The sequence below is a fragment of the Miniopterus natalensis genome, chromosome 2 (assembly GCF_054644295.1).
Source record: "Miniopterus natalensis isolate mMinNat1 chromosome 2, mMinNat1.hap1, whole genome shotgun sequence".
In the NCBI taxonomy this organism is placed as follows: Eukaryota; Metazoa; Chordata; class Mammalia; order Chiroptera; family Miniopteridae; genus Miniopterus; species Miniopterus natalensis.
This window is the reverse complement of record NC_142082.1, coordinates 183742277-183882258: the sequence shown is the minus strand read 5'-3', so window position 1 is coordinate 183882258 and position 139982 is coordinate 183742277. Positions and strand designations below refer to the sequence as shown.

The following is a 139982-nucleotide window of genomic DNA, read 5'->3' as shown; positions in this document are numbered from 1 at the left end:
TTTTGAGCAAGGGCACCACTTGCTCAGGTTTATTTTTTTAGAGTTTGCTCTGGTGGCCCTGACAGAGGAGGAAAGGAGGCTCAAGAGGGAGAGGCTAGGGCTTTGGGAGTGGGAGTTGGGGGCAGAGGCCTGGGCTGGGACACTGAGGGGGGGCAGGGGCTGGCCGAGGGGGGCCTCAGGCAGGCGTCCCCTCCTCTTGTCTTTGAGCCTCACTTCTCTCACCCTGTACTGGGGCAATTCTGGGGCAGAGTGAAGAAACCAGGCCAGAAATACAACCTCAGAGGGCAAGTGGGAAGGACACCTGGGTGGTGGGCACGGTGTTGGCAGGCACTATGCTTCTCCTGGGGAACAGGGAGCTGCCACAGTGTCCCTCCAGGGCCAGTCCTGGGAAGCGGGTTCCCCAGTGCCCTCACGGGGCCAGGCAGGTCTCCCCCATGGTTACTCACTTCGTCTCCCGGGGGCTACATTGACCTTGCAGCTGCCCAGCTGGAGTCTGCCTGGCCTGTGAGGGTCAGAGCCCAAGGCAGGCAATTCCCAGGCCAAGAGAGAAGTGAGGGAGGGGTCACCTGGGAATTTAGGAGAGAAACCCCACAGGTAAACACACAGGCCTGGTGCAGAGAAGTTTTGGTCAGTGACCCAAATCCACGGTCAGCTCCTACCGCTCAGGTGGCTGCACCATCTATTTGGCACCTCTGTCACCCTGGGGACCATGTGTGCCTGGCCTGTGCTGGGTGGCCAGGGGTGCGGGGGATACCCAGATGCAGACCCTGCCATCCAGCCATGGCCAGTGAAAGACCAGAGGGGAGACATGTCAGAGGCCAGCCTGAACCCAGTGTGGAGTGGGAAAGGGAGAGATGCCTGCCCCGGGGGGTGGGGCAGGGCCTCCTGGAAGACAGCAGAGCCTGGGCCTGGAGGAGAGGCAGACTGTGGGCAGGGAGATGAGCCTGGCAGGCATTCCTGACAGTAGGAACAGCAGGTGCCCAGGAAGAGTGCAGGGACCACAGGGACCCCTGAGACACTGGAGCATAAGGCAGGTCACACAGGTCCTTGAATGCCACACCCAGCAGGCCACAGGAGCCCTGGAGGACATTTGAGCAAGACGCTCTGTGGTGTCATGTCCCAGATCCCAGGACAAGGCCAGTATCTATTGAGTAAATAAATAAAGGAATGAATGAATGAGCAAATGAAGGATGACACCCAGTGACATAAACCCCCCCTGAGCAAATGAAGGATGACACCCAGTGACATAAACCCTCCTCCAGCAGGGCTGCCCCACTCTATGGACTGAACGACTGTTCCAAACTCAGCGGGGAGCATCTCTCCCCCTGGGACCGTAGGCATCCCAAGCACAGGGTTGCCTGCTTATAAGACAGGGCTTGGGCTCAATAGCCCAATTGACTCCACCTGCCGCCTGCCAAGAACAATGCCACAGCTTGGCCATGGCCTCAGGAACCCCCACAGGACACATGGTGTGGGGTAGTGGAAAATTTGTGGCCCTGGTCCCTGGGGCAAGAGCAAAGTTTTCATGACACTTGTTCCCCAAGGCCAGCTTTCTCACTACCTCCAATCCCACCAGTCCCCCCCTCAGCTCCTGGAACACCATCTCTTACTTTTCTGGAACATGCATTTATTGAGCACCTACTATATGCCTACCACTCAGCATTTCCTCTGGAACAAAGCATGAGCTCCCCAGCAGGGGGGCCTGCCATTACCTGCACCTCGCAGTCCCGGGTGATGAGCTCTGAGCCTGACCAGCCCCTGCCCTGGTCCAGGATGCTTCTTGGAGGCCGGGCGCCCTCGGGCCCCAGCGCTGCATCCCGCGGGTCCTGGAGCTCAGTAGGTGCCCAGTAAATGGCTCTGAAAGGCAGGGAATCAGGAACGCGGGGTGGGCAGGGTAGACCCACTCCTAAAAGAGCAACCAGTCTGGCAAACACAGCAGACATTCTGCTTTCAGAAAAATTTAATAACACAGTGGCACTTGTTCATGGGGACTAATAGAAACAGCACACGATCCCACACTGCTAAGCAGCCAGGGGGTGGCTCGCTCGGTTGGGAAGCATTTCCCAGGAGCCTACTACGTGCTGGCAGCTGGAGAGAGGAGGAGAAGGCAGACTGTCTGCCCTCAGAGAGGCCGCGGGTCGGCAGGCGCTCGGGACACCAAGAAGAGGGGAGCTGGGGGCAGGGGGACAGCAGGGACACATCAGAAGGTAAGGAGTGTGCTCCTGGGGAGCAAGCCTTCACTGTGAGGATAAGCGGGAGAGGAACAGCCCAGCAGAGGGACCAGCCTGTGCAGAGGCTCAGAGGCTCAGAAGAGTGTGGCGCAATACCCCCGGCCAAGGAATCGGCCTCCAGGAAGGTGGCCCAGGGCCGTAGCTGCAGCCGCTTCTAATAGCCCCAAATCAGAGACAAGCCAAGTGCCCAGCTGGAGGGGATCCGTTTTAAAATCCTGGTATGTCCAGGGAATTTCAAGTGCCCGAGTCACGTTGCGGAACCGGGATGTGGCGGGAAAATGACGGCGGTGCTCGTCGCACCTGGCGGGCAAGCGGAGGCTACGCTGGCACAGCCGGTTCTGGTTTCAAAAAATGAGAAACACAAAAGGAGCCGAAGAGAAGGTCAGCCGTGGGGATGAGTTCAGGTGGTTTTTTACTTTACTTACGGGAACTTTTTGTCATCCTCAACGTCTCTGTGGGCATCAGAACGTGGTGAAGGGTGGGGGTTCAGGGGGGCTGTGAGCGGACCCGAGCAGGGCAGGGCCTGGGCCGCAGGGACCCAGCGCCTTTCTGACCGAGGAGCTCAGGCGGCCCCATCTCGGACCCTCCGCGTGCCTGGCCCAGAGCAGCGAGCCAGCCACGGCTATTCTTAGCAGATAGTCACTGGGCCGCCACAATATGCCAGGAGCCGGCAGGGGAGGCCAGAGGACTTCAGGGCCGGTGGAAGTCAGCATGGGCTGGGGGTGGAGGGCTCCCTGGAGGAGGTGGCTTGGGCTGGGGCTGGAAGGATGAAGCCTGGCTTTGCATTCTTACCTCTGCTCCATCACAGCCTTCCAGGTCCCTGTGTCCCACCCCAGGTCCGGACCCCGACACAGCCCGAGGCAGGTCAGTTCCAATCCAGCTGCCTGGCAATGGGCCTCTTCCCCGGGCTTTCCCGAAGCCCAGAGCCCAGGGGGAAAAGCCACACCAGGTCCTGCCCACCCCAGTCAGGCTCCAGTACCGCCTACAGCGACAGCCTCAACGTTTGAATCATGTCCTGACCACTGGTTCCCATCTTGCCTCTGCCACTTAACAGCTTGTGACTCTGAACCTCCGTCTCTTCTTTATTATTGTCAAGCCGGTATCGTAATCTCCAGTGAGGGCGGTGCACACACAGGGCCCGCGCACAGTTGGCCCTCGGGAAGCAGTGGCTGTAACACTGTCGCGGTCCTAGATACTGAGTCTGGGGAGCTGGATTCTACCAGTTCTGCCTCTAGCTTGCTTGGCATCTTGGGACAGTCTCTTGTTTCTCTGAGCCTCGGTTTCTCATCTTGAGGAGAAAAGTGATGTCACAGCTCCCTCCTGGCCATGCTCAAAGATGAAATGACAAGATGTGCGAAGATGCCAAGAGCTCCCCACTCCTGCCCCCAGCTGGGGTTCTGGCCAGGCTGTGTCCACATGAGCCCCCCACCCTGTTCCAGGGCACTAACCACACAGGACCCTCTGGCCGTCACCCAAAATGCCAGAGGCAGAGAAGGACCTTGTATAAAATGAGCTGATCATTCACAGGGCTCTGTCCGCCCCAGGCAGATCAGCCTGGAGGGTGAGGCATTTGTCACTGGACAGCTGGCTCAGGATAGTCCTCAGGAATGGTGTCCCCTGCCCCAGGTAATGCTGCTCCAGGGTTGGAGTCTCCAGGAGCTGGACAGAGGCTAAGCCCAGGCAGGGCCAGCCTCCCCCTGCAGCCCAGCTCTCCTGAGGAAGGGGCCACCAACAATGTGGTTGGCCTGGCCGCTTACATGCTGCCTGTGAGCCTTTATGGTTTTCTAAGAATTTTTCCAGATTCTGAGTAGCTGGTTTATTTCTCACAGCAGCCTGGGTGGGACCTCGGTGAGGGGCAACCTTCTCTGTGAAGCGGAACTGGAAGCCCAATTGACAGATGAAGAAACTGAAGCCCCAGGAGGTTCCAAGACCCTGTGCAGCCAGTAGATGGCAAATATGCCAAGCTGGAACTCTGAGGCCAATCAGCACAGCTTCTCTCACCTCCACCCACCCTGCCCCCTGCCCAGGTCCCAGACCAGCTCCTTCCAGCCCAGCTAAAGGCCCCTAGTACATCTCGGAACCATCCCAGCACCACCAGAGTCTGAGGAGCTCTGCTGAGCTGTCCAGGGTCCTGGCCAGGCCCAGCCCTGCCCCACAGCCTTCTCTCCTGCCACCTCCTCCAACCTCCTGGATATCAAAGAGGTGGGAACAGGTGGGGCGGACTGTCCCGGGCCCCATCTGGCTCTGCCTGCACTCCGTGTGGGCCCTTGGATAACACGCTTCAACTCTCAAAGCCTTGGTTTTCTTTTCTGAAAAATGGGTGCTACGTGGGCAGGCCAGGAGGTGATTCATATTCCATAAATTTCCATAGATGTCACGGCCACCTCCACTGGGCCAGAGACTTAGAGGGACTAGGACCCAACTCTGCCCTTTAGCAACGGGCCCAGAGCATGTGGGGCCTGGAAACTGACAATGGCCAGAGAAAGGGAGGTGCTAGGCAAGTGCCTGGTGACAAGGCAAGAGGGGGGGCATATTGGGGGGAGGGGAGCCATATAAGCAAAGGCCTGGAGGCAGGAGCCAAAGGGAAGCCTGGGGTGGAGGAGGGAGGGGCTCGGAGAGAGGCCAAGGGGACACCCACTGCCAGCCCCTCTGGTGGGCCTAGAGCAGAACACTGGGGAAGGGCAGGTGGGGCTGGTCAGACCCCTTGGGCAGTGGATGGTGTGAGTCAGGGACAGAGGGATGGAAAGAGGGAATCCTGGAGGTTGGATGCCCAGGGCTCTGACCTACAGGCAATAGTCACAACAATAGCTGGTCCTGGGCACTGTACATGAGTGAGTCTCCTCAATCCTTCCGACCCTCACACCCACCCAGCGTGGAGCGGTGAGCAGTGGTGGCAGGGACTGGATACAGTGGGGTCCGTGGCCCATGGCCCCATCCAGCCCAGCTCCTGATTCCCTTAATGTCCCTGAGCTCTGAACCCCAACCAGAAAATAGATGAAACTTCCACCCGTTTCCTAGGGCCCGGGTGAGGGCCAGGCGAAGCATCTACCTGGGACCACGGCCTCGAGCAAGAGCCAGAGGGCAGCTACGCAGCAGGCCTGGGCTCCAGCAGCAGGGGAGGCTAGGGCCTCCTGCCTCCCAGATGCCTCCCCAGAGCCTCCGCCCGTCTCTCTCCTGCTGGAAGTCCCTCCTCTGAGCACCCCTCACCCGGGAGAGACAGTGCTGGAGGAGGGAGCGTGGTCTGGGCCCGCCGCCGGGTCCTGGGCAGGGTGCTGGGCCTGGAGCCTCACCTCCACAACCAGGGTCAAGACGTGTGCCTCGCCGGGTTGTGCCCATCATGTGGGCTATGAACTGCCTAGTGCTGGCTGTCACTTTCTGCAAGTACAAAGAGTGACAGTGCCCAGGGACCCAGCAGCCTCTGCCCCAGCCCCTCCTTGACCCCTGGTGTCCCCATACTCATCACTGCTGGACCCCAGCTCCATTCCTACTGCCCAGCAGGGGCTCCACAGACAATGCACCACGTGTACTAGACACATGAACCTCAGGAAGCACCCCCATTCCTGCTGATGCCTGGAATCCCCCCACTGGGGAGCTGTTATCCTCGGTGAAAGGCAAAATCCCAGGAGGCTTTACAGTGGGGGGCTGTGCCAGCCTCTACATGCAGAGGCCCCCTCCTCTGCAAAGGGAGCCCTTCGCCACATTCCTGCAAGGGCCCTCCTGCCTCTACTTGCCTGTCTCCCATGCCCATCACACCCGCTTCCCCAGGGGCCTGTTCTATCTTTGGGGTCTTACCTGTCAGAGGTTCTTCCTTCTGCTAAGCTTAGAGCTTCTCCCTCCCCCCTCCCCCCTTGCTCTCCACGCCACCTCCAGGGCTGCATAGCACCCTTGGCTACCTCCCTGGGGCCATCAGCAGAACTCTGGGAGTCTGCTCCTCCCTAGATTCACCTCAGCTAACCCGGCCACACACCCTGCCCATCTCAGTCAGTCTTCTCCAGGTGAGCCCCAAGTTCTCTCTCACCTCAAGGGGTGGCATCCAGACCAGTGCTGAGACCAAATGCAGCTCTTTGGCAGGCAAGAGGTGAGGGAAACCAGTGTTGTGCTGCTGCTGTGGCAATCATTCACACCTTAGTCTGAATGTCCGCAGCCCTTTCCCAGCAGCAAATTTGAGTCAGAATCACCAATGTTAGGTAGGGAGAGGTCTCAGTGCCCTTATTCCAAACTCACTTTATCCCCCCATAGTAAAAATAAGAAACTGACCCCCACTCCCGAAACCCACAGCTGCAGCCCTTCCAGAAGGCCCCTCAAAGGCTGCCCTCCAGCCTCTGCCTCAGGGGCCCCTGTAGCCAGTACCCCTCTTCTCCACATCTTCAGGAACCCCCAGAAGAACAGCTCCTCTCCACCTGCATTTCTACCTGCTCATGTCTTCTGACCTAAGAAATAAGGCTCTGCCCCTCATCGCCCTCCAGCTCCTGCCCATCTCTCCCCCTTCCCAACCCACTTTCCTGAAAAAAGCCTCCACAGGTTTGGTCTCCACCTCCCTGTGTCCCCAACCATCTCCTAAGGCCAGGACAGGGTCACCACAGCCTCTCGGTGCCCATGATGGTCATCTCCAGCCACGTGAGCCCCTCCCCCTGCAGTCAGGATGAGTCCAGCCTCCTGGCCGTGGCTTCCAATCTGCAAATCCTGGTCCCACCTCAGTTCATCCCGTGCCCCACCCCACCCTATTCTCCTGACACACCTACCAGTTTCCTTCTCATTGGCCCTGAGACTCCGTGTTGGCTCAGTCCCCAGCGGTGAACAACAGCAGCAGTAGCAAAGTTACCACTTGTTTAGAATCGCCATGTGCCAGGCATCCTGCTAAGAAGCATTAGCCAGTCCCATCCTCCATCAACCTTATTTATTCATTGACTCTAAAAACATTTATTGAGCACCCACTATGTGCCACACCCATTTGTAGGCACCCACTATGTGCCACACCTGTTTGTAAGCTCCTACTATGTGCCACGCCTGTTTGTAAGCTCCTACTATGTGCCACACCTGTTTGTAAGCTCCTACTATGTGCCACACCTGTTTGTAAGCACTAGGGTACAGCAGTGAACTGTGATGTAGGTCTCATTGTTCCAATCGTACAGGTGTGGAAACCGAGGCTCAGAGAGGCTAAGTGACCCACCTGGACTGTCACAGCCATGAGGTGGACTCCACATCCTACACCACACCTCCCCTCATGCCCTGGCCTCCCCGTGGGCCACCCACTCCAAATCAGCCCCCACCACCTTGGTCGCCCCCGGAGCCCGGCACCCTCAGCGCTTTGTTCTCTCCGGGAGCCCCCCCCACAATCCCCGCCTGCTGCCAGCCTGGCTGCTGCCTCCCTGGGAGGCCCTGCCAAGCCGTCAGCTCCTTTCATCGCCCGGAGGCAGCCAGAGGGAGCGCCAGCAGCTTCCCTGGCACACGTCCGCCTAGGCCGGCCACTCCCCGCGTGGTCTCAGGCATAGATGGGGGCCCGCAGAGCCGCAGAGCAGGCCCCCAGCCCTAGGCCCCAGGCTGTGGGAGTGGGAAAGGTCAGCACTGGAGGAACCCTGCCCCCCTGGTTACAAGTCAGGAAACTGAGGCTGGGGATCAGCCAGCCTCCTTTGGAATTGTCTAAATTAGTCAAGTCAACCCATCAGGGTGACAATCAGACATCTGTGGAAGGCAGTTCCCTCTGCGGGGCTGTTCCCCGCTCAACCCACCCTGGCCGCTCCGAGCTCAGCGAGGGTGGGCACCTTTCCAGTGCTCATAATACCCACCCCAGATGCCTGGCTGGCCCTTCAGGACAGCTAGGCTTGGCTCCTGGAGGCCGGACCTCTGTCCCCACTCTGATTCTGTGTCCCCAGAGGCAGCTGAGGGCTAGGCAGGGGGACACCTGACTCCATAAAGACACCAGTGGCCACAGGAAGCCCTGTCCCCCCCCTTTGGCAGTGAGGTGAGGATAAGAGGGCCCAGGCCTGGCTCCAGGGCCGCTCTGACCAGCCCCTCCTGGTGCTCTGAGCCCCAGCTTCCTCCGCCGGCTTCCTGGCCAGGCTGGTGAGAAGTGGAAGAAGGTGATAGACGCAGGCCCCTGCCCTTCCCCCTACTCCTGCTGCTCTTCTCTCAGAGTGAGAAAGCTGTGACCCTGCGGTCCCCTGGGAAGAGGTGCAGGCAGCTGGCCCACCCTGGGGGGCCTCTGTCGCTGGGGCGGTGCCAGGACCCGCACGCCACAGGCTACCTGCTGGAGGCGGGGGCCAGGGGGCCACACTGGCCTGGCAGAGGGGGAAGAGTCTGTAACAGGGACCACGTCTGAGGGGTGTGAGGAAGGATTTGGGCTGTTATCCGGGAGGGCAGAGAGCTCAAGGAAAGGTCGAGAAGCCCACGGGGCTCTGCGCACCCGGCACCTGCCGCCCTCGGCACCCAGCTGGCCGGCCCACTCCCGGGACCGGGCCTCCCATTCCCGACTCAGAGTCTCAGGAGAGAGTCCCGCTGGGCCACGCTGGAGTCAGGGGTCAAGTCTGGACCAGCCAGCCACAGCGAGGACTGTCACCCAGCGCAGCACGAGCTGGCCAGTCCCGGGCAGTGGGGAATCGGCGCGAGCAGCCGCGGCCAGGTGGCCTCTCACTCCACAGGTGTGAGGTCCAAGGGCCCTCTGCACAAAATGTCCCTCGGCAGCGTGTCCCAGCACCCTCGGGCCAACCCAAAGGCCCCGCGGGGGGAAGGAGCCAGGTGTGCTGCCCGTGACGGGGAGGGAGGAGAGGGAGGGTGGGCAAGGCCCACTGGAGAGGACCCTGCGCGAAAGCGGGCGGACCTCAGGGCACGGAGCAGGACAGGTGCCACGAGGTCCCTGTTAGAGCCGCGGCTCCCGGGGAACAGCTCTGGTTAGCCTTCCTCCCCCTGGGCCGCACCCCTCCGGCGAGGAGCCTGAGCTGGCCTGCGCGCGGTGGTGGCCACTCTCCAGCCCCACCTGGTGAGGCCAGGAAGGACCCCCCCCTGCAGGGGCCCGGCTCGTGCGGAGAGGCCCCGGCTGAGAGCCAGCCCTCTGAGGCCGGGGGCGCCCGTTCTGCCGCCTTCAAAGCTCATGTTCAAAACCACAAGCCATCCCGGGGCCCAGGAAGCCTGAGGCAGCCCAGGGGACCCCCCTCCGCTCTCCCCTGGCACCGAGAGAGAGCGGGCAGGACCAGGCAGCCACGTGCAGGAAGCCGGGTATTTACATGGCAAACAGAGGCTGAGGGGAGATCTCGCCTGGGATTCGGCATCGGGGAGCTGCAGCCGCCCAGGTGCCCGGCCGCGTGTTTGCGCAGGTCCCCGGGGGTTCTCGCTGCCTCCCGCGGCCCAGGGCCTGATTAGCTCCATTTGTCTTCCCGCTGCAGCACGAGCTGTGTGTGGGTGGCGAGATGTGCTTTGTCTCCACATCACTGGGGACCAGCCTGTGCCTGTGGTCCCTCAGTGAGCCGGCACCCTCCGGCTGAGGGCCTGGTGAGCAGGTGGGCAGGTGGGCAGGTGGGCAGGTGGGCAGGATGCAGGCCGGCTCCCTGCTCCCAGCCCCTACTCCCTGCCTGCAGCCTCAGCCCCCTAATCCACTGTCCACACTCCGACCCCGAAAACTCCACTCCATCCCTCATCCCCTTAACAAGTGGCCCTGTGCTCCAGCTGGTGGGTGAAGGTAAAGGAGCTGGGCTCCTGCCCAGGGGGAGAAACACACTGTGAGAAAATGCCAGGAGCCCATCAGTCCAGGGGCCAGACTCCCAGCCCCACCACTTGCCAGCTGGGTGACCTTGGGCAGGTCCTTCATCTGTAAAATGGGGTGATGCCAGTCCTAACCTCCACCTGGAAGGGCCACCCTGCGGATCAAATAAGTTGGGCAGGTGAAATGTTTAGAAAGCAGCGTGCGAGTTCAGCGCCTGTCACTGTTGGTACCATTGCCGTCGTCACCGGTGCTGGGGACTGGATCAGAAGAAGGGGCAATGGTGCTTTACACCTGTTGCCTCCATCCCACGAAAGCTCGGCTGGATGGTCGTCTTCAGGCCCGTAGGATAGAAGAGGAAACGGAAGTCACGCCAAAGACCCCAGGCCGGCCATGCGTGTGGAGCCCACCTGGCCTGGTGAAGCGCCTGGGCAGGAGGAGGGGAGAAAAAGGCCTCTTCACGAGAGAGGGGGCTCCCCAGGGGCTCCCCAGGAGCTGATCCCAGTGTCCATGTGCCCCAGGAGGCCTGGCAGCCCTGTGGCCACATCTCAGTCGGGGTCTGAGCAGCCATCCCTCCCGTTGCTCCATGTGTATTGGCCAACTGTCCCCTCCTCCTTGGAGAGGCCACTGAGCTTCCCAAGGCTCCAGCCTCAATGGACCTGCGCCCTCCCAGGCCTTCCTTCCAGGCGGTGAAATGCTGTCTGAGCCCAGTCGCCCCCCTCGTTCACACAGCACAGGTGAGTGGGGAGTGGCCAGGAGGAACCTGTGTCCTCTCTCAGAGCCCCTCCCAGGGTCTCCTGCCCAGGATTCCCTTAGGCCCATCTCACGTCCCCGTGGGTGTCTTGAGCCCCTGACCCTGCCAGAAGATGTATCCTCGAATGAGCGACACAGGGAGGCGGCCCTGGTAGGAGAAACATGCACCTGCGGCCAAGGCTGCCCCTCGGCCCAGGAGCAGCTGGGTCCCAGCCTTGTTTCTGGTCTGGTCTGGACACTGAGAGCCGCAGCACCCAGGGGAGGGCCAGGGTCTTGACAGAACCGCCAGAGCCTCAGTGTCCTCATCTGTACAAGGGGCCCCTTCGCAGGACAGTGGGCCTGAGATTGGGACTGCGAAGTAGCAGGTCCACGGCAGGTGCTCAGCACAAATAAGCTGCTCTTATGGTCACAGCTCCCCTGAGCCTCCTGTGAAAGGCTTTGTGGGTTCCACGGTCATGTGACAGTAAATACAGGGCAACAGAGAAGGGCGGATGTGGGGGGACAGAGGCCTGGCAAAGCGGCCCCGGTGAGGGGTCAGGCAGACATGGGCTAGGGTGCTGACTCCACCATGGTAGAGCTGGGTGTCCTTGCTCATGTCATTTAACCTTCCCGAGCCTCTTTGCAGGAATTAAAAGGTACATGAGGAGGTCTAGGAGGTGCCAGCACACAGTAGGAGCCTCGTGAGTGTCCGTCTCACTAACAGGTCACTCCTTGAACGTGTGAATGGCTGGGGAAAGCTGAGCAGTCACCCGCCCGTGGTCTTCGTCCGGCTGTCCTGTGCGTTTGTGGCTCCTGTCCGGCTGTCCTGTGCGTTTGTGGCTCCTGTCCGGCTGTCCTGTGTGCTTGTGGCTCCTGTCCGGCTGTCCTGTGCGTTTGTGGCTCCTGTCCGGCTGTCCTGTGCATTTGTGGCTCCTGTCCGGCTGTCCTGTGCGTTTGTGGCTCCTGTCCGGCTGTCCTGTGCGTTTGTGGCTCCTGTCCGGCTGTCCTGTGCGTTTGTGGCTCCTGTCCGGCTGTCCTGTGCGTTTGTGGCTCCTGTCCGGCTGTCCTGTGTGCTTGTGGCTCCTGTCCGGCTGTCCTGTGTGCTTGTGGCTCCTGTCCGGCTGTCCTGTGTGTTTGTGGCTCCTGTCCGGCTGTCCTGTGTGCTTGTGGCTCCTGTCCGGCTGTCCTGTGCGTTTGTGGCTCCTGTCCGGCTGTCCTGTGCGTTTGTGGCTCCTGTCCGGCTGTCCTGTGTGTCTGTGGCTCCTGTCCGGCTGTCCTGTGTGTCTGTGGCTCCTGTCCATCTCACCTGTAGCCTCGCTCCGTCAGAGCTGCCTCGCCTAGCCCAGTGCCTGGCACATAGTAGGTGCACAGGAACATCAGCAGCGTGAGTGAACAGCGAATGTCGGGGCCTACTTGCCTGGCCCTCCAGGCCCAGCTGGCCCATGCCCCCCCCCTCCCTCGAGGCAGACTCATTGCCAAGGCCCCCTTGCCGGTGGCGCCCCATTGTGGAACCTGTAACTGCAGCCTCCCGCCTCTCCCCCACCCCACCCCGCCCCATCTCCCTCTCAAGGAGAAAGGCAGACCCGGCCTATTGTGCTAACACAGGGATGAATGACCTCACAGGCCTCCAAAGATGGGGCCCAGGAAGGGGGAAGGGGTGGGGAACCGGGGGCGGGGGATGGCCAGGCCCAGGGTGGGAAACGCCTGCCTGGAGGCTGTGGCCTGGGACAAAGGGCCAGAGGGGAGCGCAGCCCTTGCGGAGAGAGGGTTTCCGGGGCAAGACAAGGGTGCTTTTCATGGAGGGGGTAGTGGGGGAGGGGGTTAATCCATAAGAAAGGATCCGACGGAAAGACGTGGCTAGGAGGCCATGTGCCGAGGCGGAACCTAGAGGCACAGAGAGCCAGGCAGACCGACTGGCCTGAAACCTGCCCGTTGTGCGGCCTTGGACCAGCAACTGCCTCTCGGACAAAGCAACAGTGCCTTCCACGTGGAGTTATTACGGGTCACAGCAGATAGCAGATGTCAGGTGCCATGCATACAGCAGGTGCCCAGTGAACAGTCACGTCTCCCGCCCTCTTTCCTAGGCTCTCCTCACCCTCACCCTCCCGCCCCCCACGCTCAGCTGCCCACCCATGCCGACCCCAGGAGCCCAGCGTGTGGCAGGGCCCCCTCCTTCAGTGTCCCCGGAGCCCGGGACCATGTAGGCCCAGGACGACAGGAAGGGCTCAGGCTCCTGATTACCGCTGCGGTGGGCAGCTTCTCCCAAGGGCACCTGTGAGTGGATCCTAACCCATGCACCATGCAAAGGTGACCCTTCTCTGATGAGGTTACCCAAGGTTATGGCTTTGTCTTGCTAGCGGACTCCCTCAATTGCTGGCTTTGATGAAGCCACTGCCACCTTGGAGAGGCCCACGTGGCACACAGCAGCCTCCAGACAACAGCCAGCAAGGCCCTGATGCCACCACCATCCACGTGTGCGTGGGTGTCAGTCCTTCCCCCGCTGAGCTCTCAGGTGAGATGGCAGACGCTGGACTGACACCTTGCTGGAGAGCCCCTGAGGCTGGGAGGACCCAGAAGCCATGAAATAATAAATGTGTGTTGTTTTAAGCCACTAAATACTGTGGTAACTTATTATGCAGAATTAGACAACTAATACACCAGGCAAACATCATAATGGTGGGAGAAGTAGTAGTACTAGTGAGATACATTTATATTATTGAGCACCTACTGTGTGCCAGGCATTATTTCAAGCGCTTCACATGCACTGTCTCATTTACCCTCACACTCCCCATAACCATTTCAAGGTTACCCTTTACAGGTGAGAAACAGGCTCAGGAAGGTTAACAGGACAGAGCAAGGTCCAAATCCCAGAGCCCAGCTGTGTGCCGAGCACCGGCTGGAGAAAGGGGGACAGCCCCCCTTCCGCCCCACATCCCTCCCCCTTCCTTCTTGGGTACACCCCCCCCCGTTTCTTGTCACAAGAGCAATCGTATGGACCCAATGTACCTGCAATATCATTCTGCAGACAGATTTCCCAGAAACATAATACCCCTTTTACCTGCACTTTTAATAAGCATTTAATTCCTTCAATTGTCTGGTGGTCCATTTGCAGGGGAAGCTGAACTACCTGATCACTTCTCACTTCACCTGCCGTACGGGAAATGGATTCAATTAGGAAAATCTATTGCTAATTTGAAAGCTCTGATTCTATAATTTCCTACAGGGAAGACATGTAAATTGCGTGTTATTTAACACCCTTTCAGAGCAGGTGAGATCCGCGGGGGGCCATTATCATCCGCTCTCTGCTCGTCTTACAGATCCTGATGGGGGGAAGTGGCAGGGCAGGAGGAGGGAGAACAGGGAAATATTTTGAAGGCTGGTCTCTCAGCGGCTTTAGCAACCACTGCATTGGAAGGGCCTGGGCATGGCCGGCTGACGCGGCGCCCACCTGCCCACCCATCACCGGGCAGCTGGCTGTCACACAGCCAGAGCCCCCGCTCAGGACACCCAGCTCTACACCCCAGCTGCTCTGTCACCTGCCCTATGGCATGGAGCTGTCCCTTTGCCTCTCTGGCCCTGGCCCCCATCTGCACATTAGGGAAACCAAAAGACTCTCCAACCCGAGCTGCTGGGAGCCTCACACCCAGTGCTGAGCGTAAAGCAAAAACCGGGGCTTTGCATGCTGCAAAGCACTGTCCCCTGCGAAAGGTGCCAACCCTGGGGGTCAGACCCTGAAAGCACCCACTCGGGTCTGGTTTCCACTCGCCTCCCCACCTCCACAAACAGCCGGGTAGGTCTTTCTCTAGCCAGGCCCAAATCTTTCTGGCTAAGGGGCTTTTCAAAATAAGACTCTGTCTTCCCAAGCAATTGTGGCAAAGAATCTGTGCATCACACACACACACACAGTGTCTCTGGACGAATGTTCAGGAAGCCAGGACCACAGGGGGGCTCTAGGTTGGAGACCTGGGGGGGCAGCATAGAGACCTAGATCTCACTTGACGCCCTTCCACGTGGCTTGGATTTTGTCCCCCCTTTTCTTTCCCTTCCTTCCTCCCGTGTCATTACCTACTCAGAACGTGATTTTATATATTTATACACCTATTCATCGTTAACAAGTGACACAGGTGACCCAGGGCTCCCCGCTCCCAACCCAGGGCCCTCCTCTCTGGCCTCCCCACTTCATCCCATCATTCAGGGCACAACATTTGAGCCCACTGTCCCCAGACAGACCCCAGGCTGGGCACCGAGGAAGGGTCCCTTCCACCTGGAGCTGGCCCTGAGCTGGGCCTTGAGAGAGAAACAAGAGCCCGCTGCTCTCCGCAGGGAGCTGGGAGCTGACGCTGGACGGACGCGCCCGGACCCTGCGGCTGCCCGAGGGCAGGGCGGGCGCCACCTGCTGGCCGCAGGCGAGAAGTGCGCCTACCTCTTACTGCTCCCCTGGGGCCTTCCTGGGGAGGCTGTGCTCGCCCCCTGGCAGCCGGGGGCCAGGGGGCCGCAGCCATCTCCACCCCACGAGTTTCTTCACGCGCTTTTCAGACATGACATTTTTACACGTCAGAGGTGTGTCAGACACTATAAATCATTAGCTCTCCAAACATATGCCGAGGGCCAGCCCTGTGCTGGGCTCTGGTGACAAGATGATCAGCGAGATAGTGGTTATCCCAGTGGGCTGCGAGGGCAGGTGGCCAGGACTAAACCACTCGTTACAGGGGAACCATGTAGTTACAAACACAACCGTGCTTAAAGAGGAAGGAGAATGCAGCAGCGCTTCGACTATGCTCCCCACCTGCTCGGCAAGGGGGGAAGGATGTGATTGCTATTATTACAGGTGAGGATCAGAGAGGTGGAGTGGCTCCCCCAACGTCACACAGCAGGAGGGGATGGAGCTCAGATAGGAACCCAGGTGTGCTGGTTCCCCAGAGGCAGGAGGGTGCAGGGTCCCAGCCGACCCACAACCAGAGACAGCCCCCAACTCCCTCCCTAACAGGAGCCCAGGGAGCAGCTGTTTCTCCAAAGGCTGGTTTTGGTGAGTTTCCGCCATTGCTAAGAATTAGACCAGCTCCCTGCAAGAGCTGTGAATTTATCCCAACTAAAGGGACAAGCAGACAGAATGCCAGGTGATTGCCAGTGACCACCTTCTCCACCCTACCTCGCCCCCTTTTTATTAAATGAGCCCACCATCCTTCAGAAGAGAAGAGGGTCCTGCAGTCAATTGTGGAGGCCCCTGGGGCCACCTGGGGAATCTCTGCTCCCCAGCCTCAGTTTCCCTTCTGCCTAGTGGGAGATCAGACTGGACTCTGAAGACGTAGGTTGCCCTGAGGTGTTATAATCCTCTTTGCCAGCCTCCCTTCATCAGTGAATGCAGAGATGTGCTCAGGGGTGCTGGGTGTCCTTGGTTTCCCCAAGGTGACCTGTCCTTGGGAGACCAAAGCCAAAATGGCTTGGAGACTGAAGGAAAGCAGGACTCCCTGGCCCTCGGCAGCTCAGGGAGGCACCTGCCTCCCTTTGGGACAGTGACTCAACCCACTGGCCTCGGGAGGGCTCAGTGAGCCAGACCCCAGGCCAGTGCCTCCCTTTCAGAGTTTCAGGCTCTCATTATATCTGCAGTGCTCCTTGAATGGGTATCCGAAGCCCCCTTGTTGGCAGGTCACACACCTCGCTCTCAGGGAAGAAAGAGGGAAGTTCGAGTTCAGTTTCCAACCCCAGTGCCACTGTTTTAGACATTTGCAGAGCCAGGTCCTTGTAAAGGTTACCTACTTTGTCCATTGCTGTCCCATCTCATCGTGGGTCCAGACAGTGGAGGGTTGGATGAGATGGTCCCCTGCAGCCTGCAGAGCAGGGACATTGTTAGGGTCACCAGGAGTCAGCCCCGATGGTGAGTGGCACCCAGGATGGCCCGCGTCAGCCTTCCCAGGCATGCAGTGGAAAACGCTGACTGTGCACACACCAGTCACCTTACTCAGCACGTGGCACTTTCATGCCCATTATCTCACCGCCCCTCACAAAACCCCCACTTCCATCCCTACCTTTTCAGTTGGGGAAACTGAGGCCCAGAGCAGGAGAGTGATGTTCCAGTGTCACACTGTGCTGGGGAAGCCCTGGGTTCAAACTGGCAGCTCTAGGATCAAACTCTGGTCCCTGGGGAATGTCAGCGGCAACTCGTGAAGGGAGCAGCCTGGCCCCGGGCTGGGCCCGGGGCCTGGTGGAAACAGAGCCCCTGAGCCAAGTCCCAGCCCGCATGGCCCCACTGCAGCCACGAGGGGGCAGCAGCGCCCCAGCCATGGCCCGCCCGGCTTCGGGCCTCCCGCCTCCGCCTGCCTGGGACCTGGTGGAGAGCCCACAGGGAGCCCAGGCCCGGTGGCAGGGCCCCAACAGAGGGAGAAGCATACGGTCTTGTTCAACCCACACACAGTTTTTCAAAAATAATAATTGGGTGCGGCTAGGCTTTCTTGAAAACAACAACAACAACAACAAAAACAGAAAAATCTGGCAACACTGGGTGCCCACCCGTCCCTTCTAGGCTGGACAGCTTCATGCCCGTCCGCAGCACTGTCCCCTCCCCACACACACTTACCCATGTGACCGTTGGGCTTCAGGAAGCATTTGCACTTGAGACCACGGGGACTCCCCAGCCGGGATGTTCTGGACGGCAGGGTCTCTAACCGCAGCACTGTTGACACTGAGCATCAGATAATTCTGTTGTCTGGGCCTGGCCTGCACATTGGAGAGGGCCAGCAGCACCACTGAGTCACGATAACCAAAAATGTCCGCAGATATTGCCAAAGGTCCCCTGGGCCGCTGCTACAAGGCTTCGAATGCAGTAGAAGGCCTGGGTTGCTCCCCAACACACACACACATACATACACACACAACAAACACTCCCAGTGCCCCTCTGGGCAGGGCCCTGAGCTAGCAGGGCCATCCCGGGGACTGAGCTAGACCAGAGCCCTCACATCCCCCTCAATCTGGGGTCTGGAGGAGTTGCAGCAGAGCATGGGATGGGGCACCCAGCAGACCCTTGACCTGGGCAACAGGACAGAGCCACAGGTGTTCCATGACCCAGCAGAGGGCCCAGCCTAGAGCACAGGACCGCAACAGCCAAGGAAGTGCCCATAGCTCAGTGTACCTCGGGGTGCCCATGGGCTAGAGTCACCCTGGTAGTCTTGTGGGCACCCTCTCCGACCAGAACACTCTCCTGCCCGTCACTCCCTCCCATCGACACTGCAGGTCCTCCCCTGGCTCTGGCTCACTGCAGGCCTGACACCTGCCCCCAACGTCTCATGTACCCTGAGCTCCAGGCCTGCCAGGGTCCTGTCCCCCCACGAAGGGCACTAGAAGTCTAGTGGAGCAACTGGCCTCTTGTGGCCCTAGCCCTTCCCTTGAGTCCTAGCTCCCACGGGAACTCTGTAAAGGTGAGGGATCTTGTAGCAACTGCCACCAACAAACCCCAAGTCCTACCCCTGGGGCCTAAGGCTGGCCTTCAAGAATTCAGCCGGGTCTTTCAGGCCACCAGACACTACACACTCTAGGGAAAGGAAGAGAAAGGGCAAGGAGTCCTGGGAGGTCCCTTCACAAGTCCAGGACTGGGGAAACTCGAGATCAGTGACCTGATGATCATGGCCAAGGCCAGCCAGGAGGTCTGAGACCTGGCCCTGATCAAGTGGATGGATGGATGGATGGATGGATGGTCTGTTCACATGCTGCCCCTCAGCCCAGGCCTAGGAAGGGAGGTCCACTTAGCACCAAAGCAGTGAGACACAGGCTATGGATGAGAACACCGAGGCTCAGAGAAGCCAAGCAATGCACACAAAGACACACAGCAGAGAGTATGTTGGTGCCCGACCAGCCTTCAAATGGGCCTGGCTTCCAGCCCAGCGATGAGCCCACCTCCACCATGAGCCCGTTTTTCTATTGGGTTGTTTGCTTTCCCTTATTGGTTCTCGGGAATTCTTGGCATAGTATGGATAATAACCCTTTTTTAAATTGATTTTTAGAGAGAAAGGAAAAGAGAGGGAGGGAGAGAGAAACAGTGATGTGAGAGTGAAACATCAGTTGGTTGCTTCCTGCACATCCCCTACCAGGGATCGAACGGGCAACCTTTTACTGCACCAGACGGTGCCCAACCAGCTGAGCCACACCAGCCAGGGCTGGATAAAAACCCTCTGTTCGTTATGTGCGTTGCAAGCATATTTTACTCTGTGGCTTGTCTTTTCCATCTATTTAGGGTCTTATGATTTTCTAAGAATCTTAATTTTAATGTAGTCAAATTTATCAACTTTTCCTTAACCTTTCTATTCAAAACCCTAAAGATATTCTCATCTAATGAAATGGGCTTTTTTTTTTTCCAGGTTAATTGGATGAATTATGTTAATTTCCTAACAATAAGCTAACCTTGCCTTCCTGAGAGAAACACAACTTAATCATGATATACTATATTTCCCATTATTATTGATGACTGCATCTCACTGGTATTTTAAGAGCATTTGTGGATATTTTTAAAGCTTTTTTGGGTCTATGTTCATGAGTGAAATTTACTTGACATGTTTCTCTAGTGTTCTGTGCCCCAGTTGTCAAGCGCCTGCTAACCTAATAAAGCAAGTTGAAGACTTTCCCGGGTGAATTGAACTGTCACCCATCATTATCTGGTGACCATCTTATCTGCAATAACACTGTCCTCCCATAAAGTCTATTTATATTTTTTATGAATATAGCCATGGCAGCTTTCCTTCCGTTGGTATTTGCCTAGTCCATTTTTTTTCTATACTTGGACTTCTCACAGTTCTGGGTCCTTATGTGTGAGGTATGTGTCTTGTAAACAGAACATAATCTAGATATTTTAGAAATTCAGCCAGACAATCTTTTTTTAACTGGAGAGTTTTGTCCTTTTACATGTATTACCAATAGCTTATATATCTAGATTAATTTCTATAATCTTATAATGTATATTCTATTCATTCTAACTTTTCCTGCCCCCCTTAGCCCCCTTCTTGCCTGCCTTCCATTTAAGATTTTTTTCTTCTTTTTATTACCCTAATTTTTCTTTGTAATTGTTTAGAAATTATACCAGTTTTTCATGCTTGACCTAGCTATTTTAACTCTGAGCACTTACCTAACAAAATCTAAACTTTGTCAATATATTTGCCCTCCTCCCAAGTAATGGAAGGAACTCGAAAACTTTAATTTTGACCATCCCCTTCAAAATTATACAGTGTTGCCCAGTATTTTAGTACTAGCCTGGGTTTTTTAAAAAAATTTTCCTACCATAAATTAGATGTTATTATTGTGGAGTCATACAGTCCAGGTTTTTGTCATTTCCCTCCAAATATTTGCCAATATCTTTGCCCATTTTTCCTTATGTGTCTGGCCTTTTCTCTGGAATAATTTTCATTTAGCATTTTCTTCAGTGGGGATATTTTACTGGTAAAATCTAACAGTGTGATTCACATATGGCTTTATTTCACCCTCATTATTCTTCAAGGATACTATTGACCTCTAATGGACAGTGATTTGTTCTTGGCACATTGAAGCTATAATCCCACAGTCTTCTGGCTCCCATTGATGATAGTGAGAAGTCCGCTGTAAATCTAACCACTGATCCTTTAGAGGTTCATCTTTTTTTCTCTGATGCTTTTCCCATCTTCTCTTTGTCTTTGATGTTCCACAACTTCACTACTGTGTGTCTACATATGAAATTTTTTTATTCACCTAGCTTGGGGTTCACTCCACTTCCTGAATCTGAGGTTTGGTACCTATCACAATTCTACAAAATTGCCCGCCATTATCTTTTCCTACAGTGCCTGTTTCCCATTCTACTATCTCCTTCTAGAACTCTGAATAGATGCACATCAGACCCTCTCTATTCTGGATAATTCCCTTGGCTCGACTGGTTTACAGATTCTCTCTTTGGTTGCATCTATCTGTCCATCGTGTTTCATATTTCAAATATTGTAGTTCTCATTTCTGTAAGTTTTATTTGGGTCTTTTCCCAAATCTGGCTGTTCTTTACAGACTCGTATTCCCTGCCCGTAATTTCAACCTTCTCTTTTATTTCTTTAAGAATACACACCAAAAACACTTCTTTTCAATTTGTTTTGTAGTCTGCACGTGATCATTTCAAACCTGAAGGCATTAAGGATCTGTTTCTCCTGCCTCTTGTTTCACTGCTTCTCTTTCTCTCCTTGTGAAGTTTATTATTTTTCACTGTGAGTGCTCATTTTCTTTGGAACTTTATTTGTGGAACTTTCTTTGGCCAACGTGTAGTTGAATTCCTCTGGAGAGGTTCAGGGCTCACTTCTGCCAGTTGACTGGGGGTTCTACCAAGTAGGGGCCACTTTAAATGAAATTCTCCACTTGAGTTTCTTGGAACCACACAAGTAGCATGAATTCAAGCCAAATATCACGTGAGGACCAGCTTGTGATTACAGGTTCTCAAGGGAGATCATTTTTCTCTCAACTCAACCCAACGTCAAGGTCAGAACAGGCAGGTTTGTTTTCTGGCCTCTTCTGCAGGTTGAGGTTTCCTTTCCATTCCTTCCTACACTTAGGACATGGCCCTTTGGACTCCAGCTTTGCAGGGTCTCCCAGTATATGCTCACACCTCGAGCAGTGCCCAGTGTTTACCTCCTGTTCCTTGCATCTCACGCAGCCATGGAAGCAGAAGGACAAAGGCTCCTACCTCCATTTCATTTCGGAGACTTGTCATTTCCCTGTTTCCACACCCATGCAACTGTGTGCAAAAATCAAATTAAAAAAAAATATTTTCTCTAGCATGTTCTTTATAACCAGGGGAGTTCTTCAAGGCATTCAAGCTGGCAGCATGCTAGGAAGAGAAGTTCCCTCGCTCTCTCTCTGAGAACTTTCCAGAACTTGCTTTGGCCTTTGGCCTGTTCTGTTTTGACACACACTACAGCCTGCGATAGGTATCTGTGGGGTCACTGTTGTGTTCATTCAAGGCCATGGGTAACTCAAGGGCAGAAGGAAAGGAAGGTCGGTGTCCTTGATCCCGATTTGGACATGGAACAGTGGCCCCCTGAGAATCTGTGGAGAAGCTGAATAAATGAATGAATGAAAGAATGAATGAATCCTCGGTGTTGAACCTGAAGCATCTAACCTGCTTCATCTGCACCACCTATGAATTTCAGGTGCAGCCGGTGCCCTGGGCCTGTCCAATCAGATACAGCCGGTGCCCTGGGCCTGTCCAATCAGATACAGCCGGTGCCCAGGACCTGTCCAATCAGGTACAGCCGGTGCCCTGGGCCTGTCCAATCAGATACAGCTGGTGCCCTGGGCCTGTCCAATCAGGTGCAGCCGGTGCCCAGGACCTGTCCAATCAGGTGCAGCCAGTGCCCTGGGCCTGTCCAATGAGGTGCAGCTAGTTTCCTGGGCCTGTCCAATCAGGTGCAGCCGGTGCCCTGGGCCTGTCCAATCAGGTGCAGCCGGTGCCCTGGGCCTGTCCAATCAGGTGCAGCCGGTGCCCTGGGCCTGTCCGCCGGCCCCTCCTGGCGGGCTGGGGAGGAAGGGCCGTCTTCGTGCTGGACGTTTGCACGTCCCTCCCTGGCCGTCGCAGCGTCGCCTTGGGCCCGAGGACCACACTGGCCAGGATACGGCCGCGCGACGCTTCAAGAGTGGCCGGCAGAAAGCGCGTCCCGCCGCCACAGATGAGATCCCGTGGCCCCTGGCATCCCCCGCCGCGGGCGTGGGTCAGCCGCGCGCCAGGGGCCCGCCCGGGGCACCAAGGGCCGGCGGGCGGGGACGGCTCAGGCCTCGTCCTTCCCGAAAGGGACCCGGTCCCGGCGCAGCGCAGACGCGGGCCTCCAGAGCCGGCTCCTCGCACCCACCGCCACGCTCCTGGCGGGGCTCGCCCTCCGGCGACTCCTCTTCAAGGGCGGCCGGCGAGCGTGTGCGTTTTCACAGCGGAGTTATTTCTGATCTCGGTCCCGGCAGAAAAGAGCCCGGAGCAGCAGCGGCTGGGAGGCCTCTGGACGCGGTGCCAAGCCAGACAGAGTCTCCGCGGCGCCCCTCGGCCCGCCCGCCACGTGGGCGTTAACTTCACCTTGAAACGCCCGCGGTGGGAAACCAGTGCAGGGGGGGCTCAGAAAGGAAACCCTCACCGGTTACAATGCGAGGCCGTCACTCGGACCCTGAACAGGCGGCCTCGGGGGGCGTGGAGAATCGCAGGATGTTAGCGCTAGGCAGGCCCCGGGGGCCCCTGGTGACAGCGAAAATTGGGGGGTAAACGGCCACCTTGGGAACGGGACAGAACTGGGTCTCAACCCTGTGACCCTGGGGAGGTCCCTTTGCCCCAGTCCCCATTTTTCTGAACATAAAACAGAGGCAATGCTGATGAACCTACCGCGTAAGGTTGTCCTAACAATCCAGTAAAATTATCTATGTGGTTATGTCCAGTCACAGCGATGAGCGAGGCCCGAGCGCATGCTGGGTCCTCCTGCCGTGACGGGCGCCCCATTGGTACTGTTGTGGCAACACACAGGACACGGTGATGATGCTGGAGAGGAAACTGGACCTGGGAGGGAGACAGGTAAAAGCCATTTTAAAAAGCGATGGCTGGCTCAGCGGCTGAGCATCGACCTAGGATCCAGGCGATCGGAGTTCGATTCCCGGTCAGGGCACAGGCCCGGGTTGCGGGCTAGGCAGCCGATCAGTCTCTCATCATTGATGTTTCTCTCTCTCTTTCCCCCTCCTTTCCTCTCTCTGAAATCAATAAAGATATATTTAAAAAAAAAAAAAAACAAGCAATGGCAGAGCCCCGGCCAGTGTGTCTCAGTGGTCAGAGTATCGCCCAGGCACCAGAGGGTCTAGAGTTCGATTCCCAGTCAAGGGCATGTACCTGGATTGTAGGTTCCATCCCCGGCCCCAGTCAGGGCTCGTTCGGGAGGCAACCAATGGATGTGTCTCACATCAATGCTTCTCTCTCTCTCCCCTCCTCCTGCCCTCCCTTCCACGCTCTCTAAAAATCAATGGGAAAAATATCCTCGGGTAAGAATTAGCAAAAAAAAGGGTTACGGCCCAGCTCTCCTAACTCCCAATCCCGCATTCTCTCATCACTGCCCGTTTCTAATACGTCACCATTTTTTCACTCTTGCTGTTAACTAAATCTCTAAACTGCTTTAAAGCCCACTCGGTGCTCCTACACAGAGCTTCTTGCTTCTGTTTTGTATCAACTGTGTGGGGTAACTCAGGTAGACCCATTCTGCAGATGAAGAAACTGAGGCACAGAGAAATAAAATGACTTGTCCAATTCCAGCAAATCAACAGCAGGACTCGGACTTAGATCTCCCGGTCCGAGCCATTCCCAGCAGGAAACTGCTGCTTTTCTTAACAAACCTTGTAGGACTACTTGTTGTTATATGTTTGATCAAAATAAAAGCCAAAAATAAAGAGAAGAAATAAACAACGTCCCCTTCATCCTAAACAGAGTCAGCAAGCCTGGGCCACCAGGGTGGGGCCTAGGGCAGGGGGATCGTCCCTTTATTCCTTGTGTCCCCTGTGACTCTGCCTTTTACCTGGTAGGGGCCCGTCAGGCCCTCCAGCGTCATCAGGGCCCGGGGTTGAGTGTGAGATTCGGCCCGTGGTTGAAGATCCCCAGGGAACAGCCTGCAGAGACCCCATCTGCACCCCCTTCAGCTCATTCAGCAGCTGCTGCTATTGACTGTACATGTCAATTTGCAAATGAGGGACCCTCCCAGGAACGCTGGGCCTGGCCCTTCATCTCAGAACCACGCTCCCTGAGAGCAGGGCTGTCACCACACCCCCTAATGACATGGCTCAGGCTGACATGTGGGGCCCTGAAGAGACACTTCCAGCACCTGAGGTCACAGAGACGAAGCAGAATCCATCCAGAGGGGCTGCCCCAGGCCACCCCATCCCATCACGTCCCCCCCCCCAGCCCAGATGGGCCCGCGCCCCTTTCTCCCGATGCCCCACACTGAGCCACCGTTGCCGGGGCAACTTTGACTGAAGGTTCCCAGGTGGCGGCCCCTGATCATCAGAGGCTGAATAGTGGACGCTTGCTGTATACACTGTGTACACATCCCCCCTCCCTTCCTCTCCGAGTCAAACTCTACAACCAGAGCTGCTGCTGACTGGACAACTCCCTTCCCAAGGGGATTTTCAGAGCTAAAGGAAGCTTATGTCCTCGGGGCATGACCACTGTATGTCATCTTGTTTGTCCCTTAGCCCCTCGGCCCCCAGCAGACACTCGGCGAGTGGAATGGGTGCTTCTTGCCCATCGCACGGGGAATCTCCTGAGGGCCAAGTGCCTCGCGCAGAATGGGTATTTTAAGAAGTAGGAGGGTGAGAAATCCAAAGAATATTTTGAGAAACACAAGCCATCAGCCTTCTGGGATGTTAAAATAGATGGTTGAGCCCCGGATAAAACAGCAGCGAGGGCATGGATGGAGCAATGGAAGGAGCAGCTCATAAAAGATCAGTTTAGAGGCAGTCTTCACATCTTTCACACACACCCAAAATAGAAATGGTTTATAAAGCAAAGCAAATCCTAAGAAGACTGGCCAAAAATACAAGTGAATGTTGACCAGATCTCTGGAGGAATGAGAAATTTCCAAGCTTTCAAATCACTGAGATTTTTTTTTTTTTTTAAGGAAAAGGAGCACAGATTTGACTACATAAAAAACAAAAACAAAAACCTCTGTACCACAGAAAATAGAGCAAGGGAAGAAAACACTGGCAACCAAGTGAATGGCAAAGGGTTAATACCGACAATCAATGAGGGGAAAAAAACACCTTTAAACCGACAAGTTTTTATTTTCTTTTATTTTTTTGGAACTTGACAAAATGATACCAAATTTCATCTGGAAAAATAAACACGTGAGGCTAGCCAGGGAAATTCTCAGGAAAAACAAAAGTAAGAAAGGAAGACTAGCTTTACCAGATGTGAAAACGTACTATGAAAATACTATAATTTTTAAAGTTTAGTCCTGGAAAGGAACTCGACGCTCAACCCAGTCCAGAGTCCAGAGATCTATAGAAACATATGTGGTAATTCAACTTGGGGGGGGGGGGGGTTCTTCTCAGAGCAAAGAGACGTGTTAGTCAGAGCGTGGCTCTGAGATACCTGGGCACTCAGCCACCTGGAAAAGATAAAGTGCATCCCTACCTCACCCCTTACACCCAAATAAATTCCAGATGGACCCGAGATTCAAACAAAAAATGGAACCATAAAAATTCTAAAAGAAAACATAGGTGAAGTTATTTATAGTCTTGGAAAGGAAAGATCGTTCTAAGCGGGAGACCCAGAAGCCATAATAAAATTCATTTGAGGAAATGAATGAGAGTAAAATCCAAAATTTTTTTTTTAAATGAGGAATAAGCCCTCCCCTATATTAAAATACATGATTAAGAGCAGAGAAACAGTCTTTCCCGTGTAAAACAACTAAAACGATGAAAACAGTGTCTTCTCCAGCTAATGAACAGCGGGAGGAATGTTGAATAGATGAAGTTGGGAGGTCATGCTTGGAAAAATATAAGTTTAAAATCCACTTTCACAGGTACTAAAGAATAAATTATTGATAAAGCACATCAAATCCTAGAAAGACTGGCCAAAAATATAAGTGAATATTGACCAGTCCTCTGGAGGGATGAGGGCCTCCCAGGCTTTAAAATGATCAAGGAAATTTTAAAAAGGGGAGGGGGACTGATCCGACTATTTTAAAAAATATCTTCTGCACCAAAATATCAAAGTTAAAAAATATGTATGACTACATACAACTTTTCAATTTCTAGGTAGGAAAAAAAAAGCATAAACAAAGTCATGACGAAAGTTAAAGAGGGACTGGCATTTCATAAGATCGATCGCTTTGATTTAGAAAATGTCCATACACTGGGGAAGACTTAAAACCTAACCAAGAAATGGGCAAAAGCTGGATATGAAAAGGAAATTCCCAGAAAAAGAATAGAAAATGAACAATGACTGTATGAAAAAGTTCAACCTTACTCATAAAGAAATACAAGTAAAGCCAGTAAGATGCTCTTTTATTTTTACCAATCAAATTGACTAAGACTTTAAAAGTTTGAAAATACCCAAGTTTACGGAGAAATAGCATTCTCAAATACTGTTGGTGGGAGTGTAAATTGATCTACTCCATTCCTTTTAGTGGCTGTATAATACTCCACGAGTAGATATAGCAAAATGTATTTAACCAGTCCCCACCGATAGACATTTAGAGTCTCTGGTTCTTTTTTTTCCCTTCCAGTTTTAGGTATAAAAAGCAGTAGTCCTGAGATAAACATCCTTGTACATACACCTTTGCACACATATGTGAATATATTTGTAGGAACAATTCTTGGCAATCGATCTGCTTGGTAAACGGACCTTTGCATTAAAAGTTTTTGTCATTATTGCCACACTGCCTTCCCACAGGTTACAGCAATTTATCCTCTGACCAACTGTGTGTGAGCACACCTGTGTCCCTGTACCAAGAATTATAACATGGCTATTGTTTTGTTAAGTATGTTTTTTAAAAAACACAAGGAGCAGGGCAGGGATAGACAGGAATTACAAAATGTGGTACAGATGTAAGAAATCTGTCTTAGTTCTGCCTTTGCCGTTTACTTGCCATGAGATCATTTATTGGAGAACCTTGTTCATCTGCCAGGAGGCAGGCTGGACCCCAGGTGTCTTAGGTGTAGGCCATCTAGCATTGATCTGGTCACAGCCCTTGCTCAAAAACCATCAATGGCTCTCTACTGCCTGCAGGAATAAGGCTACATCCCTTGATCGATTCTGGCCTTGAAAATCCAGGTTCCAGCCCCATCTCCCTCTGTGGTCTGGCCAGTCTTCACGTCCCACAAACTGAGCCTTGAGCATACACCTTCTCTGGGCGCTTTCCCTCCCCCTGTGCATGGTCCACCTGCAAAGCCCCCCCCACCACCACCACCATCTCTAACGACTTCCTTTGCACAGTTATCTGAGCCTTTGCACATAACCTGCCGTGTGTGATCTGGTGTGAGAATCAGAGGGCCTAGGGCAACAGGGAACATCGACAAGCCACCATCAAGGCTTTCTGGCTTGGTGACTCTGAAAGAAAAGATAAAAGCATGCATATTCAGAATAGGGCATAGTGTATTGCAATCAAGGTTGGAAATATATGCCCCACCCGCGTGGCTCAGGGGTTGAGAGTTGACCTATAAACCAAGAGGTCGCGGATTCGATTCCCTATCAGGGCTCATGCCAGGGTTTTGGGCTCGATCCCCAGTAGGGGTCGTCAGGAGGCAGCCGACCAATGACTCTCATCATTGATGTTTCTGTCTCTCCCTCTCCCTTCTGAAATCAATACAAACATTTAAAAGATTTTTTTTTTAAAGTCGGGTATATAGATATATGTGTGTGGGGAAAAGCCTGGAAGGAAACACGGTACACCAGAATGCCCTTACCTCTGAGTGCCGTCATAATGGAGACGTGGAGGATGGTGGGGATGGCGATAGCTGACATTTACAATTTACCTGCATGACTTTCCTAACAGAGAAACAACTGGTCTTTTTAGTGCATTAAGAGTTAATCGGTGATAGATGGAGAATGATTTTCATGCAGGTTCTGGGCACTGGGGGTTGAGGTCAGACCCCCTACCCCCCCACCTTCGGGTAGGTCTCTTCCTCTCCTGCCCATTACTCTCCCCAGCCCTGCAGCCTCCCCTGGAAACTGGGCCCAGCAGCTGCCTCTAAGTGCCCATGGTCAGAGGTATCAAGCCAGACGCCCACATCCCAGGAGTCCCTTTCCCCGGCCTGTCAAAGCTCCCACTGCCACCTGGCAGAGGGTGATGGTGAAGAGCCTGGACGCTGGAAATCAGACCAGCCCTGACCCTGTTGTGTGCTCCTGTGTGACCGTGGCCGAGTGACTCCTTCCTCTGTACCTCAGTTTCCCCATTTATAAAGTGACCCTCATAGTAGTTCCCACCTCCTTTGCGGACACGTGTGAGAATGAAACAAGACCAGTGAAGAAACGGGCTGAACCCGAGGTCTGGCACGTAGTAGGTGCTCAATAAATAGATGCAGCGGTCATAACAATAATTATTATTTGTCAGGGGATGTTCAAAGGAAGCAGACAGGCAGTCCCTCAAATAAGTACTTATTTAGAAGTCCTCTGGACGGAGGCCCAGAAACCCAGAATGTTAAATGGATAAATAAAGAGTCTCCAAGAGCTGGACAGAGTCTGGGCCGGGGGGAGGGGACTCCGCGCGGGGAAGGGCTTAAGCCTCGGACAATGGGCGCCGTCTGAACGAACTAGGGCCGCTTCTTTGAGTCGTGAGAAGAGCTCTTTTCTTGTTTAAAGCCTTAAAGAGCTATTAAGTCGGGCAAATCACTGGTAAAACAGCTGGAAACCTAAGTAGCAATTTAAACAGCCCACGGCCCTTGCGCGGCGGGGCGGAATGCGAGCCGCCGGCCGGCGCGTCTCGGCCGCATTGTCTGGGTAAGAGGATTGCGCCCCAGCTCCCCGCGCGCCCCGATGCAGCCCCGGCTTTACTGAGCAAACCCGCCGTTTCTCCCCACCCCCTCCTCTTTTTTTTTTTTTTTTTTAAGTGAGCCGACGGAACTCTAATTTTCCCCCTTTTCTTTCCGAGCCCCCTTGAATCGGCCCATTCTTCCATTCCCGGGCACTAATGAAGGCCTCGGCGGAGCGCCTGCCCGGGAAGGGGCCGTAAATAAAACGTGTTTCATTGATCAACTTCAAAAAGGCCTGGGCGGGGTGGGGGTGGGGGTGGGGTGCGGTGGGGGTGGGGTGCGGTGGGGGAGGGGAGGGGAGGGTCCCCGGCCGCCTGCGGGGGGCGCGCGCAGCCCCCGCGCCCGGGCGCAGCGCAGGGGGAGGGCGCTGCGCACAAAGTCTGATTCTGTCCGCGCCGTCGGTCTGTTTGTTTTGTGGCCGGCGGTGGCCCGCGATTCTGCAGGCGCCGGGGCCGGCCTGCCCGAAGCCCCACCATTCACCCGCAGTGCGCGGAAAAGGAGAGCTGGGCTGCTTTCAATGTTTTATTTTATTTTTTTTCTTAATCGGCCCACAAATAAAAATTTGAGCCAACCAAGCAGAGCTCTCTGGCTTTCGAGCAGCCCCTCCAGGGAAATGTGGCCGCCAGCTCCCAGCGTCCATTAACATCCATCCCCAGCAACATCCGAGGCCGTGAGAGCGCGCCCCCCCCCCCCCGAGGCATCGGAGGCACGGGGACCCACGCAGGGTCACGCGTGGCCAGCTCGTGGCCAGCTCACCTGGTGGGAATGCAAAGTCTGAGGGAGGAAGCACCGCAGCCCAAGGACAGTTGAGCCCCCTGCCTTCCACAAATATTTAGTGAGCACCTACTATGTGCCAGGAGCCGTTACTGATTAATTTTATTTTCAAGGATTTTTTTTTTTAATTGCAAAAGCAATGCCTGTCAGTTGCAAGAACAGTTCCGTGGCACACCGTGGGTACACAGAAAAAAACTCAAAGTTCCCACTGGGAGCCTCCAAATCCCACTCCCTGGAGGAAACCCGTTGACAGTGGGCTGTGCCACCTTTTGAGACTTTCTTTATACAAACAGGCACAGGAGCATAAGGCAGGCCTGCAGTCACTGCTCAGTACATTTCTCTCTAAATGGATTGAATACTCCTCCTCTCTGCTGAGCATCAGCACAACTGAACGGGTCTTTTTCTTTCTCTAACAGTTTTAATGGGACCAGCACAGCCTAGGGCTGGGGCTCCTGAACCTTCCCAGGACTCAGTTTTCCCATCTGAAAAACAGAGGATATGAGACACCTGATCTCAGCCTTGGACTCTGCGGTGTGAATGAGTCTGTAAACTGTAATGTTCTGCACAGACGCCCATTGTCACTATCATAGTGACCTGACCCATGAGAGTAGTTATCAAAGAGCATGGCTGACCTTGGGGGCAGAGCCCAGGGCCCAAGCCCTCCGGTCAACTCTTTTTCGGGCCAGTCTCCTTCACGCCCCCGACATTCCTGGCAGATACGGATGTCGGGCGAGAAGCTATAAGGGCTCATTGTGCCTGGGGAGCCGCGTCCTCGGCAGCCTGGCTCCAGGGGCTGTGGGGAGACCTTTATCACGGCCACGCAGCTCCTCCTCCTTTGTGTTGGGGACATTCTTGAAGTTGAACTACACTAGGGCTGGGAACAGAGAGAGAAGGGCTGGCATCTTTCATGCCATTGGTCAACCAGGGCAAGGCCCCAGAGGATGGGAAAGCTGTGGTCTCTGGGCCGAGAGCCCTTGATTTCCTTCTGGACCCTGAGACCCACCCTGGGATGTCGCTGACCAGCATCATCACCACCTGATTGCATATCATCGCTGCCACCAAAGAGCCGGGGAGAGAGTGTTTGAGGGGATTCCAGGCAAATGTCTTCACGGCCGTACCTATTCCCAGTGCCTACTCTGCTAGACCTCTTGCTGGGTACTGGTGGCAGAGGGAGGGAATAGGACTAGTGACCCCCTAATTCATTCGTGGGGACCCTGTTCTATACCTAGTGTCCAGGTTGTGCCCCGCCTGCAACCATGAAGCCCTCGCCAGGCTTCCTATGGTTCTGTGTTGGTCTTGGGTTTTGAGAGTTGTTTGCAGCTCAGGCAGGTGGCAGTGGGAAGAGTGGCAGGTAGTGACTCCAAAGGGCACAGAGACGGGAGAGACAGAGAGGGGGCGGTCCGCAGGTTCAAGAGATACTTAAGAGGTGAAATTGGCCGGATGCGGTAACACCTCCCTGAGAAGCAATTTGGCACCAGGTATAAGGAGATGAAAAACTGCTGCTCCCTTCCCACGGTTATTCCACCTCCACAGATTTCTTTCTTTCTTTTTTTTAAATTGACTTCAGAAAGAGGAAGAGAGAGGGAGAGAGAGAGACAGAAACATCAATGATGAGAGAGAATCGTCAATTGGCCACCTCCTGCACAACCCCTGCTGGGGATCGAACCCACAACCAGAGCATGTGCCCTGACCGGGGATCGAACCGTGACCTCCTGGTTCATAGGTCGACGCTCAACCACTGAGCCACTCTGGCTGGGCCACAGATTTATTTCAAAGCAATGATCAGAGATGTGGGCAAAGATTTGGATACAAAAATGTTCCTCTCAGTGTTTTTTATAACGGCGAAAAATTAGAATCAGCTTAGACCGGCCAAATAAATTATGGTGAAACCTTGCGATGGAATACCACATAGCTAATTTTAAAACCACTTTTTTTTTTAAGATTTTATGCTTATTAATTTGAATAAAATGGGAGAAAAAAGGTTGTAAAGCTGTATGTGTTGAAGGAAACTTGAAAAGCATGCTGAGCACAAGAAGGTAGACGAAAGAGCCCATCGTTGCACATGATTACGTTTGTAGAGAGTTCTAGAACAGGCAGAACTAACCCGTGGTCAGAGACGTGAGACCAGCGATTCCCTGAGCTGGCAGGCTTGGGGCAGGTGCACATTTTGGGAGTTCCATAAATGCTCTTTGCCTTGATTGTCGTGGAAATTACACAGGTGAGTGCATGTGTGAGAACTCACTGACTAATGCAGCAACGGTGGGAAACAGTGTGGCCGTTTCTCAAAAACGAAACACAGAATTCCCACATGGCCCAGCAAGTCCACTTCTAGGTGTATAGCCAAAAGAATTGAAATCAGGGGCTTGAACCAATGTGGGTACGTCCCTGTGCACGCAACATTACTCACAGTAGTCAAAAGGAGGAAACAACCCAAATGTCCATCCACAGGTGAATAGATAAACAAAATACTTTCTATACATGAAATGGAATATCAGTTAACCTGAAAAGGGAATGCAATTCTGATACATGTTACAGCTTTGCTGAGCCTGGTGAAATGAGCAGACACAAGGGACCAATGTTGTATGATCCCACTTATGGGAGATACTAAATTCATAGAGACAGAAAGTAGAACGGTGGTTGCCGGGGGCTGGGAGGAGGGAGAACGGGCAGTTATTGTTTAATGGACCATGGTGGTAGTGGCACAACAATGTGAATGTTAACGCCACTGAACTGTACACTTTAAATGGTTAAAATGGTAAATTTTTATGTTATGCATATTTTACCACAACTTTTTAAGAAACTCATTGAACTATGCACTTAAAATGGTGTATTTGATGGCATATAAATTATACCTCTAGAAAGATAATTTAAATAAAGTTGAAAAACAAACGCAGAGGTCAGAAAAAATATGCTATTGTGTGTAACACGATCTTAATTTTCATTTTAAAAAATGTATATGCTCACAGAAAAAAAGACTGGAAGGAAATATAACAGAAAGTTAGGCCTTTTCTATGTTGAACAGATATGACTTTTTATTGGGGGACAAGGTTAATTTTTGTGTACAAGGTGCTCTCGCCTTGGCAGGGCATGTGGTGAGAGCGCACTGGTGTCTGCATTCAAAGCACCCCCCACAGTGCTACGATGCCGCGTAAGTGTTGTGGGCAACGCAGGTCATCCTGGTGCAGGGGCCTTGGAACAGGCTCCATCGTAGCTTAAAAAGAGAAGAGATTCCAAGAGAATTCGAAGATCAAGTCCACTTTGATGTGCTCTGAGACAGACTTCCAACCACTCTCCCGTCCCACCCCCATCTTGGCACAGTGGCTCCTTTTGAAATTCAGGTCCTAACACTAGTATCGGCTCCTAGGAGGGACCTTGGCCAACCGTCCTCCACGTACAGTGCCCCCGCCTACCGTCAGCTGTACCCTACCTCCCTTCTCCAGTTTTCTGCAGAGCCCTTACCACCCAGGGCTGGTAAAAGGATTATCCTTGATGGTCTAAAGAAGCGTGCGACACAGGTATTATTACAAAAGTTTATTTTTAATAAGAAAGGGTGACAAAAGTCTATAGAGTCACCGGATCAAGGCTTAACATCATGCTAATGACATTTTATGCTTGCAGAGAACTGTGTTTTCTCAAAGACCTTGCACAGCTGTCGTTAACCGAGAGAATCCTTCCCGGGGGAGAATTTTTTAAGTCACGTGTTCTTACTCTGAGCGCCGGGGTCAGCAGGCCCAGTCCCGCAGCAGAGGCTGCGTGTGCTTGGAAGAGAGGACCTCACCTCTCCCTCTCCCTCCCCCCTGCGCTCCTCCTCAGACCTCTTCCAAGTGTCAGCAGGGGGAGCCAAAGGGGCCCAGAGGACAGCAGAGGACTGCGGTCCTGCCTCTGGCCTACCGGCCCAGCTTCCCCAGGGGACACAGAGTACGGTGGGGGCCAGAGAGAGTGGGCAGCTGGATTCCCTTCCCAGGGCCCCATCACATAGCCAAAGAATCTTTATCTGGAGCAATATGAATTCTCAGCTAAGTGATACCTGTCTTGTTTCTTTGTCCATTCATTCATTCACTCATTCGTTCATTTAACAATCATTTCTTAGGCCTCCTTTGGGAGCTGTGGCACCAGATGTGAATCAGCTGTGAGCCCCGCCTGCAGAAACCCCTAGTCTGGAAAGAGATACATGTGAAACTCCGGGTGAGCTGGACTCTGATGGGGATGCCCCAGGGTCTGCGGGAACCCCAAGGAGGTCCTACCTACATCCTGCTTGGGGGTAGGAGTTGGGATGTGGGCAGAAGAGGAGCAGTGAGCCTTGTGCAAAAGAGAGGGAAGGGTGTTCCTGGCAGAGGGAGGCACTTGGGCAGAGGCTCAGCAGTGTGAAAGCGGATGTCTGTGGGATCCCCTTTGCCAGTGGTATGGTGAGGATGGGACAGACCACTGGGGAGGATGTTTGGAAGGTAATGGGGAGCCATGGAGTGTTGCCTCCCAAAGAGCATGTCCAGTTCACCCCTGGGCCTCCACTCTCCGAGCTCAGTCTCCAAAGGCTGCATGACGCCTGTTGCCGGAGTCCAGGCATGGGGTACCCCGCCAGCCCAGCCCACCAGCACCAACACCAGTCTCTGTGAGCAGCCCCCCATCGCGTCACCGTTACATGCGTGTGGTGCGTTCCAGTCTACGAGGTGCTTCGCCTTCTCTCGTGGACCTTGGCACATTCTCATCCATCAGAAAAATCACCGCCTCCTACTTTGGGCCCAGCTCGAGGGGGGTCGTGTGCCCTGGGAGGCCTCCCTGACCGCCCCCAGGGCAGACGTGACCATCTCTTTCTCTGCCACCTCTTTTAGTGCATCTGCGGGGGGCTTACAAGTATGTCTCCTGTCCGCCTCCCTTCTCCCCTGCTCCCCAGCTCCTCTACGCTGACCTCACCTCCTTGCGGCAGGAACCACCTTTTCTCTGCCTACACACCTCAGAGGGGCGGTGGGGGCTGGAATCTGGTATGAGTGAGAGCTAGCCGCCCAGCTTCGGGGTTCACCTTCTCACAGGCCATCGCCCTGCCTCCCTCCCCTCCTTGGCTTGCAGGGACAGAGCCTGGAAGAATGTTTCCCTGCTGCCATCAAGCTTGGGGGGCGGGCACCTGGCTGGGGTGGAGGGGGGTCCCTGATGGACGGGCACATTAGAGGGCATTGCCCTCTGAAAGGGGCCCCCAAATTCACGCTTCTTGCCCTGTTACCTAATGCACAAGACAACATGTGGTTCTAGGGGAGCTTTCTCCCCCAGAAACCCAAAGCCACGCAACCGGGGAAAGAACAAAATAAAGCCTGATAACAGGGTCCCCAAATTTAGCCACCAGCTGGGAGCAACTGCACAGAAAGAAAGGCCCAGAGTGAAGGGGGAGGGGGAGGCTCACTGGAGGCAAAAAGCAGCACTTCCTCCCCTTAATTCCTCCTCCAGCCAAGTGACCCGAGTCTCCCAAGCGGAACTGGTGGCCCTTTCTGATTGCCCCCCTATGTGGGGGGACCCCTTGCTTTAGCCACCAGGCCAGTGCCAGAGACTATTTGTGATGTGAAGTCAGATTGGGGAGCAGAGGTGGCTGGACACAGATTTAACTTTCCTGGGCTGTGGAGCTCGTCTATAGACGGTTTTGTAGGGGTGTGTGGGGGGGAATGTGTGTGTATTCGAGGGTGTGTGTGGGGGGGCCTGTGAGAGGTTGCATGCTTGAGGCTCTATGAAGTGCGTGATGTGTGTGTGTGAGAGCATAGGTCTGCGTGTCTGAGTGTGTGTGTGTGTGTGTGTGTGTGCCCGTGAGAGGTTGCATGCTTGAGGCTCTGTGAAGTGCGTGATGTGTGTGTGTGAGAGCACAGGTCTGCGTGTCTGAGGGTGTGTGTGTGAGTGTGTGTGCATGTGAGTGTGTGAGAGCACAGGTCTGCGTGTCTGGGTGTGTGTGAGTGTGAGTGTGTGTGAGAGTGTGTGAGAGCCCAGGTCCGCGTGTCTGGGTGTGTGTGTGAGTGTGTGAGTGTGTGAGAGCCCAGGTCCGCGTGTCTGGGTGTGTGTGTGAGTGTGTGAGAGTGTGAGAGCCCAGGTCTGCGTGTCTGGGTGTGTGTGTGAGTGTGAGTGTGTGTGAGAGTGTGTGAGAGCCCAGGTCCGCGTGTCTGGGTGTGTGTGTGAGTGTGTGAGAGTGTGAGAGCCCAGGTCTGCATGTCTGGGTGTGTGTGAGTGTGTGAGAGTGTGAGAGCCCAGGTCTGCGTGTCTGGGTGTGTGTGTGAGTGTGTGAGAGTGTGAGAGCCCAGGTCTGCATGTCTGGGTGTGTGTGAGTGTGAGTGTGTGTGAGAGTGTGTGAGAGCCCAGGTCCGTGTGTCTGGGTGTGTGTGTGAGTGTGTGAGTGTGTGAGAGCCCAGGTCCGCGTGTCTGGGTGTGTGTGTGAGAGTGTGAGAGTGTGAGAGCCCAGGTCTGCATGTCTGGGTGTGTGTGAGTGTGTGAGAGCCCAGGTCTGCATGTCTGTGTGTGTGTATGAGTGTGTGTGTGTGAGAGCTCAGGTCTGCGTGTCTGGGTGTGTGTGAGTGTGAGAGTGTGAGAGCCCAGGTCTGCGTGTCTGGGTGTGTGAGTGTGTGTGAGTGTGAGAGCCCAGGTCCACGTGTCTGGGTGTGTGAGTGTGTGAGTGTGAGTGTGAGAGCCCAGGTCCGCGTGTCTGGGTGGGTGTGAGTGTGAGTGTGAGAGACCAGGCCCGCGTGTCTGGGTGGGTGTGAGTGTGAGTGTGAGAGCCCAGGCCCGCGTGTCTGGGTGGGTGTGAGTGTGAGTGTGAGAGCCCAGGCCCGCGTGTCTGGGTGGGTGTGAGTGTGAGTGTGAGTGTGAGAGCCCAGGTCTGCATGTCTGGGTGTGTGTGTGTGAGAGCCCAGGTCTGCATGTCTGTGTGTGTGTATGAGTGTGTGTGTGTGAGAGCTCAGGTCTGCGTGTCTGGGTGTGTGAGTGTGTGAGAGCCCAGGTCTGCGTGTCTGGGTGTGTGTGAGTGTGTGAGAGCCCAGGTCTGCGTGTCTGGGTGTGCGTGAGTGTGTGTGTGAGAGCCCAGGTCCGCGTGTCTGGGTGTGTGTGTGTGAGTGTGTGCGCCCAGGCCCGCGTGTCTGGGTGGGTGTGAGTGTGAGTGTGAGCGCCCAGGCCCGCGTGTCTGGGTGTGTGAGTGTGAGTGTGAGCGCCCAGGCCCGCGTGTCTGGGTGGGTGTGAGTGTGAGCGCCCAGGCCCGCGTGTCTGGGTGGGTGTGGGTGTGAGCGCCCAGGCCCGCGTGTCTGGGTGGGTGTGAGTGTGAGTGTGAGCGCCCAGGCCCGCGTGTCTGGGTGGGTGTGAGTGTGAGTGTGGGTGTGAGCGCCCAGGCCCGCGTGTCTGGGTGGGTGTGGGTGTGAGCGCCCAGGCCCGCGTGTCTGGGTGTGTGAGTGTGAGTGTGAGCGCCCAGGCCCGCGTGTCTGGGTGGGTGTGAGTGTGAGTGTGGGTGTGAGCGCCCAGGCCCGCGTGTCTGGGTGTGTGAGTGTGAGTGTGAGCGCCCAGGCCCGCGTGTCTGGGTGTGTGAGTGTGAGTGTGAGCGCCCAGGCCCGCGTGTCTGGGTGGGTGTGAGTGTGAGTGTGGGTGTGAGCGCCCAGGCCCGCGCGTGTCGGGCGCTGGGGGCGGGGAAGGACGCTGCCCTGCCGCGGGAGCGGGGCCGGGACGCGGGCGGAGCGGACAAAAAGGAAAGTGGCGCTTGGAGCGGCGGGCGCGGAGGAGAAAGGCGCCCTTATTGGTGGTTGTCAAGGAGATGGGCCTCGGGGTTTGCTGAACTTTCTTCCCTCGCAGCGGCCAGGCCCGGCCTGAGAGGGGCCATTTACTTCCAGCCGCCTGGGGGGGTCCTCGGCTCAGGCACCGAAGGCCAGCGGGCGTCAGGTGTGGACCAGGCCGCCCGGGCCTCGCGCGCCCGGGCATCACGCCGCGCCCGGGGGTCCGCCCGCCGCTGGCGGGGACGCTGACCACGCGGGGCCCCTTCCCGCGACGGGCGTGCCCGCGGGCCGCTGCCCTTGGGGGTGTTTGGTAAGGGCCCGCCGGCCCCTCGCCGCGCGGGGCGCAGTGGGTGTCCCGTGGACTGACGGGTGAGCGCGGGGCTCTGGGTAGCCGTCGGCGTCTCTCCCCGCCAGCGGGTGCCGCCCGGCCGTCCTCGGTCCCCAGGACCGGCCGGCAGGCCCCCTCGTCACCCCGAGGGTGTGGGTGCCGGGGGTGGGGGTGCTGCCCCCTCCCGGGGGGGCGGCCACCCTCTATGACCCGGGTTTGGGGGGGAGAAGCGGGCCGGGGGCAGGGAGCAGTTTCCGTGGAAGCCGCAGCCCGGCCGCGACCACGCACCCCACGAGCCGCCCGGGGCCCCTACCCCCCACCTGCCGCCCGCCGGGAGGGGCCGGGTGGTCCCGACCCCGCGCCCGCCCCTCCCCCCGCCGCCCGGCCGCCCGAGCCCATTGGCCGGCCGCTCGCGGCGCCCCGCCCCCCACGGCGCGGGCCAATGAGCGCGCGCTGTCAGCTCGTCAGCCGCGCCGGCCCGGCGGCCGCGAGCCCGAGCGGCGGGGAGCAGCCAGCGGCGGGCAGCGCCAGCCGAGCGCCCGGTCGGGGGAGTCCCCGCGCCCAGCTCGCCCGCACGCCCGGCGCGGCCCGGCCCGGCCCGCAGCGAGCATGGGCGCGGCGGCCGTGCGCTGGCACTTGTGCGTGCTGCTCGCCCTGGGCGCGCGCGGGAGGCTGGCGGGGGGCAGCGGGCTCCCAGGTAAGCCCGCACCCGGGTGGGGGGCGGGGGGCGGCGGGGTCCCGCGCGGTTCCCCCGCCCGGCGCAGTCGGGGGGGCCGCAGCCCACGCGGTGCCGAGCCCCGCCCTCACTCTTCTTTGCAAAGTAACTTCTGGGACCCGCGCGGGGCGCCCCCTCCCCGCAGCCGGGGCGGCCCGAGGCTCCCGCAGCCGGGCGGGCCCGCGGGGGGCGGGGGGGCTGGGGCCCCGGGGGAGGGGGCGCGCGAGGGCGGGAGCGAGAAAGAAAGCGGGGACCCCGGCGCCGGACGGGAGAGAGGAGCCTGGGGGGGGTGACAAGGGTAAAAGGACGGGCGGGGAGAGAGAGGAGGGGTGGTAGGCGGAGGGACAGACGGACAGGAGGAGACACCGAGGGATCACACAAAAGGACGCAGGAGGAACCCAGAGAAAGACGGGCGTGGAAGGGCAGAGAAGATCCCCGAAGGCCCAGGACCGCGGGGAGGGAGAAGCCAGGGAGGGAGGAAAAAGATCAGAAGAGGGAGAGTGGGGGGCAGGACGGACCGAGGGACAGGACGGGCCGAGGGACGGGACGGCAGAGGAAGGAGAGGTGGAGGCAGATGCCAGAGAGATGAGAGAGGGCCGGAGGTGCCGAGAGGGAGGGAGACGTTGGAAATCGATGAGCAGATGGACTGACAGTCAGGGGGGGCAGGACAGACAGACACCGAGGGAAGGAGGTGGGTGGAAACCAGAGGGAGAGGATACCAGACATGGGACATGCAGTAGAGGGAAGGAAGCAGGAGCCCCCGGGCAGGCGGTTACCGTTACGGCACCCAGCCTGGGTCGGGGCAGGCAGCGGAGGCGAGGCGGGGGCTCCCCAGGATTTCACAGGGACCCTGGCGCTCCTGCCCCTTCCCCTCCTGCTCCCCTGGTTGCCTGGAAGGGGCTCTCCCACAAAGCTGAAGTCAGGGGCTCCCCTCCCACGAGCTTCTTCCCTTTCTCTCCCTGGTGTGGGGGAGCTTCTCTCTTTCTCTTCTCTCAGGGGAGGGTCCTGCCTGCCCCTGGGGCTCTCTTCAGCTTTCTTGGGGTGCCCCCCCCCCGCTGCCACGCTGGGCTCCCTGAGGTCTGTGTTCGGCCATGGGAGTCGCGGGAGTCACGCCCTGAGTGAGGATGCCATGCCATTTCAACTCTTCCGCAGCTGGAGCTGAGCGGTTTTCACGAGACTCCCCCCCCCACCCTGGGGAGCTCTGTCCTGCTCCCCACACCCCCACTTGTCCGTGGGTGTCTCTCGTGGGCTTTGCGGTCCTAAAACCCCATTTGACTGTTCCTGTGTGCGCCTCTCCCCACCTCCCAGTCTCTCCTCTGTGTCTGCGTCTGTCTCCACCCCCATCTCCACCCATGGAAGCCTGTGAAACAAACCAAAGTCAAAGCCTGCGATGGGAAGGCTGGACAGCCCTGTGGGGGGAGCCCCAGGCCAGGGAGCGTGGCCCGAGGACCAGTGGGAACAAATGGCCCCTGGCTCCTCTTCCTCTCTCCTGGAACTCACCTACCCTCTCCCCAGCCCCCACCTAAAGCTGTATGTAAAAGGTGTCTAGAGAGGTGGCTCCACCGCCCTTTAGCTAACAGTCATTCATTTCCATTCTCATAAGGACACCTACCTAGGTGGGAGATTGGGGGGGTCGAGGTGCAAGGGGCTCCAGAAGCCGAGCCGGCTTCCCTCCCCTCATCCCTGTGCACCGACCCTTAGGAAGTGGGAAGATCCGTGGCCCATTTCCCTGCAGGGCCGTTTCAGAGTGGCCCCAGCCCTCCCCCCGGAAGGATACAGAGTGGCCCTCTCTGGCCTCTGGCTTCCTGCCTTTGAGGCTGGGCCACCCCTACACGGGGGTCCCTCTGTCATCACTTCCCTAGAAGGGGGTGTTCTGCTGGCCCAGTGTTCCTGCTGGCCCCTGGGCCCGATGGCTGGGTCGGGCCTCCGGGCCTCTGTTCCACCTTCCTTCGGGCAGCTGTAGAGAATAGGCCGTTGACCTGAGCAGATACAACCACCCTGAAAAGTGATGCCACCTGCTGTGTGTGCACGCTCACATGGGTGTGCGTGCGTGCGTGGGTGTGGGGGGAGGGTGCGGGGAAGCGATTCTGTTTCTTTTTGATGCTCCTTCCTTGGAGGGAGGGCAGGCTGGAGCCTTAGGACTAGGGCAAGGGAGGAGCCTGGTAGGGGCAGCAGTGATTTTCTTAGAGAGCCCCCCTATGAACCCTGGTGCCAGCCAGGGGGCAATTCTGCAGGACCAGACAATATCAGGGGAGGCCAGAGGCATGAAGAGAGGAGGACATCTCAGGACTTCCCCCGGCTTGCCCTGGGTGACTGACTGCAGAGAGTTCCTTGTGCTGTCCTTTTGGGTCCCTCTGTCTGTCTGTCTGTCTCACCCATCTGAATGTCGTTCGTAGCTAGCTGGAGGTAGCATGGCAGGTAGATGAGCTCTGGACCTGAGCTTCAGTCTCTGCCCCTGAGGAGCCACCGACCTCCAACAGACCTCTCTGGGCCTCAGTTTCCTCATTCGTAACCTACATTATAGCAGAGGTTCTGGCCCTGCTATCCTGGGCCCCAAAGGTCCTCTTCCTGTCTGAGGGGTGTGGGGGGGGGGGTAGATGCACAGATACACAGATCTCTTTTGCATTATTTTGCCAGATAGCATGTGTGTGTTGAGGGTGGGAGATGGGGAGTGCGAGGAGCCCTCAAAAGCTAGATCAAACTTGACTTTGGAAGTTGGAATATGACAGCCAGGTTTGAATCTAGTTTCTGAGGCAGAGAGGAGAGGATGGGGAGATTGGAGCCATGGATGAGCCGGTGAGCTCACCTGAGGGCCCGGTTCACTGCCGGGCACTCCAGGCTGGGGATACGGAAGCCACATGAAGAGTCCTGTGTTTCCACAGCCAAAGTGCTGCGTGGGTCCCGTGTTCAGATCACCTGCATGGGCTCCTAGCTTGGCTCTGCTCACGGCTCCATGCTAGCCCCAGTTTCCCCATGTGTAACCCAAAGGGAATGGACTTAAGTTCCCTCAAGGATTCTTCTGGCTCTGAATCCTATAATAGAGTGGGGTGCGGTTGGAAAGATGCTTGCAGAGAGAACAAGACCCAGAGAGGGGCTTTTCCTTGCTGTGCTCCTAAGCCTTAGTTTTCTCATCTTTTTAGTGGGAATAACAGATTGACTTAATGGGTTGTTGTGAAAATAAGTGAGAACCAGCATTTTGGTGGCCTGGCAGACATTAGCTGCTCCAAAGATGCTACCAGTGGCCACATGTCACACCAGATTATCATGCGACGGCTGTTACTGTTAATTACCCCAGTGATCAGTAAAGGGCTGGAGGCAGAAGGAGCTCCCTCCAGGCTCCAGCATCTCTGCCTGCTCCCGGGCCACAGCTCACCAGTGCTTCCCTCCTCTAACAGGGGCCGTCGACGTGGATGAGTGCTCAGAGGGCACGGATGACTGCCACATTGATGCTATCTGCCAGAACACGCCCAAGTCCTACAAATGCCTCTGCAAACCAGGCTACAAGGGGGAAGGCAGGCAGTGTGAAGGTGAGCCCAGCCCAGCCCTCCTGGCCAGAGCCCGCAGCCGCCAGCAGGGGCTGAGCCTCTACCTTCCCCACCGAAGTGCCTCAGCACAGGCCTGTCTCAGCCTTGGGAGGGAGGCTTTGGGCTTCCTGGGAACCTGGGGGGCTTCCCTGGGGGTGGAATTAGGAGTCATTGGGTGCCTAACTCTCCCTGGGTTTGAAACTTTTGGGGTTTTGTTTTCTTTTTAAGAAGTTGAGATGAAGCATTGAATGTATTTGTCCATCTGTCTCTGACTGGATGTGTGTGGGGTGAAGGCTTGGGGTGATACCCCCAAGGTCCCTAACTTCAAATCCGAAGTCACCCTATGTGGCCTGTAGCTTCCAAGGGACCTGCCAGTAGCTGGCCACACTGTTTGTGGGGCTGGTTCAGAGATGAGAACCAGGACAGGGACTGGTAGATTTGTGCTGTCTGTCCGTCCAGCCTTACCTCCCTGTTCCCGGGGCACTGGTTTGACCATCTGGCACTAGAAACTGCCCCCAGGCAGGCTGAACATCAGAGAGAAAAGAGCAGCCTCAGCTGCCTTTGGAGCTAGGTCGCTCCAAGCTGGATGGAACTTGAGGGAATACTTATCTAGGATGGTCTGTGTGGTCCTTCTGACTCCTCAGGTCTGGGTCAGGGCCAGCATTGGGGACCTGAAACAGCATGTGACTGATGTGCACCCCTGGATGAGAAGCCTTGATCTAAATCTTCCCCATTTGTCCCCACTTTATAGATGAGGAAAATCGAGGCTCAGGGAGGAGAAGCGTCTTCTGCAGGTCCCATGTTCTCAGTGGCATGGCCAGTACTCAAACCCGGGTCTCTTAATTCCCATTCCACAGCGCTCTAACGCCTCACTTTGTCCTCACTGAACCCTGCCCCCTTCTTTTTCCAAGTGTGAGATTTGTGTTAGGAAAGCGACACATGAGAATGAGATGGGGTCCTCTTCCCTCTGTGTACAGCTTCACAGGCGCTGGAGTTTTGCAGGAGAAGCAGCTATGCTTCCTAGGGACACTGACACTATTTATTCTTTTCATTTGTTGGGCATCTGCTTAAGGCTGAGTGCCGGACAGATGACATCGGCCTGGATCCTGCCTGGTTTGGCCACATCCTGGCCTTGCTTGGGGCCCCGGAGCCTGAGGGGGGAGCTGGCGCCTGCCCGTAGACCTCTGGCAGGAGGCCAGGCTCGAGGCAGATAGAGCAGGATGTCAGCAAGTAGCCTGGTGGCACGTGCCAGCCTGGCTGCTGGCAAGACCTGGAGGTTAGTTACTCAGTGGTTCCAAGTGGCACATGTGTGGCTCTGTGTCACCGTTTTCTAACCCTCTGCTCTGCACTTCAGGCCCAGCACTCTGACAAGGGAAAGCCAAGGGTGACCCCCATCGCTGCTGGTTTTAGCCACTGATCTAGATTGTCCTCCTCCAGCCTGGGTCCTTAGGTCCCCTCCTGCTGGCCCCTGCCCTGGAGGCCCACACTTTGTCGCCTACCTGTTTCCCTGACGTCCTTTCAGCTGTCCACTCTGGGTGAACCCAGCTGGGAGTTACACTCACTGGCTCAATGGGCCGACGTCACCTGCGTGAAGATGAGAAAGGAGGAGGCTGTGACTGCTTCAGGAATTGACAGCCCCCCCCCCCCCCCATCTCCCTGGCCTGGCTCCAGCCTCTGGCCCTCACTTCCTCAAACACTGAATGACACTATGCCCTGGCCATACATACACACGCCAGGCCCTTCCATGTTTCCCAGCCCCAGCTCAGGTTTTCCCTCACCAGGAGCTCCTTTTCCACCTTTTCTGGTCTTGATAATTTCTAGTCATGCTTTCAATTTGCCTCCTCCAGGAGGCCTTCACTGATGCCTCCACTTACACACACACACACACACACACACACACACACCCCTGCTATAAGTACCTACTCTGTTCCCAGAAGCCCCTGGGCTACCCTCCATCATAGCACTTCCGACTCTGGATTGTAATTACATGTCTTGCTCCCCCACTGAACTGTAAGCTCATTTTTTGAGGGTCTGCCATGGGCTCGGTGCTGGGGCCACCACACTGAAGTCAAACTTGGGCTCACAATGAACTCCTCAAATGCAGAGAGCCTTTTCTGTTTGTCCCTGTGTCCCTAGCTCTAGGGGCAGGCCTGGCACTGATGCGGGTGTGCAGAAAATGTTTAGTCTGGGTTGCTCTCTCTTGCACAGACTGGAGTTCATGTTGGATGAGCCGCCTATAAGATGCCCAGAGAGGTGCGAGGGCCTATGGGAAGTGTGGGTGCTGGAACCATGAGGGCTTATTCTTGCCATGGCATCATTTCAACTCTGTCTAATGAGAGAGAGCAGCAGGGATGGGCCTGGCTGTGGGCTGCCATCCACCTCTAATGTGAAAGTTTAAATAGTCATTTCCCTCCTGAGCCTCAGTTTCTCCTTTAGTTAGATGCGCCCAAAATACCCATACCTCTCACAGTGGTTTCAGGCTCAAATGCAATGAATGGTGAAGACCTTTGAAAACCACTTAGTGCTGCGGACCTCAGAGGGGGTAGTTAGGGTGCAGCCTTGCCCCTCACTCAAGGAGCATATGGTCCGGTTTGGGCTGCAGGAGCTGAAATTGTATCAGCGGAAATTCTTCCTGGACAAATGAGGATTGCATGGGTGGTAAAACAGCACCTGTAAGGTGCCATGTTAACAGTGTGGAAAATAACTGTCAGGAACTGGGAGGAGGATGCTCTTTGGCCGCTTGCTCCCAAAACCCTCTGTGAGTGAGTGCTGGCCTGGGTTCTGGGGACCTGAATGGACACTGTCCCACTTGCACTGAGGTTTTTCTCATCCCTGGGACCCTATAGTCCTCAGTCAGAATCTGTGGAGCCTGCTGGAGTGTTCATCCAAGGGCCATCAGACCCCCCACTGGCTCCCCCAGGAGGGCCACACAGAGCCTTTTGGAGGCTTTGAAAGCTGGAGGGGAGGCCTGAGGGAGCTTGGGCCTCATCACATGTTCACTTGGTTTGCAGAGGGGGAAGCGAGGCCTGAGAAGGCAGGGGTCCTCCGCGTGGGGACTGGAGCCCAGCTGGTAGGTCTGTTCCCCCCACTGCTCCTCTGCAGGTGGCTGTTGCTGTCCTGGCTCTGTTCTGAGAAAAGCAGAGGAACAGTGCGTGTTCAGTTGAGCATCATGATTGAGGCAGGGGCCTGGGAGCCAGGCCACCAGGGTTTAAACCCCGCCTGGGGGCTTGGACAGGCCACTTGTTTGTAAAACAGAGACGATGAAAGCGCCTGCTTCCTGGAGGCAGCGAGGGAATTGAGTGAGTTAGTGTGTATGACGCATTTGAGCAGAGCCTGGTACTTGGGACACACTGTACAGACATGGGCGGCTGTTACCCAGGGGTGATGGCGGTGCCCATGGCACAGATGGTGACGTCAGTAATGATGACACTGATGGTGATGGTGACGGTGATGGCAAGGATGCAGATATTGATGATGTAAGTGGGGAGGAGGAGGAAGAGGAGGAGGAGGGTGAAGCTGATGGTGATGAGGAAGATGATGAAGAGGAGGAAGAGGGTGAAGATGAGGAGGATGAAGATGATGGTGAGGAAGAGGATGAAGATGAGGAGGAGGATGAAGATGATGAAGAGGACGATGACAATGATGAGGATGAAGATGAGGATGTTGAGGAGGATGAAGAGGATGAAGAGGATGAAGATGAGGAGAAGGATGAAGAGGATGAGGAGGAGGATGTTGATGACTGATGAGGATGAGGATGAAGATGAAGAGGATGATGATAATGGTGAGGAGGAGGAAGATGATGAGGATGATGACTATGATGAGGATGGAGATGAGGATGTTGATGACAATGGTGATGATGACGATGATGAAGATGAGGTGGATGTTGATGACTCTGATGAGGATGAAGATGAGGATGTTGATGACTCTGATGAGGATGAAGATGAGGATGCTGAGGAGGAGGACGGTGCTGACCTTGGTCGTGAGAGCGATGCTGACTGTGGAGACGAGCACCCGTGATGGTGCCGGGGTGGTGCCGGGAGGATGTTGATGATGCCATGGCCATGCTGATGATCATAATGTTCAGAATATGAAAGAGGGTGTGGCTTTGTCTTTTTCCAGCGTCTCCCAGGATCTAAAATGGCTGGGAAATGCGGCGCTCTGGTTCCTTGACAATGCAGAAAAACCATGCGCATCTGTTCATATCCCCACAGAGACACACAGACGTGTGCCGTTCACAGATGACTGTCTACCAAGAACGTAGGGTAAAAATCACAGGTGACAGAAGGCTTTCCTTTCTTCCACTAATCCTGCTCCAGGGGCGGCAAATATGCTGCCCTCTCCTCCAGCCGACATAGCTAACCCATCCCCGCACCCTCCGGACAGCCCCTTTCACTTTAGGTGAAACCTGCTTTCTCTCCCTGGGCTCTTTGTCTGCAGGTCCTGAGCTGGGGGGAGGGTTGTGCAGAGGCTGAGGTTGGAGTTTTGGGGAAAATGAGGACCTGTCCTCAGATCTGATAGACTTTGCTATTTATTGTGATAAGCACAGAGGATGAATTTTCAGCCAACATCCCCGGAGCACATGGCTCCCATGGTCTCCCCAGTTCACAGGAAATGGACCCAGCTGTGGGAAGCCCTGTGTGGGGCTGACTGAGCCTCTTAAACCCTTGACTGTGTCACCTTGAAATTCCTGCTGGTTGTGAACACCCCTTTAGCAGACCTGCCCCCCATTCCGGGGATGGGTTCTGAGCACCTTCAAGGCCATGTTGGGCGGGTGCGCGTGCAGTGATGACTGGGCCTCTACACGTGCAGCCACTTGCGTTCAGGGAGCAGCCTGGGGCCTGTGAGGCCAGCTTAACAGGAGGCTTGCTGTGTCCAGACCAAGGTGCCTCCGACTGTTGGGAGAGGCTGTGAGCAAAGCTGAGGATAAATCAGTGTCTTCCTGATGATTCCCATCTTGACAGAATTTGAAGTAACTCGAGGTAAACTTGTGGATATGCAGAGTTGGAGGGAACATTAAAGGGTGTCTTACGGATGACCACACCAGACCCATGCACACCTCCCCAGACCCGTATACACACCTCCATTTTGGCCCGTGTTCCCCTACATTTATGTTTCCCTGTGTGTCTTCCTGGAACATAGGCCCCTCAAGGGCAGGATCTGTGACCTATTCACCTTCAGTCACTACAACCTAGCACCAGGCTGGCACAGGGCTTGGAAGGCATCTGTTAAGTGAAAGGGTGGATGGCTGGGTCTCAATGGTTACCTCCTCCAGGAAGTCTTTCCTGCTGCCCCAGACAGGTGAGCTGTTTGTCACCTGTGAGCATCCCTCCTTCAGAGCTCCTGTCCCAATGGGCTGCAATGGCATATGTGACTCATCTTGGGCCTGGGCCCAGAGCTGGTGACAATGGGCAGTGATTGACTGTTATCAATCCTAGGGATATCAGGAACGACCTCCCACAGCCTCCCAACTCTGAAGGTTTCACAGATGAGGAAACTGAGGCCTGAGAGAAGAAAGGACTAGTCTAAGGATATCTCGTGTGGACCAGTGGCAGAGCCAGTTTGGGGAAAGTGGACGCAAGGAGGCCAGTCTCTAGCCAGGTCACCCAGCTAAGAAGCAGCAGGACCTAGATCCGATCCCTGGTCAGCCATGGGATCCCAGCAGAGGACCAGGCCCCAGCAGCCTATCTGAATAAAGTAGGAGGAATTCTTAGCTATGGCATCCTAGAGAGAGCTAGGGAAGGAAACCATTTCCTATGTTCACCAACCCCCCTGCTGCCACCAGCTCATGTGAGCCGGGCCTTGTGCATGCGATGGTCTCAAAGCGCATCACCCATCATGTAACTAGGGGGTGGCATCCCTCGGGCTTGCCCAGCACTCAGCTAACCACTTTGAGCTGCTGTCATTTCTTTCCTTCTCCCTAACCACACCCTAGCATCACTGTCATTTTTTTTTTAGTTCTTTAAACTTGCTGGCTTCTTCCTACCCCAGGGCCTTTGCATATTCTGTTTCCCCTGTCCCCTTCGTTTAGCTAAGCCTATGCATCCCCAGCTCACCAAACCCCTTAAACATGGGCCTTGAAAGACCTGCCAGGGCCAGCCCCGTACTGGTCTGAATTAGTTGGGCCTGTTTGTGCTCACTCTCCTGAGGGGGCAGCCTGGGGGTGAGGAGGGGCAGGCCAGGACGGAGGAGGGGGCATTTCATCCCCTTTAAATGCTCAACTCATTTAACCTTAATTGCTTTGTTTTCATAGACATTGGCTAAGGGAAAGAACCAAATTATAGCCTGAATTGAGTCTTACTAATCTTAATTAAAAGCTCTCGTTGATAATCAGGACCAGGCCCCAAACGAGGAGCAAATGCCCTCCAACGGCTTGTTTAACTAACCGAGACCCTCTGGATAGCCGCGTTCCGCGCACAGCACCCCTTCCACGCAGCACCCCTTCTATGCGCACTTAATTTTTTGGACCATCTGCTCAAGTGGTGTATTCCCCTTGCAAGTCCCAACTGGGGGCTTTTCCAAAAGGCTGTAATTAAAACTCTTGGGGGAAATAAATTTTTGTCTTGGCCACAGTATATCAAATGTATTGTTATTTTCCCTTTTTGTGTGTGTGAGAAGGAAAAAAAAATGATAACCTTATGGGCATTGGAGATCACAAAATTAACATGTGTGTAATGAATATAAATAGTGACTTCCTGAATTTTATATCCCCGGGGCCTACTTGTCAGTCACTGGAGTTGGGTAGATTACAGGCCTTGCTATTAAGTGTTTCAACAAAACTCCTAATAACAAACCCAGTGATCCACTTAGTCTAACATCAGAAAAATAAATCTTAAAACCAATTGGCCTTCTTAGGGAGTAACGTCTGACCTTATTAAGTCGTTTTCATCTCCTCATTACTGTGCACTTTGTTGAGACCCCAGATAAAATTCTGCTTTTTGGGAGGCCAGGAGAGGCCGTAGGAGGTAGGCTGGGGAGGGGGGATTCTCCTTCAAGTCTTAAAACGTGCAATTATGGGTGCTGCCATGTGCCTCCTGGATGGAGATGAAAGGGCTCGAGTCCTGCAGACCAGCGGGCAGGAAGAAATTGGATGTGACTTAAAATTCCAAGTTGCTGTCAGCTAGCAATTAGGTAGCGGTGATTGCAGCAGTCCCAGCTCTGCACAGTTTAGGTTTCTTGGAGCCTGCATCTGTTTTTAGAAGAAAAAAAAATGAGTAGCTCATACTATGGGCGTTTAAGCAGTGGAGGCTAGTTCACCTTCCTGAGCCTCAGTATGCCTATCTGTAAAATGTGTCCGCTGGCCCAGATTCGGTTTAGTGTCGAGACTATTCACCGATCACCTGCTCTGTGCCAAGCGTGGTGCCGGGGCCAAGACGTGTTTTCCTGACCTCACTAGTTGGTGGGAAAGACGTGATCATAACAGGGTGTGGAAAGTGCAGCAGTGTAGCCAGCGGTTGACCATCGACCTAGGATCCAGGAGATCGAGGTTCGATTCCCGGTCAGGGCACATGCCCAGGTTGCGGGCTCGATCCCCAGTCGGGGGCGTGCAGGAGGCTGCCGATCAATGACTTTCTCATCATTGATGCTTCTCTCTCTCTCCCTCTCCCTCCCTTTCTGAAATCAATAAAGAGATATTTTTTAAAAAAGTGCAGCAGTGGGAATGCAGAGCAGACTCGGTGGGGGTGAAGAAGACAGTATCGACGCTGGAGGAAGGAGGACATTAGAAGGACTCCCTGGAGAGGTGGCATCAGGCTAAGTTAATAAAGCAGAGCGGCAGCTGGTGTCGGAGGTTCCCTCCAGCTCCGATGGCCCAGGGGGGCGTCTGTAGCAAGGCTGCAGAGGCCTGTTTCGGTCCTTGCGGTCTCAGTATATAGAGCAGGCGACTTCGGCTTCCTGAGGCCTGGGTCCTGGCCCACCCAGTGGCTGCAGAGGCACCTGCCCCACTGAACACGTTGGAGCGGAGGGTGGAGGAGGGCAGGCCGCCTCGCTGGATGCGAGTGTGTTGAAGGCAGTGCCTGCATGTTAAGCTTTCTTTTTTTCTCTAAACCCCCATTTCTCTGAGGGTTGGAGGGTCTCTGCCCCCACCCCCACCCCCATATCGTCCATCTCCCCAGGCCGCAGGCCCCTTGCAGCCCCTTCCTCTGGGCCCTCCTGCCTCCTCTTGGCGGCTTCTTATTACAGTGGCTGTATTTGTTTTTTCATCTGAGGAATGCTAACCAGAAAAAAACCATTATTTCTAAGAAAATAAACTGCGGCTGCTGGCCTTTGAATGCTACTGAAATGGATGGCGGCCTTCCCCACAGGCCTTGAGACAGAGCGAGCTGGAGGGTTTGTGTGTGCGGGCAAGGTCAGGGGGTCTCGGAGGGTGCGCTGAGGGGCCCCTCCAGATGGGCCGGGGCTGCAGCCCTGGGAGGAGACGGTTAAAAACCCCAGCCGAGCAGCCTGGGCTTTTGGCCTGGGTAACAATGGCTGCTGGGCTCGATCACGCCCTGCTCTCCTCGAGGTCTCCAAGACGCTCTGCTCTGTCCAGGAGCCTCCAAGCCTTGCCTATGCCTCCCAGGCTCTTATGTCTGGGCGCAGAGAACTGATGTAGTTTGGTGGAGACCTGGGTGCCAGCCCTGTGAGACCTTGAGGAAGTCTGTGGACCTCTTGGGCCTTTGTGTGCTGACTGCAAAGTTCAGGGCTAGGGCCAGGAGATCCCAGGCCTCTTTGGCCCCTTGTGGTGGGCAACTCCTTCAGGGTGCTTCTTGCCACGGTGGCACCCAAGGCTGGCTCGGTCTCTGGAGATGGCAGTTGGGCTCCAGCTGGACTGTTAGCCACCTGTCCCTGCCACAGGCAGCCCCACAGGCAGACCTAGGTCTGGCCCATGCAATGGTAGGTGAGGCTGTCCTCACATGAGATGTACGTGTCTGTGTCGGGGTCATTCTCCCCCTCCAGGCTGGCAGCGCCTAGGGCAGGGTCTGGGCTGAGGGTGAGCGGCCAGCCTGGGGAAGGTGTTGGCACAGGAGGAAAGAAAGCAGGGAGGCAACGTGGTCCTCAGGGAGAACCACGGGCCTTGGCTCCCTGGATCCGTGAGATGTGGGAAACTCTCCCGGCAGCTGTGTCAGGGTTAGGAGGGTGGAATCTGGAACCAGGTGGCCCAAGTTCCACTTGCTGGCTGGGTGATCTGGGGCAAGTCACCTGAGCTCTCTGAGCCTCAGTTTCTTTTTGTGAGATGAGGAAAGCTAGGCCCTGCTGCCTGGCCTATAGTGAGGGGTAATCCCCCTGCCACTAGACGACGCCCTGTGGGGACTTGCAGTTGCTGCTGCTGTTAACACTGTTGGCGAGAAACTCCTGGGGACTTGGAGAAAGGATGAAGTCCAACCGCACCAGGACTCTGAGGTCAGGGGAAGCAGCCTGAGCTGGGGGTGGGGGACAAGTTGCTGTCAGCCCCTGACCTGTTGGTCAGACTAGCTCCTCAGTTCCCAATTTGAGTTCCATTGCCCCTTTATAAAACCCAGAGCTGCATCGGGGGAGCTCTGGGATCCTGGCTCATCCATTCCACGTGGTGGCAACTACAAATTTCTGATTGTTCTGTTGAGTCCAGAGCTTGGGCCTGTGGAGCATCCCCTTAGAGTCTGCAGTTTGGGGGCCTGGGGCTTCTCCCCTGCCTTTCACCAAGATGATGGGAGAATGACCATGCCTGTTATTGAAGAGGGGGCATGGGGGCCTTGACTCTGGATGGATAGGCCCCTGGGGCCCCTCCTTGCTTCCATCTCAAACATTCTAGCGGGTCAGCTCTCCCCTGACCAGGCTGCTTCGGTATCCAGTGGGGCTGATGCCGGAGCCTGGGAACAGCCCCCAGAGAAGGGTTAGGATGTTTCTGAGGGAGAAAGGGAGACATTAACTGATCCTTTGTGGCTCCCGCCTGGTGCTTGGGAGCCACAAAGCCCACCGTGAGTTCACGCTGGGCAGGTGGCATCTGAGGTCAGTTCAGAGTGAGCACCTTGTCATTTCCCTGCACCCAGGCAGAGCCCCCAGAGCCCCAGCCAGCACAGTGGACAAGAAAGCTGACAGCATTAACTTTTTAAAAATTTAAACAGCTTTACTGAGACAATCTACATGCCATACACTTCACCCATTTAAAGTGTACAATTCAGTGCCTTTTAGTAATTTAGAGAGTTGTGCATTCATCAATTTTGGAAACTTTTCATGACCCCCACAAAAGAAACCTGCACCCTAAGCCGTTACTCTCTAGCCCCCAAACCCCCAGCCCCAGAAAACCGCTAAGCTACTTTTTACCCGATAGATTTGCCTTTTTTGGAGATGTCACATAAACAGAATCCTACCATAGGTGGCCCTTGGTGACTGAAATGGCAGTCACTTTGAAGTCAGGTGGCCCGGCTCACTTCCGGGCTGCATTTGCATTAGCTATGTGATGTTGGGCGGGGCAGATAACATCTCTGAGCCTTGGTTTCCCCTGCTGTAAAATAGAGACGTTGGGCCTCTTCTCGGGGTGGTCAGACATGAAGGCCGCACACTGCCTCCATGCTGTGGGGTCAGTCAGCAGAGGCCACCAACCAGATGACCGCTCATGCCGTCAGTGCTGAGCAGTCTGTTGCTGAGCTCGCTCTGCCGCTTCCGAGGCTCAGACTGAACAGGACAGGGTTTCTGCTTGTGGAACTCATAGCCTCTAGGACCCATACACAGCAAGGGAGAGTAATAACAGGGTCTTTTCAGGGGGCGGTGGGGCGCAGGGAGTGGGGCAAGGTCATGTCTGCCAGGGGATCAGCAAAAGCTGCAGGGAGGAGGTGATACTGGGGTTCTGTCTGCAAAAGTATGTAGGTATCTGTGAAGGGAAAGGAGCTCCGGGCAGAGGGAACAGAGTGAGCAAAAGTGTGCCAGTGGCCTGAGCCCAGCAGGCCACTGGGAGAGGTCAGCAAACAGCTCTAGCCTCATGGTTATCTTGGATCATGGGTTGGATGGCGGGAAGGACCTTCCCACCCCCTGGCTGAACCATGGTCGCTGTGTGCAGTTAGGAATGAAAAAAAAGTATATAGGTTTGTGTTGGTTTTGCGTGACCTTTGACCTTTCCCATAATTAACTGCTGGGCCCACTTCTGGTATTGTCTCCGCAGAAGGGGGGCCTGATCGATGGATGCCAGGGGGCCACAGAGAGCAGGTCTCATTACTCAGTCATTACAAACCCGGAGCTTAACCCTGTGCCACCGGAGACGAAAGGGGGAGGCCCGGGGGCGGCTTAATCCTTCCTGCTCGGCGGCCCTGCCAAACTACCTTCCCTCGAGCATAATTAGCCAACAAACCGGATTAAGATTTATTCACCAATAAGGACTCAACTTCCTAAGCCATACATCTCTCCCAGAATGGGTGCCGGATCCAAGGAGCGCAGGGTTTTCCTAAAGCCCCAGACAAAGGAGAAGACCAACTAACTACCTCCCAGCCAGCCTAGGGGTCTTTGTTAAAGCGGTCGGTCTCCACTGTCTGCAAGGAACATCGAGAAAAATGCTAATTTCAAGGGGAAGTGAGAGGACGTTTGCTGTATGATCTAAGAGGGGGTGGTGGGGAGCTTTAAAAATCCTCATTTTACATTATAAAGTATGTAAAGGTCAAATGACTACTGTACACCTGAAACTAATATAATATTGTATACCAACTAGACTTCTATTTTTAAAAAATTTCTATTTTGAGAATCTTACCAGTCAGGGAATTTTAGGAGAATGCCCTGAAATAGTATTAAAATAAAATGAGACGGAGCCCTGACTCATTCCAGCAGACTCTTTTAGAACCTAGGCACCACAGGATAAATATTTTTTTTTTTATGGGGGCACCAAGAACCAATTTTGAATTAAATGAAAACAACCAAACTTGCCCCACTTGCGTTCCAAACCAGCATTGCTGGCACGTGATCGCAGCTGTGGGATCGTGCGCGCTGCACTGTAATACAGGGAAAGCGCACTGTGTGACCTAAAAATCCCATAATGAGCCGCTCCCTGTACTCTCTTCCTCTGCTCCGTTGGATGTCAGGTGCTGTTTTCTGTTGGGAATTGAGTTTTCATTTTTTTAAAAATCCAAGCTGGAGAGAGGGCAGGGATGTCTGGGAGAGCTGTCGGACTCCTTGCCCTGGGCGCACAGTTTGTTCTCCCTGCTTTCTCCACTTGTAGGGCCATCCCTGTCACCACCCCTCAACTTTGACGGTGGGCACAGATCTTGGAAATGGAAGTAATGACGCATGACATCGCCTCTGAACCTTTCTCCTTAATAACTTTCTGGAGTCTGAAGCATTTTTAAGAAGTATTCATCCCGCCCGGCCGGGGTGGCTCAGTTGGTTGAGTGTCGACCCATGAACCAAGAGTTCACCGGTTCCATTCCCGGTCAGGGCACATGCCCCAGTTGCGGGCTCCATCCCCAGTGGGGGGGGGGGTGCAGGAGGCAGCTGATCAATGACTCATCACTGATGTTTCTCTCTCTCCCTTCCTCTCTCTGAAATCAATAAAGATATATTTAAAAAAACAAAACAAAAAAAAAGGTCATCGAGCCTGAGGGGCATCTTGAAGGCCTGCAGGGCCTCCTCCAGGGCTGGTGGGTCTTGCAGATGTTTATTACCTTAATAAACCCACTCGCTTTGGCAGAGATTTTGTTAAGTTGATTTGTTTGTGTGTTTATCTCTCATGTATTAAAGGAGGAGACTCACATGATCTAAAAAAAAAAAAAAAAAAAACCACAAAAATTCAAGGCACAGACACAGAAAAAAAAGGAAGGGCTCCTTTGTGAGCAAATGTTCTGTGTCCAGGATGCTGGGGTAAAGCAGTCTGGCCTCAGAAGCCAGCAGAAGCACTCAAGCCGGGAAATGGAAAGGAACTGATCATTCTAAGAGAGACTCGGATGTGGTGGGAACACCTTGGGGATGGATTATGGGAAGAGAGGTGAGCATCGAGCATTCCTGCACTCTTCAGCCCATCCATGTCTACTGTGGCCTATGCTATGGGGAGTCAAAGGAAGGAACAGACCAGAGTTGTTTTACTGACTTTCCAGCGATCTCTTTGTAGTGCCTTATGGGGATCGTGATCAGAGTGGGGTGTATGATTATTGTAATCAGGGGAAGAAACATTTTTCTCAGACTTTACCACCATTAAAGTAGTTGGTCTTATTGTGCTCTATGGATGTGGTGACTCTGTAACTGATTGTGTTTCCCTCTTTGCTTTGGCCTCTAGGAAGCTCAGAGCTATATCTGTGGCCCACCTTTTGAAATGGTGCTAGAATTACTGAATGTATTTCTGCATACTTTCACCAGCTTTTTAAGCCATTCTTCAGCCCTCATTTCTTTTTTTTCATCCTAATATCTTACTCTTTTTGAAAACCTTATTGTATATATTTTATAAGCAGTTTAGATGGATGATGTTTGAAGGAACTGATGGTTACATGGATAGATGTTTGGATGGATGAGTGAATGTTTGACTGGATAGATGAGTGGCTAGGGGTGTGTGTGTGTGTGTGTGGATAGATGGGTAGGTGTTTGGATCAATGAGTATATGGATAGGTGGTTAGCTGTGTGGATGGATAGATGGGTGAATGAATGGGGGTTTGGATGGATGACTGTTTAGATGTTTAGATGAATAGGATAGGTGTCTGGCTGAATGTTTAGATGGTGGATGCATGTTTAGATATATGGGTGGATGTTTGGCTGGGTAAATGAATGGGTGACTAATAGGTGATTGGATGAATAGAAGGATGGTCAGCTGACTGGATATTTAGATGGATAAATTTTGCATGAATGGAAGGATGGCTAGGTGGATATTTGAATGGATAGCTAATGCAGTGACTAGATGGATGGGTAATGGGTGGGGGTGGCTGGCTATTGGGGTAGATGGATAGATGCGTGTGTGTGTGTGTCTAGAGCAAGTATAAGGATGAATGGATAAATGGGTATTTGGATGTTTGGGTAATACTTTCTTGGTACACAGTGTAAATGTGCCAAGGGTGAAATAACGTGTATAAAGTACTTTGCCAATGTCTGGCATGTCGTGGGCATTCTGAATTATTACAAAGGACATGGGCTTGTTGACTGAAATACCTTTGTTCTGATCCTTGCCCTACCACTGACTGCATGACCTTAAGCAATTACCTAACCTCTCTGCACTGTAGTTTGCTCAACCGTAAAATGAAGTTAAGGTGCTTACTCCAGAGGGTTGCTAAATGGGCTGGTGTATATTTCAGGGGTAGTAGATACTTGCATACTTCTTTCTGAGGTACAACGAGAGAGAGAGAAAGAGAGAGAAACCATTTTTCCTAAGCATGAAATAAAAATCCTTTCCCTCAGTCTGACTTATCCAACCTAAATCATGTACCCACCCAGGGACCACCAGCAGTTGCTAATGCCATGTACTGTTTGGGTCCACTCTCAAGAATTGAGACCAGGCCACCTTCTATAGAGAGTCACCTTCTTGAATGAAGGAAAGGAGAGAAGGAACAGTTTGAGGGCTGCTGGTTCAGATCAGATAGTAGTGGAAATGAGTGACCAGTGGGCAGACTGTAACCATATTAACAGCGTAGGAAAACCGTGCTTTGGTAGTTGATTAGATGTCAGTGGAGAGGTGGAAGGATAATGATATTCACCAGGTGGGGCATCCCAGAACAGTGCGGGTTGATGGGTTAAAGTTGGACCAGGCCGCCTTTGGAATGTCTGTGGACGATCCACGGGGAGAAGTGGTTGGTGTACCCAGGGCTCTGGTGAAAGGTCAGGGTGGCAGAGATTGGGAGGTAATCAGTCTCCGTCTTTATAAACCCCTGTGCCTTCTCAAACATAAAATCTCATATCCTCCTTTGATGTTATTTAAAATGTCTAAGTGTGTTAAATATACGATTAAAAACAATTGAAATGACTTGCAGGATCGAGTCAGCGTCCCAGCTGATGCTGATGGCCACGGCAGGCAGGTTAGCAAGAAGTCTCTGTCTCTTGCACCTTTGAAGATCCAGGCTGGTTTGTGCTTCCCTCATCGTGGCTGTGCGGGCGGGCACCAGGAGGAGGGTGCAGAGCCTAGACCCTGTACTCGGGAGCTTTGCTGCTGCTGTTTGCGCTGAAGTTATACCCTCTGCTGGCAGTGTTCCCGGCAGGCAGGTGTCCAGGCCGTGCTTGGTCACCTCCAGTGTCAGGGAGCTCACTACCTCCTGAGACAGCCTCTGTCCTCCAGATGAACGTGCCTACCGGCCAACGTTCACTGTCCCCCACGGCTTTTCCCCACTCTGTGCAGCTCTGCCCCCCAGGCCAGCGTGGTGAGCATGGAGCTGGGTGTCTCCCTGTGCCAGGTCCTCGGGCATCTGAAGGGGCAGCCAGACTGGCATTTAGTCCCCCCTCTTCCTCAGGCTGCCCCACCCCAGGTGGCACAGCTGGCACCCACCAGTAGGATTTTGAAGTCCTACTTGGACTGCGTAAGAGAGATGGACCGACTCTTCCCGGGTTTTACTGTCTTCGGAGGCACTTCCGGTTCTGCTTAGCTGAGGCACTTCCGGTTCCGCTGTGGCATTTCCGCTTCCGCTGTTAGGAGCCCTTCGCCTCCCGGTCGCGTGCTTCTCCGCGTTGCCTGTGGGTGCTGGGGAGTGTGGGTTCAGACCCGTGAGCCCACAAAGCGTTCGCCTGACCGAGCAGGAGCCGGCGAGCGCCCCGGCGGTGCGGCGGGTCGTCCAGGCCTCCGGCTGCCGGCTCCCGGCCCCCAGAGACGCGCGGGGCTCCGGCCCTCTCGCGCGCCCGGGCCAGGCCGCACGGGTCAGGTCCCGCTTGGCTGCCTCGTAGGCGTGTGAGCTTTGGCAAGGTGTCGGCCTCCCTGTGCCTCGTTTCTCCAGCGCCCGTGCGGAAATTGGAGTAATGATGGCAGTGCTCACGTCACCGAGTCTGTGTGGGATGGAAAGAGACAATGACGTAGGGTATTGTCAGCGGGGCGTTAACTGGGCATGTTCCAGTTGTTCTCCGTGTGTCGGTCTGTCTGTCTGTCTGTCTCTTTCTCTCTCGTCTCTCTGGAACGCCAGAACTGATAGCCCTCTGGCCCGTGATGGGAAATGTTAAAAAAGACTTAAAACAGCAAAAAGGGTGACCTTTAGGAAGGCCATTGGCCATTGTTTATGAGACAGAGGCCTTTGTTATAACAAGGAAACTAGCACAGTCAAAACTCAGACTTCAGATGCTGATGTGGAAGGAAACTATTTGGGGGGGGGGGGGGTGTATGGACTTTCAGTCCAGAGTTTACACTTTTTGGTGGTACGCAAAGTTCATTTTACGTGATATCCCGTGTTTCACGAGTAATGAGTTCTCCATTTCTGGGAGGCTTTCACATGTGCCTAAAAGATCTAGTTGGGGCGGGGGGGGGTTTACACAGGGTCCCCACATGCTGTAATTGTTGAGAGGCTTTCAAGGGAGGCAGAGCTGGGTGTGACTCTTGCCTGCTTCGCTGTGGTAGAAGCTGGAAGGCACCCCGCACATGTCTGGCACATGGCCCAGCTCTGCAAGGTGGTGGCCAGTCTTGACGCAGAGCCAGGATCTTCATCTTTGTAATCTTTGGGTCCCCAGCCCCCAGCAAGGATGCTAGTGAATGCCTGTTGAGTCATCCCCTGGCTACTCACGTCTGAGTGGCTTCACCAGTGGGGGGAGAGGGGACCCCAGGCTCTTCCTCTGACACCTCTAATGCTCCTTGTTTTGCAGACATTGACGAGTGTGAGAATGACTACTACAACGGGGGCTGTGTTCACGAGTGCATCAATATCCCGGGGAACTACAGGTGCACCTGCTTTGACGGCTTCATGCTGGCACACGATGGACACAACTGCCTGGGTGAGTGCTGCAACCATGTCCTGCCTGCTGGGCATGCCTTGCCTGTTCCTCAGCTCCAGCTTGCAGTGTTGGGGGCAGTGGGAAGGCTTGCTCTCCTTTGGTTCTTTGTATTAGTTTACTGGGGCTGCCATAATAAAATAGTACAGACTGGGGGGGGGGGGGGAGCAAGAGGTTAAACAACAGGAATTTATTTTCTCACAGTTCTGGAGGCTAGAAGTCTGAGGTCAAGGTGTTGACTGTTTGGGGGTTTTCTGAGGCCTCTCAGCTTGGCTTGCAAATGGTCACCTTACTGGGTGTTCACAGGGTCATCTCTCTGTGCCTGCACGTATTTGGTGTCTTTCTCCATGTGTTCTAATCTCCTCTTATGAGGACTTCAGTCATTTTGGAGCAGGGCCCATCCTAACCAACCTTTAACTTAATTATCTCTGAAAAGGTCCTGTCTCAAATGCAGTCAGTCACATGCTGATATACTGGGGTTTAGGGCATCAACAAGAATTTTGGGGGAGCACAATTCGGCCCATAACAAGGATTCTTCTATACCTCCAGAGCCTCATGGTTCAATTATATATTTTAAGCCAGTTGTATAAAACTTACAAGAGTAATGCAAGCCTGCTGGATAAAATTGGAAAAATGTAGAATAGGAACAAAAAATTGGGAAGCATCTTAGAGTAATACTAATGTCTGTGTGTTGACTGTTAGTTTCCTTTCAGTCTTCTCTATGCTCCCAGGTGTGGTTTCACTCTACTAGTGATCAGGTGGTCAGCATGATTTTGTCCCTTGATTTTCCCTTTAACATCATGTGAACCTCAGGTATGTTTACCTGGCCTTGTTATTGCCATTTTTCTAGTTGCCTCATAGTCTGACGAAGGACTAATAACATGAGGCTGCTGTAACAAAGTAATAAACTGAATGCTTTAAACAGAAGAAATTTATTCTCTCCTAGTCTGGGGGCTAGAAGTCTGAAGTCAGGGTGTCGGCAGGGTTGGTTCCTTCACAGGGCTTTGAGGGAGAATCTGTTCCAGGCCTCTCTCCTAGCTCCTAGTAGCCTCTTTTGCTCCTTTGCTTGTAGATCACGTTGTCCCTGTGTTTTCACATCGTCTTTGCTTGTGTGTTTCTGTCTCTGTGTCCAAATGTCCCCTTTTTATAAGGACACAGTTATTAGATTAGGGCTTAACCTAATGACCTCATTTTAAGTTGATCATCTGTAAATAACAATCTCCAGAAAAGGTTGCACTCATAGATGCTGGTGATTAGGATTTCAGCATCTTTTAGGGGACATGGTTCAGCCTATCACAAAGCTGGTTTGCAGTCTGTAGCAGGAGAAACATCTCTCGGCAGAAAGCACGTGGGTCTCAGAGCATGAGTGCTTGTCCCCTAAGCACTTGGCTGTTACTGGCGGCTGAGTGACCCAGGGCAGGAGGGCTTGAGCCCAGAGGGTAAGACCATGGACTTGGCAGGAGTATGGCTATGAATACGTTATTAATATCTCTGGGCCTCGGTCACTTGTTGGTAAAGGGAGGGTGTGGAGAGCAGCTGTGAGCAGTCGCTGAGATCATGTCCGGGCAGCTGAGAAGCGTGCCGGACACAGGCCTCTCCACACTAGCGGCTCTTACTGTCAGTATAGCCTGTGAGCTCAGGCTTCCCCGCTGTAAAACAGGGATGATCATGCTGCCTCCTTCACCAGGCTGTGTTAGGTGAAGCGAAGGGACTGGCACTTAGTAGGTGCAGATAGTTAACAAACAGGCATTAGCGTTACTCGAGGAGAGCTGGCCAACCTTTGGTGGTTGGACATTCAGGTTGTTTGCTTATTTTGTTTGTTGGTTTGTTTTTACCATCAGAATCTAGAGGTAATTCTGGCCTTAACCTTTTTTATCTCATTTTCCCAGTTGCTTTAGCAGTTCTTCCCAGAAATGGAGCTACTGGGTCAAAGGATCATTTGGATTCTCTATGGCTTTCACTGCGGTGCTTCCTGAAAGCACTCAGCACCCCTCCTCTGTGCCAGCTGGTGTGCTGGTGGGTGGCATAGGGAGTGGGACGTCCCACGTGCTCTGGACTTTTCCTCTCCGTGGTGTATTAGCCGTAGCTTCCCTGCCTGTTTTTGTTTAATGCCTATTGCATCTCAGATGGGCTTGTTATGGGAAACAGATCTGTGAACATGTAATTACACCCACAGTAAGCTCTGAAACGGAGGTCTGGACAGCAGGCTGTGGAAGTCCAGAGGGTCCTGTGAGGAGCTACCCCTGTGTGGGTGACGGTGGGGGTGGAAGTAGGGCTGACTCCTTGGGGGGAGGCTTTAGAGAGGAGATTGCATTGAGAGGTTGAGGAGCATCTTGCTAGGGCCAGGGCACAGCCTGTGTAGAGAGCTGTGGGTGGCTCCTGGAGGCCGGGCTCAGGGTGGGTGGCAGGAATGGTGGGAGGTGGGGCTGCGGAAACAGGCAGAGCCTTTGATTAGATTGTAAAGAACGGGCTGTACAATATTTATTGTGCCAGATGCAGAGTTAATTACCGCCCAAGTGTTATCTATTGAGTCCTCCCCAAAGCATAAGCACTTAGCTTTACTAGTTTGCCCCTTTTCAGATGATAGAAAGAGTACATTTCAGTCATTGATCAGTCCCTGTGAACAACAGGCAGTATCACCCAGCAGTCAAGGGGACAAGTCTCGGAAGCTGCCAGTTCTGGGCTCCAATCTGGCCCTGCCAGGTTCTTAGCTATGTGACCTTTGGCCAGTCACTTTCCCCTGTGCTTCAGTTTCCTCCCCTGTGAAAAGGAATTTGGAGTCCCTGTCTGTCAGGGTTCTGGGGAGGACTGAATGCAGTCATGGGGGTAGAGCATCCAGCAGAATGCATGGGCATCTGATCACCAACACGCAGGGAGGTGACTGAGGTGGACTATTTGATGCCTCCATGACCTGGCGGGGGCCAGAGCCTGCCGTCTGCAGCCCTGGGCTGTGTCTCAACTCGGATGCCCTTCTAGCCACAGCACTCTTACCTGTGCAGGAGCACGTGGCTGAGCACTTTCCTTCTTGGCCATGGCAGGTACACCCAGAGCCTCCAGACTAATGGTGGAATCTGTGTGGGTCTTTGTTTCAACAACACTATTTTTACAACAGATTCTTTTTAGACTGATTAATTTAATTTAGAGAACCGGGTAAAACTCCCCCCGCCCCACCTCCAAACACAGATTGTGACTGCATACGGCTCTAACTTGCACATATGGCTGCTGAGAAAAGGCTCCCTCTGCTGCTCTGCTCTTAGCTGAGGGCATACCCTGCCCAACAGACTGTTTGGACTTTTTCCTTCTCAAGACACAACTCTGGCTCTGGAGAAGTCAGATCTTGGTACCAACCAACCTGAACCACACTGGCCACGTGACCTCTCAGAGCCTCAGCTCCCTCCTCCGTAAAATGCTGTAGGAGTTAAGTGCTGATGCCAGTGTCGGGATCACAGAGGCTCGATAAATAGTGGGCTCGATAAATAGCTAAAAACAAATAGCACTGTGAGAGGAAGCCAGGCTTGCAGTGTGAGTAGAGAGCCTCTCATTCCAGTACCGCCACTTGAGTTTATGGTTTGGGGCCAGTTACTGAAACCCTCCAAGCTTCAGTCCCCTGATTCTGAAATGGATCTAATAGCTGTGTCCGACGGTCACTGTGACAGTTAAATGTGGAGGTGGGTGTGGTCATCCGTGTGTGCAGATGGAGGGTCCCGCACATGTGCTGGACAGTGTCCTGTTGGTGCAGAGGGTGCAGGCTGGTAGCCCTCAGTCCTTAGCCAGCCCACATACTTGCTCTATCCCCAGTGTTCGTCATCATCATCACCACAGAATGATTTGTCAACATTTAAAAAATCAAGGCCTGTCATGTAAAAATTGGTATTTCCAGCATTGCTCCTGCTTGGCCATGTCACCCAGCCCCTGATGTTTATGGGGCTTTGGCAGGAGTACAAATGGAGGCTCGTATCCCACATGGCTAATGTGTAAAAGTCCTTACAAAGCTTCAGAAATAGAATACCTTCTATCTATTTGACCTTGACAAGTGTTCCTGTCTCATGACCAGGGAGGCTAGACTGGGATTTAGAATTGTAGGACTCCTCAGAGTTTGTGCCAGAAAGTGGAGGTGTGCCCGTGCCTGCTCCTGCCCCCTTCTTTTCACCCTGGCTCCATCCCACACCCTGGGAGCCTGGGACATACCATCCGAACACTCAAGCTCTGGCTCTTTACCCCCAAACCACCTTCCCCTTTTGCTACTGCTTGGTCCTAAGTGTCATCTGTCCCTCAGAGAACAAATAGGCATGGGGCCATTTGGACAAGGAATTGTAGGGTCTCAGGTACCCAGAACGTGGTCTAGAAGGGTGGGCATGGGTTCCAGGTTCACATGACCCTCTGTGGACTTCTGACTCTGCAGGGAGGGCTGCAGCCACAGGAGGGGCAGGGGGGACCCCCAGAGCACGGGCCCCAGGACAGGGGCACACTCAGTCTCAGTGCGGTGCTGGTGGCTACAGGCAGGAACTGTGTCCATTTGGGTGGGGGTGTCCTCTCCTGTTTGCTACAATCCCCACTGCTCCCTGTTGCTCACAGCCAGTCCGCGTTGGTTTCTTAACTGCCTGCCTGATCTTGGTAGTCACTTTGTTCGTGCTGCCTGAGGAAGCTTCCAGGACAAAACCTGCCCCCGAGGGGTGTTGGGGGCTGCGAGAGGCTAAGAGTTGTTGGAAGGCCCTGGCTGCCTATGCAGTCCTGACCGTCTCTGGTGAATAGCCCCACCCACAACCCCTCACCTATCGGGGACAGTTGGGCCACTCTGCACCTCCTGTTGTTCTGTCTCCAGAAGGCTGGGTCAAGGGTCTTGTCCTTGTCCGGGCGTAACGTTCCTCCTTCCACCACCCCTGGATTCCTGAGGGATGAGAGCTGGATGATCGCGAGGTCGAGGAGCACCCGTGTCAAGTAGGAGAAATGAGGCAGGCGGCTTAAGGGTTATTTTCTTGCCGGAATTTTCACAGTTGAACCTTTTCTTTTCTTTTGAGCAAAAGAGGTTATTTTCTCTTGGAGATGGCTTGCCCAGGACTGTGTCCTGGAGGGTGGCCAAATCTGTCCTCCGGGGAATAAAACCCTCTCTCTGTTTGACATCTTTATTGAGGAATTTCTCAAATATAACAGAAAATGACACCAGTGGGAATTCAATCCACGCTGAGATCCTTGCTCCACCCCAAATGGCTGCTTTTAGCATTGTAATTACTGAAATAGCAGTAGTTCTGTTTGAAAAATAGTATTTCAAACTCCGTGCAGTTGGACATAAGAGCAATATTGAGGCTAATAGACTTGGATTTTTTCATCCTAAATTAAAACCAGCAGTGGGTAATTTCTTCCCGCCCCATGAAGCAAGGCTCCCTCTTCTCTGCAGCCATCAGTTCACGTAGCCAGATGTTTTCTTCGGCTCCAGGCTTTACCTTGACTCACTGAAGAACATGTTCCTCAGGCTGCTCACAGTCTGAATTTGGGACTTGGCTTCTCAGCACTTTTTCCCTGATGAAGAGAAGCCAGGTTCAGCAGAAAACTTGTTTTATTAACCAGATCTACTTTCCCGTTAACACTGCCTGGCCCTGTATGGGGTAGGCCATTTCATGTGAGATGAGGAACTTTGGTTGAATCTCTGCTGTGTGCCCGGAGTGACACAGGGTGTTGTGCCCCTGTTCTCACAGGCCTCACAGCATCCACAGGCAGGAGCCATTAGTATTCTTCCTTAGAGATGAGGAGAGCAAAGCTCAGAGAGGGGAAGGAAACTAGGTAAAGTCACACAGCCAGCAGTGGTGGAGCTGGGATCAGAGCCCAGGTCTGTGCATTTGCCAGGCCAAGGCTGTAAGCTACTGCCCATCCCCTGCCCCATGGTGCCTGGAGCAGCACCAGCTCTGGGAGCTGGCCAGGCTCAGGGAGGGACTTCCTTCTGTGGGGTGTTAGCTGTGTGTCCCCTGTGAGTCTGGGGGTCACTGAGGGCTTCCAGAAATCCCAGTATCTGTCAAGCCAGGCTGGTGAGAGGGATGCTAAGGGACAAGAGAGTTCACCCCAGGATGGGCACCTCCTCCCCAAAGCTATACTGCTCCCCCAGGCCAAAGCAGGAGCTTTCTGCCTGTGTAGGAGTCTTGTTCCATCCCTAAGCTTCCTTCAGGACATTGTCGTAACCCCAGTGGCCGTGCAGAGAGCTTTGTTCTTCCAACCCTCTCTCATGGCTCCCATTACTTTCACAGTAGCACCCAGTTCATCTGAGCAAGGGTGTGCCCTCTGGCTCAGCCTTCCAGAAACCCGTAGAGCCCTTCTACTCATCCCTGCTGTTTACAGCTGCTCTGCTGTGGCCCCTCCCCCAGCGGGGACCTGGTGCGCTCCTATTTACCTGTCCTTTGAGACACAGCCCATAGGGCCCTTTGCTCCAGCCTATGACTGTGTTGAGTGCACCTCTGCTGTGGCTCTGTGCTGGGGTCCTCTCTTCCCCTGGAAGCAGAAGTTGTCTTATTTATTTCTTCTTCCTCCTTGGGACCTGGCATGTTGTAGGCTTCTAGTAAATATTTGTGTAATGACTGAAGGAATAAATGGATTTGTAAAAGTGCCTTGTAACCTGGGTCTTAGGCTCAGCAGACCTCCATGCTGGGCCCATGGCAAAGATGAAGGTGATTAGAGGGGTGTCTGTTGCAGGAGGCCCAGGTTTGTGAAAAAGACGGAAATGTTCATGGCTCCAGTGACAGGCAGAGGGGGCTGTATTAGCAGTGACACCAAAGCCTCCACCTAGGATTCATCCATTCCTTTATCGCAGAAAACCACTCTGAGCACCTGCCATGTGCCTGACGCAGTTTCTCCTGCTGGATTCAGCAAGTGGTATACAAAGGCAGCCCCTCCCCATACAGGAGCTTCTGTAGTGGGGTGGGGAGACAGTAAAGTCAGCAGAACTCAGTAAAGTGAGTTCAAGTTCAGTCAGGTCAACTCCAGTGGAAAGTAAGAGAGCAGAACGCTGTGATAGAAAGTGGTGGGAGAAGGGTGGTTGGACAGGGCAGTATCTAATACTATTGCTACATAAAACACCCACCCTGGGTGCCACAATCCATCTGCTGTGGATTCCATGGCTCAGCAGGGCCGGCTTGTCTCTGTCCCATGGTATCTGGGCCTCCGCCAAGAGGATGTGAACGCTGGAGGACCTGACGCGGGGCTGAAATCATCTGAGGCTTCTCTGCTGATGTCTGGTGGCTGATGTTGGCTGTTGGCTGGAGCACTTGTGGCAGCCTCTCCTGTGGTCTTTCCACATGGTTTGGTGTGGGCTTCCTTGAGCATGGCAGCTGGGTTCCAAGAGAACAAGACAGTGCACAGAAGTTCTGCAGTCCAGCCTCAGAAGTCACTTCCCCACACTGCAATCTGGGCAGTTACAGAGGTCTGCCCCATTCAAGGGAAGGGACCATGGTAAGGGGGCCTCTGTGAGGAGGGAGAAGCCACCATTTGAAAATCGAGGGAAGATCCTCGCTCCAGATGGAAGGGGGAGGACAGGTGCAGGATGGGGGCAAGCTAGATGAGCTTGGGAACAGGTCAGCATGCCTGGAGGGACGGGTGAGGGAGAGGGACTGGCGACGAGATGAGGAGTAGGCACTGTAGGGTTCTGCAGGTCCTTATATGCCCAGAAAGGTTGTTGGGCTTTATTCTGAATTAGCTGGGAAGCCATGGGACATTTTAACCAGGGACTGACACAGGTTTGTTGACATTTTAATTAAAAGGGATTTGCTTTTTGATTGCTGGGTAGAGAATGTGTTACAGGGAGTGAGAGAGACTGTTGTGGTGGCCTGGTCAGAGATGTCAGTGGCTCAGGCGAGGGTGAGGGTGGAGACGAGAAGTGGTTGAGTTCAGAGTGATTTGAAAACAGCACTAGCAGGCACTCGTGAATTAGATGAGTAAGAGGTCAGGGAAGAGGACTCTGTTTGCCTGCAGTGCCTGCATGGCTGTGCTGTTGGGGCCGAGACAGGGATACTGGGTGAGGACAGTTTAGAGTGAGAAGAGGGGTAGACTCAGGAGTCTGTTAGGCCAAGGCCAGTGTGAGATGATCAGTAGCCCTCCAGGTGGAAATGGTGCTCCAGGTCAGAAGTCTGTGGGGCAGTCAGGTCTGGTGAGGGTGAGGGTGAGGGTGAGGGTGGGGGTGGAATGTGAGAGTCTAGGGCTTCTAGGTGGCAATGAAAGCCAGAGATCCTGACACTCATTCATTTCAAAAGGATTGTATGAGCACCTGCCCCAGGCCAAGTCCTGGGCTGGGAGCCCGAGATTAGGAGATGGATGACATGTTCCCAGTCCTGAAGAAGTGTAGGAATTGGTGTGCCCAGTTTGCATCCTGAATCCATCACTTACTTACCGTGTGGCCTGGAGTAAGCAAATCCCCTTCTCTCGGCCCCAGGATCCTCATCTGGGCCTCAGGATCCTCGTGTCGTGTGGGGTAAATAGTAGTGACAGGGATGAGTCAGAGACCAAATAAGGTAAGCTTCGTAAAGCACAGACTGCATTGCCTGGTGTGTCACCAGAGCTCAAGAGATGTGAATTACCTAATTATCACTTATTGCTAGTATGCAGAGTCGGAACACTTTTTAAAGAAAACGGATGAATTTCGTGAGCTGGCAAAGATGCAGGGGACAAGCCTGGGCCCTGGCTGTGTGTGAGGCACCTCGGGAGGCTCAGGTTCCACACGGAGCTCCTGCCACCAGTTACTGCTCACCCCCTCCCAGGTCAGAAAGCTCCCCATTCTATTGGTTTTCGTGCTCTTTCATTGACACTGGGGTCACCTTCCAATCCCAGGTCAACCACACACCCATTTGTGACCTTGGACGCACATTGCCTCTTTCTCAGTCTTTGTGTTCTGTAAAATGAGTGTGATTCCCATCATCTGTTAGGACCAGAGGAGGAAGCAGATGAGCCAGGTGGCCCAGAGGCTGACTGGGAGGGAGAAGAAGAGGGGAGGATTGGGAGACTCCGCCCGGCCCCAGGAGCCCAGCTGCACGTGTGGGAAGCAGTCACCGTGAACGCTCCTGCTCACACGTTCCCTGGCATAGCAATCACAGCCCTCCCTGCGCCTGCGGGGCCGGGCCTGGCAGGATGAAAGGGCCCCGCCGTCCCGGCCCTTTTGAAGGCGTCCTCTCATCCTGGAGGACAGCTGGAGACAATGTGCTGCTCCTGAACCCGTGATGAAGGCTCGAGTTGCCTATTTATTTGTCTTTATACTTCAACAGCTCAAATGCGTTTCTTGCTAGGAAAAAAAATACTGACCATTTTAATGTCAAACTAAACAACTTCGGACAGTCATATAGTTACTGCATAAACACCAATGTTTTTAAGGTAAACTAGAGCGGTTTCTTCCTGTCCTCTTTATTCCCGCCCCCTCCCTTTTCCTCCATCTTGGCGCACGTTCAGGTGATCTAAACACGGTTGATTTGCTGTCAGAGGACAAGTCGGATTCAGGCCGCTCGCCTCCGGCTTCTAACAGCTGTGATCTGATGGAAATTCTTTGGCCTGAGAAAAAGAAACACTGGGTGCTGTGTTCATCTTCATAAACATGCTTCCTTCTCTCCAAGGCACTGCAAAACTAGGGAGCACATGGAGCAGGGTGTAGGGAGGCGGGTTGACAGAGGCTCGGGTGTGTCTCAGAGGTGGCAGGGTCTTCCACAGCCTCCTGCTTGTGGCCAGCTCAGGGTTGGGGGTGGGCAGGGCAGAGCAGCAGGGGGCATCTTATGCAGGGGCCAAGTGGGTGCTTTGTGAAAGGGCAGTGGGCCAGGCGTTTAGACTTGCTTGGGACCTTGGAAAATTCCCTGCCTCTTTGTGCCTCAGTTTCCCTGTCATATGTGAAATAAAGGGATGGGGTTGGACCAGTGGTTTTGCGATTGCATGGAGTTTTGTTTACAACAGCAGAATCCTTTATTTCAAGGAGAATCATGGGAAGTCGTGCTGCTCTGGCTAAAATGGGAGGCAAGTCTGGCAGGGATAAGAGCCCTGCTCTCCATGGAACTGGCTCCCACCCCGTGAGGTCCCTGGGGTGCCAAGACCACTGTTTGGAATCCCCTTCCCCTCTAGCATCTTGTGATTCGATGACTTGGCAGCAGGTCACATCCTCAGCGCCAGTGGCCCAGCTCTTGGTCATGTCCTCCCAGTCCCTGCCAGGTGCAGTCCCTTTCTGCCTCTCTTTGTCTCTCAGAACTGTAATCTCCAACGTGTTTCCCTAAACATACCACCCTTTCTTGCTGGGGAGTGTCCTTGCACCTGCTGTTCCTTCTGCCCGAATTGCCCTTCCCCATGCTCTTCAACAGCACTTTGTTTGGCTGGCCCTACTTGTCCCTCAGGACTGAGCTCAGGCCTCAGCCCCTTCAGAAAGCCTCCCTGAAGTACACACCTTTCCTCTGGGCACCCACAGCCCCTGGGCTGCCATCTAACTCAGCACTGAGCTCCCCTCCTTGTCACTGGCCATGTGGGGGTGGGTGTCCCCCAATACCTGGGGAACTCCTGGAGGGCCGAGCCCCAGAGTGACTTAGCTCTCTGTCTCCAGGCCCAGCATAGGCTCATTTGTGTGGTGGAGGGATGGATAATAGGCCAGGAAGGGGGCAGAATGATTCTGACCATCCAGAGGAGCGTGACTTGCTGGTGGTGAGTGCACAAGTCCTCCACGGGGGCCGGGGGCCAGGCGTCAACTCTGGGGAAGTGTCCTAGCTGCCTGCGTGATTGTCGCCCCTGTGGTGCAGTGAGGCTGGGGGCTCCCTGTCTTCATCTCCGTCCAGTCTCTTCTAGATGAAAGGAGAGTGAGGACTTAGGAGGCAGACACACGGAGCCTGGCTCCCAACTTCCTTCCTGGCAGTGGTTTGGGGCCAGCTCTCTGCTCTTACTTTTCTTCCCCAGAAGGGAGGCTCAGTGGTGTCCCTGGGAGGGGGCAGTTGAGAGTACAGTGAGGTGGTCTATGTGACAGCACAGTCACCCACGGGCTTGGGTGTCAGGAGCACTCGCAGCTGGGGCCCTTCAGGCTCTCACCCTGGGCCACCCCCGGTGAGGCCTGCCTTCCCATTGGTAGGGCCAGGCTGAAATGTGTTGTCACTCCCCCTGGTGCCAACCCACCTTTGAATAGAGCAGGTCTTGATTTGGTGGTTGGGGAAGAGGGCCTCCTCTGTCCCAGGGCAGAGAATGCCATGTCCATAAACAGCAGAGACACACACTGGGTGCAGAGACCAGGCCAGGCCAGGCCAGCAGACACTCCTTCTTCTTTCTTGTTTGTAGTCCGTGTGCCAAGAGCTTGGTCAGAACGCTGAGAAGTAAACAAAAAATAAGTGTCTTGTGAAGGCTCTTTAAAAATATTCTACCACCAGAACATCTCCCTCAACCAGAACCAAGCTGTGTGCCTAAAAGGGGCCTTATGGACAAATAAGGGTGACCAGAGTCTCCAGTGCGGCACGCCCTCTGCCAACAAGCCGCTTATTTTGGAGTAGCCCAGGCCCTGGATGGCATTTGGGGTCACCCTGGACACTGGCTGGGCCTGGTTGTATCCGGACAAGTGCTGCAGTGACCCTCCTCCCAGCACCAGCAAGCCCAGCCCCAGCTGTTTATAGTGGCCATTAGCCAGCCCCATGCATTGCCTGCCCCCGGCACCCCTCCCTGTCACCCACTTCGTCCCCACCACATGCTGCTGGAAATAAACCAGCAGGCAGAGATGCTTGTGCCCAGCTGGCATGCCTTGTTTGTGGGAAGTGGGTAGCCATGACAGCTGCCCAGCTGCTTGGTCTGGGGACTTTAGCAACCTCCTAGGTGCCACCTTAATGGTGAGAGAGGACCCCACAGGCCAACTTGCCCTCCTCTGGCTCATCCCCTGGCTGCCTAGGAGTCAGATGCCCGTGGAGTCATTGGGATGAGCCTTGGCAGAGACCCCTCTGGGTGGGATCCTCCTGGGGATCTTCCTGGGGCTCCTCAGCCTGGCAGCTGACCCCTGTGACCTGGGCTCTGCCTGTCACTCCAGCCTTGCCGTCTCTCTGTCTGAATATCAAGCCTGTCCTCTGGCACCATATACCTCTGTGCTTCCCCCTTGCCTGGGGAACCATCTGTCCCCCCTTGTCTGTCCCCAGGGCTCTAGTTTGTCCTTCTGCACCTTTTCCCTGGCCCTCCTGGGCAGGATAACTTGCTGCCCACCTAGCACTTGGACCAACCAGAGCCAGTGCTCATCACGCAGAGTTGAAAAGGTCTGTTTACTTACCTATCTTCCACATGTGATGATTACACAGAAACACTCAAGAAAATCAATAGAAAAGACAAAAATAGTTCCCTCTCAGCTCGCCAGCCCAGCAGCCAGAGTCTTGTGCCCAGCGTCTTCTGTGTGCAGACCCGACTTGACAGTGGTGACCAAGCGTTGGTGTTTGTGGGCTGCTGTCAGAGCCTTTCTCACTGCTGATGCATAACCGGGCAGTGGAGATGTGGGACCTGATCAAAGGCCAGGAAGCAGGAGCCAGGCAGTCTGTGGGTGCCGAGTGAGACCTGCTGCTGTGGCTGGCTGTCTGGAATAGCAGAGATGCCTCAGAGAAAGAATTTGAAACCTCTGGGTCAGCAAATGCCCCCTGGTGCCCAACGTCTGCCGAGTCAAGGGGTCCTGAGATTATTTCGACATGACTCCCACCCTTAAGAAGCTCTAGGATTTGTGCAGAAATACTCCTCTCAACATGGCATACTTGATGTAATTAACACACACCGAGTATTCAGGGCAGGGGCTGCTTGCCCTGTCAGGAACGAGTGGAAGGTCACCAGGGGGGGTGGAGACGGGGTGAGGGGAAGAGGGAACAGCAGGTGCAAAGCCTAGAAGTGGGGAAGGCTCAGCCAGGTAGGAGAGTAGGCTCAGGAGTAGACAGTGGTCTCTGTCAGCAGAGCCAAACATGCTAAATGCTCTCCAGATCTTAGACCTGGAGATTTAAACTTGCAAATGTAGGAATGTCAGGAGATCACCTTTGGCTGCATATTGGGCATGTCACAGACTCAAGCCTGACTCCCAACACCTCCTTCAACAAATTCTAGGGCCCCACCTGTTGTTCCAGCCTCACCACACACGCACACGCACACGCACACACACACACACACACACCCTCACGCATGCACGCACACCCCCACCACCAAATACCTTTCCCTGTGCTGATCCTCACATGGCTTAGAGAGAGGCTGCCCTGCTTCCCAGCATGGCCTCCAATCCCTGTCACAGGGCCCACTCTTCTTTTCCTGCAGACCTCTGACCCCAGGCAGCAGTCACCTCTGTTGGTCTCACCACCTCTCTCCTGGACGGGTAGCTCCCTCAGAGCCAGCCCTGACTGAGTGCAGGGCCCTGCATCCTTGTTGAGGGAGTGATGGGTGAATGAATGAATGAATGAATGCATGAATGAATGAATGAATGAACAAATGGCTACTCATAGACTTTCTGGGGGGAGGTGTGGGCATTAGCAAGCTGCTTTCAGGTGAGGCCACTGCTCACACAAGCACATTCTTGGGGAGGGGGAGTCAGCAGATTGAGAGGGTCCAGGGGGGAGTGATGTGAAGTGAAAAGCTCATGGCCTTTGACCCAGGAATCCATCTGAAGGAATAATTCCTAGAATGGAAAGGTTTGTGGCTGCCCTGTGTGCCTCCCAGGGAGAGTATTCGCAGAACGAAGTAGAGACAAGTGCAGGGGGGATAGGGTGGGGCTCACCAGCCGGCTGGACAAGCAGCAGGTGAGGAGGTGTCAAAGGGAGCCCCGCACAGACCAGGCACTACCTCAGCTTACAGAGAGGAAGGGTGGGCAGGCCAGCCGCGGAGTGGCTCGTTACCCAGGAGAACCAGCGCGTGGAAAGAGACAGAAACAAAGTAGAATCTCATGACTGGTTGTGGCTAGAGTGTCACACTACTGATCCTCTTTTTTTTGTTTTTTGGGGGTTTTTTACTGTTTTTCAAGTTTTCTTGTAAATTCTGATTTTTAAATAATAAAAGAGTTGTATTGGACAAGTGATGGGGAGCCATGCTAGGTTCTTGAGAGGCATGTAGAGGCGTGGTGGTCTTTCCAGTGCTTCAGCCAAGCTGTGTCCCCCTTTCCACAGAGCTCCCTGCTGCCCACACTCGGCCTCCACCTCTGCCCTCTCACAGCCCCTCTGTCTGCTGCTTTTTTAAGTCTATAGACTCTGTTAGCACAAAATCATGAGCCACCCAGTGCGTGTTAAGGAGGGACCGCTGCGTGGGGGAAGGAACAAGCCAGCTCACAGCAGGCCCAGCTAAGGAGCCATCCCAGGACGGCAGGAGGCCACAGGCCCGGGGTGTGCTGGGGGCCCTCACGCCCACAGAGAACTCCCAGGTGGGATTGGTGACATGCTGACAGTGCTAGTGGAAGAGAAGGTCCCTACCAAGCACTCACAGTAGCCTGGCAAGTGGAAAGGCCAGTTTTTACGCTCAGCAGTTTAGAAGGTGGAAGGAAATGCTGGATTTAATCGGGAAGAATAATGCCCAAAGGTTCCAAATCCCAGGCAGTGCTCCCCTCTGCGAGGCTGGGAGTGAGTCACTTGACCTGGCTGGAGTCAGGCGCAGGGGACTGGCTGGAGGACCCATGCCAGCTGGGCGGCATGGGGGGCTCTTGGGCCCTCGGGGCGGTGGGGGGGGGGGGGCTCAGTGGAGTTTTTCCCAAGGCAGTGGGTTGCCCTGCCCGCCACACCCACAGGCCCCTGGAGGTAATCACATCCAGCTGGGCCTGTTTTATTTCTGAGGATGTCCATTAAGAATCCTGTCAGAGTACTTCCCTTTCTTTTCTTAGAGTTTCTCGCTTTGGTTCCATGATTTGTTTGTTTGGTTTTCCTCCCTCCCCTCTTTCCAGTCCTCCATTCTTATCCTCATCAAAAGAAATTTGTAAAAACCTCAGTGCCTCCCACAGACATCCAACCAGGATCCCGTTCACAGCTGTGCTGTCAGAGGCCCGAGGGTGAGGGCATGAAAGCGGCCGGTTCCCATCCGGGCACTGTCACTCTCCCATTGGTGACCGAGGGCAGGCCGCTCCCACACGGAGCTCCCGGTGGTAGCACTACCCCCAGCCTAGCACTCCCCAGAGCAAGTGGTTGGGGAAGGAAAAGAGGCAGCACGTGCAGAGCCTGAGAGGGCAGGGCTTGCCCCTCCCGCGTGGCTCTGGCCAGTTCTGCGCCAACGTGAAGCACTGATGGGCTGGGGCCCCCCCGAGAAGGGGTCACTGGTGGAGAACAGACCAGAACCAGCAGCAGGGAGGCGTTCCAGGAGCTGAAGCCACTGCGCTGGAGACGGCAGGGCTGAGGCAAGAGTTTCCCTTCAGCTGCGGCTTGTAGTCACTTTTCCCCCAGGCATGCACACCTGGTTCCCTGCGCACTGCAGTGGCCATGTTGTCAGTTGCTGACTTTTTTCAGTCGTATGTGTGCAGCCCTGTGCTAAGTACTTCGCCTCCACTACTTTTTTCACTTCTCAAAACAACGTTAGCCACTATTATCTCTGTTTTATAGAGAAGGAAACCAAGGCCCAGAATGGATGAGCAACCTGCCCAAGGTCACACAGCAAGTACTCAGTGACTCTTGGACCCTGGTTGCTGTGACTTGAGGGGTAGGTAGCAGTCACAGGGAAACCTCGTGCAGATTAGTGTAAGGAGGAGCAGTCAGCAGTTGGAGCCAGGCAGCCAACTCCGGTCCTCAGAGATGTTCTGTGCTGCTCAGCCATCGCTGAGGGACCAAATGGCAGCAGCTGAGATTGAAGGTGGGGCCTGGATGAGGGATGCGGTGACCAGACCCTGAAGGCCAGCAGGCTTCAACTGAGCATTCGCCTTCCAGGACTGGCTCCTTAGGTATGAATGTGAGCAGTGGGTTTGCCATTTCTGGAAAGCCAGCCCACCATTCATGTACTTCATCCTAGCCTTGAGCTTGGACTCAGCCCCAGCCCGGGAGGCTCAGTGTCAGATCAGGGCTACAGTGGGGGACCCTGTGTCTTCTGTACATAGCCAACGTGGTAGGGAATCAGGAGCCCCAGAGCAGGTCTAGCTGATTACCAGACCAGGAAGTAGACCAGTCCCAGGAGACCCCAGCCATACCTCCGGCCTGCCTGTGCCAGTACCTCTGACAGCTCAGGGAGTGTCCTGGCTCTGGCAGAACCCAAGCCCCAGAGCTTTAAGACCCATGTGTATTTTACCCGAAATCTAATCCATCTGGTTCTCATTTATTTACACTTAACTCATCAAATGCAATTTTGCAAGAGGCGCTCAATAGCCAAGAGGCTTTTCTGCCTAAGCCTCTCTCTGAAAGGAGCCGGGGGAGGGCTGGGCCTCAGCCCTCAGGGACCAGGAGGCAGCTCTCAGGGTTGGAGGTTGAGTTTGGTTCCTAGGATGGCCCAGTGCCTATGCCTCCGCTCCTGGGCCCTCGGTGGGAGCTGGGATTCCAGAGTCAGGCACAGAGCCTGACACACAGTAGGCTCTTGGTGGCCAGGAAAACATGGGTGGGATCTGGGCAGAACACAGGGTCTCTGTTTCAAATCGTGAAAGGTCCGTGGGAAACACAAAGCAACTGAAGCTGGATCCAGAAGTAATTTTTAGTTATTATAAATAACTGCAAACCTGGATTCTGGGCCCAAACTAGGACCAATAGCCAGCTATTAATAAAAACAAACACCAGCACCTTGGGCCAGAAAGCAAACCTCATGGGCAAACCACAGCCCGGCCCTCAGGCCTTTCGGAAGCAGGTCAGCCTGCAGCCCATTGGTGTTGGCTCTGGAAACACTCCTTGCTGGAAAACAACCCTCCCTGACACAACCCTGCAGTGCCTGGCAGGGATGGAGATGGCGAGTGTCTTTGAGTGGTGGGCACACTGAGCAGAGATGGGCTGTTGCGGGGCCCTGCGAGGATGGTGGGGAACCCTGACCCCAGAACCCCTTTTGGACTTGATGTTTGGTGCCAAGGCACTGTGTCCTGTTCTGACCAGAGTTGTCACAGTGGCCACTGGGATTGGGAGGGGGAGAGGCTGGATGCTGGGATCCGGGAGAAGCATGTGGGCTATGGCTGTAGAGAGAGGCCTCAGCCCAGGCCAGCGCTGTGCCAAGGGAATGGAGGTGAGACAGGTGGTATGACTGTGAGGAAAAGTCAGTAGCCTTGGTGACTGCTTGGGTGAGGGAGGGATGGAGGGAGGGCCTTTGCAGACAGGACTGTTCTCAGGCCTGGGTGAGAGTAGAGCAGAGCTGAAGTGAGGTCCCTCCCTTGCCCTCCCGCCTTCGCCCTAGTCTCCCTCCCGCCTCCCATCTTCCCTCCACTGTGGCTGAACGAATGAGTGCTCACCGTGCCCCAGGCCCTGGGCCTCGGGCAGGAGCCCACAAGGAGCACAGGCCATCTGTCTTTCATCACAGACCACACTGGAGTGATCTGTTTCTGAGGGTGTCTCCCAGTTACACCAGCCGAGGGCCCCCAGAGTCAGGAACCAGCCGCAGTTCAGCTTCCTCTTCCTTCCCAGCACCCTTGTCTGCCCCCCACCCTCACCATCAATTCTGGTGGCAGAGATGCATTTGTGGGTTAAAGGAGGGAGCACATTCACCCTGGGAGGCTGCAGGCAGGTTCCCTCCAGAGAGTGGCCTGGCTGGTCCAGGCAGCCCATTCAGAGCCCCCATGCAGGACCCATACAGAGGTGGGCCTTTGGGGGGCCTTTCTCCACACTGCATCCTTCAGTTCTTTTGTTGCCAATTAAAAGGGTTTCCTGAGGGGAGCCTCCTAGAGTCTGCCCCAGAACCCTTGGGGCCTCTTCTCCGCTTTGCAGCTAAGTCCCTGTTCCAGGAGCTCCCTGCCTTCTGGGAACACTCAGCTGTGGCCATAAATAAAGATAAAGGACCTTGAGCTCCTGGCAGGGTTCAGAGGCAGAGCACTTTCCTCACCCCACCCCAAGCCCACTCGGAGATCATGGCTCATGGATCGAAACAGGCTTACTCAGGGCCCTCCTTGCACACAGTGGGCAAGCTGCGGAGAGCTTTGAATGAGCCCCCCTGTGTCCCCAGAAGGAACCAGAACCCAAGACCGTGCTGTGTTCCAGTGACTGGTCTTGTGTGATAGTGAGCTTCCTGTCCCTGCCGTGTGCAGGCACATGTGTGCCGTTCAGTTTCTCCTACTGACCGCTGAGCACCCACTCAGCCTTACCCCCTCTGCTGGGTGCAGAATATAAAGGAGACTTAGCCCAGAGCAGAGATAGGGTTTCAAAGCCTGAGTTCCAGGGCAGTGGAAGGAAGTCTTGAACCAAGGTACATCTGGTCTGAGAGCCAGGGACGAGCGAATTCTGCTGGACACCAGGAAGACTTTAGAGAGGAGGGGGCATTTGCACTGGGTTTGGAGACAAGCATGTGTGGGGTTGGGAGGTTTGTAAGCACATGCACCCAGGGGACTTACTTTCACTGCCATGCGTCCTCATTCAGAGATGCTGTTTCATAACCTTGGGCAAGTAAGTATCTTCCTCTCTCTGGGCCTCAGTTTTCTCATCTGAGAATGGAAATGCTAAGAACAGTGCCCCCCAGCGTGTAGCTCTTGCAGATTTATTAAGGTAGCGCCTGAGCGTCCAAGCTGGGGCCTGGCTGGCATAAGGTGCGATGGCTGTGAGTGCTGTTATGAAAGGAGACTGCCAGCCCGCCAGCCAGCCTTGCGCTCGTCTCTGAAGGGCGAGGCTGTGGAGTGGGATTCCCACACAGGCCCGTCCACGCGTGGACAGTGTTCCATTGGAGAGAAGGAAGAGGGCGGTTTGGGGCTTCCTGAGGACAGCAGTTCCTCCTGGGGACAAGGCCAGGGACCGAATTCTGGTCACCTGACTCCCAGGTGTAGGCTCCCTCCTTGCCCTCGGGCACCTCTCATAACAGAATGTGCCAAGTCCTGGGGGGCCAAGGAACAGAGTGTGCTGGGCTTGCCCCCTCAGGAGAGCAAGGAGCTAAGCATTTCCCACAGTGCTGTGCTGGGCCTGGGGAGGGCCTCCGAGTGAACTCAGGCTGTCCTAGGCCAGTGGGCAGCCACTTCATGGACCCAACTGCCCCAGCTGGTCACTCTGCAGACCTCACCCTGGGTCCCATTTGGAGGGCTGGGGACATGGCATGAGGTGTGTTCGGGCCCTCAATCCAGCCCCTAGAGAAGTTGGTAAGGACCGCAGGCCACCCAAAGGGATTCTGCAACTGATTTCCTGCTCACCTTGTGGGAGGAGACTATGTTTGGACCAGAGTGGGAAAAGGGTGCAGGGGGGCACCCCCTCTTCCCTCATGCTAATCTTGGGCTTTATCATTTGGGCAAGAGACACATTCACAGGCCTCGCATTTGTTTCACGTTCTTCATCGTGCGGGCGAGTCGTTGTCCCCTGCTCCTGTGAAGAGCCCTGTTCCGAGACCCAGCCACCCTGCCCGCTCATTGAGGGCTTGTGGATGAGTTACATCAGCTGGCCTTTGGTGCCTAGCTTCAGGCCAGACAGATGGCAGCAAGGAAGCCACTTGTGGGGTTGAAGCAGCATTTCCACACCATGAGTCCCGCATTTGAGGGCCTGTGTCTGTTGTTTGTTTGATCAGTGGAACCTTTACTAGGGCTGGGGAACTGAGGTGCAGAGCAAGGCATCTGAGAGCCATGGGCAGGACAGCAAAGCATGTGATTGCCGGGAGATCTGGACTCAGCTACCTGTGTTCAGATCTGTTATGTGTGTGCCAGCACGTGGGCCGCAGTGCCTCTGTGGGGGGTTACTGAGCAGAGACAGATCTAAGGGTAGGCACACTGGCACACTGTTTATGCCACTTGGCAGGCGGCTCTGGCTTTGCATTGGCATCTGGGGTTCAGTATAGCAGAGGCCAGAGGGATGTGCCCAGAAGCAGGACAGTGGGTTTGAGCCCTGCCTCCGCTCTGAGCAGCTGGGTGACTTCAGCTCTCAGTGCCTCAGTGTCCTCATCTGTCCAGTGGGGTCGCTGATGCAGCCTGTCGCCCTGCGTTGCTGCACAGTCGGGTGAGTTGATGTTTGTGAGGCCCCATTCCTGACACACGCAAACCTCGAGAACAACAGCCAGCTTTGTGCTGTTGTTCATGGGATGACCTGGACACAGCGCCTGGTTAAAGCTGTTCGTGGCGGGGACAGACCCCTAGAGGCAGACACCACTTGGGTGTGGGGGGAGGTGGCCCAGCAAAGGCCACACTGGCACTGGGCCTTTAGGGACCCTCGGTGAGACTTTGTTGAGTGGAGTAAGGTTTTCAGAATAATTTCTCCCCGGCCTTCCCTCAGCAAGAGCCCCTTTACCATTTCAGCGGTAGCTGTGGTGGCTTGTAGAGTTCCGAACTCTGCCTCCCTCCTGGCTGCTACACGGCTGACATTTGAGCTTGCTGGAGAGAAATGACCTGCCTTGCAGTCAGCCTCAAAGGTAGCTGCGGGGTCTCTCGGATGGAGGAAGTGGTCGGTTTTCCCGGAGCCCAAGGAGGACCCAGCTGACACAGTTCAGTGTGCGAGCGGAGACCTCCCCCGTTCAGTGCAGTTCCACGTCCTTTTGATTCCAGGAGTAAAAAATGCCTGTGTTTAAAAGAACTGTGTGTAAAGTTCCATGCCAAAGTGAGTGTGCGTGTGTGAACATGAGCGCACATGTGCTTGTGTGTGCACGTGCGTGTGTGTGAGCCTGTGCACGTGTGTGTGTGTCTTTTGGGGGTTGGGGTATTGAAGCAGCCAGTAGCTCATGCTGCTGTGTGGTTTCGTATATTTGCCTATTAAAATGACAATACAGACATGGCACATTAAGGTTTAAGAAGCCCTTCTTTCATTAAACAAACTGACAGTGTAGGGGGTTATGACTTTGGTAATTGAAACATGCTGTTCTGTTCAGGACCAGAACTCTATAAAGACTCTTTCAGCCAATAGCACCCTTTGTGCCAGCAGCCTCTGGTCAAAAATGAGTGTCGCCCCAAGGTCTGTCTCCCCCGGAGAGTGGGAAAGACTGCTTGGCAGCCTTCCGCCCTGTCTAGGCAGCCAGAGGTCAGGGCCTTTCCAAAACCTCCCCATTCTCTGGGCTTTTGAAATCAATTTGCAAGGCCGAAAGCCTGGGCGGGTGTCTGTGTGTGTGTGTGTGTGTGTGGTAGCTAGTGGCCCTGTTCTCCAGCCCCTTCCTCGCTGCAAGGTCTTGTGCTGCTGGTTGTAAATCTGAGGTGTGATTGAAATGAGGGCATGGTGGAATTTGGTTGGCGTGGCTCTGGGTGTTGGGGGTAGACAGGGTAGGCTGTATAGTCTTCCTGGGGGACGGGGGTGGGAACAGCGATACCAGCAAGAGCCTAGGTTTGGGAGTCAGACCACCAGGTTTGAATCCTGCCTCTGTGGAACCTTGGGCAGGCGGCTTTGCCTCTCCATATTTCAGCTTCCTTATCTATTAAATAGGTTAAAACCTGGATCTGACTGACAGGGTTGCTGCGAAGATTAGGGGAGTTAATATAGGTAAGATGTGGGGCACACACGGAGAGTCATGATAGCTTGCTCTCTGTGGAGTGACTTTGTGGGGTATTGTTGCGGAGTATGTCTGCAGAGTACTGCTGGGGGGGGGGAGTGCCGCCATGGGTTAGCTCGGGGAGCCCCTCTGGGGAGCCCCTTTGTGCAGTTGGGGGGAACTGTTGCTCCTTCACTTCCAGCTCCAGGTGTGATCTCTTATCTCCCCTCTCTTTCTGTTCTGCAGATGTGGACGAGTGTCAGGACAACAATGGTGGCTGCCAGCAGATCTGTGTCAATGCCATGGGCAGCTACGAGTGTCAGTGCCACAGTGGCTTCTTCCTCAGTGACAACCAGCACACCTGCATCCACCGCTCCAACGGTAAGTCCACCATGCTGCCCAGCATGCCCCGCCCCACAGTGATAGGCAAGCAGGAAAACCCCTTCTCCACATCTTGATTGTGGGGCTTTGGGGTCAGGCGGGGCATTTTGGTGGTAGCCTGAGTGGCTGTTTTGTGTGGGACTCCTCCCAGCGCCTTCCCTCCACCTGCTTACCAGGGCTGTTGGTGTTTCTGGTGTTTTTATTTGGAGACAAGGTGGGGCCACACAGAGGCACATATGACCAGAGAAGCTGTTTTCCTTTCTGGACTGGGGACTGGCTGTGACCAGAAAGAGTGGGGCCCTGTTCTCTATGGTCCCCTTCCCTAAGGGGAGCTTGAGGCCTGACCAGGCTGAGTGACCATTTCTCAGTCTCTGTGAGCCTGGCAACATTGAAGACTATCTGTTGTGTGTTCATCCGGTCACCAGCCAGGGGGCCGTCTTCCTGGTCTGGAACCTGCTGCCCCCTAGAGGCCAGGTGGAGTGGCCAGCCAGCCTGAGTCCAGGCAGAGGGACCGAGGAAAACTGCTGGCCAAGCCGACGGCATAAGTAGCCTAGGGACTGCCCAGGCTCAGAAAGAGCCTGGCCCCCCGCCGTTCTCAGCAGGTGAAGGTCCTTGGTGTCTGGACAATGGTGGCCAGAGTTTGGGCCCAAAGCAGCCGGGCTGTGAGGTAGGACAGTGTGGATAGAAGCCAGAACCCAGGTGTTTAGAACAGAGGGACTTCCAGGCAAAGGGAGCGGCGTGGCAAAGGCAGAGGCCTGTGCTTAAGATGATGGCAAGATCTGGAGCCTCCGAGCAGCTGTGCGCTGCACCGAGCGGGCTGAGGGCAGGGGCAGGGCCGGCGTTCCTGTGACCTGGCCATTCTGTGTGGTCAGGGGAGTAGATGTGCGAGCACAGGACAGCCCTGCAGCAGGGCCTGGAGGAGCCTGGTTGGCCTCCCGTGAGGATCCAGAACCTCAGCTTCCTCATCCACAAAACGGATGTGCTGTTGACCCTGCAGAGTCTTTAGAGGGTGGGACAGGATCCTGGGTGTAAAGTGCCCAGCAGAGCTGACAGAGGCTCTGAGGTGGCAATCGGGCCCTGGGCATGGTATTTATTTGAAAACAGTTCTTGAGAAAGAATAAAACAGTTAAAAAGAACAAAACCCAGGGTGATTAGTCAGAACTACTTTATTGGACTCCTTAGAGTTCTTAGTGTTTGTTTAGGCAGTTTCCTCACAGACAGGATGGACCCGCTAATCCCTAGCACTGCCGTGTCCCCGGGACAGAGAGGCCTAGCCTCGTGGTTCCTTGGCCAGTGTTCCCATCATGTTGTCCAGATTTCCCCGCAGCCCACGCGGGCGGCTCAGTTTGCCCCTTATAAAACCTCCCAGCTGTGGGGCTCTGGGGTCAAGCTGCCCCAGATGAGGACCCTGGGCCCAAACCAAGTTTTATAAGAAACAGATTTATGGAGAAGAGAGTGAGTGTTGGAGGTGGGAGGAGAGTCCTGCTTTCATCAAGGAGGGGTTTATAGGGTGACTGCTCTGAGCAGGCTGTAAAGTCCCTGAGGCCAGGGCAGCCTGAGCCCCTTCTTCAGCAAGGTGGTGTGTGCTCTGTGCCTTTGAAGAACGGCTTTCCCACAGCAGGACTCCAGGTGAAGTGAAGGCAGGCACATGATGCGATGGTGGGTGTGTCCTGTCTACTGCACGTCCTGGTTTCGCCTGTAAGCACCATTGTACTAGGGCTGTTACAAAGCAACCTCAGCATCAGCCAGAGAGGTAGGGTGGGTGGGGTGTGATGAGGTGGCTGCTGTGGGGTCTTGCACTGACTCTGAATTGAGGCCTTACAGCAGCCTAGTGAGGCAGAGATATTATAATTCAGAGACAGGTAAGGAAGCCAAAGACTGGTCACATTAGGGAACTGCCCCAGGTCACACCGTAGGATTCCAGCCAGGCTATTAGCTGTGATGCAGTGGTAAGGAAAGAAACAGGGAACAGGGTGGAGAAATAGAAACAGGCAGACGAGAGGGCCTCTTTGAGGACACCACCATGAACTGAAACCAAATGACTGACAAGAGTGGCCACGGGAGAAGTTGGGGGAGCCTGCCAGGCAGAATGTGTGCAAAGGCCCTGAGGTGGGAATGGCCCAGGCTGGTGTGACTAGCAGAATGAAGGGTGGGATGCTGGAGCACAAAGAGCCAAGGGGAGAGGAGCCCAGGATGAGGGGAACTAGGCAGAGACCAGGCCTTGTGAGGCTCCTCGACCAAGGCAGGAGTTTGCATTCCATGCAGATAGCAGCTCTGGGCAGCTGGTTCAGCAAGGGTGGGAAACAATGCTGGAGAGGAGAGGAGAGGAGTCCTAGGGGAACTCGGACACCTCAGGAACTGGGCTGCAAATATATTGTGCAGTGGAGCTTTGAGCCCACATAGCTTACCCCACCCAAGGCCCGTGGGTGGCCAGGCCAGATTTTCACTTGAAGCCAGGGTTCGAGATTTAACCAGAATACAGATTTGGGGGCCTCAACCACACTCTACATTAACCAGCATGTTGGTTAGTCTCTTCCTTCATTAGGATCTTTGTGTGAATAGCCTAATTTTTAAATTTGGGCAATGAATCAATCTAAAAAACAGTAGACTTCCTGGATATCTCAGGAAGGACAAGTGGTGGTATCTCCAGGGTTCCCACAGGCCTCATGGAAGGTCTGAAGAGGATGGATCAAGTACATGGGATGTGGGCTGACAGCTCATCAATGCCTGTGGTGGAGATGGGGTCAAACTGCCTCTCTCCTGAGCTTCTGTCAGCCGTGACAATTGCCCGAAGCTGTTGTGATTGTGTCTCAGCCATCGTAATGATTGTTAGTCTCAAAATCAGGGTGGGTCCAGGGTGCCAAGCCCCAGCTTGTTTTGCACCTAAGTGGCTCTGATCCCCATGGCTTCTGGGAGGGCTGATGAGTCTAGAGCTATTGGGCAATTTAGATTCTTTACGTCGCCTGACTCTTTCTAATGCCCGCACTTCGGAGCCTCCCCTGAGCAAGAGGAGAAGCACGCAGGCTGGTTCTGATTAGAGGTGGCTGGATCCATGAAGGAGGTCAGCCAGGGTCAGTCCAGGCCCCTTGCTGAGCAACAAGGCCACAGGGCTCAGCCCTTCAGAGTGGCCCCACTTCCCAGGCGCCAGCACAAACCCTGGCCTAAAGCATGTGGCTCTGGCCAGGCTGGGGTTGGGAGTTTTAGGTTCTCGGCCGCGCTCCATCTCTACTGCCACGTGGCCTCTGCAATCACTCTTGCCTCTCTGGGGCTCCTTGTCTGTAAATTGGGACCAGTGAGCAGGTATAGGATCCTTTTGGGCAACTGCCTGAAGCAGGCAGGTGCAGTGGCTGCCCAAGGGTAGTGACTCACATGGGCAGCTTTTCCAGAGCTCAAGCTTGATGTGGGGACACAGGCCCTTCCTCTGTCCCAGTGCTGGATGGGAGGAGACCCAGAGCTCCTGGCATCAGTGGCTCGTCTCCCTCTCCTCAGTGCTTCCAGGCACTGGTTCTGGCCCCATCACAGCCTATATTTGCCTCCCGCTCAGCCTCGGGCACAGCAAGCAATACAGTCCCTCCAGCTCACAGCCTGGGACGGCCAGTTCAGGCCAGTCCCAGACATCACTGCCCCTTGTGGTCCTGTGCCCAGGGGGACTCTCCAGTCCCAGAGTGGACGGACCACTGAGGAGCCAGCACCTTCAAACTTTCTCCCTCTAACATGCTTGCTCTTTTCTCTTAAACTTATGTCGTGTCTTTGCACTCTGGTGTGGCGTGGCATGACATGGTGTGGCGTGGCACGGTGTGGCATGCTAGGTGGCCAGCATGGGCCCTGGACAGCAATGTTGAGGGGCTTAGCCAAGCAGCCTGTTCAGGTCAGAACTTGGTTCTGTCTGGGGGCTGGAAGCCTGGGGCCTATGGAGAGGGATCCAGGAAGCCCCTCAGAGCAGGTGGCCTCTGAGGTGGCCAGCTGGTGGAGCGTGGGCGGGCAGTCAGTGGGCAGAGGAGCCAGCGTGGCCTGGGGCTTTGGGGGATTGGGAGGCAGTGGGTGTTGTGTGGGAAGAAGAGTGAGATGCCAGCCAGTCTAGCTGGAACCAGACCTTGGTGAAAGTAATGGTTTGAAGGCAGCTGACCTTGGAAACCAACCTGGAGTAGGGCTCTGAGCAGAGCCAGAAACCTCAGGCAGAGGGGCCGTGACATATGTGGAGCCCACCTCCTCCTTCTGGCCCGAGTTCTGGGGTGGTATCCAGAGCAGGGACGGCCTCAGACACCACCACCCTGCAGCCCCATCTGTCTGAGGGTGATTCTGTGGCTGCCTCCGGGCCATGGACCCTGGTAGGTTGGGTGTCAGTGTTTGCCTGACATCAGGTCTTTTCCATGCACCATGCCACCGTGCTGCAAGGAAGGGTGCTGGGCTCCTCCAGCCCATTTGGTGGGCAGTGCTCAGAAGCCCCACGTTTGTGCCAAGGCACATCCTCCCAGAACTCACAGACTTCAGGGGAGGCAGACATGAAGACAAACGCTGACCGCTGACTGGGCAGCATGTGGAGGATCTGGAAGAGGGGCCATGGGCTGCAGGAGTCAGCAGAGGTGCCAGCATGCTGCTGAGTGCTGGACCTCAGAGTAGAGCGTCTTTCCCCCCTGCACCCAGACTCCCACATGGCACATCACTTGAGTCCGCCACAGCAAGCACCCTTGCCCTCAGGGCTGAGCCCATTGCTCAGTGCCCACCCCACCTCGGGACTGGCTGGGGGGCTCCTTGACACAGGTCACTGGGGAGTTTTTGGACACAAACCCCTGGGGTTGGACAAGAGCAGAGAGCAGTGGTCCCCGCTGCAGGATCTGCCTCCGGGGCCACTGCTCTCTCTGCCCTGTCCCAGCCCTTGTCCTGGGCCCTTCCCCCCACTCTCCTCCAGGCTGGTCCTTGACCTTCCTCCTACTTTCACTTGCCCTTGACCTGCAGACAGACTGGACACCGCCCTGGCCCCTCCCCCATCTCAGCCCCCAGGTGCCCCTGATAGGCCCACCCCCACCCTTCTGCAGCTCACAGGGTTTTTACACCCCTTTTCACCTGGATGTTCACAACTGCCCTGGGAAATATTACAGGTGAGCTGTCATCCCCATCGAAGAAGTGAAAACCTGGCTGGGCCACCCCAAAGGGCAGTACTCAGCATGGGGGACAGGTTTCTGATGACAAAGCCAGTTCTGCTCCAGCCCATCTCCAGACTCAAATGAACAAGCCCATGGACAGAGACCCACAGGCCTCCCAAGCTGCCTGAGCCCTATGTCGACGGGATTCTGCCAGTATGCCTGGCAGGTGGGCTCCCCTTGGCTCCCAGAGTGTGATTCCCTCCTGGTGGATCTGAACCAGGCCTTGTCCTGGGCCCCAGCATGGCTCCTGCAGGGCCAGGGATGTCCCCTGCCCTGTTCCAGGGCTTTCCATCATCAGCTGTAGGTTCTGGGGCCCTCGTGAGTGGGTGTGGCTGGAGACTTTCTGTTTTAAATGGGGTGAACCAGTGTGGCCACGGCCCAGCCTCAGTGCTGCCCCTCTAGTTGCTCCTCAGGGTGGACCTGCCGGGCTAGAGTATGGGGCAGGCTCATGGTGTGCAGGCTTCCCTCATCCTCTGCCTGCTGCAGACCAGGTGGGCGGGAAAATGAACAGCTCTCCCATTGAGCAAGAAGATTCATGTGCTGCGGGAAAAGGCCTGGCCTGCCCCTGTGCGGCCGGAACGGCCCTTGAGGAGGGGACAATAAATCCAGCCCATTATTTTTTACGAGTCTCCCACCCCATAAACAACTCCTTTGGCTGTTGGTGAGCCAGCTTCATGCCCTTCTCCTGGCCTGGCCTCCAGCCAGCATAGCCAGGCAGCCCTGTGGGACCCCAGTCCTTGCTTCAAGAGTTAGCAGTGGGGGTTCCCCGCAAGCTGCAGACCCCTGGGCCTCCCAGCATGGATAGTGCAGGGCAGACAGCGAGCACCAGGCCAAGAGTTAGCTTGCCATGGCCCTGGCTCCCTTCTCGGCCATGTCCTAGGGCTTCAGTTGTTTATCTGTATAATGGGACAAACATTAGTATTCAGTATAGAATTGTTTTTGAGAATCCAAATAAGATGATATGTACACCCTATGTCCCCTGGTGACTGTCAGCTGTCAGTGGGCATCACCATGTGCCAAGTATTGTGCCCAGACTTTGACTCAAATAATCAGATCCTGAAACAACCTTGTGCCACATAGCTGCTATTATCCCCACTTTGCAGGTGAGAAGATGGAGGCTAAGAAGCAGAGAGATTTGTCCATTGTGAGTAAATAGCACATTCAACATCCAAACCTCATCTGTCCGGCTCCTAAAACCAAAGACACTGAATGAGCTAAGGATGGAAGAGCAAGAGCAGGGGTTGCCTCGCAGCCTGGTGCCCCTTGAGGCACAGGGCTCGGCCTCTCACCCTCTGCCTGGGGCCACACCTCACCACTACTGAGTTAGTGTGGCAGCTGCCTCCAGGTCTCCCTGTCCCACCCATCTTCAGACGATGGCCGGAGCCACTGTTCTGGCCCTGTCACTCCCCACTCAGGACTTTCAATGGCTCCTCCACACTGTGCACCTGGTGACACAGCCACAGCACACCCTTGTCTCCCTCGCCAAAAGCACTGCCTTCGGGGCCTTCCACAGGGCAGCTCCTCCCAGGCCCCCGCTGCCTCTGTTCTCTTGTGACCAGGGAGCCGTGTACCTGTGCCATTCCCCAGCCCCCCAATTCCCAAGAACTCATCACCTTTCAAACCCAGCGTGCCGCCACCTCTGTGAAGCCCTCTCTGACTAGGCAGGCCTGCCTTCCTCCCTGGCACACCCACGTGGTTCTGAGGGACTCGGCCCTCTCTCGTGGACACTGCTGTACAAACTCCTGAGAAGGACATAGATGTATTTCTTATATCTAACACAGAGTAGGGAGCAGAGGAGGTGTGCCAAATGGAAGCCAGAAGGGCACTGGATTCATCTGAGGGAGATAATGTCTGAATTGTGTGCGGCGTCGATTTCTCAGAGTACTCTCATATCCCTCATGCTGAGCCGTGTGCGCAGCATGGGAGGACAAGCCCAGGCCCTGTGGTCTGGCCAGGGTCAGGATGGGCACCCTGCCTGGGCTCGCTCTGCCGCCACCACGTGCAGCCTGAGGTCAGCTGAGGCCTCTCCAGCAGTAGTGCCCACGTGTGTCTCAAGTTCAGAGGCTCTGCCCTGGCTCATGGCTCCCTGCTTCTGTGTACACTGCTTCCTCTTCCAGATACTTCTCCTCCCTGTGGACCCCCGTTCGCAGGCTCGTTCAGTGCTGACCCTGTGTATACCCGCACGTTTATTTACCTAGTCAGGGGACAGCTGGGCAGTCTGTCTCAGTGAGAAGAGATAGTTGGAGTCACTAAGTTCCCAGCCAAGGCTGTACTGCCCTTGATACGGGCTCTGGGAAAGGAAAGGGTTCTCAGCATTTATTGAGTTCCTGCTGTGCACAGCACCCTGATACACCTTCATCCTCGAAGGCTCTGGGAAGTAACAGTGGCCACCCCTTTGTGCCTAGGAGGGAGTGAGGTGCAGGGTGGGCAGCAGGCACAGCTAGTTTAGGATGGAGCCAGGAGCTGCCTTGCTCTTTTCCACAGTACAGGGTGGGTGTCGGGGGAGAGGCACCGGCCTGGTGCCAGGGAGCTGCTCGTGTCCTTAGACTCTCCCTCAGGCGTGGCCCTGCAGTGCTTACTGGCTTCTCCTCCTGGTCCCCAGGGGCTTCTGTGGGAACATTCTCAAGGCTGCCATGTCAGCCCCTCCCACACCTGGGCATCCTCCATCTGGTCACCTGTTGGGAGGAGAAACAGACTTGTCCCTGGTCAAGGGCAGGCCATGGCCCCCAGGAGGCCTATGTGAGCTGACTGTTCCCTCCTGGAAGGAGGGACAGGGTTGCCAGATAAAATATAGGACACCCATTTAAATTTTGGTTTCAGATAATGAATACTCTTTTAGTATAAGTATGACCCACGCAATATTTGGGACATATTTATACTTAGTAAGTACCTGTTGTTTATCTGAAATCCAGATTTACCCAGGCAGCCTATGTTGTTATTGCTAAATCTGGCAGCCCTGGAGAGGGAAGGACATTTCCAGCCTCCAGAGCCTGAGGAGGGAAAGCTCAGGAGGCCAGGAAGTATTCCAGGCCTCCATGGTCCCAGCCACCTGGGCCTCAGAGAGGCGTGGACGTGCTCATGGTGCCGCCTAGCGGCCAGCTAGGAAGTTCAGTGGGGGGAAGAGGAGAGGTTCCCACGGGAGGGATGGAGCGGGTGTGGGTCCAAGGTGAGGTGACGCTTTGTCCTTTGTCCGGACACACTGCAGAGTCAGCCAATGGGGCGTCCAGGGGACAGGCCAGCCTTTACTGGGCACCACCTGTGTCTTGTGGCTTTCAGGGGACCCTGAGCTGGAGCCATCACCTCTTTAATACCCTTTAATGATCTTCCTCCTCCCCTTCAGGGGGGGAAACTGAGCAAGTTCCAAGGCCACACACATTAAAGGGCCGGAATGGGGATGTGAAGCAGAGCTGGTGGCACCTTCCAGTGGCGTTTGTCCACGCACGCCTGCACAGACTGCGTGTGGTCCTCAGCTGTCAGACAGGCTCCCTCCCACCTCACGGAGGCAGACTCCCTGAAGCCAGCCACATCTCAGCTCTCCCTATGTCCGTCTGCCTTGTACACAGTGCCTGTCCACCCCGTGAGCAGTCGTGGCAGGTGGCAGTGGACCTGGTCTCAGCTGAAAATGTACCCACATGGGGTGGGCACCCGGCTGGCTCCGCTCATGGCCTCGGCAGGCTCAGGCAGGGGCTCTGAGGAACATAGACCTGTCACTCCCTGACTCGGGGAGGGCCAGGTGAAGAATTAGGCATTTGGGAGAAGCTGGCATTTGAGATGGGCTTGGAGAGACAGGATGTGGAAATGTGGATGGAGCCAGGGAGGCCAGAGGGGTAGGTCATTCCAGGGCTCCCATCTCTGCGGGGAAAGTCCAGGAATGGAAGGGGCAGCGGGCTTCCCGTCCCCTCCTCTGGACACAAATGCCCCATTGCCTCCAAAAGTCCCCTTGGGAGCACAGGCTCCCATCCTCCTGTCCCACTCCATGTCCCCTGGGCAGGTTGCCAAGCCTTTCCTCACCCTCCTCCCCTCACTTGCAAAGTGGGGGTAACAGCATCTGCTTTGAAACGTGATCCTGAGGTTTAAGGAGAGGATTCGTGTGAAGTGTTGGTGTGCCGAGGTGCTGTGGTGGCTGCAGTCATCCTCAGCCTGCAGTGGGTTCCTGGCTGGCCCGCTTACAGCCCAGAGCTGCCCCCATTCTGTCTTGCGTCAGGTCTGCCCCCTAGATCCAGCTCCCTGCCTCACCTCACCTCAGCTTTAACCTCTCTGTGGCTCAGCGTTTTTCATCTGTTTTTAAAGCATGTGGAACAGCGTGGTGCATGGGCAGCCCTGGGCGAAGGTGGTGTCATCGTCATCTCCCCCACCAGTTTGGTCCCTGTGTTGTGCCTTTCCCCTGAGGCAGGGCCTTTCTGTGGGTTTTGTCAGCTCTCCTTCAGAGCCGTGGGAGCTGTGTTTGTTTTTCCCTGCATAGCTTGGGAAGCTTGCTGAATCTGGCCTGTTCCTGCCACCACCGAGGCCCCAGCCTCTTTCTGGGCTGCATAACCTTTTATTGATGAGGAGGAAGGGGAGGGAAAGCTTTTCCTCCTAAGTGGGGGGGGGGGGGGGAGGAGAGGAGGCACAGCAAGATAATTGTTCTTTCCTCCCTGCTCTGCTGTTCCCACTTGCCTTCTCTTCCCTGGTGTTTAAAGGACTCGCATGCGGAAAGTGATGTTATTGATGAAGTCACCATAGCAACAACCCTTGGGAGGCACGCATTCCAGCTTTGTTACCCTGGTAGGGGCAGTGAGAAAGACTAGCTCCGCGTGCAGACTGAGCTCGCCCCCCGCCCGTGGCCCTGCTTTAGCCATATCCATGAACTTTGCTCTGGTTTGGGGCAGGCAGATTCTGCCATCTAACTCTGCATACCCTCTGGTGGAATATCCAAAAATGATAGAGGCCTTTGGGGAAAAGAGGCCCTGGTGGGGAAGGGCTGCTGGACCTGTCACAGAGCCCACCAGTAGGAAGCACTGGGCCTTCAGGAGAGGAAGGTGCTGCTCTGGGCCAGGGCTCTGCCTCTCACACATGTGGCCCTGGCAGGTCTTTCTCCCACCCTGATCCAGCCTCCCTGTGGGTGTTTGTGCCATGGGCAGGGCAGTACCCACTTCACAGGTTTATGATGAGGGTTAAACTAAATGAAAGTGTAGTCAAAGCCCAGTCCCTGTATCACATCTTCTGGAAAACCCAGACTGCCTCTGGCTGGCAGCCGTGCCCTTACTTCCCCGCAGCATCCCTGCCCAGTTTACCACTGTTCCTGGCTCCCCTGCCCAGGATGAGTCCCTCCATTTCTTACCTGTACCCTGAGCCAGCCTCACTGGCCCAGAATAGGGGATGCACAGTGAGCGAGCGCCTGAGGGGGGCAGGTCCTGTTACTGTCCACTTCATACAGGTGGAAACTAACACTCAGAGAGGTAATGTGATTGCCCAGGTCCTATAGCATGTGGCAGAGTCTGAATGGGACCTGGCGATGTTTTGGCAGAACACCTGTATCCTCATTGTTCCCCACCCGTCCTGGGCACCAGCGAGACACTTGGTCCAAGTTTGCAGGACATAATTGGATTTGGATGAGTTGGATCAAATTAGATTTGAGCTGGCAGACAGCCTGGCCTGGCTGGCACTGGGCCCCTGAAGACGGGGATTTCTGGGAAGGACTGAAATTGTATCTGGCCCAGGGGCAGCTCTCATGGCCATCTTCTCAGGGAGCAGGTGCCTCTGAAGCACTCGGGCTGATGGCAAGTCCATGGTGTCGGAGAAAGCTCAGCTATTCTAACGCTGAATACTCTGTCCATTGTCCACAGTTCAGGGCCCGCCAGCTCCCCAGTGACAGGTTTATGTTGATAAAGATTATTGAGCTTCTTGTAAGTTGTGATCCTTTGGCTGGGAATGGAAGTTCAGTCTCCCTTTCTGCACCACATAAGAGCTTGCGCTTAAAGAGGAGTCTCGCGCCCTCACCTTAGGAAGGAGGCACAGATCTGCTTGCTGGCATCAGTTTCCTGTGCCAGCCACAACACAGCCTGGCACACTAACCATGGGGAGGTGACAAGACTAGTGTAACCCTCGAGTCAGGAACTTCTGTGGAATTGGCGGAGTTTAGATAGGCCCAGGACTTTGTTTATGGAAGGCAAGAGGAGCGAGGGGGTGGATGGGGCACTTTGGGGTTGGTCAGCTCACAGTGTGGGATTATAGGAGTACGTGTAGGAGGTGGTGGGTGACAAGGCTGGGGAGAAGCTAGGACACCAACTTCTTATACATTTTTGGGCACCCAGGAGCCACAAAAAACATGAGCAAGAAGTGAGGGGTGCCCCTGGACTCAGCCCACCATTGACGATGGCCACTGATGATGGTCAGGGATGCTGCTCCCTGGCCACCACCCACTGTCAGAAACCTTACAAGGTGTGAATGTATCTCAGTGGCCAAGAGCCCTTGTCCTGAAAGCCTCCTAGGAGGCGGGGCTGCCTGGCATGGCCGAGGCCCCTGAGAAGCTGCCCTTTCTCCAGCTCCACAGGAGAAGGACCAGCCTCGGAAGTCAGTGCCCCGTAGTTATTGAGTGCCTACCCTACCTGGCACTTTCCTGTCTGTGAGGCAGAGCTTATCGTTCCCATTGCCCAGGTGAGGCTGCAAGAAGTGAAGCAGTTTTCTCCAAGACACACCAACAAGTGAGGAGGCCAGGCTGTGCTCACACCTACGTGAGTCTACCAGACTTCTTTTCTAGGAAAGCCATGCGCCAGCTCGCGAGAGCAACTTCCATCCCAGGGATATCTATCTCCCTGGAGCTTGGTTGGAGCATTTATACCACAGAAATGGGCAAATGTTGCCAGTCAGCCCCCTCCCAAGCCCCACCCACCCCGCCAGTTGCTCAGCATTTGTTAGCACACCACTCTGCAGGTCATGCTACCTGCTGTTTTGAAATTTAATGAGTTCCTTGTGGACTCGAACCTTCCTGTGAGGAGCCTGGCCTTGAAGCACTTTGCTGACTCAGCTGTTGATTAGTTGGTCATACTCTGAGTCAGTCCAACAATTTGATTTGAATAAGAAAACCAAGGTGAAGGAATAATAAGAGTAGTGAAATCAGGTGAGATCAGAGGTCAGCATGCTGAGCAAAATGCAGGCTTCTTTCATTTCAATGTTTGGATTTTATTTAACTTGAGAATTTTTCAAATCTTTATTGTAGCTGCCAGGGTGTTTGTGTTTTTAAATAAATGTTGATTCTCAGTCACCCCACACCCATGCTTCAGGTGAACAGGATCAGGATCCAGCTAGTCCTCACCTTAAACAGACCAGTGAGCCACCTCTGAGGAGGCTACCTGTGTGTCCCCGCCTCCAGGGTCCTCCCTCTGTCCAAGGCCAGCCCCTCACAGTGGGAGTGGAAGTCAGGTCTCGGGGCAGTGCGTGGGCAGACAACAGCACTTCCTTTCATCCGCCTCTAGCCTCTTGATGGACTTGTGATCTACAACCTCTCACTTGACCCCGACCTAATAAATTCTGGGAGCTCCTCACAAATCACCAGGAACATAAACATCAACTGGGGTCAACCGAAGGGGGTCCAGGCTGCTCCAGGCAGTCGGGGGGAAGGAGATCAAGTTTCCTGAGGTGGGGGAATGTCCCAGGAGCTGTGGTGACTGAGGAGAGGGAACATTGTTCTCACCATCACATCAGTGCCCTCAAAGCTGACTGGGTGGGTGCAGAGGCTGGGCCTCCGGAGACATGAAGCCAGTAGTCCCTGCTCTCAAAGCCTGCGGGCAGCCCAACTGTACCCTCAGCGAGACCTCTCGGGGGGAGGGTAACAGGGCTTTGTAGTCCGAGGCCTGTGTTCAGGCTTCGAGTTTCCTTTCAGCACACCATGGGCTTTTAGGGCAGGCATCTTAATCATGGTTCCCCCATCTCTGAAGGGGGTGCTTGTCTTTATAGGAGACAAGGGCTTATGCAAGAACATGCATAGGACATTGTTCCTGCCTGGGGTTTGGAGCCCCAGTGGAGACTCTGAGAGCCTAGGAGCAGAGGAGACAGGGAGCTGGCTGGCCTTGTGCCGGACAGGGCTTCTGAGTGCGGCCGGAGGACACAGGGGCAGGGCCACCATGAGCAACACTCCAGCTATGAAGCCTTCTGCAGCTGGAGGGCCGGCACTGTAGCAGGCAGTGCGGTGGCCCAGTCCTGGTACCTGTGGCACCCTCCCCTTCTGAAGGCTCCCAGCCAGCAGGGAGGGCAATCGCTGACCTCCCTTTTAAGATGAGACCTTGGAGAAAAAGGTACCCGAGGTTTGAGTACATTTTTGCTTTAAAAGGTAGCATCTGACAATGAGCAGGAATCTTAGGCAAGAATAGGAACATGGTGAACTTGGAATGGACTCTGTGAGGGCTGAGGGTACAGGCACAGGGGTATATGCAGAGCTAGAGACCAGCGCCAGGTTGTGCCAGGCTTTGCTCTTGGAGGTGAGGGTTCTGGGGCTCCTGGCTAGCACTACAGTGACCAGGTACATATGATGACCCCTCTGGCAACTGTTGGGGGGGCGGGGTAGTTCAGCATATAGCTGTGGGGGTGGTGAGGATAAGGCTCGAAGGTCTGTGGAGTAGAGTTGTGCAGAAGCTCAGTGAGAGGTGGATGGTTAGGCGGACTGACAGTGCCTGGAGGGTGACGTCTGGAGGCTGGCCCCCGGCACATGAACTCAGGGCTCTGCCTGCCTCATAGGAACATGTGGCATTTCTGTGCAAACTGAAAAGTGCTGTACACCACCGTTTTAATGCCACTCACACCTGCTTTAGTGGGGACACTGTAAAGCCCTGACCTAAAAGCAGTTTCAGAGACCAAACCCCATAATCCAATGAGGAGAGAGGCTCTCCTGTGGATTCCTCACTGCCAGTTACTGTGTGACTCTCGGAGCGAGGCCTGGCTCTACACCCAGGTACTGTCTCCTTGTTTGCCCCAGGGCCCCCCATCTAGATAGTGTGTTGCACACCCCATGCCTGTGTACAGTATGTGTGCTCACAGCAGCCCAGAAACACTCCATGTGATCGTGATGTTTCATTGACTGTCTCTTTTCAGCCTAAAATGTTCTCTTCCTCTCTCCCCATGGTCCCCAACCCCTGTCTTGTCTGTCTCTTCCCAGAGGGTATGAACTGCATGAACAAAGACCATGGCTGTGCCCACATCTGCCGGGAGACGCCCAAAGGTGGGGTAGCCTGCGACTGCAGGCCCGGCTTTGACCTTGCCCCAAACCAGAAGGACTGCACACGTAGGTAGATGGAGGCAAATGGGTCAGACATCCCCACGCGTCTCCTGTCATTGCTTTGTGGGAGGGTCTGTCCAGTCTGCTGGATGTGGCCCTGGGAGGGCTCTCAGCGCCTGGGGTGGAGAAAAAAGCAGGGCCCTTGAAGCTGTCTGGGGAGGCATGGGGAATGGGGCTGTGAACCCCAGGCTTGGGGCTTTCCCACCTGGCATAACACCACACACACAGGCCCAGAGTTGGGCCCTGCATGCTCGCCCTGCCAGTGCTTGTACCCCTACCCTCTCCCCCTGACCCCAGAGACCCACTGGCCCTGAGCTCTCGCTCTACAGCAAGAATGGAGGGGCTATTGCACAGGGCCTACAAGCTCGGACTTCCAGTGGGCCAGGGCAGCCCTCGCAGCAGGGTGATATAAAGAAAGGCTGGGCTTGGCTCTGGAAGGTCCAAGCCCAGGCTGAGCTGACCTTATTCCCATGACCTAAGATCAGAACGCACGGTCTACCCCAGCAAAGCCCACCGTAGATGGTGCTACCCTGGGAGACCTGGGTTGAATGAGGCCTCTGGCCAAAGGGGCCGTTTCTGGACCAGCTCCGAGGTTTCAGCCTTTTAATAGAGTCACCCAGCTCCCCAGCAGTAGGAGCCAGCAAACAAAGTAGGACAGTGGCCGAACACACAGCTAGTCCTCAGAAGCTTCAGACCCAGCCCACGTCCATCCACTGTGTGGGGAGCAGTGAGATGAGGCCTCTGCTCCCTGGGCAGCTGATACCCAGACTACTCTGTTTGTCCCATGTCTGCAGAAAGCTGAGGAGCTGGTGTGAGTATGCCCAGTTCTGGCAAAGACAGGTGCTCCACACCAGGCCCCCTTCCTGATGCAGGACATGATATGGAGGAGCCTGGATCCAACTCCCAATAGAGAAAGCGGCCCATCCTGGCCACTGCAGTGGGAGGCTGGGGCTGACCAACTCTCACAAGAAAATGGCCTTGCTTTCCACCCTTCGTTCTGCAGAAAGGACACCACCATCCTCAGTCATGGTGATTCTCTCAGAGTCATCCACTCTCCCTTGGTCACCTGCCATACCTTTCCCAGCTCATGCTCTCCTCCAACAGTGACCAAGGTCTTGGGGACCCACATATATCAGGCACAGTCCCTGTCTTCAAGGAGCTCACACTCCAGCCCCCACTCATGATTCAGCCATCCCTCAAAGCGAAGATGCTTCCTTCTGCCACGGTGTGGGCCAAGATGTGGACCTTCCTCTTGTTTTGTGGTCTTTCCTATGGAGTCGCAGAGATAAACATGTGTGCTATCCTCAATGGCAGGACACTCAGGGACATGCCCAGCTCCAGCACCATGCTCCGGCCAGGCCCTCCTGTCCGCTATACCAGACACATTCCTTTAGCTGCACAGAGAGCTCCTGCCACCCGGCAACCTTCAGAACAGAATGTGAATAACTCCAGCTTTCCCGGCCCTCCTGCTGGTAATCCGAGCTTCCTCAGGACAGAGGCCAAGGGCAGGCACATGTGGAACAGGCAGGCTTGTTGACAGGCTCGCAGGAAGGAGAGCACATTCCTTCAGGGAGCAAGACTGGCCGACACTCTCCCTGGCCAAGCCCTGAGCGAGGCGCTGGGGGGAGAGCTGCCAGCCCTGGGAGGTGGCTGGGGCTGACCGGCCAGCTGCCTCATTCTTTAATTCCATCTGGGATGAGTGCTAATTCCATCTGGGATGAGTGCTACAAGGGGACACTTTACTCAAAGAGTACCTCCTGAGTGGCCAACCTGATCTGAGTGGTCAGGGACAAGCAGGGCCCTGTGAATGGCTAAGACTACCCCTACCTCACCCCAATGGAGAAGAGTCAAGCCCTTGCCCAGAGCATTTGCTAGTGAAAGAAACAGCAGTCCCTCCCTCCCTGTGCAGTGGCTGGAGTCACCAAGGTGTATGGAGGGTCTGATAGCGCCTGGGGCCAAGCAGTGGGTGCGTGCCCCCCGCCCTCCTGTATAGGGGTGCACAGATGGCTGTCCACCTAGTCGACTCTGGACCCTTCCCAGTGGTTAATGTAGCAGGGCTACAGTCGTTAGCAATGAGATTTTCCCCCTATCCCTTGAGGTCACTCAAGGTCCAGGAAATTCCATCTCTGGAGTTGGGTTGGGGCTGAGGCTGGGCCCAGCCAGCCTTGACTGACCAGCAGGACCAAACTCTCACCCCCCCAGGGCCCAGGACTCAGGACCCACGACCCACACCAGGGTCAGGGAGGTTTTCCCATTCTTCTCGGTCTTCCCAGAGCCCTAGGTGCTGGTATTTATTTCCACAGGAGCTGTGGGCCCTTCAAGTGCTCACAAGCTCAACCTTTGGGGTCTGTGAGAGGCACAAACACCTGCGTGGAGGGAGCGAGGGACCCTCAGCATGGCCCTCCCTCCAGTTGCCTCGAACAGACCTGTGTCCTCACTTCTAGGGCATAGCTCATCTCCTGGACCCCGAACTTGGAAAGAACTAGCCGCAGTATTATTGCTGCCTATTCTCCGGCTCCCCACCACCCACTCAGACAGGGCTTTTTCACTCTGGAAAGGGACGTGATGTCTTGCCTACAGTGGGGCTCTGCATAGGTCTCTCCCTCATCTGGGGTCTATGCTAAGTGGCCACCCGCTGGAACCCTGGGCTACCCTGGGCCTCGTCCTGGGCCTCGTCCTGGGCTAGAGATGAGCTATTTCAGCGATGGGAGAGCAACTCCAGGCTGCCAGGTTCCCTGGGACACCAAGAGGAGGGATGCTCCTGTGGAGAAGTGGCCCAAGGACGTTGTGCTCGAAGCCCCAGCTGAAGCAGTTCTGCAGGTCCTTGAAGTGTCACCCTGGAAGTCGGGCCCCACCTTCGGATGCTCTTCAGCTCCCTGTGGAAGAGGTGGCCTGCTGGGACCTCTGGTCACTAGAACAGCGTCTGGGACACTGAGCAGGAGCCATTCTCTGTGCGTCTCTCTACCAGGCACCGTCGCTCAGATTGAGGGCTCGTGGAGGCTCTATGCATGTTTGTGGGGAAAAAGCAGGACCTGGGAACATGGCTGCAGAACTCGGCTGAGATTCTTGGGCTCCTTCACGGAGCATTGCCACCAAACAACTCCCCTGGGACCGGCCCTGCTCTTGGGTCACCCTGATGGAAGGCATTCGCTCGGACTCTGCCAGTTCAGGGTTTTTAGCCCCTCTGCGGTTGGTCTATTGATTTTTGCATATTTGATCATCAGGGGTTCGCCAAGTGAATTAGCGGTGTAGGTTGAATTATGGACAGATGGCTAGGGCATCCAAGGAGAGACCCTGTCCTCCAGGCCCTGTGTAGCAGGGGACAGGCACCCTGTGGTCTCACTGGCAAATTGAAGCAGGGCGGCAGGAACCCTTCCCGGAGATCTGCGCTTCCTTTAGTGAGAGTCCCCCACCTGGAAAGTGACAGCAGCATGTTTTCTTTTGAATAAACTCGAATTTATCCTTTTCCTTGCTTCAGACTGGCTCGTGTTTGTTCAGCCCCCTTTTTAGCCGCCGCATGTCTCTGATGCTATGGAATATTTTAAGGTTCTGGGCTGAAAAGTACCAGCTTCTCCACGCCCTTAGGCATTGAAAGCTATGTAATGTGCTTAAATAAAAGGTCATTTTCAAAACTGCCTGAGGCAACACTAACTTGCACACATTCTGTCCACTTGGACATGCCTTGGGGAGATTAGGGCTTTGAGGGGATAGAGTTTGAGACAGCTTCTGGGACTTGGAGAGCATAGACATCCATGGGGACACCTTTCCACAGGCCTAAGACTTAAGCAGAGGAAAGAAAGCTCTCAAGAACCAAGGAAAACAAGTGTCCCCTCCTCCCCCCCCGGAATATGCCTGCTGTTACAGACATTTGCCCCATCGAGTCTGGCTGAAGTGTCTGGCGGCCCAGGAAGGGTCAGATTGTCTAGCTCGTCCCTTCCTTGACTCGCACCATCTGAGTGCATCATCTGTGCGCCGTCTGTTGGAAGCCCAGGTCACCATAGTGCATTCTCTGTCCCACCCAGCGACTGTTGGGAAGTGAACCATGCCATCCAGGACCCTCGAGCGCTGAGGCCCAGGGAAGGTGGGCCCAGTCACTGACAGTCTCGTAGCCCCACTCTCCCCTTCCCTTAAAAGAAACTCACACCGATAAACTAATCGTTCTTGTCGTTCTGTTTATACGTACGTATGTACACTTCGGGCCTAACTAGTAACCTGTAACTATGGAAACGGAGGCTGCCAGCACAGCTGTGAGGACACAGACACTGGCCCGATGTGTGGCTGCCACCAGAAGTATGCTCTCCACTCGGACGGCCGGACATGCATTGGTAAGTAGACTCCTTTGCCGCGCTAGCACTCTTGCACCACCCTGCCCTCCACGGGGTGCGCTGGTGGCTCTGAAGTCAGCCAGCACCCCACCCTGCCCCCGTTTCCAAGAAGGAAGCTTAAGGGAAACAGGAAAATGTGTGCCTCACAGAGATGATGGGAATCCTCTGTGGAGGCACCAGGGCCATTCAGCCCGCAGGACCAGGTGCCCCTGCCTTGTGTCACGCTCCGTTTTCTGCAGGCCTCCCTCCTCCACACTGGAGCGGGCCCCGGGCAGGTGGTCTGTGGGCGGGGGAAGGTGTGTGTACCTGAGGTGGGCAGCTTCTATTCCTGAAGCACAGGTTCCTCCCCTCCTGTGAAGACAGACACACAGCAGACTCACTTAACCTCCTCACGCCCCATGGGCGACGTGAGCTGCCACCAAAGTCTGGGAAACCAAGAGGTTTTCCAGAAGCTGCTTTAAGTCTTCATCCTAGAACCGGGGGAGGGCCTGGGTGTTTTTACTACTCTCCCTGCCCGAACTAGCGGGGCTCTGGCCGGACTTCCTGTCCCACTGAGAGTCCCTTCTCAGCGATGCCCTCCCGTCACCTCACCTGTCACACGGGGTCTCCATGTGAGTCTCGGTCACCTCCTTCCTCCTGGTCTTATTTCCAAGGGGAAGTGTGAATGTTAATGATTATCTGGTGCCATAATCACTAGTGGGTTCCTTTCCCACTCAAAAATAACAGCCACTTTTTAACTGAGAAAAAGGGATTTCAAGGTTGGTCCTCCTTGCTCTTCAGTGCTGGCGAACTCGGGGAACCCCCAAGTCAGTTTTCATGGTTATATTTCTGTTTTTTAAAAAAGCCCCGTTTCCTCTTATCAACGAGGAAGATAGTTCTCAAGACACTTTCAAGTGACAAGAAAGGGGTTGGCAAGCAGGAAAAGCCATAACACGCAGAGTTTGCTGTTGCATTCTGTCCCCTGTGACTCTGTGCCCCGGTGTCTGGGAGTCAGGCAGAGGGGTGGGGGCCGGGGTGGGGCGCCAGGGTCACATCCTAGTCCTGGCTGTCGTCCCAGGTGCTGCTGCCTGCGTGGTTCTCCCTTCCTCTGTGTGGTCCCTCCTCTCCGACAGCCGTTTTTGGTTTCATTTTATCTCATTCCTCCTGCTTTTCTGGTGATGGTCCCTGATTGCCTGTCTTGTCTGATAACTGATGTTCATTAGTTATTTTCAGAGCCAAAAGCCAAACCAAACCAAACAACCAAAAAAAATTCAAAGCAAAACCCGGTCTCAGACCAGTGTCTCTATTGCAGCCTGATCCCATCTAGAACCTCCTCTCCCACCTCTCTCCCTGTCTCTGCTGTCCCCCCGGGCCTCTCCGGGGCCCCCAGCCCCCTCCCTGTCTCGTCTGCTGGGATCTCCCTCAGTGTTTGCGTCTGCGGTGGAGCCGCCTCTCAGGCCACTGGGCCAGCGCAAACAGCTGCCGGTCAGATACCCACCCAGCCTCGTCTAACACACCTTGTCTTTGTCCACCCAACTCACCCTTATTTTTTATCTTGTAGTGTCTGCTGCATGTGACGGCCCCTGCTTGGATCTCCTTTCTAATGTAACTTCCCTTGCCCCCTCTTTCCCTCTCCTCCCCTCCTCTTAGAAACCTTTTCCCAGACCCAGCTCCTGAGCCATTGCTCCCTGCTGGCCAGGAGAACCTTCCATCTGCCTGCTCCCTGCTCCTTAGGTTCCCCATGAGCAAGGTCTCTGCATACCTCCCTCTGAGCAAAGAAGCAGAACCGGCTAACCTCACGTGCTCCTCTGTGGGGAGCGTCTTGGCGGAGCTTCCTGCCCGGCGCCCCATGGGCTCTCTCTGCACGGTCCTAAAATGACTGACCCATCTTTGCAGCCCCTTGTGAGCACCTGACTGTATCTCTAGCCCTCTATAGACAAGCAGGCAACCAGCGCTGCCCAAGTCGATCCCCTGGTTTTCTTTCTGCTCAATTGGATCGTTGTGTGTGTGTGTGTTTGCTCCTCTATGTTTTGTTCTTAATTTTGCATGAGTGTTTGACACACTTTCACGCCCTTGAGATAGGGTGTCTGCCGTCCAGGCGCAGCCATCACCGGACCTCGCGCCCTGTCCCCTGTCCTGTGCTTGTCCTGTGCCTGCCTCTCCACCCCGAGCCATGGTGTCTGTGACTGCTGTGTCTGCGTGGGCTCCGCAGTGGTCTCCTGTGGCCCCTGCAGATGCTGCCGCCTCTGTGTGCAGATGGGCCCTGTGTCCCGTCTGCGTCCCTTTGTGGTCACCCCCTTCTTTCACCCCCCACCCCACCCCTGCCCTGCCGCCTCTTCGCTCTGCCCTGAACATGCCACCTTGGAGGTGCCTGGGTTTAGCGCCTTGGTGAGGACGCCGCCGGCCGCATGCTGTGTTGGCTTTGTGTGCGCCACACCAAAAGGCTGACTGTCTTGGGCGCGGGAAGTGGGCTCTCATTAACCAGTGGCTCCATGTTTGTCCCTTACTTGTGTTTTAGAGAAGGATGAGGCTGCAATTGAGCGCTCTCAGTTCAATGCCACGTCAGTAGCTGATGTGGACAAGCGGGTGAAACGGCGCCTACTCATGGGTAACACTTTTCTTCCACTTCCTTTGTTGTCCTTGCACTTTTGCGCGTGTGTGCGTGTGTGCGCGTGCGCGTGTGGTATGTGCAGGGGTCTGCGTGTGTGCTGGCATATCGGGCTGTGAGTGTGTGCAGGCGTGTGGGGTGTGTGCATGTGGGCTGTCCGACTGTGTGGTGTGCCCACATGTGTGGGGTCACGTGTGCCATGTGTGAGTGGGGGGGGCTCCACTCCAGATGTGAACTCACTTTTTCCTTTTTAAAGTTTTTGCCTTTCATCAAACACGTGTATTTCTTTGTGTGTTTGTAGCAGAGAAGCCAGAGCCCATGTCTTGTGGCCTCTGCGTGTGAGGACTCGTGTGCAGTAAACCCCTCTGCGTGCGGTAATACCACTTTGGCAGTTAGACCCTGGGATCAGCACAGCACACTGACCGCAGGAGCAGAGGAGGGCATTCACATTTGTGTAGAGCAGGCATGCAGGCGGCCTGGGTCCCATCCGTCTCCTCCTTAGGACAGAAGCCACGTTAAGAAAAAAGGCCATGTCTAGATTCAGGGCTGGGGATCTTAAGGGCATCCCGTCAACCCTGCTTGGTTTATGGTTGGGAAATTTGCTACCCAGGGAGGGGAGGACCGGTTAAGGCAGGGATGGGGAACGTATGCCCGCAAAATCATTTGGTCTGGCCCTGCCAAGGCAACTGCAGGCGGGAATCGAAAATCAATAAATCTAGGAGTTTTTTTCATAGCTAATTTTTAAGTTGATGATTTTGTATAGCCTGTGAATGATGTTATAAACATCCAAATGGCCCTTCACGGCAAAAGGGTTCCCCACCCCTTAAGGCCATCTAGCAGGCCTCACTCACCCCTCCTGGCCCCAAGGCTCCCAACTCCATGAATAACCCCAGCCCTAGGCTGCTGGACTAGCAGCCTTCACCCACTTTTCCATGGTAACCCCTCTGGTACCCACTTGCCTTGGGGGTCCACATGATGTCAGCTTCACCCTGAGTACTGCCCCTGGGCTGGACCCAGACTCCAGGGTGCCATGCCCAGAAGCACCTGGTGCCACTCGGCTCAGAGGCTGCTGGCGTGGCTGACCCAGGCCAGGGCAGTGTGTGGGAAGGGAGGAGGGGAGAATTCGATTGCTCTTCCGCTGAGCTCAGTCTGCACAGCAGAAGAGCAAGTCGGCCTCATTCATTCATTCATTCCTGTTTCCCAGTTGGTGCCACAGTTTTGGGGCTGCTGGCCCCTCGGTGGTGCCAGCTGCCTCAGCCTCTGGAACACAGATGTAGGATTACCAAAGATGGTCACAGCCTTGTTTGTGCCACTGGGATAGGTCACACCAGCCTTGGGTGCTGTGGGGCCAGGTGGGGCATTCCCTGTGTCTCAGATGAGGAAACCAAGGGTCACTGGGGTGCCCTGGCTTGCCCCAGATCACACTACCTGAGCTTAGCCCAGAGCTCATGTCAGTGTGGGTCACCTTAATTGTCAGATCACAGGACCATGGAGGTCAGATCCTGAGGGTCCTGGAAAGGTCACGTAGTTTTTCTGTCCTCATGTGAACCTCAGAGGAACCCAGACATCTAGGGAGGAGAGAGATCTAAGTGGGGCCATGGGAGGGATGGGGCCTTGTGTGCTGGGAGTAGGCTTGAGGCTTATCCTCTCCCGTGGGGCTTTGAGAAGCAAAGGAGCTCATGGGCTGGCTGACAGTACTCTGTGAACCCTGAAGTCCACAGGGGGCAGAACACGCATAGCCTTGTTTCTAGGATGAGAACACATCCTGCTTGCTGAGGGCAAGCAAGTCTCGGGGATTCACCTCTAGTCACATAGGCAGGTGGCTCAGCTCAGACCAGAAGCCACTCTTTGCAGGTTCTCTGGACAGGGCTGTCTTGACCTGCGCTATCTGGGTTGGCCTGGGAAGCGCTGGAAATGGCCAAGAGGTAGGCTTGATGGCCCCACAAGCAGGCATGCCCACTGCCCTCCAGGAAGGTGTGAATTAGCACTGTGGACTTTCTGGAAAGGTGGCTAGAAGTGAACAATGGGAACCTAAGAGTTGCTGGTGCTCTGAGGCCCAAGAGGGTCCAGGCCTCTCAGCCTCACTTACTGGGAGAGGGGGGCACTGCTGCAGAGGCCAGAGCCCCAGAGCAGGAGGACCAGTGAGAGGTGGTAGCAGGAGAAAGCCGAGCTGAGTCGGCATCAGGCAGGTGAGTGGCAGAGTAGGTGTGTAGGTGGAGGGAAGGGCCTCTGCACTTGCTTTTTCTAATTAGAGTAGGTAGGTAATGGCCCAGAGCCTGATCCTGGAGGGGGTCAGGGAGATGTGGAAAGAGGCACCTAGAACACAGCCAGCCACCTTACCAGGGTTTCGGAAGTAGGCATCAGGAGGGGCCAAGGGAATGGATGCTGACTGGCCCCCGACATTCCCACCTCTCTAATATAGAAATCTCCCCCCATCCCCTTAGAGCCTGTCTTGTCCTCAGGCAGAAGAGGCCTCTCCCTCCTCCAGCCTTCCTACAACAGGACCCCTGGGGGAGAAGGACCACCAGCCCAGGTCCTTACCTAGGTGACCATCCTCAGAGGCTTCCTGAAGGGCGCCATGCACAGCTGAGCCCACCCTCAGGAGCTCATAATTCTTAGCATCTGGCTCCTCTGAGCATAGCTGTGTGGTACAGACTTAGGGTCCTGTTGGATATCAGGCCCTAGCTAGTAGTCCCCAGCAAGACATGGCTGCTCCTAGGCTATATTAATAGAGGCAAGGGATGGAGCATGAGGGAGGTGACCATCCCCATTCTGCCCAGTGCTGCTCAGAGCACACCTGGGTAATCTGCTAAGAGCCCAGCCCTGGCAGGGAAAGAGCAGCCAAGACAGTGAGGGGAATCAGAGTGTCACTGGCCTGTGGGATGGAGCACAGGCAGGGTAACCCAGTGGATCCTCCAGCTAGTGGGCCACTTGAGCCCTCTTTGGGGTCCTGGGAGGGAACTGGGGATGAACAGGCAAAGGGGGAGGGAGCTTGTTCTGTGGCCCAGGAACAGATGAGGAAGGTGAGACACTGGGGAATTCCATGGCAAGGTCAGACCCTGGGCCATCCAGCTCCAGATGAGCAACTGTTGCAAGGAAGACTGGGGCCATGGTGCCTGTGAATGGTCTCATGTGAGCAGTGCCCATTGTAGTTGTGGTTCAGGGCTTTGCCAGAGCAGGCACGTGTGCCGAAGCCACCCCGTGGCTGAGGGGGCCTGGCAGGTGTCTTCCAGCCCTGAGATGCAAGTTATCTCCTGGGTAGATGGGGCTTGTTTTCAAGGTGGGTAGGGAAGCATTGTGAGAGAGGGCTTCCTTTCCCCTCTCCACATCTCAGTGTCTCCGAACAGACAAGTGCCTCCTCACTGCAGGCTCCGTGTTCCAGTTTGCCTTCCCCCAGATGGAGGGAGAATTTGGGTCTTATATGCTCTTATAGGCTGTTTGACTCAGTTATTTCGGAAATATTTGTGCCCAGACTGCAGAGCTCACAGGTACCTTAGATGTCTACTGCTCATTTAATTAGCTGCTTCATCTCTTAACCTGACCAAGAGCCAGGACCTAAGCAAAAAATGGCACAAGATGTCTGAGCTAAAACCTGAGCCCTGGGCCCATATTTGAGCCTCTCTTCCTCTCTTAGAACCTGCCTGCTTACCTGGTCAGGGGTTAGCGTTTTGGTTACAAGGTTCTCAAGTATGGAAACATACCGAGCCAGCACTGAGACCCTGCAGTGTCACTGACACTCTGGCTGTACTACACTGGCTACTTTCCCGTGGCTCCCAGAGGCTCCGTCCCTGGAGCACCAGCAGTAGAGAGGGCTGTCTCTCTGTCTCTGTTAGAAACCAGTGAAGACACAGCTCCAAGGGGAAGTGGCTTGCTCAGCCTGTGCAGCTAGGGCAGGCCTGACCCTGCTTCGGTGGGAGGAGAGGGCCCCGGAGGGAAGACTGCAGGCAGTAAAACATGGTAGTTGTCAGTCTTGAGGGTGAAACCTCCAGAGAGCTTGGGGAGGGGGGTGGTTCTGTAACATAGTGGCCTGGGGACATTTAGGGCCAAGGCCCTATCCCACCCTGGGGTCTCAGTTGCTGTTTGTAATTACCCCAGTCACTGAGTACAGGCTAAGAAAGGAGCAGTTGTGTCCACCTTAACTTGGCCTCAAAATATATAACTGGTTTTACAGTCCCCTCAGTGAAAATGTTTGGATGAGAGGGTCAGAGTGATTATTTCAGTTATTTGGCCTACTTTCCTGTGTGAAACATCTGAGTGCTCAGCCAAGCTGACCACAGCTTACAGCAGGACTGATAAGATCTGGGAGCCACACTCGTCAACTCCGGGTCTCTAACGAGTTCCTTTCCCACAAGCATCCTTGGGCTAGATGCGTACGTTTCCTGTTGCTGCTGTTAACTAGTTACCACACTCCTAGTGCCTGAAAACAGCACAAGGTACTCTCTCCTGTGTCAGAAATGGGACTTGGTGCTCACTGGCTAAAGTCAGGGTGTCAGCAGGGCTGCATTCCTCCTGGAAGCTCTAGGGGCGAATCATTTCCTAGCCTTTCCAGCTTCTTGCCCCACATCCCTTGGCTCACAGCCCCTTCCTCCACCTTCAAAGCCTGCAGCACCATATCTGTCCAGCCCTGCGTCCAGCACCACGTCTTTCTCAGACCTCCCTCTTCCACTTCTAAAGCCCCATGTGCCCACATTGGGCCCACCCAGATAGTCCACAGTGATCTCCCAACTCAAGGACTGTAGTTTTTAATCACATCTACAAAGTCCCTTTTGCCACATAGCGCCACAGAGGATTAAGATATGGACATTTCAGGGGCTGGTATTCTTCCAACCACAGGTGGTTCACATGGGCTGAGAGCAGCCTCCCGGCAGTCTGACTGCTGTGCGCCCCCCAGGCAGAGCCCACGTCTGCCCTCTTCCCTGGCTTATCCCCAGGACCACTAGCCTCCTGCACAGGGCAGGGCTGGGAGTGTGGGATGTGCTGGCTGGTGCAGGAAGCCCACTGCCACCCCCTTGGGAGAGCTTCCAGCCTTTGCAACCTCCCCCATAGTGAGTACCCACTGCTTCCTCGGGCCGTCTCCGAACGCTGCAGCCCACTCAGCTCTCTCCAGTGAGTCTTGGGAGGCAGCTGTCCCCACTGCACAGATGGCAAAGTAAAGCCCTGAGAAAGAAGAGGCACCCCAGGCCCAGCGAGCTGTGAGCAGCAGTTTTGGCCAAGGTTCAAGGCTGTGGACTCCCCAGTCCAGGGCCCTGGGTCAAGAGTAGAGGCAGGCTTGAGGCTTGGCAGCCATCCCAGGGGTCTCTAGGCCCAGGCCCAGTGGCCACAGGAATTGTTCATCTTTAGCCCCAGCTTTCTCTGGGCAGCACACTGTCCTCGGCCTTCACTTAGCTCACAGCCACTCTGAGAGTCGTGCTAAAGTGATTCCCATTTTACAGGTGAAACTGAGGCACAGGATGGTAGCTAAGAATTCCTTCCCCTGCACTCCCACAGCTGGCACCTGCCCTTCTCCCTGTACTTGTCCACCTCTGAGCCCAGGTTTCCTTCCATCAAGTAGACATGAGGCCATAATCCGTCCACCTTGCTGGGTTCAGACGAGGTACCCTAACCTGTGCATCTGGGGCCTGGCCCACAGAACAGCACTCGGTAAAGGAGATGCTGAGAGAGTCCCAGGGAGGGGGACAGAGGGGCTGGAGACCTGGAGGATGGGAAGACCAGGGGTAGTGGGGCAGTTCTGGTCATAATGGCTGACATCTGGTGGGTACAGACTGAGCCCCACGCTGTCCCCAGCCTCATGTAACCACATAGCCACCCTTAGAGGCCCAAGCGATGTCACCTGAAGAGGGGTTTATTCCTAGGTCCATTCCTTACATCCCCAGCCCATGCCTACCCTCCCCACCTTGCCAGCCCAGCCCTGTGGGTAGGAGTTCTCCCCACTCGCTGAGTGAGGAGGCTGGCACCGCGGGGGCACCTTCACTTCCTCCGGCCACCTGCTCTGCTGCCTCACAGGGAGCCACCCTTAGGAGCCCTGTCCAGGGCCCAGCTTTCTGGCCTGGCCTGACTCACTCATTAGCCTGGGGCCTCGTGTTTGTGGGTCCAAATGCTGGCTCCCCCCAATAGTTGTGTGACCTGGGACAGGGCCTGCTTCAAGGGTTCATGACTCACAAACTCGCCCAGGGCCCACCCCCCGAAGGCCCACAGTTGGTTGATGCTCTGCTGTCTTAAAATTCATAATTTTTGAAAAGGCCCTTATTTTTATCTTTATTTTTATTTTACACTGGGTCCCACAAATTATGCTCCTGCCTGTCACTTCAGCCCCCAACTCCCACTTTAGCCCAAAGGACTGGGTAGACTTCCCTGCCCCCCTTTCCGTATGTATCACTCAGTACAGTGGGCGTCTGTTTGCCTTGGAGCGATGCAGCCAAGGTGGGCACAGCAGAAATGATCCCCCTGTGCCGCAGGGGCACTGAGGGCCCAGGTAGATGCCGTAGCCTGCCCAAGGACCCCCACAAGGCGACATGAAGGACAGGCTGATTGCTGGATGCTGGCTCTGACTCCTGACTCCACTCCCTGTCTCCCCCCACCCCCTTCAGCACAGGGCCTGGCAGAGGAGGCCCCTGAATGTTGGTTCTCAGGGTTACTACACCATCCTGCAAGCACTGGCTGACCAGAGTGAGGCTGTGGTCTGGAGGGGCCACTGGGAGGCTGTGCAGGTCACCTAGGAGGACACTGGTGGCCTGGCCCAGAGGGCAGCAGTAAGAGCAGGTGCTGGACTCTGATGTCAAGGCAGTAGCAGGACCAGTCCCAGGGCCCCAGGGCCCCAGGTGAGGGTGGGTAGGGAGCCTCCTCAGATGTGGCCTGGGCCCAGAGGGCAGCGTTGATAAAGACTGGAGCCCTGGGGGAGGGACGGAGAGATCACTGGGGCTCTGGGGCTGAGGCCTACTGAAGACAGAGATTTGAGGCTGCCAGGCAGGCTTGCATTAGTCCAGCCGGTCCCAACTATTCTGCCACTTCCTGGCTCCCCAGCCCTGGGTGGATTCCGAGCTCCCTGCACCCATTCCTCACCAGGGAGGTAGAGGGTACAGAAGCCTCTCACCAAGCTGCCATGAGCATGGGGTATGAAGGCCTGGGACGGGCCTGGTGCAGGTGACCCACCATGAGGAACTGTGGGAAGGGGTGGTCAGCACCCAGGGACCCCGAGCCCCTGGCTCAAAACATGAACTTTAGGCACAACCATTGTCTAGGGCAACTCGGGAAACAAAGTCTGGGGGTCCAGAGAGAGGTGGCCACTCACACTCAACCTCACCCCCATCTTGGCCTCTGTACAGAGACAGGAAGGGCCTACAAGACCCTTGGAGGCTGTCTGGCCAGATCCATGTCTCAGGATCCCATGGTCCATGCCCATGCCACCTCCACCCCTGCCACAGTGGAAAGGCCCAGTGCTCATCCTGCTGTCCCGGCGTAAGGCCACCAGCAGTGCCCCAGCCCGAGCTCAGCTCCTGCTCCCCCCCCCGCCCCTACAGTGTACCCCACCTCTCCAAGGCCTGAGCCTTAATTACCTGCACAGGGAAACGGACAGCCCGTTCCCCTACGGAGAGGGCTCTCCACACAAAAGGCTGAAAGGCACCGTGAGCCTGTGAGGGCCCTTTGACTTGAGGGTGGGGGTGGGATTTCCCTCTGGTTATAACCCCAGGCAAGGAATCATGATTGTTGAGCAGCTACTACAGGCCGGGACCTGGGCCAGGCATGGCTAAGTCTAAAGTTTGTTAGATAGATCCTCACCTCAGCCCTGGAAGGGAAAGCTTGTCCTCATCTGCTGGGACAGCAGGTGCTGAGGCCCAGCCCCTCCTGGGCCACCCAGTAAGTGACAGCACTGCTGCCCCAGTGGATGGTCCAGTGGGGAGATGAGAGGCACGAGTGGGCCACGTGCTGGTCAGAACTTGGCCTGTGCTCACTCAGACTAGCCTGTGTGAGTCCCAAGAAAGGGACTGGCCTTTCTGCCTCTGGAGAGGTGGTCTTTGAGCTGGACCTGGGAACACCAGCAGGCAGGAGGCCTCCCAACCCCTGGGCCTGGAGCTCCCAGAGCTGGCTACACCCAGCCGGAGGGCTAGGGTTGGTGGAGACACTCGCTTCTCTGTAGTGGTTACAGTTCCTCCTCTCGTGGTGGAGACATCAGCCTCGAGAAGGATGCTCAGTGGCCTCTGTGCAGGCAGCCCCTGAATTCAGAGTGACGCCCACACGGCCACCCTGCAGCGCACAGATGTGCACTCACGCACAAAGGGAAAGCTGGCCGCCTCTGCCTGCTCCACCACCCCTCGGTGGAAGTTCAAAGGGAAGGCATCGGGAGTTTGGTCCAAGTAGTATCAGGGACTCCCGGCACTGGGGGAATGTATTCAGTTAGTCATCACTACCACATGCATCCCCAGACTCCTCACAGAGACCCAGAGGCAGCTGGCAGGAATCGGATACCAGATGGACAGACAGAATAAACTGGGGAACCTCAGGGAAAAGGCCCCCAGGGGCCAGGCTCCCAGGGGAAGCTGAGGCAGGCAGGCAGGCAGGGGAGCGTGGGCCGTAAAAGAGTGAGGAGCCCATTGGCTCTTCGCTTCCCAGCAGCCAAGACAAGAGGGAAGCCCGAGCAGGCACAGTTCCCACAAGATCAAAGCGCCAGATGCTCAGAGGGAACCCAGATTGAAAGGCTCCGAGGCCGGGAGCCAGGCTCCTCCGTGTGCGGGCCACCTGCGCTCCGGTGACCTGGCTCTGCCAGCCCCTCCTGCAGGCCTGGGGAGGATCACTCTCACCACACGACAGGCCCAGTGACCTCAGCTATGCCCCAGCCACTCCAGCCCCTTTAAGTTTGCAAAAGAGAAAAAAAAGCCGTAGACGAGCTTCAAGAGGACGAAAACCAGACGCCTTTGGCGTATCGTTCAGTGAGAACAGATGTTGGGCCGAGAGCCTCATCGAGGTGATGGATGGTGTGCGGCTCAGAAAACCTCCCCTGTGGCTCCAGGGCAGGGCCCAGGCAGTTCGTGCTGGGATGAGTTTGGGAGCCCTAGGGAGCGCCAGCCTGGGCTGGGAGTCTGAGCCAGGCAGGGCGGGGACTTAGGAGTCTGTCCTGGGCGTTAAATACCAGCCTCCCACTCAGCACTGGCCCCCTGCAGTGGCGGTGACCCTGTTGGCAGTTTGCAAACCTTTCCCCCCATCCATCATCATCATGGACCCTCACCAGCAACCCCACGGAAATGGTGCCATTCTCCCATTTTACAGAAGGGGAACGCGAGGTGAAGCTCAAAGAAGCCCTTCAGCTGGAGGGTACCAGAGCTGGACTCTGCATCTGTCTCTTTCCTTCCCCAGAGACGTGTGCTGTCAATAATGGAGGCTGTGACCGGACGTGCAAGGACACGGCCACGGGCGTGCGATGCAGCTGCCCAGTTGGATTCATGCTGCAGCCCGACGGGAAGACATGCAAAGGTCAGCACAGGGCCGTGAGAGCGCGCCTGCCTCCACTCCTCGGCCCTCCGCAGGGCAGGTGGGGCAGGCCTGTGCGGTGAGGTGGGCGTGGGGCCGGGACACTCAGCATTCGCCTGCTTGTCTGTGGGAGGCTCAGCACCAGCACCTACCTACCCCCCACCAGGTTCCAGAGAATACTGGTTCCACCACATATCTCTAGGTTCCTGGGGGCAAAAACAGGGTTCTCATGTTAAAGAACTGGGCTGCACATTGGGTGACGGGCCTTCTTGGCCTCATGACTCATGTGGCTCCCCAAGGGGATGGGATGTGACAGGTTTCCTCACCCCCACCTAGTGTGACGGCATGGTGCAGGGCGGCTCATGCGGGTATAGCATTGTCTACCGGCCCCGTTAGAAAAATAAGGACACTGTGTGTCCTTGTCACTGGAGGAGTCAAGTTTGAGGGGTTCTCAGTGGAAGGACCAGGGGTGCAGAAGGACCTGTCTGCAGTTAGAACAGGAGGAACTGGAGGTTCTGAGGACCCTAGCACTTGAAGAAATGCGGCCACTGCTGTGAGTGACGGAAGGGGGAGCTTCCTCTCCCACCAGATCCGACTCACCCAGAGTTCCCAAGGGCGGGGGCGGGGGGGGTGCTTAGCAGAGTCAGGGTCCCTCAGGAAATAAGCGAGGGGGACTGGGAAGCAAGAGCTGGCTGAGCTCTAGAGGCTGAGGGGACCACCCACAGTGTGGGGGACAGCTGTAGGGACAGCTGGGGTGAGGCCTACACACCAATGCCCCTCAAGGAGTGAGGTGCAGCCCCCAGCCCCCCCCGCGCCAGGCCCTTCGAGGTCTGCTGGCCACCCCCCTGCCACTACCTTGCCAGGAAGCCAGGAAGGACTGGGAGGCAGCGGGGAGGGGAAGAGGAGCCTGAACTTCCCAATCCTGTGAGTGAAACATCACCATGGGGTTAGTGTGACCTAAGTAGTCTGAGGTGAGCTATTTTAAGCTGTAGAAATAGACCGAGTATGACCTCCCTCCTGGCCACTGTGTTGGGAAGAACCAGATTATTGACAGAAACAACCGTCCACCTGCCTGTTCATTTGAAAATGAAGCCCTTCTGCAGCGCCCACTGAGCCCCAGCTGCATTCCAGCGGGCAGGTGGGCAGGCGATGTGGCATCTGGAGCCTTGCCACATGGCTCATGCCAAGAGGACAACCAGGGTCCACCACAGCCCCGGCCATGTCACAGTGGGCCTGGCCACTTGCCCTTGGAGCAAGAACAGAAGAGAGTAAAATTGGGCATCTCTGCCCCCTCCGAGGTGGCACCCGCCCAAGACTAGACAGGGGGACACGGCTCCATTCCCGAGGTGAGGCCAGGGAGACGACCTGGCAGCCAGAAGGCAGCCTCAGCTGTCATATGGCCAAGGGGTGGCTCTGACTACTGCCCCAGCCCCACCCCGTGTCTGAGAGGGGTGCTAAGGGGAGCTACCCACACAGCCCCTGGGCCCCAGCCCAAGGCCCCCCCTCCGTGTTTCCTGTGGCTCCTCTGGAAACATCAGCCCCTTACGCCGGCAGCTCCTACTCGGCCCCACTGCCCTGGACAGGAAGTGCTCTGGCTCACTCAGGCTCCAGCTGGGTTTTCTGGGCCCCTCCTGGGTGCAGGTACAGGGGAGACGAATGAAATCGTCCCTATTTCTGGGATCTTCTGTCCAGTGCAGCAGACATGTCCACTTTTCACAATCACCAAGATGAACGCGCACCAGCCCGCTTGGTGCTGGACAGAGAAGTGCAGCGCAGTGGGAACTGGAGGCCCTGCCTGACGGGCGTGGGCCGGGGGCTGATCAGCACCTGCAGCACGTATGGCTGCTGTGCAGAGGCCTGGACTTCCCAGTCCCAGAGGCAGGCCGTGTGCCCAGGTCTGGGGATGTGCGGGGAGGCCTAGCCGGATGGTGCGGGGCCTGTGGGCCAGGGAAGAGGTTGGCCCTTCACCCTTTGGGCCTTGGCGAGGCCCCAGAGCTGTTGGGCAGGGGCAGCAGAAGCCCAGGTTTTCATTCTGTGACCAGCCCCGGCCACTGCTTGGCCCCTGGGCAGTGAGGTGGCTGCTGCCATCATCCAGGCTCTAGGACAGTGGCTTGGGCCAGGAGTGGCCATGAAGGTGGAGAAGAGCAGTCTGAATATTGTCACAGGAATTAGAATATAAGGATCATGGGACTAGTCTAGAACTGGGTGACAAGAACATCATAACTTCTTCACAGCAGGGAACCTTGGAAACCAGACATGGACCCCAGACCCCAGGGTTTGGTGTCACAGCCTTGGCCCACAGCCTGAGTTCCGGGTGGAGAGGTGCAGGTCAGGGCATGGGCTTAGCAGGACAAACGCGGTGGGGATTCCCGGCACCCCGAGTCCTGGCACTGGGTCTCAGCTCCTCGGGCAGCGTGCACACTTGGTCTTATCAAGGGCCAAGAGGAGGATCTCTAAGGGGTGATTGCAAAAGTTCAGTGGTTTCCAGAAGCCAAAAGGTCATTGTGGAGCAAGACCGATGGCCAGAGGTTAGGTAGCAGAGGTCTGGGAAACCCAGGGGGTCACCAGGGCAGGTGGAGGGGGTGGGAAAGTGGGGGGTCTAGAGGACTCCCCCCATGCCCTCGCTTTGTTTCAAGAGTGTGGATGGCACTCGGTCTGTTCTCAGGGCTGCGCCCACTTGAGATTGGGAGAGGGTGTCTTGCTAACTGGCCCTTCATTGAGGAGGGAGGTCTGGGGTCTCAACTTCCTGAGCTGGAGCCTGGATCTCAGGGACGCCAGCCACTCCTCCCAGCACCTTCCAGAACAGTTGGAGAACCCCACCCACCACCTGTGTCCTCTCCTCCCTCACCTGCCTCTGCCCGGCCCAGCAGCTTGCCCTCCCAGAAGGGTGTTGCCAGCCCACTCCCTCTGCTCCCACCCAAAAGCCCCCACCCACATGCCCCTGGACCACCAGGCCACACCCTCCCCCTCCCCCACACTGGTACTGGCCCTGAAATATTGACTGAGTGCTCACAAGGTGTCTGAGTGTTCACAAGGTGGCCCAGGACCCCACCTTTCCCTTAGCACCCCAAACTCATTCGTTCACTCACTTATTGATCCATTCATTGAGCACCCCTGGGTGGTCCCTCTCCTGTGCTGGGCCCTGGGCTCCAGACAGGGGCCTGACACCCACCCCCCTCTGTCCCTGAGGCCCTTTCATAGCCCTGAGGGTGGGTCCAGTGATGAGGGAGCAGCTAAGGAGAGAATGTCGGGGAAGGCTTCCAGAGGGGCAGCTGTTCCCAGGAGCAGGCTGGGGTGGGGGCTGCACCCAGTGGGGCAGCCAGAGTTTGGGCTGCCCAGACAGGAGCTGGAGGTGCAGAAAGAGCAGGCAAGGGAGCCGACCCAGGCTGCAAACAGGGCTGGGCCTTTCGTCTAGGACAGTGGAGGCCACCGAGCAGGTAGGGAACTCTGGCCACCTGGTGAGGGCTGGGGAGGAGCACAGTGGAGAAGGAGGAGAGTCTTAGTTGAGCAGGAAGTGGAAGGAGGAGCTGCACCCCCTGGATGCACCCCATCAGAGTGAAGATGGAGGAGCTGGTGGATGCTTCCCCGTCTGTGACCCCAGGCAGCCTGGACCTTGAGCAAACATGCCTACGGCCGCCTGTCTGGTTGCTATGGCAGCTTAGCTGACAGGTCCAGATGGGGAAGGGATGGCAGGGGGGTGCCAGAGGCCTGAGGCGTTCCCGAAGAGGCAGGCCCCAGTGATACCATGAGAGGTGCCTGTGAGCAGCGCAGCTCACAGATGGAACCTGAGGCTCAGAGAGGTGCCCCTCCCTGCCCAGGACCACACAGCTGACTGGGTCGAGCTGAGATGGGCCTCCATTCTTCCGCAAGAAGCTTCTGTTAGAAATCCCGTCTCCCTGTGATCCCGGGGGGGGGGGGGGGGCAGTGGAGATGCCCGGGCCTCTGCCCTGGACAGGCCCTCACTGGACTCCATGCCTGCTTCCTCTGGAGGCTGCAAGGCTGTTGGTTGGAGGGAAAAGAATAGGAGCAGCATGGTGAGAGGCTCCAAGACAGTCGGGATGCGACCGTCTCCTCTGTGGGACTCAGTCGCATGGGGCAGGGTGACCTTGCTCACAGGGAGGTGCCAGTGGCAGGGGACAGAGGCGTCCTGGCCCTGGAGTTCAGGTCAGGCTCAGTGGGCGCTGGAACCTTAGTGGGCAGCTCTGCCGAGATGGGGCCAGAGGCCAGTGCAGAGCAGTCCTTTCTGCTCTCCCTGCTTCCTCTCTCCCCTCCATATCCAGGTGAGAGCCCATCTGGGAGTCATCTCACTGCTGTTACTACCTGCTGGAGGGGGTGACTGGCATGGGGGTCCAGGGGGCCGGGCCCAAGGGGAACTTTGGAGCAAGAAGAGGCACCTCGAAGGCAGGGTCTGACAACACAGTCTGCCAGGCTGACCCCAGCCTAGAGCAGAGCCACATGGGCAGAGCTCAGGGACAGTAGGGGCTCGCAGGGTCAGGGAGCTCAGGATAGGGCAGCCAGCAGGCCTGTGGGAGGGAGAAAGCTGCCATTACCTTAGGGGTGCCAGCAGAGGCCGGCCCAGGATGCTGGGTGATGGCATAGGGTTGGACCTGTGGGGGGCAGCCACACACATCAGTGCTGAGTGAAAGGGGCTTAAACCAACAGGTGGGTGTCGGGTGGAGAAGCAGGAGAACCAGACTGAGTCAGGCCCAGGATCCCCCGCTGCCAGCTGCTGCCAGTTGGTCATTACAAGTCAGTCAGCCAAGCACTGACCATGCACCAGCGCCTTGGGGGTGTCCCTCCCCTTGTGCCTCGAGGTGCTTCCAATCATGGATCCTTGTCTCACAGACTGGAGTGGCCACAGCCGTGGGAAGGCAGCCTGCCAACCCCAGGCTCCGTCGTCCCTGTCGTCTTGCCCAACACAGCAGACATCCGTTTCTCTCCCTTGTCTGAACGCCAAGTCCCGGGGGAAGTGGTGTAACCATCCTGGCCCCACCGCTATGAGCCAGAACCCCATTCCTGTGCTCAGTTGGGGAAACAGGCCGCCCCGGGCAGTGGGCAGCAGCAAGTCAGGGAAGGGCGGGTGCCCGGCCGTCGCCCCAGCCTTGTAGCCCATTCGCCCCTCGCTTGGCTCCTGCAGACATCAACGAGTGCCTGGTCAACAACGGGGGCTGCGACCACTTCTGCCGCAACACCGTGGGCAGCTTCGAGTGCGGCTGCCGGAAGGGCTACAAGCTGCTGACCGATGAGCGGACGTGCCAAGGTGAGCGAGCCCTCTGTGCCAGGACATCCCCAACCTCCCGGGCTCCTGCAGGCTCCGGGGAGAGGAAGTGAGTGCAGGGGTGGGATTGCCCACCCTGCTGGTTGCACCTGAAGGAACAGGTACAGTTTTGGGGCCCTCAGCATGTGCTCCTGCCCTCCCTGCCTTCTCTGTCCTTTGAGTCCAGGGGCTCTTAGAAGCCATCCAGTCCAGCCTGTCCCTTTTATGGATGGAAAACTGAAACCCTGGGAGAGAGCAGCATGGTCCCAGGTGACACAGCCAGTGGGTAGCGGAGCTCATCAGCTCTGTCCCTCCCTGCCCCTCCCGGAGGCCCCGGCCGCCTTCATGGCCGCGGAGGTGGAATGCTGCCACCTGGTGGAAGCAGTGGCACATTGCAGGTCCTCTCCTGGGCACCTGCTAGGAGCAGAGGTAATGGGAGGAGAAATCTGGGCAGAAGTCAAGAATCAGAGACCGGGACAAGTCTAGCAGGCATCCTGGATTCAGTAAAAGCCCAGGGGGTGAGCAGTGGAGAGAGTGGTCAGGGGAGGCTTCCTGGGGATGGGACATTGGAGAAATGCTAGAAGGGTGATAGGCATTTCCCAGGAGGAGCCAGGAGAGGTAAACCCACCCAGGACGTGGCACTATTAGACTGAGGCAGTTTGGGAGACCATGTGGAGCCCTGTGGGGCTGGATGAGGCCATTGAGAATAGAGGGGTGCCCTGTGGGGCTGGCTTTGAGAGGGAGTGCTGAGGGAGGGGCCAGCTCCATCATGATTGCTCTGTTTATGGTCTATTCATTTAGTTTCCATGGGGTTCCGGTAGCTGCAGGCTGCACCTGGCTGAGTCTGGCCATGGGACTTGCAGCTTCTGCATGTTGTTGCAGCTCAGAGCCTGGCTCTGGGGCAGCTTGAGGCCCTGAGGGGTAAGGGATGTGTTCCTAACAGGAAGGCAAGAGCAGATGGCTGGTGGGGGAGGGTCCAGGGCCAGCCTATCCTGGGTTCATCACGACTGGGGCCAGCATCCTTCTCTTAGCACAAGGGTCTGCTGGGAGCTCAGTATCTGTCCAGACCTTGAACAGGGCCCCTCTGCACTTGACTCTGTTTCTCCATCTGCCTTGTGGGGGGCCAAGGGAAGGCCCTTGACTTCGCATCCCCAGCTGCTCTGTGAGAGAGATGGGCAGCTGCTGAGGAGGCGGCGCTGACATGTCTGCTTCTAGTCTCTGGCTGTGTCTTCTACATCCTTCTGGACTCATCTCTAAGGCTCTGGGGCTCTGGCCATGCCCCTCCCTTGCTCCAGCACCACCCTGGGCTCCCCAGCTCCAGCAGGGATGGGTACAAGCGCCTTTGCTTGGCTTTCTGGGCCCTGGAGATAGGGACCCTAGATACCTCCCCAGGCCCCCTGAGCTCCACACAACCTGCTGGGCGCCCTGTGTTGCCACTTCCCAGCTTTTGCCTACAGTACCCTCCCTCACCCTCGTTCCTTCATCCCAAACAAGCATCAGATCATCCCAGATTCCCATCCTAGAAGGGATCACAGCCTCCTTTGAGCAAGCACAGCACAGGTGTTGTAAACACACATATATTATGAATGCATGTAGTCAGATGAGCTAATGTGCTGAGAGAATGAATACAGTTCCCACAGAGAAGCAGGAGCCCCATCAACTGTCCCACAGGAGCAGTTTCCTCAGAATTGACAGCCAGGTCAGACTCGTCTGCTGTGAGCGTGTGGTTTATTTCATCCTTTCTGGTAACGAGCACTCTTTCCTTTTTCACCTTGGCTGCCAGGAAACTCAGAATGAAATTCCTCTTACTGTCAATGCTGTCTTATTACCCCTTAGGGGTAGCAGATTTCTCCCCCTCCCCCTTTCTATCTGTGCTGTTTTCCTTATTTTCTCAAGAGACACCTTGGGGTGATAAGAAAACATTTTGGTCAGCAGCCAGGAGGCCTGGTTTCATGTCCCAGTTCAGCTGCTTCTGGTGAGCCCGTCAGTTTCCTGCAGCGGTGGGTTAAAAACCAATCCTAATCCCAGTTGACTGTGAGGTATGAAAATGGCAGAAATTTGTAATAACCCTTCTATTCAAAATATTCCTACCCTGCCCACCTCCTGAAAAGACATGCGGTGGCTCCTGAATCAGAAATATAAGGTAGTGGAGACAAAAGGGAAAACAGGCGGTGGCAGGAAGCGGGGCCCAGGGCCAGGCCGTGCACGGGTGTCCACAGTGCGGCTGAGTGACAGGCCCCGCCCACCCGCCTCACCCTGACGCCCCTCCCCAACCTTTGTCTCACTGGCCACAGACATCGATGAGTGCTCCTTCGAGCGGACTTGTGACCACATCTGCATCAACTCCCCGGGCAGCTTCCAGTGCCTGTGTCACCGCGGCTACACACTCTATGGGACAACTCACTGCGGAGGTCTGCAGCCTGCCCGCCTGGGCCACCTCCCCCCCGAGGCACGCGCCTGGCCGCACGGCCACCTGCCCCGCACCCTGACCCTGACCCTGACTCTGATGGGCGGGCCTGGAGGGACTAAGCAAGGCTGAGAATTGGTGGGCAGAGGGGCTAAGCCAGGGGAAAGGCGAGAGAATGGGGGTGGAGGGCAGCAAATACCACTGGGTGCTAAGCCCTAGCCAGGTTGCGGGCATAGGCCTGAGAAACTGCAGTTATGGGGAACCTCCATCCAGAAGCAAGTGGAAGCCACACAGAGAATCCCGTAGGCAGTTCATTCCAGTGGGAGAGGGTGACGACAGAAGGGCCGAGTAGGGAGCCAGTGAGGAATCCTAAAGGAGTGTTTGGGTCAAGATGAGGGGCAGCATGCCTGAGGGGTCAGTATGTGCAAAGGCACTGAGGCAGAGGGACCTAAGGGGATCAACAGGCAGTTGGTGTGGCTCTAGCACGAGATGCAGACGGGGAGGGTACAGGGCTCCGTGAGCCCCGGAGGGGACTTGAGGTTTATTCCCAGTCAGAAGAGAAGCCACTGAGGCTTTAATCGGGCTGTGACATGGCCAAGTTCCTGTAATGAGATTGCTCTGGCCCGTGTGTGTAGGGGAGTACGACCCCGGGCAGCAGTGGGGACACGGCTCCAGACGTGGGAGCTGGAGCTGCTGCAGCTCAGGCGGGGTGGAGAGGGACGTAGAGAAGGTGAAGGTTCTAGATGGATTTAGGAGCCACAGACTTGGGACTTGGAGATGTACAGGCATGGAAGAGAAGGCCCCGCTGTCCGGGGTGTCTTTCCTGTGACCTACGAGTAGCCACCCTGTGTGCTGGGCAACCGTGAAGGCCCGGTGGGTGAGGCAGGGGGTGGCACCTGGGGTGGGCTGCAGAATCTCCTGCAGGGACTCCCCCAAATCTGGCACCAGCTTCCCTGGGCCTGCCACTCCCCGAATGCAGGCGGCCGGGGTGCTCACAGTCCTGCGCCCCAGTGTGAATGCCATCCAGCCCTTCCCTCCCACTCCAGTGTGCGCTCTTGGCCCTTGGCGGTCGGAGGAAGGAGGGCCTTGGAGGTGGCTTCCTTCAGCCTGGTGCCCATTGTATAGGAGGGAACATCTAGGAGGGGCCTGGCCCAAGTCCCACAGTAAGATGAGGCCTCACGGTTCCTGGGCCAATGCTCGCTCCTGCCCCACAGACCTGATGGGAACTTTAACTTTGTACCTCGGCTCTACCCCTTCCCAGTCTAGGTGGGAGGGATGTGTGTTGGGGTGTGTGGGAGCCTTGTGAGCACACACATGTGCATGCTGTGTGTGTGATGTGTGCGGCCACGTGTTTGCGTGCAGTGACAGCTTCAGGCTAGGGTCGAGATTCTAGCCCTCCTGCCCGAGGGGTGGCCTGGGCCACCCAGCCATGCCACCCCTGCCCTTACCCGGCCTGTGCTTCCAGACGTGGACGAGTGCAGCATGAACAATGGGAGCTGCGACCAGGGCTGTGTCAACACCAAGGGCAGCTTTGAGTGCCTCTGCCCCCCGGGGAGGCGGCTCCACTGGAACCGGAAGGACTGTGTGGGTGAGTGTCCTGGAGCGGACATCAGCCATCACTGGGACCCGCCCTTCCCCCTGGTGCCTGGTGGGAGGGGAGGGCAGTGACTTCTGCAGGTGGGTGAGCGAGGCAGGTGCTCTCTGCTGCTGGCATATGGCTGATGGGAATGAGGCTTACAGAAGCAGAGGGGACACGGGTGGCAGAGCACGCTGGGTGTCAGCCAGGACACAGACAGACCTGTGGAAGAAAGGGGAGATCTGGGGGTCAGCTTCTGCAGCCAGACTGAGCTCGCGGAGCTGAGTGCTTAGAGGGAGTGTGGGGGAGCCTCAGCTCCCCCATCTCCCCCTTGTCCTGCCAAGGAAGCTGGTGCGGGGAGGGGTTCCCGGAGTGCAGCAGCATCAGAGCCTGGATGGGGAGCACCTGGGAGCATCCAGGTCTCTGCACACCCACCCTGCCCAGGCTGCCAGCCCCTCAGTGTCAGGTAGGGCAGGGACGGGGCCTCCGGGAGTTCAGGGTCTTTCGTCCTCTGCTGGTGTGCTCTGGGTGAGTGGGCACCTCTGGGCTGAGTTCTGGACAGTCCCCCACATTCACATACACATACTGACCACCCACTGTGTGCCAGGCCTGTTCTGGGCTCTGGGACTGTCCCAGAGTGGCAGAGTGAGCCCTTCGGCTCTGAGTGGGAACCCACCCGTCTGCTCTGAGCTCTTTGAATGGCCAGAGGCTGCTGCACCCTGGCCTGATCCCCTCACCCTCCTTTGCCCCCCACCAGCCTCACTGAGCTTGTGGCCGTGGTCCCCCCACCTCAACACAGCAGGTATGTGTACTCCTCTTGACCTGGAGGGTCCAAAAGATCTGCTCTGGATATAAACACTCAGGAAGTGCAGACACACAAAGCTGAGTTTCTCCTTCAGGAAAGGGTAAGAGGAGAAGGGAACCAGACACCATAGCTGGTTCATTAACCAGCAGAAGAAATAGTGGGTACACAGTACGCATTATACGGCATGTGGTCCCCCCAGATTTAAAGGCGGTGCTAGTACAGAACCTGAAGAGGCTTCAGCCACATCAGCCAAGGCTGTTGTTGCTCTGAGGCAACAGGGACGAGCCTTGGTCACGGGTGTTTGTCACATTGCTGAGTTTGTACCCTGAGAGCGTGGCCTAACCTTTGTGCATTCATCCCGGCAACAATAAAAAACGTGTACACGATCGGGAAAGTCACATTTGGGACTCTTCCTGGGTGTTCCCCTAATGTGGAAGCTTCGCCCAGGGTTCTGTGTTTGAATCACATGTGATACGGGTCTGTGGGGGCCTGTATCAGCTAGAATTTGAATCGTGCAGGAGAACTTTTCGAGACTTTTAAAAGTAGCGTCCTAGGGATATTTTAGCTGGCAGGTCCATTTGCAAAGTAGATCCCTCCCCACTGCACTCTGGACTTTGACCAGAGAAGGGAGGCTGTCTTCTGACAATAGTCCCAGCCTGTAACTTGGGGAAAAGGGAAACTCATTAGACAGTCCCACCACTTGAGTGTCTACAGTATACCAAAGCAAGTCCAGCCGAGGCCCCGAGGCCTTCCACAGCCCTCTCAAACAGGACTCTTTTTTTTTTTTAAATATATCTTTATTAATTTCAGAGAGAGAGATGGAAACATCAATGATGAGAGAGTCATTAATCGGCTGCCTCCTGCACGCCCCTGACGGGATGGAGCCTGCAACCCGGGCCTGTGCCCTGACCGGGAATCAACCACGATCTGGATCCTAGGTGGATGCTCAGTCCCTGAACCACGCCCAGCTGGGCTGTCTCTATTCTTTCACGTCTCCAAGCAGACATTCTTATGTGAAGGCTAACATGCTTTTTCCCTCATTTTTACTACCGCCAGTCTACTTGCCTTTCCTCTTACCTTCTAGGCGATTTTAGATGTTTCTCTGCAGGCTGCGATAGTCTCTGGTGGTGAATTGTTGGTATTCGTGGTGGAGTCAGGTTTCACTTACATACAAGCCAAGCGAGCCAGCCTGCTAGTTTCACGGGTGCTGGCCAAGGTCCTGAGACTGCTGGGGCAGAGACAGGGACTTCACAGCCCGCAGCACTGCCAGCCAGCGGCGCTGCGCGGTCTGCGTGGTTCCCCTCACCTGCCCCCCGGGTCCCATCCACCTGCGCAGTGCTGCGCAGGCCGTGGGTTTGTATCCCACGGAGGAACACTCAGCTGGGAAACTCCCTGCTGTCACGGTGAACAGGAGCCAGCCTGCCCCTTGTCTCAGGGAGATGTCAGCTCCTCCCTAGAAGTTGCTCAGGAAAGAGCTTTGCATTCTCCCGTCGCCAGCAAGAGCATGAGGATGCTCCAGGCTCCGTGGTTTGCCTCTTCCTTCGGGAGAGTGGCCCCCCTGCTGTGGTGTTGTCTGTGGTTACTAACGGTTCCCTTTGGGAATTTGGAGAAAGTACTGGGAGCTCTTGGAAGCCACTCTCCCTGGAAGTTTGTGGGTGGCTGTCCTGGTTCTTCACCTGCGACAGCGCGGACTCTTCCAGATCCCTCTTGGGTTGCATTATCTGCAGGTGTTTTTATTGGTACTTTCTGGCTCTTTGGGAACAGAAGACTTTTGGTCTTGTGTTTATTTGGGGTTGCAGGTGTTTTATCCAGAGGGCCCTGAGTTTGCTTATGTTTCTGGACTATTTACTTTCTGAGGCTCCTTGAAAATGTTCAGGCACATGGTGAAGGTCCTCCAGGTTGGCAGTTTCCCGCTCTAATCTGTTTCTGACAGAGCCCCTCCTCCAACCTGCTCGCTGGAACAGCTCCACCGCTGAGTTGGGCTCAGATGCAGCGCTTCCAGAAGTCTATTCATTGAAGTCTGGTGTCTTTGACCCATTAGACACCTGTAAAATCAGTTCTGATGTGTCCCAAACTGTAGGACTCTCCATCCTTTCCTAGGAGCCTGGGGAACATTTTGATCCTCAGAAGATAAATGAGCACATAGGAGAATCTGCAGAGCTCAGTGTTGGACATTGCAGACCTGACGGACATGTCCAGGCTGCCCCAGAGAGGGTCCTGGTGGTCCTGCCATGCTGAGAGGCTGGTCACTGCCAAGAAGCCCTTGTCCATTTGCAGTTGTTCCTTCCCAGCTGGGGACAGGGTGTGACCCTCCTCATGGGCAGGGGACCACTGTTGGGAAAAGGGAGCAAGCCAGCTCTCTGAGCCCAGTGTCCCCACACATCCAAATGGATGTGGACACCACCATCTCCCAGCCCCTTCCCACCAAGACGGTCAGGCCCTGGGACAGATGTGGTGGGAGTCCCGCCCCAGAGAGCCTCCACCTTGGCCCCTCCAACCCGCTCTCGTGTCTTCCTTCTCTGCAGACACAGGCAAGTGCCTCTCTCGGGCCAAGGCCTTGCCCCGGGCCCAGCTGTCCTGCAGCAAGGCAGGCGGCGTGGAGAGCTGCTCCCTCATCTGCCCAGCCCACACACACTTCACTCCAGGTAACCCAAGGCTGTCGCGGGCTGGGGGGGTGGGGGGCTTCCTTCCCTGGAGTCTGGCCCCTGCTGTTCTCCAGGAAGGGGCCTGACCTAGGAACGAGGCCCAGTCCTGACCACTGAGTAGCTCTGGGCCACTGTCTGGTTCTCTGGGGGCCACAGTGTTCATTGCAACAAGTGCAGCGGGCTCATTCCTGCCCTGCTGCTTAACCTGTAGTCAAGTAGTGGAAATGAATTGACATAGGGTCAGTCCTGACCTTCACCTCATTCAGTCCCCCCTCTGAGGCCCCTGGGACCTGGGGACACTGGAAAGAGGGGCGCCCAGACACACCTCACCACTGGCCTCTCCGCAGACTCGGAAAACAGCTACAGCCTGAGCTGCGGAGTCCCCGGTCTCCAGGGCAAGATGCTGCAGAAACGCAACGGCACCGGCTCCAGTGCCGGGCCCAGCTGCTCAGGTAGCTCCTGGCCTGTCCCTGGGTGACCCTTTGACCTTGTGTCCAGCTCCATGCTGGGGGGGACAGGGGCAGGGCCCAGAGAAGAGCTTCCTGAGTGCTAGGTAGCAAGCATGCTGCAGTCTAGGACACATCCCAGCCCAGGGGCAGTGGATCGCGGAAGGACCTCTCTGACTGGAGGCTCCAAGCCTCAGCACCGGACTGGTTCAAGGACATAGGTGCTGAGTTCCTGGGACTCTGTTTCAGTGGAGTGAGTCCCGTCCACTGTGGCCATTAGGTTCTAAAAGTTCATGAGTCAGAGCCACCCTGGAAGGAAGGCCCTGCCCTAGAAGTGCAGCTGCAGGTCACTCCAGTGCCTCTGGGACCAATATGCCAGGGCCTGGGCAGCGCCTTGCAAGCAGCTACCACCAGCAGGAGCAGGGCCTGTGTGTCAGGCAGCTATCCCACCAGCCTGTGTCAGCACCTTTCCTGTTCAGGATGCTGGGTTCAATGACAGGGGCCTCTGTGTGTGTCTGGCGCACTGTGAGGTGATTCTGAGCGTCTGTGATTGTTGGATTCCTTAGTCCACGGGACTCTGATTGCTTTTTGAAGGCAGTAGTGGTCTGGACATCTGTTATTTCTACTCTCCTTCCCTTCCTGGCCTCCCTCTCTCCTCCACCCCTTTCCTGAGAGCTCAAGCCTCGTGAGCTGGCTTTGGTGCTGGGGCTGGGGTGGGGACAGGCCTCCCTTTCCTCCTCCATAGAAGATTCTGGCTGGATGGCCCCTGGCTCGAGCCTGACCCCACCACCCACACTTTCACCTTTCTTAGGCCTTGCAGGGAGAGAAATGAGGCAGCAGAGGGGCCCCCACCCAGCCCCTGGCAGCCCCCTCACACTCAGGCACTCCCTCTGCGGCCCTGGCCCCCACCACCCCCCTGCCCACAGAAGAGACCACTACCTGGGGGGCTTTGGCTTTCCCCAGGTGCCCCTACCACCCCCATCAGGCAGAAGACCCGCTTCAAGATCCGTGATGCCAAGTGCCAGCTCCGGCCCCGCAGCCATGAACCAGCAAAGGAGACCTCAAGGCAGCTGCTGCTGGGTGAGTGGGCCGCCCTGGTACCAACCCACACGGGGCTGTGGAGGTCCCCTTGCCCGGGAGCTGAGAGCCAGGGTCCAGGAGGGCTGGGTCTGCAAGGGCAGAGCCTCATTGTCCTCACCGCCATGGCCCCTCAGGCCCAGCAGCCATGCCTGGCGCACTGCAGACAGCGGCGGTGGCCCTTAGGAAGGCTGTCAGCAGGAAGTGCAAAACTTGGGTCCCCAGCATCCCTGCCTCACCCAGGGTTAAACAAGCTCCCCAGGGCAGAGCTTTCTGCCTGGCTGTGTCCAGTGGCCGGAAGCTCAGGACTCACTCAGCACTTCGTTCTTCAGTAAGGGCGTCCAGGCAGGGAACGGCCAGGGAGACTTGGCGGGAGGGGGCAGGAAGGAAGCACCTTTGCTCTTTCCATGAAGACTCCTGAGCTCCCCAGGCCTGGCCGACCTCAGCATCACAGGCCCTGCCTGGCTGAGCCACCTGGGCTGCAGCTGCGCCCGGAGTATGTGGGAGGTGCCTCCCTGTGATGGGCTCCAAGGGCTGGGCAGGGCTCACTTAGCTGCCAGCCCCTCTGGGAAACTCGAGCCAGCCCTGGCCTTCTCCAGCCTCAGCCTTCCCTTGGACAATTAGGCCAGGCAGAGCCATTGCCCACAGCCATCTGTGTGCATGGCTAGGGAGGACCCTGCTCCCTGCCCTGCACCAGTTTGCCACAGCGGTCCCTTCCTTGTCCAGAAAACTGCCACGTCACCTTTGTGACCCTGAAGTGTGACTCCTCCAAGAAGAGACGCCGTGGCCGGAAGTCCCCATCCAAGGAGGTGACCCACATCACAGCTGAGTTTGAGGTTGAGATGAAGGCGGAAGAGGCCTCAGGTGGGTACTGGGTTCCTCATGGGCTGCTGAGGGCGTCGTGGAGGACAGTGTACCCGGAGAGTGGTGGAGGTCTATAGGCATGGTGCCGGGCTCCCACCCCAGCCACCTACTAGAGGTCGAGGCCAGCCTGGTAGGCGGGACTAGCAAAGTTGCTGCTTAGAGCCCAGGGTGGAAGAGGAGACCCAGGGTCATGAGAGGAGCAGGGTTCGGGGCCCACAGGGAGAGCCACACCCTTCTCCCACCCTCTCTGCCCTCACCAGGGCTTGGAGGGCTAATACCACAGCCTTTCCAGAACAGTTGAGCCAAAGACCTGTCTTCCCAGGTTTGAGAGAAGGCTTGTAATTCTGGGTTGTGTTTCATACCAACACCTCCCTCTTGGCTATAAATGGGCATTGAGTGGTGAGAGAGGAGCTGAGATCTGTCAGAACATGTGGGCTGTGTGTGCCTAGCCCCTGGACACTGTGGGACACAGGGAGCAGACCACGGACCCCCACTGGCGGCACTTCCTGCCACTGGGAGGCAGATGTGCTCACAGGCCTGCCAGTGCTGGGGAGACACTAGGTGGCAGGCGGGAGAACAAATGGGGCGCAGAGCTGAAGCCTCTGCCCTAGGGAGGGGCCTGCGAAGTCTTCCTAAGAGAGAAGCTGTTTGATTCAGGACTTGAAATCGAAGTTCACCCAGTGGAATGGCATCTAGGCAAAGGGAACGGAATAGGCAAAGGCACAGAGGTTGGAGAGAGCAAGATGTGTCCAGGAAGCAGTGTGTAAGGCAGGCTGTCTAGAAAATGGAGTTCACAGCAAGTGTTGGCGTGCTGGGGATTAGGGCTGGCCAGGCAGGCAGGGACCATGCCATGAGAGGCCTTGAATTCAAGGCCAGAGTGCTGGACATTCTCCTGGGAACAGTGGCAGCCTCAAAGTGTGTGAGTGGCAGGGAGGAGCACCCGTCAGTGGAGTGTGCCCTGGGGAGGTGATGTGTTGCAGTGACAGAGGCCTGGTTTCACTCAGATCTGCTGCGTGGCCTTAGGCAGGTCATAGCTCTGGGACCCTGTCTCCCCATCTCTCAGATGGACACAGCGATGCTGCCTCGCCCCAGGGCTGCTGCATCAATGTACTCCAAGCAGCAGCCTGGCCCAGAGCAATGCCCAGCAGAGGGGGGGAAGCCTGGGGAAGAGGCAACTCCTGGGGGTACTGCGAGTGACAGTCTTTCCTGCCCCTGTAGATAGCTGCGAGGCAGACTGCATGAGGAAGCGGGCAGAGCAGAGCCTGCAGGGTGCCATCAGGACTCTGCGGAAGGCCATCAGCCGGCAGCTGTTCTCCGTCCAGGTCGCCGGCACTGAGTACGAGATGGCCCAGCGGCCGGCCAAGGCCCCAGAGAGCCAGGGGGCATGTGGCACAGGCCAGGTGCTACAGGACAGCAAATGTGGTGAGTCCCTGCCCACAGCCACTTTCTCCTTCCTTCCTTCCCACAGCCCAGGAAACAGCACACGAGAGAGGGGACAGAGAAACACAAGGTCTGCCAGGGAGGAGCAGTGTGGCACTCATCACAGTGGACGGCTTGGGGCCAGTCTGTGTGGTCAGAGGCTTCCCAGAGGAGCAGGGTGGGCTGAGGGCAAAGAAGAAGCAGAGCCAAGATGCACAGGAGGCAGAGGGCCACCCAGGGATGCAGCGCAGCCAGCAGGTCCAGGTGAACGAGGCTGGTGACGTGACCAGGCCTGCTGAGAGGAGATGGGTCTACAGGCAGCCCCCGTGGCTGAGTGGGCTTAGTTTGCGTGGGGAAAGAAGGCAGGCGGTGAGCAAGCGAGCACACCATGGGCAAGGTGCGGCATCAGGCCTTGCCGGCGGGGCTGCTCTGGGTGCCGTGGGATCCACCTAACCCACCCGCTGCTGTGGGAAGGCTGAGTGGAGGGTGGCCAGCGGAGGAGAGGCAAGGTGAGAGAGGGGAGAGCCCAGAACCAGGGGGCGGCAGGACGGGTACAGGAATGAGACACACCCAGAGTACACCTGCCGAGGGCTGCTAGGGAGAAAGGCTTCAAGGAAACACAGAGAGCTTGGGCTTCCGGGCCAGAGGTGGCATCACTTTCTGCTCTGGTGCCTACTACATGGGGGAGAGCAGGGGCGCCGGGTTTGGACAGAATGACTGTGGCCCGTCCAGAAGGCAGTTGGAATGCAGGCTGAGGGCTCAGAGCTACAGACAGGGTATGGACAGAGAGAGAACAGAGGTCCCAGTGGAGCCTGGACCACAGCACTTATGAGAAGGCGGAGGCAGAGGGCTCTGCTAAGGACCCTGAGCAGGAGCAGCCTGGATGGGACATGAACCCAGGTCTGGCCTCCAGGGTCCTCACAGACGGCCCCCCTGGCTCTCACCCCGGCCCATCTGTGGTGGGTCTGTGCTGCTCTGTGCCCTTTGAGGCACAGGGACTAGGGCTGTGCCCTGTCTGGTGGAACAGAGCCCAGGCCTGAGGCCAGGAGACAGACCACCTGGCCACCTGCAGTCTCTCCCCTTTGCCTCTACAGTGGCCTGCGAGCCTGGCACCTACTTCAGCGGGGATTCTGGACAGTGTGTGCCGTGTGCGCCGGGGACCTACCAGGATGGGGACGGCCAGCTCAGCTGCATGCCGTGCCCCAGCAGCGACGGGCTCGGCCTGGCTGGTGCCCGCAACGTATCCGAATGTGGAGGCGAGTGTGGGCCCTGCCTGGAAGGAGAGACTGGGGCAGAGGCAGGGCACCTCCTGTCCCCACCGAGGCTCCCAGGGCAAAGGCCTGAAGCCTTATGACATTTTGTAAAGCTCTATGCCATTCGCAGAGCTGTCCTGACTGGTGCAGCTGCACTTACAGCATGCACTGCAGACCACAGCGTCCACGTGGCAAAGGGTATGCAGTTAGTGCACACTGGGCTGCACTCATGCACCCCACAGTTTGGAAAGGACTTTACAGTTTACAAACACATGGTCATTTACAGGTTACCTTGTGGTTAATGCTAGAGGCATGTGGTGCTTTATGGTTGGCCAAACGTGTACACTTTGTGGAGTGCACCGTCACTGTGGACATGCTTTATGGCGGGTGCCACATACTTGGGCAAGAACCACTTGACACAGAACTTTACAGTTTGCCCTGTAGCTGGTTTGGAAAGCCTGTGGTCAGTTTACTAAACACAGTTTGGTTTGCAAAGAGCTTTTCCATTTAGTACCCCACTTGAACCTCGTCTGAGAAATGGGCTCAGAGCCTTGCCTTCCTTCCTGGGGTTCACCCAAGGGAGTGGGTGGGGAAAGGCATGCCTGCGAGGGTAAGGGGGATCCTTTGGGTGGTGGAGACCTCCAGCCTTTTGTGAGGGCAGAAGATATCAGAGCCCAGGCCTGAGCTCTGCAAGCTGGCCACTGCCCTCCCCTCAGGAGCTCTGTCTCTGCTCCCAGTGGGGATGGCGACTGGTAGGGAGCTCAGAGTGGCTACTGCTGGGAGCAGAGAGTCCAGAGTCTAGGCTGAGAGGGCACCAGCTCATCCCTCAGTCAATGCCAGGTACATTCTCATCCTGCCTTTCTGCTAGATTGTGTTGTCCCGTCCCTTTGTCCCCACTGTGCCCTGGGGGACTCACTCCCTCATCCCTTGCTCTGACCCAGCCCTGCAGAGGACAAGGTAGCATCCCCTGGAGCTTCAGAGACCAGTTCCTCCTGTGGAGCCCTGTGTGGCTTTCCCTTGGGGAGAGTCCCTCTGAAATAAGTGACCTCCCACCACCTCCCACCTCCACGCATGGGGCCCACACTCCCAGCTCAGCAGCCCAGCCGCTTGCTCTTCCTGCTGGTGGCCACAGGACCAGGCCATGGGCACCCAGGCTTTCTCCCCCAGTCTTTCCCCCCACCCCACCCTTGGTGCCCTGGTGCCCTTCCCAGGAGCAGAGGAGGGCCGAAAGCAGGGCTGGACTCAGGTCCCCCTCCTGCCAACCTGAGTGAGCCGGGACCTCTGTCTTCCAGGGCAGTGCTCTCCGGGCTCCTTCTCCACTGACGGCTTCCGGCCCTGTCAGGCCTGCCCTGTGGGCACGTACCAGCCCGAGCCCGGGCGCATGGGCTGCTTCCCCTGTGGGGGCGGGCTGCTCACCAAGCATGAGGGCACAGCCTCCTTCCAAGACTGCGAGGCCAAAGGTGAGGGCACCCCACTCGCCACAGGATGGCTCAGCTGCTCAGGGACCATTTCCTGCCCCGCAAACTTCCAGGGTCAGAGGAGGAACCTGGATCCATCAGGCGGTGGACACTGATGGCCAGCACTGTGCCATACACAGGGACACAGGGGTCCAACACAGCCTGTAGCTACAATCTGGAGCTCTGGGCCTCCCCCCCCCCCCCCAAAAGCAATGAGCGGGTGCCGCCAGCTCCTCTGGATGCTGGGAGGGCTTCGATTGCATGTAGAAGGAAGGGGGGAGGAAGGTGAAGGAGTACAGGGGCAGCAGAGACCGTGGGGCCAGGTCAGAGTCTCACCTTCACTGCATACTCTCCCTCCCTCCGACCAGCGCTGCAGCCCAGCCGCTCCTCTCCCTCTCCCCTCCTGCTCCCTCTCAGACATGCCTTTGAGACAGCCCTCCCCCCTGACGCCCATGGTGTGTTGGTGAACACAGGGACCCCTCTGAGCCCTTCGTTCTGAGGAAAGGAGCCCCAGCTCTCTAGCCCCTCACCCCACCCCCACTCTAGCTCCTGCCAGGTTTTCTCCCCTTGACCATTAGCCTTGTAGAATGAGTGTCTGAACCCCACTTCCTCTTCCCCCATTCTCTCCTGAACCCCCACTAGCCAGACTATCACCCCCCACTGCTCCCTGAGAGTTGCTCCTGGCAGGATCCCTGCATTGCTGGAACCCAAGTTCCTTCTCTGTGGGCCCCTTGGAGAGCTCCACACCTGGCCTGACATTTCCTTCTCCATGTATCCCCCCAACACATATCACATCCTGGTGGTGAGAGGATGTTGGCCTCAAACTGACTCTGCTTCCCCCTCAGCTCAGACCCCAGAGGTCCCAGAGCATTCACTCTGCGAGGCTGTGGACAGGACCAGGGAACAGAGGGGTCAGCCTGCTCAGGGACTGGACTTGGGTGATAGGAGGTCCCCTGGTGGGAGGTCACGGGCAGTGGTAAAGGGCCTTGAACTCTGCAGAGACCTGGGGACAAGGAGGCCAGGGGGAGAATTCCCCCAACCTTTCCCCACCAATGCACCACCTCCCCACAGTGCACTGTTCTCCCGGCCACCACTACAACACCACCACCCACCGGTGCATCCGCTGCCCCATCGGCACCTACCAGCCCGAGTTTGGCCAGAACCACTGCATCACCTGCCCAGGCAACACCAGTACCGACTTCGACGGCTCCACCAACGTCACGCACTGCAAAAGTAGGTGCTGTTCTCCCAGGGCGGGGGGGGGGGCTGGGGAGCTGGAGCGCTGGGAGGGGCCAGGGGCAGGGACGTCCACCCAGAGCCCCATGGTTTGGAGGCTGTGCCCAGCTTGGCCCACTCTGTGGAGCACCGTGATTGCACTTGGCCTTCATCAGTTCCTTCGCTCCTGGGGCGGCTGCACCTCTGAGCCAGGCCAGGCCTGCTCAGGGCTCAGGTCTGTGGAAGGAAAGTCAGGCCAGGCAGGGAGGCTGTGGGCAGCTGTGAAGGCTCCCAAGTGGGGGAGAACCAAACCTCCTGAGCCCCAGGAAGCAGGGTGCTAGGTGTGCTCTGTGTGAACCTGCAGGAAAAAGACCAAGCGCTGCTTATGTCTGTAAGAGACTTAGTTTAACCAAAGAGCTGTGGGCAGCATCAGGCAGCTGGGGAATAGACGATGGATGTCCCAGGCCCGCACCTAGAAGGGGCTTTGGGCCTAACAAAGAAGATGCTGTCTCATTTTAGGGATTTTTAATTTATTTCTCAGTGCTATGGGATGCATGTTCTGGTATTTACCCTGTCCCCACTCAGTCCAGCCGGTTATTCCTTCCTGGGGCTGCTGGTCAGGTTTAGAACAGCCTAAAGGCCCTTAAAAAGGTGGGAGCTGGTTCCTTCAGTCCTGGAGGTGGGAGCTGCCCCTCTGCCTAGGGCTGTCCCAGCTGGGCCTGTGGCCCCGGGGCAGGAGCAGACACAGGGGTGAGTTCAGCAGACAGGGTTTTAAATGTCCTAGTGAGTAAAAGTGGGGGAACTAAGTGAGAGGGAAGCTTCTGAAATGAAAAGGTGAAAATGAAATGTTTCCCAGAAACTGGTGTGAAGAGAGGATTTTTAAATGAAAATGTGTGAGAAAATAACATACATATCCAATATCTGCGTTCAATTCTCTTTGCTTAATGAAGGTGATTTCCTTCATAAGGTTGAGACTGAGAACCATTCAGCTCATAAAAATGCCACATTGGCCTCGAGGATACACAGCTGAGCTGAAAAGAAAGCAGCTGTCTTCCTCACCCCTCAGCCTTCCTGCCTCGCGCAGGAAGGGCACCACGCCTGGCGCCTGGCAGGTGATACTGAGTAACGGCATGAACAGATTGGGGAATGGAGACAGGAGGGAAGTTGGGGTTCACGGGCTCTGACAGCTGCAGGGCCCTGAGGGCACCTGCCAGAGGGCCAGGCGGCCTGGACAAAGCCCAGCTGCAGGGACTCAGGTGAGGCAGCCGAGGGGGCCCAGCAAGAAGGAGAGGCTTGCTGGGCCTCAGAACCAACACAGACTGGGACCTGCCCTCCCGCTGATGCAGCCCCGGTGAGAGTCCCCAAGAGAAGACCAGCTTAGGCCTAGCTGGCTGGTGGGGAAGGCCAGGAGATAGGCTAAAGGGACACGGAGCACCTGCCGACCTCCAAGGCTGCTGAGGGCCTGGCTGGCCAGGGTACCATACCAGCAGGGCCTGACCAGGCCTTCGGCCACGGTGCCCACAGACCAGCACTGCGGCGGCGAGCTTGGTGACTACACGGGCTACATCGAGTCCCCCAACTACCCTGGCGACTACCCAGCCAATGCAGAGTGCGTGTGGTACATCTCGCCACCCCCCAAGCGTAGGATCCTCATTGTGGTCCCCGAGATCTTCCTGCCCATCGAGGACGAGTGTGGCGACGTCCTGGTCATGCGGAAGAGCGGTACGTGCAGTCCAGGCAGGGCCCCAGCCACACGCCCACACCTGTCACCCCTGGGCATGGCTCCTCGGGAAGGGAGGAGGTTACCCAGGGTTTAAACCCACTCTGTCTGACTCTGAGAGGTGGGCTTTATTGCTCCATGGAAAGGTCTGGAAAGCGTGTGTGCCCTGAGCATGGGAACCGGGACCTGGTCCAGTCTGGTCTCAACACTGGCCACACACCAATCTCAGTTGTCCCTGTGCCCTGCCACCACCCAGAATGAGACCCTGGGAGTGACCACAGACCCCCTTCCTCTGAAGCTTGGGGCGGGGGGGCAAAGGGCCAGTCTGTGCCCACACAGAAGATGCCCAGGGTCACTTAGCCGTCCCTCCCCTCCATGAGCCCAGCCTCCTGGCTCATCGCCCCACCAGGGGCGTGTTGTGAGACTTCAGGTGGACCCCGGCCACGGTGAGGACAGGTGTGTGCCCAGGTGGCCACAGAAGCCAGCAAGGCAGAGCTGCCCTTGAGTTCCCCCAGGGACCAGGCTAAATTCCTTACATGCTGCTGTTGTGGGGCAGCAGTGCCCATGGGCCCAGCTCCGGGTCAGGGGTCAGGGGTCAGGGAAGAGATGAGCACAGGCCGCCGTAGAAACGCACCTGCACCCCTGGGCCTGGTCTGTCTCTGACACACAGAAAGCATCTCAAGCAGTGAGGGGCTGTGCCCCTTGTACGCTCAGCCTTTGTTACCATATCCCACTCGGTGCAGCTGATGAGCCAAAATCCCTAGTGTTCAAATAGAAGGACTGAGGCCCCAAAGAGCCAGGAGCTGCCCAGGGTCCCACAGTAACTCGAACCCAGCCTGGGACCATGTCCCCTGCCCATACTTGTCACCAGCCCCCCACCCCCTCCACCCTCCCTCCACTGTTCATGTACAGGGTCAGCTCTAGGGGAGCCAGCCTCTCCTGCCTCGAGTGTACCTCAGGAAGGCTCCTCAGGGAGCAGTAAGGAGGTGGGCACCCTGGCCCTGGCTATGTGCTAGGTGCAGGCATGAGCCCTGTCCTTGAGGGGCAGGTGGCAGGAGACAGTGACAACCCTATAGAGAGAGGCTATAATAAAGGGTTCACCAGAGCAGAGCAAGAACATGGTAGGGGGGCTGGAGCAGTCAGGGAGGCTTCCTGGAGGAGGGGGCATGGAAATGGGCTCAGAAGGATGCAAGTAGGCACTAGGGTCCACGATGGGGAAGGGCGTCTGAGGCAGAGGGAACAAGTGCAGAGACTAGAGAGCTGGAGTCCTTGGGCCTGTGGGTGCTGGAGGCTGACTGGTGGGGAGGCGAGCAGCCTGAGGAGGAGGAAGATGGGCCAGGTGAGGAGCATGGCGTCTTCACCCCCAGCCTTGCCCACATCTGTCACCACCTACGAGACCTGCCAGACCTACGAGAGGCCCATTGCCTTTACCTCCCGCTCCCGGAAGCTCTGGATCCAGTTCAAGTCCAATGAGGGCAACAGCGCCAAAGGCTTCCAGGTGCCCTACGTCACCTACGACGGTAAGGCGGCCACACTGTACGCCCAGCTCGGGCGGCCCTGGGCACACAGAGCCGAATCACCCACCTCAGCCTCAGGGAGCCCCAGCCTGGGGTGGGGGGAGGGGGGCAGGCCCATAATGGGTCCGAGGCACAGATGAGGGAGCAGTTAGTGGGGTCTGTGGGCTTCAGCACAAGGTACTGCCCAAGCAGGGCTTTGAGGATTAAATAGGGGTTTTCTAGCTCACCAGACCTTGAGGAGGACAAGGCAGGGCTGCCTGTGGCCCGCTCGGGAGGGCAGCGGCTGCAGGGGAGAGGGCCACAGGTGGGTCTGGCGCCCTCACCTCCCTTCCTTCCGGTGGGTTGGCAGAGGACTACCAGCAGCTCATAGAAGACATTGTTCGTGATGGGCGGCTCTACGCCTCGGAGAATCACCAGGAGATTTTGAAGGTGAGTGAGGATGTCTGGAGGACTTTGATAAGCCGGGATGATGCCTGCAGGGGTGGCCATGAAGCCCAGACAGGAGTGATCCACCCCATCACACAGAGGAGAATTAACTTCAGAGCGGAGAGGCCTTCCCAGCTAGAGAGCTAGGGAGTAGGTTCTGGAGCCACAGTTTCTGACCCAGTTCTGCTGGCCCCCAAGCCTGTGCTCTCTGCTCCGTGTTCTGGTTGGCGACATGTGTTTTGTTTTGCAGCAGAACCCTTATTAAATAAAGTATTATCAGAACCCAAAAGTTAAACTTCTTATTTTTGTAAGTTTATTTGAGCCAAACTGACATATGTCAGGGAACCAGATCTCAGATGCACCTCCAAAGGCTATTAAAAAACCAATTAGACAGTTAAAACTAAAAAGTATTTATCGCAAAGAGGATCTGTGGGGTCCTGAAACCCACCAGCCAGCCCAACATCTCCCCCATCCCCACACCTTTACAGACACTCACCCCCCCTTCAGGCCCCTGGGCACTGAAGAGGCGGGTGACGAGGGCCACCAGCCCAGCACTGTGGGTACCCAACCTCCGCCCCCGGCCATGTCTTTCAGGACAAGAAGCTGATCAAGGCCCTCTTCGACGTGCTGGCACATCCCCAGAACTACTTCAAGTACACGGCCCAGGAGTCCAAGGAGATGTTCCCACGCTCCTTCATCAAACTGCTGCGCTCCAAAGTGTCCCGGTTCCTGCGGCCCTACAAATAGCAGGTGCAGCTGCCTGCTGGGAATGGCCAGTGTCCTGAGGGGGAGTGGGGGGGAAGAGAGGGCCTGCCCCCGCAGCAAAAGCTCAGAAGTGGCCCCACAACCTCCACGTCACCCTTATGGCTGCCCTTCAGGAAACGCTGACCAGCCCATGGAGGGCACGACCGCGCCCACTCAGAGACCCCAGCCCAGCCGCACTGCTCCCATCGCTGCCCCGTGGGACAACACTGCTTAAGGCAGCCTCTCTCCTTCCCTCCCTCCGCCTGTTTGTTTCCAGGACAGCGAGAGTGCCCTCTCCTGGGCCAGGCCCTCTGTGCTGCCAAGCAGGAGGGCAGCCCTGGCAGAGCACGTGTGGGAAGATGGTTCGTGCCCCTCGAGTGACACCTCAGGAGAGAGGAGCGTGGCTGCCCGCCTCTGTGAGGCTCTGGGAAGTGTAATCAGAGGCAAGAAGCCAGGCCCTGGAGAGAAGGGCATGTGAGGGCTTCTGGAGGCTTTGATAAGCCGGGTGATGCCTGCAGGGGCGTCCACACCCACAGGCCTGGGACAAGCCCTGTGGTCAGGCTCTGGGGACTCTGAGGGGACAGAAAGAGCTGCTAGGGGAGGAAACTGTAGATTTGTGCTTTCCCTTGATAGAGCGTCTAATTAAGTATTATATATGTACAAATATAAATATAAATATATATATACTTCTATTTGTGGGTACTTCAGGGAAGTGCTCGTCAGTAACTAAATACTGCGCCCCCACCTCGTCAGTCAGCCAGTGCAGCCCAGCTGTCACCGCTCCCGTAGCTGGTGAAACTGCTTCTCCAGGCCCTGCCGCCTCTGTTTCTGTGAGGCCCAGATCCTTTGGGGCTGGGAACCAGGCAGGCTGACCCTGGACACACTTGGAAAATGAGTTCTTTGGGAACTGGGCTCTGTCCGATGCTTCACTGGAGTATTGCCCTCAGATAGAACGTGGTGGGAGGCAGGGTCCCCTCAAACCCCTTCCTGGGGGAGCAGGGGCGTAGTGGTCACCTTCAGAAGGGCCCATGTCTGACCCTGAGGCCGTGACCATGGGGTCCCTGCCAAGCCCTCATGCCACCAGAAGCAAGGCCTTTCACACACGAGCACAGGCTGTGTGACCACGGGGGCCTCAGAGAGCAGCACCCACTCCTTCCTTTTCCTCCCAGGGAGACAGGTGGCCAGCCCAGGGTCCGAGGCCCAGCTCCCAGCGCAGCTTTCTCTGCTCTGCCACATGGCCTCCCTCTCCGAAACTGTTTAAAAAAGAAAAGTCTGGAACTGGACCCGGTTGCCTGGAGTCCCCTCAGCCTGGGGTAGAGTGGTGAGGACCTGACATGCTGGGGCTGCCTGCTGGAGCCCTCGGGCCCCAGCGCAGGGCGTGACAGGGAGTGGTCCATGCTTTTAGGGTTAGCAGGTATTCAGAATCCCAAGGAACATGGGAGGATCTTAAAATGAACCCCACCCCACCCCCAGGCTGTGTGCCCCACCCCCCACCCCGAGCCAGGCTGATGTGCTGGCCAGGAGCTCAGTGTGAGGGAGCCTGAGGCACTCGGGATGGTAAAGATTGAGGCAGGCGAGGGAGGTCCCTGGAGAATCAGGGCTCAGTGACAAGGCAGGTCAGGTGGATTTTACAATCCAGAATGGGCTCGGGACTTGGGAACGATCACTGCCATGACCCACCTTGGCAATGATGAGTCCCGTGTGCTGCCAGTGGCTTCCCTGCCAGATCCAGCTCGTGTGGGGGGCAGCACGTAGGGGCAGGCCAGGGGCAGCGGAGAAGCCCCAGGGTCCTCACTGCCCTTGCCTGGTCCCAGGCCTGGAAATCCAGCCTGTTTCTGGAAAGAGGCCCATCTCCCTGTAAAGCCTTTGGTCATCCCTAGAAATTAGACAGGTGTCCTCCAGAATGAGCCTCCAGCAGCAGCTCCAGGGGAGGGAACTGGGAGGGGTTTTTCCAGTTGTCCTGTAAAACCCAGAGACGACCAGAAAGACCTCTCACCTCTCCGACCTCTTCCTGCTGCTCCTGTGGGTGGTTTCTGGCAGTTGCCACTTACATACCCACTAATCCACCCCCCTCTTGGTGGGAGCCCACTCTTATTCCACAGCCTCACTATGACCAGACCCTGCCCAGTGCCCCTGGGCAGAGCAGGACAGGAACAGGCTCCCCCCACCCCCAGGAAAACCACCTCCCGCAGCATCGGGGTCACTCCAAGGCCAGGGCTGGGGTCTGGCCCGACTCTCCATGTCAGCCCTCGGCCCCGTGTGGGGAACCCTAGGTTCCCGCCTGTCCAGCCCAGGCTGTCGCAGGTCCTTGGGGCCTGGCGGTCTGGGGGCTCTCCCTGGGCAGTGAGGCATGCCTTTACACGTTTGCATGGCGTGGGAGCCGACGCAGGGGGGCCAGTCCAGCTGGTCCCAGCTGGCGGTGGAGAGAAGAAAGGCGGGAAAGGACTGGGCCCAGGTAGGGCGGATCCCTGCAACAAGTCCCGAGACGGAAGCCGAGGACCGGCTGCAGGAGGCCCGCGCTGCAGAGAAGCAAGGTGCGGAGGGGCCGAGCCAGGAGGAGCACAGCCCACTCCTGAGTGGACATTGGCCTTGAGCAGCCACGGACCCATCCCGCCATGGGCCATCGGTGGCCAGCCAGCCAGTGAACGCCAAGAACCAAGGAACAAGCTTCTGGAAGCAAAAGCTGCCCGTTGCCAGGACTGAAAGCTGGTGAGCTCTGTCCTGCTCCCAGTGGAGAGTCCCACTGGGCCGGCGGGAGACACTCTGAAAGATGGCATGAACTGCAGCCGCAGTGCAGGGATGGCGGCCTGGAAGAAGCCCCTCTGCCCCGCGCCCCGGCCTCTCCTGTCCCCAGCCTCTCCTTCACATTCGGTGGCCACCAAGCCCGCAGTGGGAGAGCTAATCCCGCCTCGGTCCGCTTCCCGTCAGGCTTGTTTTCCTCAGCAACTCCCTTGCCTGAGCCAGAGCCCTGAGGTGTGGCGTCCAGCTGGCCATCTGGTCTCTCAAACAGCAGGACTGGCCTCTGCGCCAGCCCCCCAAGTCACATCTGCCAGGGCTGGTGGTGCCTTTCTCCCCAGATCCAGCTCCCCAGCGGTAGCCCTCCCCAGCTCCTCCCCACACTGTGGTGACTGGCTTGAGGAGGCCAGGGGTCCGAGGTGGGTCTCTCGGACAGCTGTCCCTCCAGCCATCCGCGGGCCTGGGACACGCAGGTACAGAACTGAAGCCCAGGCCAAAAGCCCAGGTTGCAGTGGCCCAAAGAGGCCAGCTCTGACAGCTCAACTATAGAACCTCTCCCCCAGCCTCTGACAAACCCACTTCCTCTCCCAGACACGGCCAAGGTCACCCATTTCCCAAGACGAGAGGCCGACCTGCCGGAGCTGCAGCAGGTGCCTGAGTGGCATTTTGGTGTGTGTGGGGGGGGATAATTATTCCAGCACCTCCACCACCCAGCAGAAAAATACAATACTGAGTTCAGTTGGTCATTTAGCAAAGGTTTGCTGAGCACCTACTGTGTGCTAGGCTCCTAGAAAGGGGGAGACCACAGCCAGGGGCTGACAGGATCCCCTGCA

The 139982-nt window shown here is 56.0% G+C and overlaps 1 protein-coding gene across 2 annotated transcripts; it reads left to right on the top strand.

The window, feature by feature from the left end:
• The first annotated feature begins 38565 nt into the window (after window positions 1-38565).
• On the top strand, window positions 38566-136530 carry SCUBE1 (signal peptide, CUB domain and EGF like domain containing 1). Of its 2 annotated transcripts, XM_087814960.1 has the most exons (23): window positions 38566-38653; window positions 42067-42198; window positions 58882-59010; window positions 80683-80817; window positions 95092-95217; window positions 99420-99536; window positions 102034-102123; window positions 111472-111588; window positions 116723-116845; window positions 119137-119253; window positions 120715-120837; window positions 124156-124275; window positions 124623-124727; window positions 125685-125801; window positions 126525-126662; window positions 127881-128084; window positions 129176-129337; window positions 130627-130794; window positions 131863-132024; window positions 133531-133728; window positions 135094-135246; window positions 135593-135672; window positions 136264-136530. In XM_087814960.1, exons 1-23 carry the CDS (start codon window positions 38566-38568, stop codon window positions 136414-136416), a joined length of 3057 nt encoding a protein of 1018 aa, XP_087671086.1. In that variant the 3' UTR covers window positions 136417-136530. The 2 variants fall into 2 exon arrangements, with proteins under 2 accessions (XP_087671086.1, XP_087671087.1); XM_087814961.1 differs by lacking the exon at window positions 102034-102123 and having other exon boundaries at window positions 136264-136529.
• Window positions 136531-139982: the final 3452 nt, after the last annotated feature.

What these genes read in the sequence shown, in the direction of transcription:
- SCUBE1 (XM_087814960.1), top strand. Translation starts at nt 38,566, where the DNA reads ATGGGCGCGGCGGCCGTGCGCTGGCACTTGTGCGTGCTGCTCGCCCTG. An exon ending in CGATGGACACAACTGCCTGG is followed by an intron (nt 59,011 to 80,682) that starts GTGAGTGCTGCA and finishes TCTGTTCTGCAG; the next exon opens with ATGTGGACGAGTGTCAGGAC. An exon ending in CGATGAGCGGACGTGCCAAG is followed by an intron (nt 116,846 to 119,136) that starts GTGAGCGAGCCC and finishes CACTGGCCACAG; the next exon opens with ACATCGATGAGTGCTCCTTC.